General features: G+C 52.5%; 2 protein-coding genes across 6 annotated transcripts in view; both read right to left on the reverse strand.

The window, feature by feature from the left end:
* Window positions 1-5,103: 5,103 nt before the first annotated feature.
* Window positions 5,104-88,849, reverse strand: MYO15A (myosin XVA). Its single transcript, XM_043493921.1, has 65 exons — window positions 88,708-88,849; window positions 84,110-88,608; window positions 80,804-80,886; window positions 80,172-80,235; window positions 79,659-79,768; window positions 79,026-79,100; window positions 78,462-78,552; window positions 77,628-77,633; window positions 75,156-75,259; window positions 73,210-73,273; window positions 73,011-73,124; window positions 72,507-72,668; window positions 71,637-71,750; window positions 70,981-71,039; window positions 69,628-69,751; window positions 67,889-67,984; window positions 67,374-67,505; window positions 65,681-65,806; window positions 65,369-65,446; window positions 63,769-63,923; window positions 63,246-63,291; window positions 61,312-61,436; window positions 60,805-60,922; window positions 56,212-56,387; window positions 55,246-55,340; window positions 52,517-52,636; window positions 51,514-51,644; window positions 50,233-50,328; window positions 48,966-49,201; window positions 48,162-48,340; window positions 47,460-47,532; window positions 46,706-46,897; window positions 45,891-46,003; window positions 45,369-45,460; window positions 44,309-44,429; window positions 42,907-42,959; window positions 42,334-42,483; window positions 39,950-40,004; window positions 39,018-39,156; window positions 38,548-38,656; window positions 38,066-38,189; window positions 36,392-36,513; window positions 35,292-35,351; window positions 34,255-34,330; window positions 33,597-33,712; window positions 33,068-33,186; window positions 32,014-32,155; window positions 31,411-31,522; window positions 30,904-30,978; window positions 28,983-29,188; window positions 28,520-28,662; window positions 27,761-27,833; window positions 26,657-26,729; window positions 25,606-25,679; window positions 25,120-25,202; window positions 24,376-24,506; window positions 21,374-21,468; window positions 20,426-20,503; window positions 19,421-19,517; window positions 16,156-16,316; window positions 12,567-12,700; window positions 10,645-10,778; window positions 9,572-9,705; window positions 8,596-8,736; window positions 5,104-6,135 (listed from the first exon to the last, which is right to left on the reverse strand). The coding sequence occupies exons 1-65, from the start codon at window positions 88,847-88,849 to the stop codon at window positions 6,034-6,036; spliced, it is 11,622 nt and encodes a 3,873-aa protein (XP_043349856.1). The 3' UTR covers window positions 5,104-6,033.
* Window positions 88,850-118,214: 29,365 nt separating this feature from the next.
* DRG2 (developmentally regulated GTP binding protein 2) overlaps window positions 118,215-129,874 on the reverse strand; it is a 13,669-nt gene continuing 2,009 nt past the window's right edge. For 2 of the 5 annotated variants that reach the window (XM_038420171.2, XM_043493674.1), the window contains exons 3-13: window positions 129,404-129,493; window positions 127,748-127,808; window positions 126,541-126,631; window positions 125,654-125,726; window positions 125,406-125,496; window positions 124,993-125,090; window positions 124,204-124,280; window positions 123,597-123,685; window positions 121,765-121,823; window positions 119,698-119,751; window positions 118,215-119,607 (exon numbers count right to left, since the gene is read on the reverse strand). In XM_038420171.2, coding sequence (XP_038276099.1) covers window positions 119,521-119,607; window positions 119,698-119,751; window positions 121,765-121,823; window positions 123,597-123,685; window positions 124,204-124,280; window positions 124,993-125,090; window positions 125,406-125,496; window positions 125,654-125,726; window positions 126,541-126,631; window positions 127,748-127,808; window positions 129,404-129,493 — 870 coding nt within the window. In that variant the 3' untranslated portion in view covers window positions 118,215-119,520. Of the gene's footprint in view, window positions 119,608-119,697; window positions 119,752-120,438; window positions 120,756-121,374; window positions 121,539-121,764; window positions 121,824-123,596; window positions 123,686-124,203; window positions 124,281-124,992; window positions 125,091-125,405; window positions 125,497-125,653; window positions 125,727-126,540; window positions 126,632-127,747; window positions 127,809-129,403; window positions 129,494-129,874 lie in introns of those variants that run through there. The other 3 variants (XM_038420173.2, XM_043493673.1, XM_043493672.1) reach the window with 3 other exon arrangements.

The raw sequence follows: 129,874 nt of genomic DNA on the forward strand, positions 1-129,874 counted from the left end.
GCAGGGGCCCACCTTTGCCACAAGAGGCTGTGCAACTCCGGCCTTCTTTCCGCTGGCCCCAGTGGGCCTCGCGTCTGGATGTGCAGGCTGGAGAATGAGCTGCGCGCTAAGCTGTGAGCGGGAAAGGCAGAGCTGGCTGTGATGGCAATGAGGGTGGTTGTACCGTTTTGCGGTGCTAGCTAGTAGCCTTTCCCCACTGCAGAGCCGTCCCACAGCCTGCTCAATGGAATAGACTCTCCCACTGGAGGCAGCCTATGCAAACGAGTGCTGGTCAGTACTAACAGCAGAAATCAACTCTGCTGCAAACAAAGGCGAGGGAACAAATACTCCATCTCCTGCCAGAGGAACACTGCAACTGCCAGATACCCGCTCTTCCAGGTTGGTTCCTCATTTCCCTTTTGGTAATAGCCCAGAATGATGAAGCTTACCCTTTGTACATACTGTGTAACAGCAGTGATTTGGCAGGCCAGGCAAGAGTGTTGAGTCTTGCTATACATGCAGAGACCCTCATGTCATGTGGCTCCAGAAAACAACCCAACTTGATGAAAATAGCCCTGCATGCCATGAAGGTGGCTAGCCAAAGTCTGTGCGTTGCCAGCCAATCCTGGAATTACGCTCGGTTCGGTTGCAGCATTGAGAACACACTGCTTCAGTCTTTGGGTTGATGTGCGAGTGGCCAGTGAAAAACAAGTTGAACCACCCACCACATGAGTCAGAATGGAGGAAAATAAGTGGAAAAGAAAGGAACATGTCTCTGCTGAGGAAGAACAAGCTGCTGCTGCTGCCCTGGAAGGGTTGGGGGGAGGGATTAGCATCTTGGAGCTGTCATCTCCATAAAGATTAGACTGAAAATGATTCACACACCTACCTCTTGGCAGGGAAGAACTCTCCTGCCCTGGCTGCGCCTGTCAGGCTCCAGAGCTGATCTGAAGACTTGCCCCAGACAGAGAGAACTAATTAGGGGGAGGAGGTCAGGCTTTTAGGTCTCTGTGACTTTCAGGTTGACCAGCTGGTCTCTTCCCAGGTCTTCAGAAGTTCTGGATCCACGCTGCTCATTGAAAGAAATGTGACTCATCTTTTTACAAATGTTTACTCCAAAACTTAAAAATTAAATCAAGAAAACATAGTCGCAAAGCTAAGCTTGTGTTAATAATATTAAACTATGGACTCAAGCAACACAGCTATCAAATCAATATCAAATCAAGGTCAAGTTGACAAATTAGTCTCAATGTTGGATTGAAATTAAATCATCAAATTAGTTAAATGGTCAAGTTAATTAAAAAAAAATCAACCTTCAAATTATAAAGAGGATTCTAAGAAGGTAGCTGCCTGTTTGGTTATACAATTAAAGGATTTTACGAAAGTCATCCAGTCTGTAACCTGGAGCTGGCTAAATATCTTAAATATGGAAACCAAATTATTATCTAAAGGCTGAGCCACAGCCTCAGGGCCAATTATAAAACTTCCTCTTAGATTTCCATTCTTTCCTGGTGATTAACCCTTTCCTTCTGTCCTCCTATAACACAGACTTTAACAAAACAGTCTTGATATATCACAGTTTGACAACCATTATTTTCTAGAAATTACAGGTGACAATCACACTTCAGTGAGTAATTTTATGAGACAATATTTAGAGCTGTTTAACCCTGGAGAACTTTTCTTTCAGATACCTGTCCCATGTGGACTTTCTGGGGGTTTACACTCACACACAGCCATGCGTTCACTTGCACACCCTAACAATAAAAAGGCTGAATAGCTAGGACGTCAGCCGGCTAATTAAAAACAACAGACAAAACCAGAAAAACTAGATACTTGAGGTATCAGGGGTTTAAGAGTTCTTGCAGTCTTCTGAATGCTTAGGGTAGGAGCTGGGGCTGCAGTGAAGGAACCAGTCAGCGATATGCTGCTGGCACAGCACTTGTCGCTAACAGGCCTTCAGATGCAGGAGCAGACTGGTCAAAGGAGTGGGCTGGACCTTGATGTCCTGACTTCCTCTCCAGAAGGTGGCTGCTCTTGGGGATTTTGGAAGGTCACTCTTCCCTCTAATGGCTTGTTGACCTGAAAGGCGAGGCTTCTTAGCCTTATGGTTTGCGAACTTCACTTACTCTGCCTTGTAACGCCTCCCTCCAAGACCTTTGCACAAATCAGGTGCAAGGCCAACTTGGGCTAATCAGGTTTGAATTAGGTCATCCATAGTGAGCGTCAATTTTGGGGAGAGGCCCACTTAAGGCCAGCAATTACAAAAATATTTGAAGTTTTGCATACTGCAGGGACTGGTGTCTGTGACTCCCCTCCAAAAAATCAAAGTTCCGCACACAGAAGACCTGTTTTGAGATGGCTTTGAGATGACATGATGGGACCAGAAAGTTGGACACCAAAATCCTATAAAAATAGCCAGTGTCTCGGGGGAGAGGGGATAGGGGTTCCCAACAACCAGTCACTCAACATGCTGCTGTCAACAAAATTAAAAATAAACAGGAGAAACTTAGAAGTGATGCCCTGATTCTTGCAAACAAGACAACTTATAGTAACAGTTCTATTTTGGAATGGTGTTATAAGTCAAATTTTGGGATCTTTCTCTTGATGGAGAAAAGCTACTTTGAAACCTACTGAGATAAAACCCACTTAAAACAGAACATTTTATAGAAGGTCGGGCTTCCCATAAAAGCTATAGACTCCAGACCCAGATGATACGCTATTGTTCATTGTGTACAGCCATGCTCTGGAATTTAGTTGGGAAACAAGACAGAACAATATTACCTGTCAATAGATTCATTTCCTGTTTCTAAATGAACCCATCCTGAGGCACGGATCATATATAGGAAACGAGCACTGGCTGAATTAGGGCTAGGAACTTGATCACATTTTTGTCCTAGCTTCCCACACAACCATGTAAAGTTACACTAGAGGTGTTTGATGTTGCACTTTTGGTTCCTCTCCCTTCGGATTGGGCATGCCATACGCAAGGATGTTACTTGAATAGTAAATGATTAATTAAAAGACACAGGAGAAGGACAAGTGGTGGTGTTTAAGAGAAGGCAGCAGTTAATCAGCATCAGTGACTACTGCAGAGAGGATGGACTAGAACACAGACAGGAGAAATAGGATGGAGCACGCACTGGCTCTTAGGGGCTACAAGAAGTCATGGATTGCTTTTCCTCAGCCTGCAAGGGTGAAATATAGCATCAGCTGAGCATCTGATAGAACCTGTCTTGGGCCACTTTATTCTACCCTTCTCTAGTATTTTCCTTCTCCATCTACCCTGAAGAAGGCTGGTTAAGATCCTCTCCTCACTGTCCATACCTAATGGGAAGGGAAGTGACAATGGTAAGGGTTGAGCAGACTAAGAAAGTAACTTCAGAGACCTAGGAAGAGATTAGAAGACCAATACCAGGCAGATGGCTTCAGAACTTGTCCTGAGGCCTGTTTTGTGAGCCAAGGATTCACCGTAAGCAATAGGAATGTAAATACCGTTTAAAAAGTTAAACATTTAAATGATTAAAAATATTTCGTTTCGGTGGTTAACTGATTAAAGGCAGGAGAAGAGACCCTGTGGGATCCAACCCCTCTCCTGCCAGTGAGTCACTACAGAAGTTGAGTCCAAAACTAGCTCCACTCTGCAGCTGCCAACAAACAGACCCACTTGTTGAGATTATCAGCGGCGGGGTGAACCAGCACCGCATCAATCCTTCTCTCCTTCAAAAAGGCTGCACAGTCCAGCCAGCCTGGGAGAGGCACCCGCAGTGACTTGCTGGTGTCCTGAGTTCTGGTAACACCCCATCCCTTCCAATTTTGGTCCCAAATTTTATACCAGACAAAGTACATTTTGGGACCTATCCTGCAGCTGAGACCGATAAGAGCTTTGTCCTGGACTTCAGTGGGAGCAAGGCTGGGCAGGTCTTTTAAAGGCAATGGAGAAGAGAGCTAATCTCTCTACCTGAGTACTTGGATGGCCCTCGTCTCGGTAGTGTCCGAATACCTCCCGGTCACCAATTCCCCACAACACCATTGTCAGGCACAGAAGTGCTTTATCCCTCTGACAGATTAAGTGACTTGCCCAAGATCACACTGGAAGTTTGGTAAATGAGGAACTGAACCTTGGTTTCCTGAGTCACATGCCAGCACCCGTCCCACTAGACCATCCTGCCTTCCAGGCTGCAAAAACTGTGTGTTACACAAGTTTGCTTTCAAGCTGGGTCTGAGCCAGTGCCCCAGCTCAGACTCTCCATCTCTCTCAGCATTGCGGGAATTCCACTCCACTTGTCACACCCAGCCTCTAGCTGTATAACGTTGCAAAGCAAACCTACTCCAGCCCCAGCCCTCTCCATGCCAACAGTATCATGTGAAACCAGAGCCTCTGCGTTGGCCTCAAGGAACTCACTGGCTTATGAGCTCCTGGGGCCAGGTTTTAGGTGCCTAAAGAGGCAGCTAGGCTCCTAGTGGGAATTTCAGAACTCCCTGGGCACCTGGCTGCTCAAGTAATAGTTAGGCCTGTCTGTGGTGAACACAGAGGTCATGCTATGCAAAGCTATCTGATTCGGTTCTTGGGAGTTGCTGTTAACGTTTTGGCTGATGCTGGTTCCGGCGAGTTTGTGGCAGCCTTTGACTTTTGAGTCCCTTCCAGACAATCTGCCGTGTCATCAACCCAGGCTCGTCTCAGTTCTGTGTTTACATTAGGGCAGGGGCTCAGTTGGCAACCGCTCACTATATCGCTGCAGCTTGGATGCGGCTTTAAATGCCACAGTAATCCCCTGGGGACATGTCCAAAGTCACGTGGAAAGTCTGGCAGGGCCACGAACGTAATCCGGAGTCCTGGTCCTGTGCCTTAACCACATGATCATCTGTCGTGTAAAGAACTGCGGTGATTCAGATGAAAGGCCTGACTGGATTCGGTGAATCGCAGTGTACAAATTGCAGTTTCTCAAGGCCTAGTTGCCATGGTGGTAAACACTTGTGGCTGGTCTAGGCTAGCACCGCCTCTGTTGCTAGCATCAGAGAAGCTGTAGTGATCCTTGAATTTCACCAGAACCTGAGTGCAAATATGACCATTGAGGGCTCCACTGTTCTGAGGGGATCCATCTAGATTAGAGTTTGGGGGCCTCTTTTAACTTGCTTTAACTGACAGCCAATTTATGAACACGATTGTAAATATTAGTCTAGTCAGGCTTCGGTCCCCCCTCCTGGGATCCTGTAGTAATTCTTGTTGTCAGAAGGGGGTCGTGGTGCAATGAAGTTTGAGAACCCCTGCTCTACACAAATCCTGGGTTGAGGAAAGAGAAACAACTTTGTTCCCCAGCACAAACCAGCACACCCAAACAACAGGCGGCTTTGGACTTAAAAGGAATTTTTAATTTTGCACAAATTAGAAACAAAAATAAAATCTCAAAGCAATGTTGAGTGCAAAACGTTACAAAAACGGGAAGCCATTTACAGGGCTAGCACTACGGACCAGTATACAAATGCAGGTGCCAATGACACTTATAAAAATGAGAATTAGATCCACAAACAAGACCAAAACACCGGGAGCGAACACAAATAAAAACCATCCAGTGTATGCAGCATGCAAACTGTTAGATTGCTGGGTCCTCGGTACAGGCAGATGTGCAAAACTGGATGTGTCCTGCTCAAGGACAATCAGTTAATATGTTGCTACTAAAAGAATGGATTAAATACACCTGATTCTGGAAAAAGGTCATGACCTATGTCCAGGAGGGCAGTTATTAAACAGAAATTAAGGCATCTGTGTTCGCCTGTTAACTGGCCAGACTGCATTCCCCACGCTCTTAACTCCTCAGACCTCACATACGGTCTGTAAGTCCCCCGTCCCAGCACCTCAGCAGATGTACGTCAGACCCAGGCCACTGAAATCAGTGGGGCTACGCTGACTCGAACCAGCTGGGAATCTGTCCCATCAGTCTCTATATTTAGTCTATGTTGTGTCTCCCAGGACATGGAGATATTTGCTTATCTCCATGCTGGCTTTCACTCAAGTAGCGGTTAGGGAGGGAGTGTGCGAGTGTGTAACATGCCTGATCAGAGCAGCGTAATCTCACTGGGAGGGAGGGTGAGTCTCTTCTCGCGAGCGTTCAACAGACTTTCCATGTGGGTGGCGATCACGCGACACAACTCTAGGCCCTAAAGAGGGAAGGAAGCACAAGGGAGCATTACAGCATTTTAACTCTGGTTACCGCCCCTCCAAGCATTAGTACCCCCTAGCCTGACTTAGAATGAATTGCACTGCTGTGCTGAAATTTGCTGGGGCCATTTTGTTGTGTAGCGTCCGGTCTTGCAATGGTGAAAGCCGAATGCCAATCCCTTTGTAGACACCTCCCGAGTACCTGCGCCGAGCCAAGGAAAGCAAGGGGGCTCTGCTGCCTTGGACCCACTCTTTTGTTGCATTGGAATGAAAATGGTGTCTGCCTGCAGGGGCACAACGCTGTGTGAGCCAGTTGTACTCACAGGGCCCAATCCTGAGAGCTGCTGAGTGCCTCCTGCCGGGTGCGGAGCGCCACCCACGCTTACTGCTGTCGCTGGGAGCACTTCCCAGGCCTAAGGCCATCATGGTTACCAATACCCAGCTCCTCCGATTTTCTGCTCCTCCTCCTGCTGGTCCTTCCCTCTAGTTACTGTTCCACTGTGGCCTCCCATTGGCACTTGACTGGACTCTCTATGAATCGCCCTCACGCTGGCCTTGTACATGAGGCAGCACTGGAGGTGCCTTTTGCCCAGCACAATAGGCAGCACCAGAGCATCCCCTGCTTCTCCCACGTCCCCATATCTGGCAGTGCCCCTGAGCTACAAAACTACACACAGCGTAACATGCCCCTGCTTCAAGAAGGGACACTGAGCACCTCCGAACACTGGTAGCGAGACCGTCGGAAAGGTGTAATAATGAGCCCCTGTTCTCTTGCCTCCCAGTCCTGGGCTTTAAACCATGAGGCCACCTTCCCCTCCGCATCCTGGAGAGATGCATAGAAATTGCTCCTTGCAGGAGTCCACCAGCAATAAAAACCTGTATGATCTACTCAGTCCTCACGTTGCAGTTAAAAGGCGAATGCAATGGTGCATTAGACTTTGGACACTGCTGGGCCAGCTGGACATCTGGCAGAGCCAGGATTTGATTGGGTTTTAGACTCTGAGGATACATCTAGATTGCAATCAGGGGGTCTGACTGCAGCGCGGGTAGATGTAACTGGGATAGCTTTAATCTAGCCAGCTTGAGTAACACCAGCAGCGAAGCCGCGGCAGCCTGGGGGGCACAACCCTGCCCAAGGCTCTGGGTAGACACTTGAGCAAGTAGCCCATGCTGAAGTCTGTGTCGTCACAGCTTCACTGCTGTTGTTACTCAGGCTGGCTTTGATCGAAGCTAACATGCAGGCTGCAGTCACACCACTGACTGCAGCACAGATGCACCCCGAGTTTTTACTCACTAGGATTCCCTTGTATTTAAGCAACTGCCTCCATATGCTGGTTGTTCAAGCAAGTTAGGCAGGGAAAAACAAACCCTGTCATGAGGAAATCTGCTTGCAATGATGTGCTTAGTTTGTGTGCGGAGTTACCAGGACTGAATCTGAAAAGTGGGTAACCACAAGCGCAGAGACCAGCCTGCTTAGCACAAACACACACTCACTGCGTGTGCTGCTGCACACCTAACTTGTCTGAAGATGTGTCTCTTAGTTTGCTGATGTGGAGTATGTGGTACAGGAGAACTTTTGTGCATTGATCTTGGAAGAGACAGGCTGGAGATGGTGTTGGCTTTACTGTATTTCTGTACCCTCTCCAAATACAACCCACGAGCATTCTTTCTGGGAGCAGCAGCTACCTACCATCTGAAGATTTAGCTTCAGAGATCCGGATGGAGAAGCCAGGAGGAAAGCCAAAAGCAGACAGTAGGAAGAGAAGCGACAAGGAGAGAATTAAGGGGGCTGGAGAGAGGATGAATCACATGGCACGTCTTCTGAGGGGGATTGTCCTGCTGAGACACAGGTTCCCCAGCTGCGTTCCCCTCCCTGAACCTCACCCTGGTGGGGTTCTGTGCTCCCCAAACCCACTGGCCAGGGACACTGCTGTCTTTACTGTGTTGTAATACAGGGGCTTGGTGTCTCACAAGTGCAATATAGAGGGCTCATGTTGCTCTCTGGAGTTCATCTCATTTGTGGGGAGGGGGCAAGCTAGCTCCACACCCTTCACTCCCCGCTCCCAGAGCCCAAAGAAACCCTTCATCGGTGCTTTGTGCGGTGGGGTGGGGTGGGATGGGCTCCTGGCATCCTGCCCCCTGCAAAGGGGAACCAGGAAGGCTGGGCTGCATCCCGCCAGCCCCATGGCTGGGGAGCGGGGTCTCGGCAATGAAGGTCCGTGCCATTCAACCCACAAATCCCCGGGGAGCCAACCATCAGGAGTCACATTACAGTCTAAGTTTAAGAGCCTACATGGCCATGTTAATTCAGGGGAGGCAATAACACCACAGGAGCCTTCGCCGTGGCCCTCCCATCCCCTAAGCACATCCTGGCATTACCCTGCCCCAGGCCTTGAATCAAGGCAGGGCCGAGGGGTTTAAAGAGGGGGAAAGGCAAGCTGCTTAACTGCACTCCATACCTGCTCCAGCTGCAGCTGCGTCATCCTCTGTGACATCAAGTCTCCCAGCATGATCTCCACGTAGGGGTAGCTGGAGCCGGCTATGGGCCGCTGGGTCCTCGTGGACTGAATCTCCTTCAGTGAGAACTTCACAATCAGCTCCTGGGGATGGATGCACAGCTCCTTCATACGCATGCCCCACCAGGGACCCGGCCCCAGTGTACAGACTATGAGCTCTTTCCTACCAGTTCATCCCATCCTTCCCGGCTACTGTCATTTATCATTCGCACTGCAATCGTGCCTAGGAGCCTGAGTCATGGATCAGGACTCCTCTGTGCTAGGCACTGTACGAACCCAGAAAAACGGGACAGCCCTGCCCCAAAGAGCTTCCAATCTAAGCACAGGACAGGAAACAACAGATGGATACAGACAGAGGGACGGGGGAGCACAAGGAAACAATGAGGCAATAATAGCTATCCCTGCCTTGGGCCCCTTGAATAATTCATCTCCATTAGTCTTTGGAAAAATTGCCGTGGATCATGAGGCAACAGCTTTGCACTGAGAGGCAGACCGAGAATGGGGTGGGCACTCTATGTACAGGACATCCTCCCCCTCCGGGCCACTGGGGTTAGCCCACTAGCCCGGTCCAACAGCCAGGGTCACAGCAACAGCAGAATTAAGCTATCACCTGAATCCAGTGCACGACAGAGCGAAGGCTCTGGTGTCTAACACACGGGCCACTGCCATATTAGGAGGCACACGGCTAAACCGGGGCGAGGGGGACTCTCTGTGATGTATTAGCGCACACGGCCCCACTCCCAACCCACAGGATGCCAGTCCCAATGGATTCCACTCTCAGATCCAGCCCTCCCAGGGCAGAGGTCACCCGGCAGCCAATGGGCCTTGCCGACATGCTGCAACTGCACCCTGAACGTGAGAAGCAAGCACCTCCTGGAGGGACCGGGCGAGGGGCTGGCCTGCTGCCCCCTACACCTACGTGGGTGTCCTTGTTGAGGAAGTTGAGGCCATTCTGGTTGACGGCCAGGATGCATGGCGAGATGATGGCGTTGTTACTGCAGCTCTGGATGTAGAAGAAGGAAGAGCCAAACATGGGGAAGGCGCTCAGCAGCCCTGCGGAGACGACATGCAGTCAGCAAAGCCAGGGACCTGCCCAGGGCGCAGCCAGGAACCCGACCCTAGGGCTGAACCGTGATGATCAGCTGGGACATAGCCACAAGGGGGTCCTCTCCAGGACAGGGAGATCCTCCCCATCGGGGCAGGCGGTAGTACTGCCACTGCCCTGCACGGGGAGGCAGCATTCGGTCCTGCAGCCCTGCTGGTGGAGCTGCTAAGGGAGTGAGATGATCAATCATTGCGTTTGGCCACACCCCCCCTCTAAACAGCCCCACCCCCTCTGGGCTCCCACGTGCCCCCAGTGGAGGGGAAGGTCGTCCCACACGAGGCTCTTCGTGAAGGTTTACGCCAGTAGAGGCCGGGACCTAACCATGGAGCATGGGCGTGGGGTTAACTGAGCTCTTTGAGCCTGCTGGAGACCTGGCTGAGAGCATGTCGGGGGGGCACGGCAGGGCGGCTCTAACTCACCCCTCCCTCAACATGCCAGTACCCAGCACCCACACACTGTCTCCTCCAGAGCAAGAGCCTCTCCTGCTTCCTCCCCACCCTCTGCCACAGGCTTGGGAATCGGTTTGGGCAGCAACATTTTGCATCGCTGATGAAAGAACAGAAGCCAGGACGCCCGAGGCCGCGCCGAGGGCATGGCAAGTGCCTGGGGGGCACTGCTGAGACCCACCCAGAGCTGTTGCTGCAAAGGCCCAGCCATGGCATGGGGTGCGGGAGAGAGGGGCTCATCTCTGTTGCTGTGCCCCTCTACACCAGGGCAGGGCTCAACTGCTTCTGCTCCTGGCCCTGCCCCACCTTTGACCATGTTCCCCTCTGATCTAAAAAAGCTCCCAAATCCCAGGCTTGGCCGACTCCCAGCAGCGGCTCACTCGTGAGCCTGGCCGTGTTGCCTGCCCCCGGTCCCTGGGGGAGGAGAAAGCGGGGGCTTACCTAGGAACTGAGCTCTGGCCTGGTGGGCGCTCAGGGCCTGGACCTGCGGCAGATGCTGCAACACCACGTTGAGCCATGACTGAGCCTTCAGCGCTCGGCAGAACTGGGGCGGGACGTAACCCTGCACCTCACGGCTGCGTGGGGAGAGACCCAGGGAAAGGTCACAGCCAGCCCCAGGTAAATGCCTCCCTGTCCATGTCGCAGGACAGAAAACCCGCCGCGGAAGAGCGCTGCCCACCCATCACCCAGCTCCAGGGCAGCAGAGAACCCCGGTGCGGAGAAGAACAAAGACCCCTCCTTGGGTAATAGCAATCAGGGCTCAGCCCTGAGCGGGCTCCTGACCTGCAGGTCCCATGGTGTCTTGCTGAGGTGGGGAGTCCCTCATCCCTGGATCGTTCTCATCCAGTGACAGTGGGGGGACTCCCCACCCCACTCCTAATGCAGCACATTCACCACGGGTATTGTCCAGCCTCGGTCCCGTCCCACCCCACCCGTCCTGGGGCTCTGCCTCCATTAATAACAAAACCATACAGCAGGAGTGTGCTTACAAGAATAGGTCCCCATTCTGCAAAGACTCACGCACACGCTTAGTTTTATGAACCCAGTTAAATCACATGCAAAAGTCTTTCAGGGACTGGGGCTTCCTTCTTGAGCAGGCTGATGAGTGTTTCCCCCTACAGGACTCCTACCCTTCCCACTAGCTGTCTCTTGCAGCAGAGCAGCTCTGCTCCTTAGTGGCACTAATAAGACTCACCTGGTCTGGTTACCAGGGAGAGTCAGCAGAACATCTCTGCACCTGCATGCAGGGTCCTATGCTTGACACCCAGAGACAAGCACATATATACAGAGTTCAGTCTGAATACATTGCAAACCTAGGCCCAGATCCTGCAAGCTGACCCTGGCACCTGTTGGGAATCTCACTGATGTCAGTGGGGCTCTGCAACGGCATACCCACATGGATCAGATTTCAGGGGAAGGGCCACAGTCAGCTATGCACTCAATTTAATAAGACTGGAGGACTTTGGAGTTGAGCCACAAGGTCACTGCTACCAGGAAACCCAAGTTCATAAAGCAGCCGTAGGCCAACAGCCCCTCAGTCCTTGGTATTTGGTCTGAAACTGAAATTCCTATGTGAGTTCATCTTTCTTCTCATTTAGGTCTTATGTAAGTGGTAGAAAGTCTCCCACCTCTCCTCTCCCCTCGGGCCACCCCGCGGGGGTTGTTCTTGGTGCTGCAGTCAGCTGAGCTGCTCTACAATTCTTTCCCAGTGAACCGTGGGAGAACTTGTCTGTCCTTCTGGGCATGCGGGGGAATTGTGGGAAAGTACTGGAGGACTATCCGCACTCTTTAGCCAGTGTCCTCGCTGCAGAGTGGGTACGTTAGCAGCCTGAGTGGAAGCAGAATCTGGACTCTAACCCAGAGCCCCAGTGAGGCTGGCTAGCCTGGGTTGAAAGTGCCACTAGACTCAGCCGAGAGGTTGTGTGTGTGTGGATGGGAGACGGGTTAGGAGCAACACCCAGGGAAGACACTGGGCTGACTGCAGAGAAGACAGACTCTGGGGTGGCCTGTCAGGTCATACTGATGCCGATGACACCTCGTCTGTCTATAGCATGCCACATGCCCTCTGAGGACCTGGAGGCACTCTGCAAACAATGGAGCCAAGCAGCTCTGGGAGGTGGCAGTACGTATCACACATACGTTTTAGAGCTAAGGAACATTAGGCAGAGAGAAGTTAAGTGACTCGCCCAAGGTCACACAACGAGTAAGCAGCGAAGTGTGGAATAGAACCCAGGAGTTCTGGCTGCTCTGCTCCAGCAACTAGCTGGGGCTCCCTTCTCACTACGGTGCGCACACAACATGATGGGACACAAGCCGTGGTAAGCAGGGTAGCACCCAAGCGCCACCATGCCCAGGGTACCTACACAGTGGGCAGGTACATGCTGTCCTTGGCCCGGTGCTGGAGGGCTGCCAGTTTGGACACCTGCTGGCACTGCTGTTCGCTGGGATGCAGGGGAGGTAGGATGTAGAAGAGCCCCTTGAGATAATCGGGCAGGACCTGAAAGAAGATACAGAGCATGCCAGGCATGGCTTTGTCACACTTTCTCATCAGGAGTAAACGGGAGCTGATCTGGGAGCTGCTGGGCTGCATGGGACGTGCTCAGGAAATGCACAGACTGGTGCGAATGCGTTCATACACATACAGGCAGTCAGATACCACGGAGAGGGCCATGGCATAACACACGATGCACACAAAGCACGTAACTTCACACGGACTTCAAAGAGAAGCGTGGGGGCTTGAGTACCTTCCTGAGCAGAGATGCTTTCCTGAATCACGGTCTTAGACTGTACCTGCACGCGCACCCACTCTTCGGGGGGGACACTTTGAAGTGTCAGGGAGGGATGCCCAGGGAAGAGGGGGGGCACCTGAGATCTGCGGAGGAATTAGGGGAATTCTGGGACTGGCTGGGCAAGGAGACTGGGTGTGGGACAGAGTGGGGCAAGGAGAAGAACGTGGATATGTTGGAGGGAAAGGATCAGCAGGAGTCTAGCTTGAGGGAAATAGGCATAGAGGCTGTGCCCACTAGAGCACACTCCCCTCCAGAGGCTGGAATGGAACCCAAGGTTCCTGAGTCTCACCATTCCTCCACTGTCAGCAAATATCCATGAAACCCTCTGGCTAAGAGTCCCAACGCCCTCTAGTGCTGGTCCACACAGAAGATGACAACCTGCTACTGCCGTACTCCAGTAACTCCATTAGCACACATGGCAGAGGTCTGGGCGATGGATCTAAAGGTTCCGACCCTGCCGATGACCCACACAGGTGGCAATATGATGCCACATGAGGGAATTGCTGGTTTTTTTCAGTTTGCTTGTTAATAAACCGAGTAAATTGCACACACCAAATGACATTCAAAGAACATTGTTAAGGATGCCAAGTCAAGCATACAAGTTAGAAAATGCCAGAATCAACAAATAAATACAAAGTACAGTTTAAATAATAAAATACTACTAATAATCTCTTTAAAAAGAAAATGCCAGAATTAAGGGGGCCTTTGCAGCCTTAATGTGGCTCCCTTGTGCATGCACAGTATGATACAGTGGATAATTACATGAACACATCTTATCTTTTCCACAGGCCTCCTGCCTCATTCAATGCCCAGGATGGATCTGCCCCAGGGATGAGTCAGGGCTGTGTAATGAAGGAGGCTGTTGTCCATTGAATCCTGATTTATTTGCTGCAGAAGTGAAAAGGTCTGTAGTGACCCAGGCAGGGGATTGCAGGAAGAGAAAGGAGGATCTCACGGTTAAGGCGGTTGAAAGCTGCCTTGGAGAACTGGATTCTATCCCTGCCTCTGCCACAGAATTTCTTTGTGATTCTGGGCAAGTCCCTTAAACCAAACTTTTCAGAGGTGTGGTTGTGTATGCTTTATTTTCTGGGTGCCCAACTTGATACCCTGGGGTCTGATTTGCAGATGTGCTGTGTGCTAACAACTGCAACTGAAGTCAATGGGAGCTGGGCTTTGAACACACAGAGCTAAGGACTCTGGAAAACCAGGGCTGAAGTGTCCCAAATTGGGCACCCAAAGTTAGTGGAAATTGTTTACCTTAATCTCTCTGTGCCTCAATTCCCCAGCTGTAAAATGGGGTCACAGGAATAAAGATAAATCCACTAATGTCTGCGAAGTGATCAGATACTACAGTGATGAGCGCCAGAGAAAAGCCCATGAGGAAATGAATAATTCTGTCTTCAGAGCTGGGTTTGGACAGCATGCAGCTAAGGCCTGGGGCCAGACTCTGAACAACATGGAGAAACCGAAATATTGAATAGCTCCTCAGTAAGTGAAAACCATCCATCCTGTGCACTGAATGAGGCCGTGTCCTGTGGGAAAAATAGTACATGATCAGGTTAGGAAAGGCTGTACCATAATGCATGGGCACAAGCTGGCTGAACAATGACTGCACACGGGCAGAATCAGTTCCGGGGGGGCAGGTTTGTAGAAATTTTGGTGGTGCCCAGAACCCGCCCCTGCCCAAACTCCGCCCCCCACCTGCCCAAGGCTCTGGGAGGGAGTTTGGGTGCTGAAGGAGGTCTGGGGTGCAGGCGCTAGGCTGGGGTAGGGGATTGGGGTGCAGGTTCTGGGAGGGATTTTGGGGATAGGAGGGGGCGGAGGGAGGGGGTGCAGGTTCTGGGAGGGAGTGCAGGGGTGAGGGCTGTGGGGTGTGGCAGCAGATGAGGGGTTTGGGGTATGGGAGGGGCTCAGGGCAACTGTACGGGTGAGGGCTCTGTCTGGGGCTGGGGGGCTGGGGGGTTTGGGGGTTAGAGAGGCTCAGGGCTGAGGCAGAGGGTTAGGGTGCGGGGGGATGAGGGCTCTGGCTGGGGCTGGGGATGAGGGGTTTGTGGTGTTGGAGGGGGCTCAGGGCTGGAGCAGAGGGTGCGGTGGGAGGGTGAAAGCTCTGGCGGGGGGTCTGGGCTCTGGGGTGGGGCAGGGCTGGAGATGAGTTTGGGGTGCAGGAAGGCTGCTCCAGGCCAGAGCCCAGAGAGGAGGACTCCCCCCAAACCTTTCCCTTCCGGCAGCAGCGAGCTCTGGGGGAGGAGCCCCCCTTTCCCATCCCCCCAGCAGCACACTCACCCCCGCCACTGTCACTGCATGTGCTCCTAGGGCCCCTCTCAGGTCCAGGAATCTCCCTCGCCTCTCACGTGGTGGGTGCCGGGGGGTGCTGCGTGCACCTCCCCCCTGCTGTTGCCCCTGACCGTAGCCTCACTGGGGGTGAAGGATGCCCCATGCTGGGCAAGGGGCAGGAGCGGTGACAGCGGGCAAAGGGGCCCCCATGCTGGTGGAGGGTCCCGCCGGAAAAGGGAAGGGCGTGAGGGGGAAGGGCAGGCGGAGTCAGTCTGCCCTAGCAGTGGAGATGGGGGCCCTAGGACCCTGCAGCAGCAGTGGCTGCAGGGAGGCAGCATGGAGCTGCCTGGAAGAGGCAGGGGCAGGGACGTTCTGCTCCAGGCCTGGGGAGGAGCGTGGGGGGACAGGGGCAGCAAGAGGGGGCCGGGGAACACTCAGGGGAGGCAGCAGGTGGGGCCAGGGGGGACACCTGGCCCCAAATATTGGTGGAGCTGGGCCCCTAGGCTCTGAATGTTGCTGGTGCCAAGGCACCAGGTGGAAATATAACTCGCTGCCCCACAGTGCTGGCACTTCCTAACTTTTGGGTGCTTGGCTTTGCAACCTGTTTAATGTTCTCTTAACGTCGTTTTTCCAGACGGGGGGGTGTTTAGGAAAACAGAATCTAATTACCTGGCAATGGAATCTGGCTGGGACACCAGGGCTAACCCCGCTGCTCCGCCAGAAAAGGGCCAGGGGATCTTTAATACCCACGAGAGGTCAGGAGCTTGGTTTTATGAAAGACTGCTCCTCAGACACCCATGAGCTCACACTCCAGGGAAGGGAGGAGGAAGAGGCCCTCCTTAAACTAAGGCAACTGACCCTCTGCCCCTGGCTGGTTCTGAGCTGCTACCTGGTTATAGTGCATGGTGACATACAGCTCATTGTCAAATTTCAGTGCCTGGGTCCAGATGACACGCCGGTACCAGAACATGTAGCTGCTGTCCACTTGCTCCATCTCCGTGGCCACGTCAAGGATATACTCCCGTCTGCTCAAGGGGTGGACATTCTGACCTATGGGGAGCACAGGGGAAGAGTCAACTGCATGGCTCTGATTTTAAAGGTCACCAGGCAAGGAAAAGCCAGCCGGGCTGCTCTGGTTTTGCTCCTTTACAATGTAAAAAGGTAAAGGTGGCTGGAGAACTGAATGGTGTATGCAGAGCAGAGATACTGAAGGCAGGAAATCAGATTCATCTGATGAAGTGAGCTGTAGCTCTCGAAAGCTTATGCTCAAATAAATTTGTTAGTCTCTAAGGTGCCACAAGTCCTCCTTTTCTTTTTGCGAATACAGACTAACATGGCTGCTACTCTGAAACCTGTCATTGCTACTCTTTGACACTTTGGTTTGTGTCCACACCTACTTAACCCTTGGGAGAACAGCTCTCTTTGTTTAGGATTCAACAACCCAGCCCGTTCCACTGAAAGTCGAGAAAGCTGCCAGTCCCCATCTCTGAGGCTATGTCTACATGACAGAGCCTATGCTGGTGTAGCCGTTGGCACATCTTCGCTGGCATCGTGAAGGCACAGCATACAATGACAGAAGGAGATTGTCCTAACCCTGCTGGCAGACACCAGCTTCCCATACGTTAGCGATGGTGGCATAGCTGAGTCTACTCTGCGGCAAGGGGACATCGTTACCCTGAGTGACATAGCTACGCCGGGGTAAGTTTTACGTGTAGACCAAGCCTCAGTCATCCGTCAGAAACAGGGAAGACAAGACTGACCATTCTTGATAGTTCTAATACAAAGAACAGGCAGAAAAAAACCCATGAAACACCTTTAAAATAAAAGTCCAGGCCTTCTTTACATGTCGTCCCAAAAGGACACAAGCTGAGTCCACATTTCTTTCTGCAGGTCGGCTCTAAAAGCTTCAGGATTTGGGGCACTTGGAATCATCCATGTAACTCCTGAAAGCACGTTATAATTCCAAAGTTCAGGAGAGCCCTTATGCAGACGGATGAATGTGGGTGTCATAAACCCCATTTTATAGATGGGGAAACTGAGGCAGGAGGAGGTGGATTGATTTGCCCCAGGTCACAGAATAAGTCGGAGGCAGGGCTAGGATTAGATCTCACGAGCCCGTGTCACTGGACCGTGCCACTCCCTCACATCGCACAGCCCCCAGCCAGGGGTCAGATTGTGGAGAATCCACATTCAGAGCCCCTGGGCTCCGTTTCCAAGAAGAGGCTTCCAACTAGCCCCATAAAAAGCAGCCGAGAGGGAGTGAGCGGGTTGGTGAGGCAAAGAAGGCATGTGACATTCCTCGGGTGATGCAGTGCTTTCCCAGAAAGCAGGATATGACTCAGAGATGCTATTTCCAGGAGGTTCTGGGCCCGTCCACACAGCCCTTCCAACGGTCCCTTTGCAACCCTCCCCGCCCACACTTTAACTAGGCCACTGGCTAGCCAAGCCAACAGGGCTGCCGGGAGCTGTGGAGAGGCACAGACAGGAAATTCGGGGCTCGGCCCCAGGAAGCGCTGGGATACCGTGAACCATTTCCTGCCTTTTCAGCGTTTCAGAAGAAAGCTGAGGCCAATAATCCTCAGCCCCCGTTCCTGGCACCACCCTGGAATCTGGCAATGGGGAAGCTGCCAAGGTGCTGCAAAAATACCAAGCAGGGCACCCCTCAAAGGCAGCACAAGCCCACAGCCAGCCCCAGGGGACGGGATACTCCTCTGGGGCAGGGTGAGGTGGAAACCTGCACAGCTACTCCCTGAGCTGCACCCGTCCTGTGCCTAGAAATGCCAGGGCTGCGACCCTGGCACCATTCACCCGCCCTGAGCTCCGCTGAGAAAGGCCAGAGCTTGGCAGCCCGCAGTTCTCAGGTGACTTTCTCCTCTCGTCACGGCCTGTGGCTTTTCCATCCTCTCTGTGCTTCCAAGCCCGGCAGCTCAGCACCCACGCAGTCTGGAAAGGCCTGGCACTGCCAGAGGTTGCCCAGAAAGGGGTGCTCTAGGACCCTGCTCACGGCAGGCCTCGCTCAGCCAGAACCGGTTCGTGCCAGGGAGGATCACTGGGCGCTGGATCAACTGGCGATTGCCTCGCGCTCCCACTGTCGGGCAGCCACTGGCAGTTAGGAATAAATGACACTGGGACTAGCTCCTGGTACAGAAATGGCTGTCTGGGTCGGTTTGCCCATTCTTCAGGGAGGTGGCAGGGCCTCAGTGCAGTATTTCACCCCCGCAGGGAATGCACGTCACACGGGGCTAAGCCTCTGGACACACAAAGGGCTTAACAGGACAGTGTCAAGATAAAAAGATCCCTCACAAGCAATCCAGTCAGTGTCTCCTGAGTAGTCTCCTGGGGCAGCAGTTTAACTTTGCGGTGGTGAACGGCAGCGACGGCCGGTTCATTAGGCAAGACACAACACTGTTCAGCCAATGCCAAGGAGCTGAGTGGTGTTTAGCCAGGTGCGAAAGCCTCCTACACTTGTCTTTTCACACAAGTGTAATGGGAGGCAACGTGGGCTAGTGGTCAGAGCGCTGCACTGGGAATCAGGAGGCCAGGGTGATATTCCCAGCGGACCTGCTGCGGGACAGTGGCCAAGTCACTTGTTCACTCTGTGCCTCAGTTTCCCCTCCCACACTCTGCCCGTTTACACTGTAACCTCTGTTGGGCAGGGCCTGTCTGTGCCTAGATGTTCGCCCAGCACCTAGTACAATGGCTCAACTGGGATTTCTAGGCAATAATACTAAACAGGGCGAGGCGGTGAATCTCTCTCCTGTGTTTTCAGTCCGTACGGGGTTTCATTTCTCTTAACGGGGCAGCGTCTTGATCCGAACAATGGCCTGTGCCATTACTCCCCGAAGGAGGGGGAGCACCAGGGCTCAGGAGGCTGCTCCCCTCGGCTAGTCTCTGGAGGCGGGCCACGGAAATGGGGTCAGCCAGAAAGTCCCCCCTCAATGCATTTGGGACCTGAGTGGCATCACCAGCTCTGATGTCACCCGCAGGCCTGGGGAAGCCAGACGCTGGTCAGCTCAGGCCGCCTGTCGGTGGGCATGCAATATGGGAATGGCCAATGGCAGAGGCAGGCCGCTGGGCAGGACTTGTGGGGTGGGGTGGGACCACTTCAGAGGAGAAAATGGGGAGAGCGACCCCTGCCTGCCCCCATGGCTCACCTCCGTTGGTAACGGCGAAGATGATATATTCGTCAAAGGCCTCAGGCTGATGCAGCCCCATTTCATAGCACATCTCCTCGATCACATCCAGCGCAACCTAGAGAGAGGGGCAAACCACCCGGCTGAGCCCCTCAAAGGCTGGGAAGGAGGCTCTAGCGCTGGCATTGTGCCCGCCACCACCGTGGTCTCTGCCCGGCACTGCTGGTGGGACTTCCTGGAGTGACACCTCTTCCTGGCTGTCTAGCAAACCCCTGGATGGCCTGATCCCGCAAGGTGCAGGCCATGAGGAGGAGCAGCAGGGGAATCTCCGATGGGTTCAGAGATGTGGCCAGAAGTTTGGGTGCTTTGCAGCTCCATCCTAGGGCTGGGCTGGCAACCCCATGGGATCTCTCCCCCCTCTCAGGTGAGAGAGCAGCAGGCTCAGCCTCAGGTAAACAAGAACCTGAATATGCCTTTGAGGGGCAGCCAGGTGCCAGCCGCCTCGGGTTAATTGGGGCTCCGAGAAAACACCCCACTCTGGGCAAAACTTAAACATCAGCCCCACTCCCCTGCCATTGTCCCCTCCTGCCCCCTGAGCCTACAGACCCTGCGAACCCCGGCGCTGACCTTTGGAGCCTGGGCCCAGCTGGAGGTGAAACCAATAGCCCTGAGTGTCCTAGCCGGCCCCCCTGTTCCCCCCAAGTGCTGCAGAGCTGGAGGAACAGCTGGCCAGTGCTGCAGCCACCTGGCAGGATTCCAATGTGCACTGCGCCAGGGAGGGATGCTGCCTGGAAGCGTTTCCTTCCCCCCTAGACCCCCCAAGGGAAATCAGCGACTTTGGGGAGCTCTCCCTAATGCCGCTGTTGGGGAGGGGCTGAGCTCAGCTCCTGTTCTGTGCTGTCTCTGCTCCCGTACTCGGCGCTATCGCTGAGAGTCAGGCAGACCCGTCTCCATCACTGCTCTGAGGGAGCATCCCGAGTGGGAGCAGGGGGAGCTGGGCAGCGCCGGGCCCTTGTGCTGACGTACCGAGCACGTTTTGATCTTCAGGTGCCTCTCAATCCCTCCTGGCAGGAGAAACAGCTGGCGTTTGGCGCTCCGGCCGGCCTTGGTTGGGGGGCAAAGCACAGAGAAGTAGGAAGGTTTCCGAACCCTAAAGCATCCATTGGCTCCAGGGGCCACACTAAAAACCCCAGGCTAGATTCTTCCACGTAGGTGCAGGGAGATCTCCTGTGGGGCATCCCATTCTGCCTAGCGGAATCGCCAGGCGTTTTCAGCACCCCTCTTTTTCCTGCCCTGTGCCGTGAGGTGGGGCCCACACCACTTGGTTAGACACCAGCAGCATCTCAAGGAGGCAGGAAGCCGTCTTCAGAATGCACTCGCAAGCCCACCATTTGCAAAAGTGACTCATGAGCCTGGGCCCCTCTGTTCCCGGGCCCCATTTCCAGAGGGCAGGTGTCCAGCGCTTCCTGATAAAGAGGCTCCCCCCAGGCCTCTTGAGTCACCAGCCCCTTGATAAAACTGTGGCCTGACCTGCAGAAGTGCTGAGCTCCTCCAGCTCTGGCTGCAGCCAATGGGGGAGGGAAATCAGGCCTATAACATCCTCATCCTTGCAAGTTCCTGTCCATTTCAGCCCTTGCCACCATGGAAAGGGCTCTGTTCTCCTCCCCACAGCCATACCGTAGGCATCACAGGGGTTACACACCCTGGCTGCAGCCACCCACAGTTGTAGCCGCCTGCCCAACCCCATTCTAGCCCTCCCAGCTGGAAGCAAGGCACAGACAAACAGCGTGGGGGCCCGGAAAGTGGAGTGCCCGGAGGAACTCGGCCTTTGTAGGCCCAGAGAGCTCAAGGGATACAGTCCCATGCCACCCCCTAGGTGAGCTGTTTGTAACCCGTCTAGCTCCTCAGAGAGCCTTCTCCCCACGTGCCCACCTGGTGCCACCATTGCAGGGCCCTACGTGAGCTCGGACTCACCACCATGGCTTTGAGCTCCATGCTGCTGGGAAATTCACGCCGGCCGCCAAACTGGAAGGTCTTCCTGAGGTTCTGCTCGCAGGCCTTTGCGATCCCTGAAAGATATGGACACCAGCGCCCCGTCAAAGCAGAGACGGGCCCCAGGCTCAGCGTGGGGTTCCAGGCCTCCACTTCCCCAAACCAGGGGAAGCAGGTCAGAGCCAGAGCGTGGCTTTGGCTCACTACAAAGACAGCGGCTAACAATGAAATTCAGGTTTGGTTCAGAGGGGAAACAAACCCAAAATCATGAGGTGTTGGGGGGCAGGGGTATCACAGCACCTATCTGTAATTGAAGGTTACGTTTATTTCTAGGGTTGTTGATTCATCGCGGTTCACTCATGCGATTAACTCAAAAAAATTAATTGCAATTAATTGCAGTTTTTCTACATTTTCATATATATTGTATTCTGTGTTGTATTCTGTTGGTGCAAATACGTATAAGCAAAAATAAATATAGTGAGCACGGTACACTTTGTATTCTGCGTTGTAATTGAAATCAATATATTTGAAAATGTAGAAAACATCCCAAAAATTGTAAATAAATGGAATTCTATTAATGTTTAACAGTGCGATTAATCATGCGATTAATTTTTTTAATCACTTGACAGCCCTCTTTATTTCATTTCCCATCCCCACTTTTTCCCGCTTCCCCGCCCCTATTTGCCTGGCATGTTGCCTCTGGCATGACAGAGGCTCTGGTGCTCGGATTAGGATTGTACTGCAGTAGCATCTTGTGGTCGGGCCCCATTGTGCTAGGAGCTGTACACAGGCATATAATGACAAGACAGTCCCTGCCCTACGTGCCGCGCAGCCAGATAGTCCAACAGTGCTGCCTGCACTGCTCCATAGAACAGGTTTGGATCAGGGTGTGAGCCTAACCAGATCGGTCTCCATCCTCGCCCTGGTGCCAGTGGGCCCTGCCCTCCCAGCCGCTCCTGGATGCAGAGCCTGTGGGAGGAGGTCCTATTAACGCAGCTGAAGCGGGTCTGGTGGGGAGCCAGGCTGGGGTAATCGATCACTGCAGACAGTTCTCCACCTCGAGAGCCATTTAAACAGCTGTAAGCCTGGAGCGTTTAATGAGGAAATAAGTGGTGGCTGGGCTGGGAATCACGGGTTGGCTGATAAAGGCTTCACAGATGGGCAGCGCTGCCATTTATTAATGGCTCTAGGACAGGCGTGGGCAAGCCCTCCTGGCACTGTTTCCAAACAGGGAGCTGCCAGGATTTCTGAGGCTGGGTGTAAATGCTGCTAATTCCCCGTCCTTGCAGCCCCACTCCTCTGGGCTGGACAAACGCCACGATCCCTAGACCCCGCCCATCCCAGGGAACAGCCTAAACCTGCTCTTCATGAAGGCTCCTTGGTCACACGCAGGCAATGACAGGTGCAGCTTTTTGTCCGGCACTTACAGCACCATGCAAACCAGCTCTAAGACTCGTTCCTGATGCAGCAGTAGGTCGGGGGGAGGGGGAGGGAGGGGCAGCATCTGCTGCACAGTGTGGGCCACCGTGATCCAAGTGATTGAATAAGAGAAGCCAGCCTGAGATTCCGCTCTCGCCAAGGTGGAAACTGAGGCACAGGGAGGGTACGTGACTTGCCCAAGGTTGACGGAGAGTTTGGAGTCAGAGCTGGGTCTGAAATTCCAGAGTCCCTGGTCCTCAGGTTTGGGCTTGTACATGGCTGAGCCTGGAGGGTCCCTCTAACCTCTCTGCCCCCGCCCCTCGTCTCTGTTGTTCAGAGGAAAGGGGCTCCGTGAACATCCCTGACGCGCCCCATCCGTCCTTGTGATTCTATTGGCTTTGTCCTGCTTCCACGTCTCTTTCCGGTTTGCAGGCGCCTGGTTCCAGTGTGCATTAAGTGCCTGCCCTGCTCCTTTGAAGCATGTTTGCTGCTATGGAAACTGATGTGGTGACGGAGCGTATTCCATGCAGTGTCACCCTGGCTGGGACAGCAGCTGAGCTCATGACGTCCCGCAGACAGAGGGGATGGGCAACAGCACGGCGTAGGGTTTACACCGAGCCTTGGCACACAAGAGCTGGCCTGATGGTTTCCAGGAGCAGGCCTGGGGTATCAAACACACATGTTGGCACAACCTGGGAGGGGGTGGGGCCCAGGGCATGGGGGCAGGGTGATCTAATGGAGCCCAGAAATCCCGGTGTGCCCATGGGCGAATTGCTCCCCTGGTCTGTACCTCACCTTCCCTGTCCGTAAAGGGGAGTGATGATACCTGACCTTCACCTTCAGCTTCCTCCCAGCTTAGCTGGAGACTGCAGGGTGAGGGCTCAGGGGCTGGGAGCTGCAGGCAGGCCCACAGGCTGAGCATTGCCCTCACTATCCACCACCCGCCCTGGGGCTATGGGGCAGGGCCCACCCTGCTGACCCAGAGCACTGCCCTGGGGGTCCTGCTCTGCTCCTCAGGGAGGGAGGTACCTTGATATAGGTACCAATGACATAGGGAAGAGGTCCTGGAGGCCAGGAGAGAGGTCCTGGAGGCCAAATTTAGGTTGGTAGGTAAGAGATTGAAGTCCAGGACCTCCATGGTAGCATTCTCTTAAATGCTTCCAGTTCCATGCGCAGGGCCAGTTCGAGAGGCAGAACTGCAGGATCTCAATGCGTGGATGAGACGATGGTGAAGGGAGGAGGGGTTTAGATTTATTAGGAACTGGGGACACTTTTGGGAAATGGGGAGCCTATACAGGAAGGATGGGCTCCACCTAAACCAAAATGGAACTAGATTGTTGGTGCTTAAAATTAAAAAGGTCATAGAGCAGTTTTTAAACTAAGGGCTGGGGGAAAGTCGACAGGAGCATGTGCATCCCTTAGGAGAGGATCTATAAATGTCCTAATAAGGAGAGGATGGAAGATGATCAAATACAGGTAAGAGCTGACGAGAAACAGGCCCCCAGGCCAGGCCAGGTCGGGGTTCCCAGCTTTGCAGAACGAGCATTTTGTCCAGAGCATCCTACCTTGGAACTGCGCCCCAGGGCTCCTGCAGGTCTCCTGGAGGTGCCACAGCAGACAGGGCTTCAGGACCTCCGAGCACTTGTAGTAGGCAGTCAGGATGTAGAGCAGTCTCCATCCCTTCTGACAGCTGTCCCTGTCCAAGCCATGGGACGGGGGTGGGGGGGGGGGAAAGAGGTCTCAGAGTGGGAGAGACCCAGCCTGCTCAGCAAAGCTTCGGCCCCAGAAAGGCTTTGGGACAGGCCTGGAACCTGTGCCCCTTAGCCCCTTCCATGCCAGGCCTCCGGGCAGGCGGGTGGGACCCTGCCCAATCAGCTCTGGTATGTGGGGAGAGGAGAAGGCGAGGAAGAGGAATTGGAGGAATAAAAAGGAGACGCGAAGGAGGAGGAGAGCCGAGGGGAAGGGGAGAGAGCAGGGGCCCGGAGTGGTGCTGTAACATGGAAGGGGGGTGGCATGGTGGGACCTCCAATGGTCAAGGAAGGCTCTCCCAGCTGCCAGGGTGGCTAGGATGGCAGGGGCCAGATTGGCCCATCTAGGCCCATCGTGACGCAGTGACAGGATCAGCCAGTCCCAACCAGACTGGGGACGTGGGAGGCTCCCAACGACTGGGATTCTCCCCACAGACTCCCCATTGGGGAGGCCACACAGTCCAGGCCAGCTGGCCAGGCAGGGGAAGAGCAGGAAGGAGCCGCCGCACTGGAAGGCCAGCCCGGGGCCCCTCGCCACGGGAAGGAGAGGGACTCACTCACATCTTGGGGCTAGTGTTGTCCGTGGTCTGCTTGATGATCTGGCAATACACTTCATCCCTCATGACCTCGTGGTCAGCGCACAACTGGAGACAGAAAGGCACCAGTGGGCATCACTACCCTGGCGCTGGGGAGCCCCCTGCCCCTCCAGCTGTACCCACTTGTCCGCCGTGCTGGCGGCCATCCCTGACCCCCACTGGTATTTCAGAGGGGTGCAGTTTACAGCCTGCTCCTGGGGCCTCTCCAGGGCCACGTGGCTTGTTCCCGCACTGGCCAAAATGCAGCCGTCTGCTCCCACCTTCAGCCTTCTCCCCGCTGGGCTGGAGACTGTGGGGTAGGGGCTCTAGGGCTGGGAGCTGCAGGCAGGTCCACGAGCCGAGCACTGCTCTCGCTACCCACCACTGGCCCCAGGGTTGCAGGGCAGGGCCCACCCCACTGACCCAGAGTGCCCCCCAGGGGTCCTGCTCTGCTCCCCAGGCAGGGAGGTACCTTGAGCACAGCACAGACGACTTCCAGCTCTGTCTGCCCCTTGAGAGGCCAGTCGCCCATGAACTTCATCACAGCTAGGGATGACAAACCAATGAACGGTGACAGACTCTGCCTCCCCTCGCCCTGAGCAGGGGGGTGGCTCTCCCAGTTCCAGACCCGCTGGGTGGGTCATGGGACCCAGAGGAGAGCAGGTCACAGTGCCCCAGACGGGGGGAGGGGCTGAGGGGTTCACAGTAGGGAGGAGGATGTCCAAATGAGACTCAGAGCCACCAAACCTCCTGTCTCCCTTCCTCTCTCCCTCCCTAGCCCCAGTTCCAGGGGCCACCTGGAGTGCTGGCTCTTGAACTCTTGGTTTCTCGCTGACTCACTGGTTGCCAGCCCCACAGAAACTGCCAGATCTGGGCCCAAGGGCCGGCTTCAGCCCACTCCTGAGTAGGGGCAGCAGAGATTGCAGTGCCCCACCCTGGGATGAGGTCTTTGAGCTTCACTGCCCCAGCCCCGCGTGGGGCAGAGGATGGCGGTGGGCAGGCCGCGTGGGGCAGGGGTTGGGGTGGTTCAAAAGTGGTCGAATTTTCAGCTGGACTCCCACTAACAAACCCAGGGCTTTAGGGCATCCCACGAAACAGACAACGGCACAAGGCGGCCGCCTCCTGCTGGGCATGTTGGTCTCAGACACCCCTGAGCGGCCGACACCCGGAGATCCAGGGCAGGAATGAACCCTGCCTCTGTGGGGTTAAACAGCACAAGGGGAGCGAGGGAGGCATAGCTCAGTGGTTTGAGCATTGGCCTGCTAAACCCAGGGTTGTGAGTTTAATCCTTGAGGGGGCCATTTAGGGATCTGGGGTAAAAATTGGGGATTGGTCCTGCTTTGAGCAGGGGGTGGGACTAGATGACCTCCTGAGGTCCCTTCCAACCGTGAGAGTCTGTGATTCTATGACAGGCCAGGGGAAATGAACCGGCCCAGTACCAGGGCCCCTCCCACCGAGGCCTGGAGGCAGCCCAGTGCCCTCTCCCGCAAGCACCCCGGGGAGACGCAGCGCCTCCCACGCACCTTGGAAGGCCTCAGCTGCGGCTCTGTTCAGGCAGCTGTCGGTGAATTCGATCAGCGACTCCTGGAGTGGGCACTGGCCGGGGAGAGCAGAAGCAGAGCGCGCGTCAGTTACCCCCGTGGAACGCCGGTGGGCTTAGCGGCTGAGCTTGCCAGGCCCTACGCTCAGTGAGCCTGCGGGCGCCGAGCCCCTGCCATCGGTTTAGCAGAGCCACAGCCTCCAGCCCCTCACTGCCACGGGAGATCAACCAACCAGCTGATGGTACCTATCCGCACCCAGCAATACCCCATTCCTCTCTGCCCAGCCGCCCAAGAGCGCCGCAGGGTGACACCCCAATGACTGGCTTCCCAGGTGGAAAGAAGGGTGGGGAGAAAGGGGGGACACACACAGCCCCTGCCAGGGAGGAGACTGGGGGGCCCTAGGATGGAGGGGGAAGGGAAAATGGGGGGACAGGAAGAATGAGGGCGCACAGAGCTCCTGGCATGGGGGCAGGGGAGACGCAGCGCCTCCCACGCACCTTGGAAGGCCTCAGCTGCAGCTCTGTTCAGGCAGCTCCACGTCAGGCAGTGGCCCTGCCAGAAGGACACGGAGCGAAGAGCCTAGCGCGAGAGGCACAGGGAGGTATGGTACGTCTCCACACTGCACCTGCCTGTGGAAATGGATCCTGACCATATCGGACACTGCTGGAGGCCAAACTCCTCCATTGAGCCACAGATCCGGTTTAGCCTGACCTTCTGGCATGGGTCGGAGGTTCTGAGGGGAGCAGTCAGGGGGCGGGAAGTGGGAGGGAGCAGATAGGGGGCAGGGCCTTCCCTACCCAACCCTCCATACAGTTTTGCAACCCTGATGTCGCCCTCGGGCCAAAAAATTTGCCCACCCCTGCTCTAGGACTTTAGCAAGCCCCTGAGCCAGCCCTAACCCCTCTCTGGGTCGGCTCCATGTGGAGGGCAGTAAGAGGGCCAGCAGGCCACATGCCCTTTCCAGCAGGGGCTGCCCTAACGCAAAGGGCGGGGGCAATAATCTGAAATTGGTAGGTGGTGAGGCTGCCAGCAGGCACAGCCCGGCCAGCAAAGAGCATGCGCAGCGAGCTTGGCAATCCCCATTACCTTGGTGAATTTCAGCATCTCCGCTACGTCTGGCGAGTCCTTCCCTTTCCGGGATTTGTGTTTGCAGGAATCCCTGGAACAAACCGCAGAAAGAGAATGACAGATCCGTCTCTGGGCATGAGCTGGGATCCCCCGGGGGTCAGCACATCCGCCTCCCCCACAGATAGGAGCTGTGGGCCCAAGAACAGCCTCCTTTTTGCTGCTGCAATTGCAAAATCTGTGCCTGGCGTTCTGGCACCCGCCACAAACCGCGGGCTCCCATACGAGGGTCTGATCAGCAGAACTACCCCAGCTGACATGCAAGCGCTAAGACCGATGGCTGCAGCTCCCACACCTGCCAATGACAACGCAAGCCCAGACAGGAGCCTGTGCTGGGAACAGAGCCAGGTGTGCAGTAGGTCGAGAGCCAGGTGTGCAGCTGGACTGACCGGAAAGCCCATCAGGGCAGTTCCGTAATCTGCCAGAGAGGTCGCTCTCGAGCACTACCAGGCCCTTCCTTCTCTCTATGCTGCCTCTGTGGGGCAACCCTTGGGCTGAGCACTGACCCTACCTCCGCAGTGGGGCAGTCAGCCCCAGGATGCCAACCAGGGGTCACTTAGTGCTACGTGGGATGGTGCTTTCTGCAACGTGCTTTTCTGCTACTGTTGCCTCCCTGGGAAGGCTCTGGGAACTGGGCTGAGCCCCACCAAACTCATTGCACATAGGGTCACTGGAGGCTGGAAGGTTAAAGGTCACTCCCCTCCCCTCGGCAGCACTCACGTCTTCATCCTCTGCGCCTCCCGGAAATGCTTCTTGGCAAACTCCAGCATGGGGAACTGCCCGCCCTGCAGGGCACTGTCCCCAGGAAGCTCACCACCATACTTCTCCACACTCTCTGCATAGTCGCTGCCTGTGGGGGACACCTGGGAAGAGGGGGACCATGGGATGCAGGGGGAACAAAGTGTACCTGTGCCTCCAGCGTACAACTCCATGGGTCCTAGAGCCATTAACCCTCAGAGGAGCTACAGACAGACCCTGCGGCTGCACCCTCCTGATCAGTGCCCCACCCTGTGCCAGCTGTAATGCCTTCCTCCCCAGTTAGCCTCCTACCCAGCTGTTTAGCCAGCCAGGCCCTCCCCACCATCCACCCCAACCAAACCACCCGCTCACCCCAGCCCTCTGAGAGCTCCCAGTTTCCAGCACTGCAAGGGTTACAAAGGGACCCTTGGGGACAGTCCCTCACCTCGATCTTCCTGTCCAGTTCCTGGGCCACGGCCGTGGAGGCCACGGCCACTGCCACGGCTGCCAAGGCCGCCACCTTGCCCTGCTTGTTCTTGGGCTCCTCTTTCCTGTCCGCTGGCAGGTGGATAAAATCTGGGGCTGCCACGGGCTGGACGTACTCAGCGGGGAAGCGCCCCGACCTCCCGTGGATGGCACCGAATTTCCACCCTGCACCAGGACACATCATTAACGGCCTAGAGCTCAGACACACGCTCCAGCCAGCCCCATACGCCCCTCCCTGCTGTGCCAGGCCTGGTTATCAGTCCATCCAGCCCCGTATGCCCCTCTCTGCCACACTGGACCTGGTTATCGGTCCATCCAGCCCCATATGCCACTCCCTGTCGCATCGGGTTATAAGTCCATCCAGCCCCATACGCCCCTCTCTGCCGCACCAGGCCTGGCTATCGGTCCTACCTCCCTCCTCTACCATTTTAGACCTGTTCATTCAAACCAGCACCCCACGCCCTACTGCCTAGATCAGTCATGTCATCTCTTAAATCCAGCATCTGCCTGCAGCAGTAGCCAATGCCTGGGGCTTGCTAGGGAGGTGCACACTCCTCATAAAGACACATCACATAGCCAGAGCTGTGACTGCATTCAGGGAGGGGAAGGTAGGTTCCTTCCTGACCTCCGCAGAGACCTGTCCTGAAGCACGAGATTTGATTCTCCGTATCTCAGCAGGCAGAATCACCGCCAGCACCCTTGGAAATCCAGCCGCAGCGTTTGACTGGGAATGGCTGGTATTTAGACCCACAGGTTTGCTCTTCCACAGCACTCTTAAACAAGGGGTCTGGGGACCACGCACACTGCATATACCATCCCATCCTGCAAGCAGCAGCCTGCTGCTCTCTTGGGGTTAGCTAGAGCTCCCCCCAGAGTCTGAAGAGGCTAGGGACCAGGATTACATGCACAAACCAGATACAGGAGCGGGTGATGCATGGAGGAGGCCAGTAGGGGAAGCAGTGGGGTTATAGTTATGGGCTGTTATTGACAGCATGGCCAATGGGGCTGTTAAGACTCGAGCCACTTCTACAACGGCTTCTGCGCACACAGGGTCTGGAGGCTGTTGGACAAATAACCCCCAAGCCCTGCACTCAGCCTGCCCCCTAAAGTGCCAACCGCTGGAGCTGTGTGCCCCACACAAAACCGCCCCTGGGATGGCATAACGACATCCTCTCCGGATGCACTCACGCCCCTTCCCATCCACTCCCCATGAGCATCTGGGTGAGCGCGCTCGGCTCAGGCTAATGCCCACGGTGAGCTGTTGCTAATGGGTCTCTCAGGGCCTGGAATGTGCCCGTCAGGCAGACAGATCTCTCCTGGGGAGCTCTGTTTCTCTTTGGTGGACACACCAGGGGTCCAGCTTCCCCAGCCTCTTGCCAGAGCCCTGGCACAGAGACAACTAGAGGAGCAGCTGGAAATCTGACCGTGCACTTAGGCCCTGTGCATGGGAAATGGATCATCAGTGCCACAAGCACAGGCTTCTACAGCTCAGGCTAAAGCAAGAACTCCATTCGCTGGTCGCGATAGTAGGCGCTTGTCCTGTATACGGACTGGCCCCTAGAGGGGGACACAACACACTACGTCAGGGTGTTACAGTGACAAAAAGGGGCAGGCCAGGAAGTGCCGGAGGATATTTTATAGGGGTAAACACCCTGAGCTGGTGCTTTGATCCAGCCTCGGACAGTGGAATGAGGTCTAGCCATGTGGGCCGCCGTGGGGTCCCTGGGATTCATCACCTTGGGTGAGCTGGAGAGTACATGCTTCGTCAGAGGGGAACCAGGGGCGAGCTGGCTCCGGAGGAGAGAGCCCTGCAGGAGAATGTGCATGGGGGACAGGGCTCACGCAGGGACAGCACAACACGACACTCCAGAGCCACCCACCAAAGTCCTGGGTGCCCCTCTTCAGCTCCTCCAGGTACGTCACCTTCTTGCGGACCACACATCCATGCCAGTGGTCTGTGGGGAGGGGACAGCCTCAGGGCACCGCGGCAGGGCTAAGTGCACCCACCCACCCAGCTCCATCCCCACCACGCTGCCCAACAGAGACCAGGGCTGGGGAGGGATCCGGGCAGCACTCTGCTCCCTGGGGCAGGCAGCTGGCAGCGTTCCCCTTGTGCATCCCAGTGGAGGGGCTGCGGAGTGGCACCGCAGGGGGAGCAGATATCACTCACACACAGATACATGCTATAGGGGGTGGGTGGTGCAGGAGGGTAGAAGCCCAGAAGGACAGGGCTGGGTGGTCCCATTCAGCTCATCGCGCCCATGCAGGGGAATGGGGCCCCAGCTAAGATGCCCCTGTCCTTTCCTTTGCAAACTGCACCGTGACGCCCCAGAGGTGGCTCCCAGCAGAGAGTGCCAGCAGCGCCAAGAGCGTCCCGGGCTGCTCACCTCTCTCAGGCTGCTCCAGCGGCTGCAGGTGGATGATGTCCCCCTTGTGGAAGCTCAACAGGCTCCTGTCATCTGTAACATAGCTCTTCACGGCAACCACATACTGCGAGTCCTGGTGCATGGGAGAGGGGCCGGGTTTGGTGCTGCTGCGGGGGGCTGCGCGCGCACACACACAGAATACACTCATACATCCAACGCCCCGCTCACACTCAGAATACAACCACACATCCTGCGCTCAGAGTATAACTGCACAATCAAACACACACAAAGCCTGCTCAGAGTATACCCCACCCCGCCACACATACACACTACCCCTAGCTGAACACACTTGTATACAACTGTGGCCAGGTGATTGGTTCTGGGGCTCTGTATGGAGGTGTAGAGCTCCCCGGCTGATTCACTCTGGCAGCCAGACCAGAGGGCTCTCATTGGCACCAAGGCAGGAGTATAAAAGCTTGAGCTTTTCTAAGGCACAGGTGAGCAGGGAGAAGGATAGGGCAGTATCCCATAGCGTGTGTATGCTGGGGACCCCACCCCATGGACCAGGTGCAGGAGATGCCAAGAGAGGCCATTCTGGCTCCATTCCCATGGTCGGCCTCTCACCTTCTTGAGCTCCATGATGAAATAGTCAATCATGGCCTTCACTTGCAGGGCTTTGGGGGAGAAGAGGATCAGCTTCTCGTTGGTCAGGTTGAACTCCAGCATGTGGTTGGAGGGGATGGTCACGAACAGGATATCGGTGTAGCTGGGAATGGGGGGAAGGACGGGGTTAAAGAACAGGCTAGGAGAGCACAGCTGAGAAAGCCAGAGGGCTGGGCAGAATGGCGAGGGCGGGGATTGGTCTTCCTGCCAGACCAAGGACAGAACTAAGACACCACACCCGTCTCCCATGCACCATGCTCTCCAGCCACTGGGCTCTAGCTGTTTGCCATGGACTTGGATGGAGCTAAGTGGGGACTAGGAGTCAGGAGTCCTGTCTCGTAGGGCTGAGCTCCATGGGGAGTGAGGGGCAGAGCTGGAGGGTCTGGGGGCCCGTGCTTTACTCCATCACTGGGAGTGAGCAGTGGATGCCCACCGGGACTGTATACAGCAAAGGATAAATCACACTTTGGCCTCTTGAAGCCTCTCCTCCTGGGGAACCCAAAGCGCCGTAGGCACTGACCCACTGGGTTGGTAGGCGTGTGTTGGTGTGTACACAGGCGGGTGTCTGTGGGCTCGTGTGTATATAGGTGTGTACAGAGGTGTGTGTCTATATGCATCCGTGCGTGCGTATTGGTTGTGTGTGTGTGTATGGTTGTGTGTGTGTGTTACTGCTCACAGCACTTTGCAAGGGAGCTTGCAGGCTAGATCTGCACAGGAAAGTGGCTCTCTGCCTAATTGAATCCATTAAAGCAATTACTTCAACCCTGCATCCGCTGTTCATTGGCAAGGACCCGCCAGGCCCTTGACTGGAGGCTGGCATTGCCTGAGCCGCAGGCATGGTGTGACAGTGCCAATGCCAAGGGCAGGCAGCATGTGCCCAGCACCCCGGGGTGCTGGCAGCCACATGCCAGTCCTTCTCCACAGGTGCGCACAGGGCTGGCTCCTCTGCTCGCGTCCCCTTCCTGAGAGCTGCTGGAGTCCCAGCCTGAGCAGGGCCGGCTGGCCCTGGCCTTACCTGTAGCCCCGAAGCACCCGTAGCTGCTCCCCAGGCATGTTGGTGCCCTTGACCAGCCGCAGCAGTTTAATCCCCGTGTGGGACACTGCCAGGATCTGCACCCCTGTGCCAACGCTGCCCTGGGGATAAAAGGAAAGAGGGTTCAAGACAAACCAATGAATGTCAGCACCCACCCCTTGCAGCAATGAGCCTGCTTGTACTGGCACGGCAGCAGTGCTGGGCAGAGACCTTCCGCTGTGGAAATGCAGGGACTCAGAACCAGCCCAATTCACCCCAAGGAGCTCAGGAGCACTGACAATTCTGGCCCCTGGATTTTTCCTGGGGCCTGTCTCTAAATTCACAATGGCCTCAGGCCTGTGGACGATCTGACAGTCCCCAGTAAGAGGTTTGCAACCCCTGGCAGCACAGAGCAGTGGCTATAGGCAGCAGGGGCATCAGACCTTAGTATATCAGGGTCTGCTGCTGAGACCTGTCCCAGCCCCTGGACTATCCCCATGCTTCCTTCTGTGGGCATGGGGCAGGCCTTTACCGTGGCGGGGAAGAGGCGTGAGAAGTAAACCGCCCAGCCATCCCGGGCCGCGATCACAATCTCCTTCTTAACACTGTCGTCGGCCACTGGGCTGAACGAATCCAGCTTGTTTTCCGCTGTGGTGAGAAACACACGCCCCCCCCGAGAGAGATGTCAGGCGCTGGCTCCCCCTCCTCGGCCAAAGCGGATCTGCTGCTGGGGCAAGAAGGTCCAGCTGGAGAACAAGGACTTCCCCATGGGGGGGGTGAGCTCTGCTCCCTGCTGCATACAGGCCCAGGGCATGGGACAAAGCAGGCGTGTCCCACCAGCGCGCGAGACAACAGCTCCCTGTCGCTGCCGGGGACTCAACCTTCCCACGGGGGCTGGGAGACCCCCTAATGTCCAGGGCAGGCCAAGCACAAGCAGAACTTGTGTCATTCAAATCCCAGCTCAGACTAAACCCTGGCCCAAGAGGTGACAGGCTGACAGGCCTCACTGCACCCGATGGCAAAACTCTCGTTGCCTTCCAGGAGGGCAGCTGTGCCCTACGCACTATACATCCCCTGCGCCAAGGAAGAGCAGGGAGATCGGGCTGGAGAGAGGAGGCCAGCCCCCACAGCAGCAGGGAGGCCAGCCCCACGGCGTGATGCAGGACTCAGTGGGCAGGGCTGGGTGTTACCGAAGAGAGATTTCATGCGCAGCCGTTCCTCCGGGGTGATCCTGAGGCAGGCGTCGGAGAGCGTGTCATGGAAGATCTGAGGGGGGAACCCACCATGTTGAGGTTAGGAGCTTCAAGGCAGAGGCCTCTGTGTCCCTGATGCAGCCTCACTGACTCCTCCCTGTATGCTCCATCCCACACCCATTGCCTGCTACAGTGCAGGGGTCAGGAACACTGGCCCAGTCGCCCTGAAGCCTCTCAATGCTGCTGCTGAATTGGCTGCAAAGGACAGTTTGCCTGAAACACACCACTCCCATCACCCTCCTGCCCAGCCGGTGTCAATCCTGCTGGGAAAAGGGTCAGTGGGTCCTGAATAACGGAAGTGAGAATGGCTCTTTACAGAGGACCTAGGGTGTGGGCTGAGCAGTCCTCAAGGAGGAACCTCGGGAGCAACCCAGCCTGGGGACAAGACATGGGCTGGATTGTACATTCCTTTTGTGAATAAGGCCTAGCCCTAGGCAAGGGAATAAGTAGCGTGTGTGGCCTGTGCTTGGAACAGGGCGGGGAAGCTGCTGGCTTCCAGCGGCGTTGCTGAATAAGGGGAGGATTTCCTGCAGAGGGACAGACTGGGAAACTGAAGTCACCTTGCACATCTATGGGTCTGGGTTCCTCCTACCCCAGGGTCTGGCTGAACCCATCACTCCCCAGCGCGCCTATAGCCTGCCCAAAATCTGAGGGAATACAAGCAGACTGAGCTGATAATGCTCTGACTTTCTCAAGGGCTCCCTGCTGAGGATTTCAAGGCATTTTCCAAACATTCTTAGCCCTTGCAACCCCCCCGTGGGGAACTATCCTTGCTGTACATATGGGGAGAGGGAGGCAGGGAGAGGGGCTGGTTCGCTCAAGTTCACACGGCGAGTTTGTGACCTAGCCAGGAACAGAACCCAGGCGTCCTGACTCCCAGCCCTTGACTTTAAGCCGGAAACTATTCTTCCGCTCTTCTAATACAGACAACTCTACAGCAGGAAAAGCTCTGTATCTGGAGCCTGGAATCTCACCTGTCTGAAAATGAGATCCAGCAACAAGGGGTTGTTGAAGTTATCTTTTGGATAGAACACCTGCCAGGAAAGAGATCAGAGGGGCATGGTCAGGTGCGTAAGGATCTATTAGTGAACAATTCCCTCGATCTGTGTCACTAGCTGCTGAGATCAGTGAACCTGAAAGGATTTTTAAAATCAAGTGGACTTTTCATTGCTTAGGCCCTTCATTTCATTCCTCCATTACACTCAGGGCAGGACAGGAACTTTGGGTGAGCTTTGCAAAGCGCCTATGTCCCAACGAGTCTGAAGTGCTTCGGCCACTTTGGAAAATGGGACTTAGGCTCTCAAGTCTTTTAGGCACTTTTGAAAAGGTGACCTCAAGACTAGTCAATTTCACTTCTATTCACTTACTAGGGAACGCATCAGTGAACACTGCAGTTAAAGACAGGAAGATGCACGAAACTTTTTCTGTTAATAACACGGGTGGGGGAGGGCCTGTGGATCTTTTTTATTTTAATGAAGAACTTAAATTTTAGGCCTAAACTCCCTGACCATATCCCTTTGAGGGACAGTTTCACTTATTCAGAACATCTGAGAGGCAGTAATGGGCCTGCCTGTGAGGTGATATAGATGGCCTCTAATACAGTGGGGACCTGACCCCTCACTGGAACCTCTGGGAGCTACCACAACAACAAATCATTCATAAATCATAGTAATACCACTCATGTTAACGACACCCCCTCCCACAATAGGCAGTGAGCCCTTCTGCTCTGGGCTCTCCTGCCATATCTACAGTAACACCTCTATACTCTCTTTCACGCAATATCGCAGCCTTGCAAGGTCCCCTCCTCTTCTAAAGAAACCCACGGTGGCCGGATCTGTTCGGAACATAAGTTCCTTAGGAGAAAACAGACCCTGAAATGCACTTTCTCCTCCTAGGGGGCACTTGCACCTCAGTAGCCGTAACAACCACTAGATGGCACTGTTCCTTCGCAGAAACAGATAAGTGGTAGTTTTTCAGGCCAGTTCTTTTGGGGCTCAGGGTCCGGCCACTGGCCCTGTGGGTCTGATGGGAGAGGGAGGAGGGTGCTGGGGGGAACTATGCCCCAGGAAAGTACCTCTTTCCTGATGTATATTTTCCAGGACACCTTGCGGTAGGCGTAGAACTCCTCGCTGCAGCACCGGTGCAGCTGCGTCTGGACCTGCTCCTGCTCGGCTGGGAGCTCCCGGGAGATCGTGACTGAAAAGAGATTGAGATGCTCACAGGCAGCTGAGTTACTGTGGATGCAGGGAGCAGCCCATTAGCTGGGCCACAGCCATTTCCTACTGCACCAGGGAAATCAGGCCTATGCTATCTATCCACGCTACTTAACCTGCCCCCTTCCCCATAGTATCTGGGCACCTCGCAGCTTTCAGTGTATTTCTCCTCACAACTGCCTGGGGAGCAGGGCAGTGCTATGGTCACCACAGGGGGGAACGAAGGCAAAGAAAGACTAAATGACTTATCCAAGGTCACACACAGGAAGTCTGTAGCAGAGTAGGAAACCGAACCTGAGTTTCCTGAGTTCTCGGCCAGTGCACTAACCACTGCACCAGCCTTCCACTAGGGGTTGGTAACAGTGCAGCTACATGTGTGGCAAAGCCTACAAGTTTCTGCCCCCATAGGATCTGGTATGTTTTGGTGCAGGGATAATTGATATTGATCATATGCCCTGAAACATGAGGATCAAGAGCTCTGGTCACTTCATCCTGCCTAGCGTCACTGCCCTCACTGCTAGGAAAACCTAATCTTCTGAAAATATCCTGAGCCCCTCGCCTCGCTGCTGAGCAGAGGCGTTTTGGTACAGAATGGCAACTGCTCGCTGCCCAGCCAGATTTATGTCTTGGGCCTCCTGGCCCTGCAGATTTGCATTCGCTAACTCCTGCAGGTTCCCTGTCTTGGGTCCGCAAAAGTCTGTGGGTCGGATGACGTGCGAGGCCATGTAACACTAGACTCCCTGACTCTCAGCCAAATTCTCTTACTAAGGACGTCTGCCCAAGTGTAACCTACATCCCCAGTAGCCCAAAGGAGATTTCATGGGGTGCAAGTTAACCATTCCTCTAGGACGCCCCTTTGTACTTGCTGCTCTCTGCTCCATCAGCTTCTCACCCCACACCCATCACCGTGGTGTCTGATTGCCTCACGTTTGTACAGCTACCACCTCGTTTGCCTAACATGTTGCATTTTATGCGGAGTTCTTTAATAGTCCAGGGACCCACAAGCCTACCTAGGGGCTCAGGATTCCCAGATACTTTTCCTAACTTGCAAAACGCAAAATCGCATGAACAAATCAATGCAAAAAGGATCAACATTTGGGGCAGGGAGCAGCACTGAGTGGGGTGGGAGGGTCCGAACAGGTCAGATTTGGAGCCATTCTGAAAGCCAGATGGCAGCGGTTTGAGACCTCTGTAGAGCTAAGGTTTCTACTGGGTTACTTCTGTACACTGGGGTACACCCTCTCCAGCAGTGCTGCTAGGGCGCTGGATAAGGGCTTCTCTTTTGGATGATCCCTGCTGACGCAGCAGCATCTCAGCCTTTGGACAGGCCAGGGCTAAGCTTCCCCAGCCCTCCAGTAACAAAGGGCTTTCCCATCACTTTCTGCTGGGTCCTGGCCGCAGGGCAATGCGCTGCCGGCTGGGGGAAGCCACATGCCCAGCCCTCTCCTTCAGCAGCTGGCAGGGCAGCGTGAGGCTCCGGCATCCAGTCCTGAACCCCAGAGGAGATGAAGCTGCTCGGCCTCTCATGCTGTTACCTGGAGGTGACATTGGAGAAGACCTGGCTGTGGCAGCCGGTGGGGGAACGGCGGCTGGTGATGGCGGCCAAGGCCTCTTGGTGCTGGTAACAGGCTTCACCGTGGCTATTGCTTCCTTGGCCACCTACAACACAGAGGTGGAGACCAACTTCCTGTGAGGGATCGGGCCATTTCCCCGGGCTGGGGGGCTCTCCTTCATGACAGGCAGGAGCAGGGGACACTCACTGGCCCGTGCGGGGCCCTGCCAGCTAGCACTGGGGTTCAGCCCAGGTAGTGGCCAGCCTGGGGATCATGCTCTCCTTCGGAGCCCTGACTCTGATCCCCAGCTGGTGGGGACTCCGAATGCTCAGCTGCAGAGCAGCACCCCGCGCCCCTGCATTCGCCAAGCAAGCAGCTGGACCTTCCCCATCCACACCCCGCAGGGCCCCAGGCTATGGACAGGGAGAACGGCCACCTGTGCCTTCAGATCAGCGCTTTCGTACCGGAGCGGCTGTTGCGGGGCCCGGCGCCACTGACATCTGCCCCTTTAAGATCATCATGGCCTCCTCATGGGGATTCATCTTCTTCACAAAGACCTTCCCACCTTCCTTCCTGCAGGGACAAACAGCCAGGGGCCAGAGCCAGGTCAGTGAGCAGCCTCTGGCCCGGCGGGTAGAGATATATACCAGGCCTCATCCCCTGACCTAAAGGGGTCGCCCCGTGAGCCAGCAACAGTCTGTTATAGTTGCTGGGGCTCAGTTGCTCCTGGGAGACGTGAGCGCAGCCCTCCAGCCGGTCCAACTTCCGGGGAGCCCAGCCAGCCCACCTGCTGCTAAAGCATGGCTGGGAAATGCAGCCCAGCTGCTGTCCCTGCAGCTTTAAGGTTGCGAGCTCCAGCCCAGCACCAGATGCCGATGTCTGCCGGGGCGCGGGCAGGAGATCCGAGTTCTGGCCCGGCGGCCCAAGGTCTCACCTGATGGGCTCGGGGAGCCTGGCCGGCCGCTGGCACTGCTTAATGATGTTCTTAATGTGCTGCGTGGGCTCCGGGAAGTGCTGCGAGCTCAGCTTGGCCGGCCGCACCAGCTCGCTGGCCCGCAGGCTGGAGGCAGGAGCTGTCGTGGAGGGAGGAAGCAAGCGGGAAGCTGGGTTGAGAATCTCAGGGAGAGGGGGTAGGCTCCAGCACTGAAATCCTGCCCCCTCCCGCCCCCCAGAAGGTGGGGAAAGGCTCCTGCTCTGGTTTGCAAAGCTCAGGCTACGATTGTGACTTCTGCCCAGCACCATTCACGAGCCCAGTGTGCCCTGGGCCACCTCTCCCTGCTGGGCTTCTATCTCCCCCTTCGCAGGAGTCTTCTACCAACCTGGCCTTGGCTCTGGGGCACCATGCAGAGCAATCACAGGTGTCTGCACAGCTCTCTGCTCCCTTCAAGTGTTTGCCACGTGCCGGGGGCCAGCCTGGGGCTTCAGACAGCAGCTCTGCAAGCTCCTCCCCCCGGCCTACAGCCCCACCCCCAGCCCCCCTTCTCCGCCCCTAAACCTTAGCTGGAGCACCTGTACCCATCCTGGGCTCCCCCTACCCGCTCTGCTGACGCCCCTCACTCCCCACCCACAGCCCTCCTGCCCTATGGCGGGTCATTTTCAAATAATAGCAGCAAACCGCACCCATGGGAACTAGACCTAAAGCCAGGCTCGCTTCAATGCTAAGGCAGGATTTGAACCCAGGTCTCCGAAGGCAAGCGCTGCCAGGTTGGCCCATGGCACCACTATGCACCTTGGCTTGGCGTCAGCATCCCCTGACAGCTGCAAGCTCAGGCTGTGCTCTCGGTGTCCTTGCGGGGGTGGAGGGGTGAGAGCCCAACCCAAGACAGGTTTCTCCAGGTGAGGCAGTATTTGTGGCTAATCCCTTACCGGCTTTCTGGACGAAGGCGGCCGTCCTGGCAGGTGTCCCGCTCACAGCTGTCCTCTGGCCAGGGGGAAGGAGAAGGAGTGCGTTACATCAGCAGGCTTTAACGGGATGGGTTTCTGAAGCTCCGCTCTAGGAATTATTTGGGGGAAGTGCTGTGCTAGGCAGGAGGCCAGGTTATGTGATTCCTTCTGGCTTTAGCATCCATGAAAACTGTCTTGGCGAGGGGCGGCCATGATGTGGCACGGCTGTCCAGCTGCTACGGTGGCTTCTGTTTCAATAGGGTCTTTCACCCCAAAGGATTCCAGAGCCCTTTAGACTGTACAGGGATCATTTCACCCCCCCGACCCTAAAATGCAGCTGCCTCTGGGGTGGGAGGCTGCCAAGCAGCCCAGTGCGCTGTAGAACAGGCGTGGAGGCAGAAAGGCAATTCTGGCCCAGGTTAAATGGTAAATGCCTCGTCTTTCCTTGTCTGCCCTGGGGTCTTTAATGTCCTCCCAGAGCAATGAGGGGCAGCGGAAGGGGGTGGTTAAGGCCCCATCATAATGTTTCCACCATAGAAAGCTGCCTGGAGCGGAGTCATTATTACGAGCGTGGCCAGGTGGAATCTGGGCACCCCCCAGGATCCAAGACCTCTGGGAGGCAGAACACACTGAAGCCTTTCCCAGCATGCAGCCCCATCACCCAACAGCTGGGGGCAGGAAACGAAATGGGGCACCTTCAGCTGAGAGCGCAGAGAGGAGCTTAGGGAGCCGACAGGGATCATCTGTTGGAATCTGGCCAGGACTGGGGACTGTGACCCCTCAAAAGGAGCTTGAATTGTCACCACAGGTCAGGACCTCGCTTTTCTCTCTTCTCTAAGAACACCGCTAGCGCTAAGCTGGGGCCTTGGGGTCAGCGTTGATTCCAAAGGGAGAGTGACCCCCACGGCTACGCTGGGGCACTGGGGCCAGCGCCGACTCCCGTTCCCGGCTGCACAGGGTCCCCTAGCAGAACAGCACATCCCCATCACCTACCCCACTCCCTGAGACACAAGGTCCCCTAGCACCGCCCTGGGGCCAGCGCCCACTCCCGCTCCCTGCAGCAAAGGGTCCCCTAGCACCGCACTGGGGCCAGCGCCCATTCCCACTGCCTGCAGCACCGGGTCCACAGTGACCGGAGACTGACCCATACGTTTACGGGAGGAGAGGTGCCAAGGGACGGTATTGTGAGAAATTAGCCATAAGATTCATTTTAAATCACAAAATGCTCCAGTGGTACATTTTTTCGAACACATGCCTTAACTGCAGGGCACAGGTCCATGCTAACGAGAATAAAAGGAACTACACACAACCAATGGGAAACAGGGTCCCCCCATATTTGGGGGGACACACAATACAAATAAGGAAAAAGAGGGTTGATACTTTCACGCACAGGCGCAAGGGATGAGGTACAGTCAGAATCACATTACAAAAGAGGATGCCCAGAGTGGGAAAAATCGAGCTTCCGACAGGAAAACTCCAGCAGAAGCCAGCCCTCTCCTGATAATCCACGAGAGCCCTGTCAGACTCTGACACTGTCTCGGAGGAGGTGAGTACGACTGTAGCTATAATATAAGATGTAGGATTCATCTGTGCTTGGATACTCATAACGCTGTTGGTAGCATTAATACAATTGATAAAAGATATTAGACATTGTTCTGGTGTTTCTCTCCTTGGTCTGCATGTTTTCCTAGAAGCTCTAGATCTGAAACTAGTGGCAGAGGTAACTCTGTTGAGACTGCAGCCACCTGAGCCGAACCCACAGCGGTGTAATATGCCATCCCTAAATTCCTTTCAGAACCAACAAAAGGCTTCTCCTAGCACTGCACTGTGGCCAGCACTGACTCGGTGGGGGGAGTCCATCTCCCCCACTCCCTGGGGTTTCTATTTCTCTCTTCACCCCCAGGACACACAGCTCCAAGGAAGGTCCATAAAAGAGGACTCGGGCCATGCCAGCCTGTGAGAGAAGAATGAGATGGGAGAAATGATGGCCCTGCCTGGGAGCCTGCCAGCCGTTGTCTGGCAGCACTCAGCTGTCCGGGAGGGCAGCCTCACACCTTCTCGGGGCTGAGCCGCCCCCCAGGGGGGACACATGATCGGCCAAGAGATGCAGGGTCCTGTCCAGCCCTGTTCTACTCCTCACCGGGGCTGGTTTGGGCTCATTAGACCTCAGGGAAAGGCTATAAAAGGGGTCAGCATCCAGATGTAACACCCTAGAAAGTCAATCCCTTGCCTGCTCTAACACTTGCCTTGCTTGACACTAACAGCGGAGACAAGGGATTTTAGGGCTACACGGTTCACTGCTTGCTCTGAATGCGGGCTGGGGGCGTTCCCACCCCCGCAGCCGGTGACACATGAGACAGACCCACCCGCAGCGGCAGCGCCACGCCAGGCGTGCTCTGGACTATGCTGGGGGCTCCATCGGCAGGGCTGGGGCTGGCGGCCTGGCAGGCCTTGGGAGAGGCTGTGCCGTCCGCCTGCTGCTGCAGAGCCACCACCTGCCCGGTGATCTGACGAGCCTGCGCTGCCAAAACGAAGGTGCAAGCCGGACTCCACCGCATCCTCAGACACCCCCTTGCTCATCCCAGCTGCTCCCCACAGGGCAGGACAGAGATGTGAAGCAATGGCCAGGCCCCCTTCCTCCAAGGCTGCTCCAAATCTCCAACCCCAGCCACATCCCGCTTGGGGAGGGAGGGGAGTGTTAAAACCCTGACATCCTCGTGGCCTGTCATCTCTATCACCCCTTAGTGCCTGGGGCCTCTGCCTGCCCCAGCACCCCAGTCACTATCCCCGGGCAGGGATTTTATACGTTTTTAACTAAGGCCCTGGAATCGGCTAGGAAAAAGCCACACAGCTCCTGCAGTACTGACATGCGTGCTGCGCGTGCTTTAACCTCAGTGCTGCCCCCGACTGTGCCCCCCGCGTCCCCTGGCCCCACTGACCTGATGCTGCTTGATGTGGTCGTGCTGCAGCACCAAGCTGGGCTCCTGCAAACCTGCAAATGCAAAGAGGAAGGAGCTGGGATGAAACCAGAGCAGGAAGCGCTCGCCAAAGACTGGCAGGTAGAGCTTCTGGCTGGGCGTGCGCAGAGAAGGGGGCAGTTCAGCAAACATAGGAGCCTGGAAGTGCGCACACAGCCTGGCTGGGGCTCAGATGCCACGGTGATGGGCGTAGGGCATGGACCTGGAAAGGACAGAGTGGCTGGGAAAGCAGGGGCAGGGTGCACAGCCCAGGGACAGGGGAGTGCCTTGCATTGCTGACCCCTCTAGACCGTGGCTTCAAAGGGAGCCCTCTCTACCCTTCCTTGGCTGAAGGCCCCATGCTGGTTCGCTGTGCTGCCACCCCCTACCAGCCCAGGCTGGATCCTGTCTGCACCATGTGCCAAGGAGTCGCATTTTCTGCAGCACGACGGGCTCGCTAATGGCCCATCCGACCGACCACCCTGGGTGCAGCAATATGGGCATGTTGCTCCCCGAGGCACCTGCGTTCCGGGCACCACCCCTCTTCATGGGAGAGATATGGGAATGCCTTTGGCTGGCAGGCTGAGATCTCCACCCATCCTGCTGAAGCCCCCGCATTACTCCAGTCCCAGCCTTCAGCCAATCACCTCAAAGCTGGGGGTGGAGTGGGGACGTGAGTGGTTAATACTCATTTCAAGCATCAGAAGGGGAAGGCCCCATGGTCACTGAGCCAGCCAGCGCCACTGAAATCAGGTGGGACGGAAGGGGCTAGACCATCCCAGGTCCTAGTGATTTCAACTTCCCTGAGGGAATCTGGCCCTAGCGCACCCCTATAGCTTCTGTCGGGGCTGTAGCCTCCCCTGGGATGTGCTCAGAGTCCCCTGAGACACGCAGTCTCCCTGCAGCTCCTTCTGGCCACAGATCTCACCCAGCCACAAACCTGATCTCGCCCCTTCCAGCTGAGGAAGGAGTCTGTGTGGCCTAGTGGATAGGACACCAGACTGAGACTTAGACCTGGGTTCAAGTCCTGGCTCTGCTCTGCTACTGCTTTGCTGAGTGACCTTGGGTGAGTCACTTCCCCTCCAATGCCTCAGTTTCCCCATCTGTATAACGGGGACAGTGATCCTGCCCTCCTGTGTAAAGCAACTTGAGATTGTTGGATGAAAAGCACTAGGCATGAGCTAGGTATTATGATTATTATGATCATCATCACCACTGTGCAGATGGGGAAACTGAGGCCCAGAGCAGGGCAGCGACTTGCCTAAGGTCACCCAGCAGGCCAGTGGCAGAGCTGGGAATAGAGCCCAGGAGCCCTGCCCCCTGCAGAGTCCTGCTCTGGCAGGCATTGCCCTATGCAAGTCCAGGAGGCTCTGCCCACACTCACCGGTTTGCTGGGGCATCTCCATGGGTGCTCTGGCACCGCCTTGGTCCACATTGCTGCTCCCACCGCCTACCCGGCCTCCTCCTTTCATCTTCCTGGAGACAGCAGCTGGCTTCTCCAAGTCCTGGCACGGGAGAGGGGTGGGAATGAAGCAAACAAAGGTTCAAGGGTGGCAGGGGCAGGGGCAGGAGCCTTGGCAGGCTGGAAAGTGATCCCAGCCACGGCAGACGAGTGCCAGGGAACATCCAGGCCAGGGAGATCGAGTGACAGCTCCTTCCCCGCTAACGCTGCACTCGCAATGGACAGGTAGGGAGCCGAAAGCGACCACGGCTGTGGGGTTGTAACAATGGAGGTTTCATGCCTCCTAGTTTCTCCCAGAGTTACTCGTCCCCATGTCCCCATTCGGGGAGCCCACCTAATGGTTCTACCTAGATGAGGGTGTTGGCCACAGTCAGCCCTCCCAACTGCAATGTAACTGATCCCCTTCCTGGGGCCTGCCACCTGGCACAGCACAAGAGACAAGAATAAACTCCAGTAACACAATAGCGGGTGACGTTTATACAGCACTTTTCACGCCACTCCCAAAGGGCCACCCCTGCTATAGAAATGCAGCCACCTCTGGGGTGGGAAGGGAAATGGGAGAACAGAGGCCACCCAGCTCTGAGTCTCACCAAAATGCCGTGGGATTGTAGGGGCCCACACAGGTGCTTAGGTCCCAGAGACTTAAAGCCGCAGTGCTTCCAACCTGGTGCTTACGCCATTCAGCAGTGACAGCAGATTAAGCCCACCGGCCTTGCTGACACTGGGGCAGGAGGCCTGGCTAGCAAACACAGAATCTAGCCCCAAAGAGTTTTCTGCTGTGGTTTGTTCCCTTCTTAGACCCAAGCTCCTAAGGGTCGGGGGACAATTAAGACAGGGATTCCCTTGATCTGTCTATGGTCCTTTCCCCATTTTCCTAACAGCTGAGCCCCTCACAGTCCTTAATGACACCCCCGTGAAGTAGGGCAGGGCTCCCAAGCCCCAGCCATCCTCCCTCTCATTCCCAACAGGGAACTGTGCTTACCCCATTCCCATAGGACAGGACCGGGTCAAACAGACTGTCCAGGTAACGATCCAACCCCTTGTGTGTTCGAGGTTCGCTGATGGTGTCGGAATCTGCAGGCAGAGGAAGAGTGAGCCGAAGAGGAAGGTGTTGGCTGACTAGTGCCTACTGCTTCCAAATGCCTCCCAGGCTCACGGGCCTCCGGAGTTAGTGGCCCATAACTGTGAAACTCCCTGAACTCCGGAGTCTATAGCCAGATAATTCCATGGCCACAGTGACATTAACATCTCTGCAGGCTAAAGCAGGGGTGACCAAATCTCATGCTTCAGGGCATTGGGTCAGGAGGGTCCTCAAACCCCCTCCCCCACAGAGACCAGGAGTGGTCAGGTGCATTATGGGAAGGGTTGCCTTTTTTCTAAAGCCCCAGGCCAAGATGATTTTGAGCTGGATCCTGAAGTGAATGGGAGTTGCGCTGCTTTGTCCGTGGAAAGAAGGGCCCAGCCTTGGGGGAGAAGGCTGCAGGAAGGACAGTTTAACTCTTACCACGACTGTAATATCCATCTGAGTCAGGGGTGTTTGGAGGTGGTACAGTGGGGGCCTTCGTCAGTGGGGGAGGAGGGACTTCCTCGTCTGAATCTAAGCCCTGTCCGAATACTCTACAGAGAAAAGCGGGGAGAGGCATAAAGAGGAAACAGCTGTTTAATCTCCACCCCTCATTGCTTTCTCTTCGTCCGCTGGAGACTCCAGGCTGCTGCTGGTATCATCGCTGCTGGAGACGCACTGAGATGGAGACCCTGCATGCAGCCGGCTCTGAGGCAGGGCTTGACTGAGGGTCTGGCAATGGGCTCCCATCCCATCCTGCCCAAATGCTCCTGCCCCCAGCTGATCTCACAAGATTTCTGCCCTTCCGGACACCTACGGTCAAAGCGAGCCAGTGGCCCTGGTGGGATTAGATCCCAGCTGTTTCCTGGCTCCCAGTCCTATGCTCCGCTCCCTCCAGAGGCCACACCTTCCTCCAGAGGCCACACCCCCACTGCTGGCCATGCCTCCTTCAGATGGCCACACCTCACGCCTCTCAGAAAGCGTTTGCAGTGCATGCAGTGGTACGTATGCTGCACTCTATGCAGCTGAATGATCGGGAGCTTCCAAGGGGCCCAGCACTCTAGTAGCTGGCCCTTTAAAAGCAGGGCTGCTGTGAAGGGCGTCCAGACGCTCCAAGCGGCTCTGGAACAGGTCTGCATGTTGGGGATCTGGGGTTCTGACCCCCGACCCCACCCCCGCAGCCGCTGTGAGCTCATGGGACTCCGGGCCCCGCCGGGCTCTCCCCCTCAGGCTACTCAGCATCCCCGGATACCTACACGCTGGCAGTGCCACTGCCCTTGTCCACCCCCTCTGAAGCGACGATGAAATAGGATTTCTGCTTGGGGAAGCCCCTGGGCAGCTCCAGGTCGGAAATGAGGTCCAGGATGTAATCGTGGCCAGCCAGCTCGGCCCACTGGGCGCCATCCTTCATGGAGACGGACCAGCCCCTCCAGCCCTCCGTCAGCCCCCTGCAGGCAAAGCACAGCCTCTGAGCCAGGAGAGCGCACTCCTGTGGGGGGACACAGCGAGGAGGCAGAGCAGACCCAGGGAAGGCCTCTGTGGGGTGAGCCCTGCCTGCTCAACCCCGCCACTACGCCAGGCCCTGGCCCTCCATGCACCGAGATCTAGCAGCAGCTGCTGTGATATTCACCCCCCAAGACAGCTGCCGAAATAGAACCAAGGCCCACCAGCTCCACAGCCAGCAGCTGCTGCGATAGCGGATGGCTCTGCTTGGGAAGGGCTCACTGCTTTACTCCCGAGGGGCTGCGTATGGCTAGAGATGGGGCCTGAACTAGCCCCCTCACTCCCCAGATCTGGATGCACCCTGCCCGTTGGGAATCTGGCTCCAAATTGTGTAGTGTTAGCTATTCACTGCTTCTTACATGACTAGAGAGCCCCAGCCTAGCCGGCTCTGCCTAGTGCAGTGTGGGCCAAGGGCTTCCACAGTCCCTGTGAGACACGGTGCAGACAGATCCATGGGGCAGGTGATCAGGACACCTGCCGTCCCCAGCAGGGCCAAAGCCTCCCTACCTGTGCTTCAGCAAGTCCCCTGCCAGCTCTTCCCCTGTGCTCCAGGAATGGATGGGGCAGAAGAAATGGTCACCTGAGAAGTTAAGAGCAGATGGCCAAATTGCTGCATGTTACTGAGCAGCCGAACCCCAGCCCCAACCCCCGCACCTGGAGTCCGTTTGGGTATGTGGGGCAGTGAGCACACACTGGCAAAACTGCCCCCAGGGCTGGGGAGGGAAAGAAGGGTCCAGGGAAGGGATGGAAACAGAGGATTTTTAAGGCTAAATGAGGGCTGCAGTGCACGCAAATGTTGGGTTCCCGCAAATTACTGCATCCCCACTTCCTCCCCTCCCATCCCATTTTCCCTTGCACTTCGCTTCCCAGACTGCGGTCTGCCTCTCAGTCCTGATCGACTCTGCAAGCGCAGTGGCCCAGCCACCAACCTCCCTGCTTCCTCCACGCTCCCTCTCACCCTGGGGCTGGTTCCCCGAGATCCTGGCGTTATCCGCCCCCAAGAGCCCAGACTCTGGACCACGTTCTGCCTTCACTAACCATGAGTCCCCACTGAGTCATGGGGGTGTGCGCGGGGTGCCAGTCAGGCTCACCAGTGTCTGGCCCACCAGGACAGTGGCATCACCTCTCCCTGCAGCCACCCTCGATCCCCCTCACCCCATGTGCTGAGTCTTGACCAAGGCCCCTTGGTTCGTCCCACAGGCCCCTCACCGTTGAAGCCGTAGACATCCAAGGCCATGCTTGCTCTCTGCTTGTTGGCTGTCCACTCAAGCAGCGATGGCGGGTAGGCCCGGGCCATCTCAGGGCCAAGCTGGGACCGCAGCATGGCCTGCATCAGCTTGTGCTGGCACACCGGCTTGTAGCCATCAAAGGCGTAGTCGGAAACAAACCTACACAGGAAGGGTGGATACCGTGGGAGGGGGCTGAACCAGCAGAGTAATGCTGGGGGCTGGGAGGAGGCTGGCCCAGCAGGACATGCATCTGCACAGCGGAGCAGGACACAACCTCCTTTGACTTTCACTGACTCGCGCTCTCCAGGCAACGCCACGGGCCGCCTGGAAACCATGATGGAGCCGTGAGGCAGGGGCATGTCTCCGGCTGTGCACCCAACAGCCCCAACTTTCCAGGTGCTGATGGAATACCCTGCGCTTCATGTGCGTGCTGATGTTTCCCACTAGAAGCCAGCTCAGGGATTACAATAGCCTACTGCTGCTGTACAGCAAAAGGAGTTCCTGCTTTAGCTCAAGGGGTACAAGCCAGAGGTTTTTGGGGCAGAAGGTTGCAGGTTTGAGCCCTGTGGAGGAGCTGTATGTGAGGATGCCCTTGATTCCCATAGGATTCGCTGGCAGCTAAGGGGGCTTGAAGGAGCCCAGGATTGGGACCATCAGAGGGATGTGATTGGCCTGATTTAAGAAGTGCTGGGAACCCCTACCTCTAGCTGGAACCCATGAGAGCTGGAGGGTTTAGCCCTGTCCCATGGGCTCCCTCACAGCCTCACCCCAGCCCCGTGCTTACTTGAGCAGGTGTTTTTCCAGGCCGGCGGAGGGAGCAAAGCCACTGAGGCAGACAGCCAGGAGGAGCCAGCCCCGCTCCTCGTTGTTGACGTTTGTGTTGCGCCACACCTGGTTGGCGATCTGAGCCAGGATCTCGTCCCGCAGGCCCGGTGCCGAGAGCCCCTTCTGCACGATGTAGTTCCCAAACAGGTTCTCCTGGGTGCCACCAAGGTGTGGGTCGCCCATGAAGCGCAGAATCTACCGCCGAGAGAGGGTCCAGGAGATATGGGATACCAAGCAACGGTCAGAAATCTCTCCTTCCCTTCCCGCGACACAGACAGGCCTCCCCACTCTTTCCAGGGGTGCCCCCGGAAATCTTTCTCCTCGAAGGCATCATGAATCTCCATGAAGCCATCTATGCTGCAGCTGCTGGTCCCAGTGACATACCCAGCCCTTGCCTTTGTGCCCAGCCTGCCCTGGTGCAGTGTCACTCCCCATCCCTGAGAGGGGACAGGGCTGGCAGGCCCCTGGGCAGAGCACTGGTGCAGGAGCTGGCCCCACTGGCCGGGGGGCGGAATAGCAGCACTGGCTGCCCCAATGCCCAGGATGCCCCACTCAGACCCCAGACCCTTCCATCATGACAGGGGTGCTGCAAGGCCAAACCCGAGTGGGCAGTGTGGTGGCCGTGCTGCTGCCAAAGGTAGGCCGCATCTTCTCCCGCTCCTCCCCTTCCTCAGGGTCTCCTCTCCAGCACGGTATCTCAGGAAGAATGACGTGCAAGTGCCATAACTGTTGTTGCAGCGGGAATGAAGAAGACAAGACCCTCTCCTGCTGAAGAGCTCCCTGTCCCAGCCCCACCACCCTGGGCTCTGAGTGGGCTGGAACAGGGAGCCCCTTTAGAGATGGTGGGTCAAGATCTTTAGCATCACCTGTCGTGGGTGCTGGGCTGGTGCTGGGGAAGCCACAAGGTCCCATAGCAATGCTGTGAACTCCTGGGGGTCTTTTTCCCTCCATCCCTGCTGAAAGGCCCCTCTGAGCTTGTGCCTATGGCCAGGTCAGCAGAGTCAGGCCAGGGATCAGGAGCTGGAGGCAGGACATGAGGGGGCATCTCAGGCCTCCAGCTCAAACTGATTTATGGACTTATGCCCATTGGCCATGAATCCTCCTACCCCTTGGATGGACAGAGCCTTGCTCCCTTTCCGCTGCAATTCCCAGACTGCAAGGAGATGCTCTGGACAAACCAGAGGCCTTGGGGACGAGGCCGGGAGACGCTGTGAACGCCGACCTACCAGCTTGAACAGACTGAGTGCTTCTTGCACCAGCTTCTCCTCCAGCTGGGTCAGAGGGGATGCCAGTGGCACGGAGAGCATCCCGAACAACGGCTCCTGCGGGGCAACAGAGGACAGGTGCATTGAACTCAGCTGCAGGGATTCGGCAAAGCTCAGACTATGGGCAGCCATGAAGGCCAACAACAGGCCAGGCCCGTTGAAAGGTCCTGGCTAAAAGATCATTGGTGACTAAAGGAACATTACAAAATCCCCCAGCACTGAGCTTCCAACTCCGGCATGTTCAGCTGGGAAGTGAGGGAGGTAGGCCAGCATTCAGCTCGAGAAATACAGAATGGGTCTGTCAGACAGCGGCACCACAGGTGAGCACACTACTGCCACGAGACAGGCACAGGCCAAATGCCGAGCGAGGGGCCGTATTCTGCTCTCAGACACGGAGTGACTCCATCACTCCAGGAGCAGTGTGGAGAGCAGGACCGGGCCCCTGTGCCCCAGAAGACGCTGTGCACAATCTCCTGGGAAGAGAAACGTGTGAGTGAGGATTTGAATGAGATGACGACAAGATCTTCTGGACAAAAATGCGAACATCTGCCTGCGGATTGTGGCATCCTGCTGCATGCGTGAGACCCAAACGACGCGACGGACTAAAACAAAGCTGGTTAGAATCCCAGTCTGGGATGAGTGAAACCCAGAAGGCACATGGCATGCACAGGTCACGGACGTTGATTCAGTGATCAAAGGGGAGCCAGGATCACAGAGAAGCATGCTTCCTTTCTCCAATCGTCTCATTTTCTCTCAAAAGAGTCTCTTTAAGCTCAGGCCCATTCATAGACGCTACAATCTGCCTGGAGGCAGCCCCTTGCATCCAAGCCTCAGCGTCCTCCGTGCTCATTTACCTGGTGCTCAGCATGTCACAGGATCAGGCCCCTCCTAACTTCCCTGGGAAGTCAGTAAGCACCATCGGCCCCATTTTGCAGATGGGGAAAGCACGGGTAAGTAACTTGCCCAAGGTCATTCAGCGAGTCAGTGGCAGAGGTGGGAAGAGACTCCAGCAGTCCTGACTCCCAGGCCCCTGCTGTAATCACTTAACACTCCCTCCCACAGCTGGAGGACAGCCCTGAAGTTTTAACTCCCAGCACGCTCTCTAACTCCCAGAGACAGGAATAGAACCCAGGTGTCCTGGCTTCCGGTCCCAGCTAACTATTGAGCATCACTCCCTCCTTATACTGCCCGTTCTTTAGAGGGCGCAGAGTGACTCAGGGGGCTGCTCAGTGTCTCCCTTACCTGGAAGTGGACCCGCACGTACTTGGCCATGGGGTAGTTGTTGATGTCGAGCGGCAGGGTGAGCTGGGAGTTCGTTTGCAGTTTGGGCGCAGGGACCGGAACGACGCACTGAGCATTCATCAGCTTTTGAGCTGGGGGAGAACAGAGGCACCAGGAGTCAGTGGGGTCAGGAGGAGGAGGGACTCCAGCCCCTGCCACTGGCTTATGGAATAAAGGTGGGCAACAAACAGAAGCTCCCTGGGGGGGGTCAGCCCGGGATCCTTCGGCTCCGGAGTAGGTCAGAATCAAACCCATGTTGGCACAGTCAGGAGGCTGGGCTGAGCTCCTTCTTGCAGGGGGGCAGAGACAGCGCTTGCTGACTCTCTCTGGAGACTCCTAGACCAACGTGGCCCACCTAAACCACACAGTATTCCAGGGAAACTGAGGCCCAGAGGCCAATGACAGAACTGGGACTAGAACCCAGGCATTCTGAACCCTGTCCTTTGCTCTAAGCACTAGACAGCTCTGCCTAGAATTGAGTCTGGTTGGACTCCTGCTGCCTCCTCTCTGGGAAGGGGTCGCTCTAGTCTCTGTTTAGATGGAAGCTTGGTGCAATGTTGCTGACTTGGTTGTGGTAACAGCTTCCATCTCTAGCCGGCCTTTCTCCCTGAGGGTCCCAAGGCATTTAACAGGCTGGGGGACAGGTCCTTTTTCTCCACTGCACCTTCGTGACTCCCATGGGGTACTAGGCATACAGTAGTTGGCTAGAATTTGACCCTCCTACATTTAGGGAGCTCCTCACCTATCACTGCAGGGCAACCACCTCTGGGGTGGAGTCTGGCATCTGAGCTGCACACAAGCAGGCAGACGCTTAGCAGGGCAGTCTTGGGTGAACACCCCTATGGGATCGTCCACAGGGACAGGAGGACGGTGCTGGTGAAGCTGACTTTGCTAGTGGCCTGGATCCCCACTGGCCCATTCCCAGCTGCTCCGACCCAGCCCTCTGTGGGAAATGAGCGCTTACCTGCTGCCAGCTCCAGCAGCCCCGCCAGCTCCGCGGGGACTTGCAGGTGCGTTACATCCACCACCTCCCTCTTGGTCAGCTCCTGAGAGCAGAGCACAGAGACACCCGTCACCGTCCATGCTCTCCTCCGGTGCTGAGCTGGAGAGCTGGATGATCTAACAGGCTCCGCCCGCCCCCATCACCTCTCTGGGTCCAATCCCCTGTGCGGGGGGAGCCCAGGCTGGGCTCTCAGAACCCAGCCGCAGCAGGACCCACAGATGGAGAGACGGCCACCTGCTTCGCTCTGCAGGGCCCTGAGCCCTTCGACCATCCCAGCCAAGCATAGGGAGGAGGGCGAGTCCAGCTGACATGGGCAACAGCAGAATGTGACCCAGAACTGCTCCAATGGGCAGCTACCGTAACCCCACCCCCAGCCCAGGGCACACCTCACCCACTGCGGAGCCCAGGGGGAACACACACACACACACACACACACACACACACTGAGTGGCAGTGGCGTGCACCCCCCACCCCACAGACGTCCAACATGTGCCCTCTACCCGCACCAGCATGCATGCGCAAACGTCCGTCCCATCCACACGCCAGTGGACTCGCGCACCTGCCACTGCCCATGCTACGCACGCACTACACACGTACACGCACCACCATGCTTGCACGTGAGGCCACCAGGTGTTACCTGCTCAGCCTTTTCCTGCTCTTCCTCCGCCTGCCTGCGAGCCTCCTCCTTCCTCTGAAACCAGAGCACATTGGCACGTGGAGAGCAGCAGCGACACACACCCAGCCGGCTGCTGTGCGAATGGCTCTGGTTGCCGGGGCTGGGTCACTTGCCCGCTAGGAATCTGGCCGGGATGGGAGGGGTGCAGGAGGATGATGCGGGAATGAAGCCAAACCAGCAGGATCAGAGTTCTGTACTGCGAGGTACAGCAGGCTGGGCTGGTGGCTGGACAGCGCATGGACACGCAGGACCTGGAGGGGCTCCCCTGTTGCCAGCACCCCCTCGGCACAGCTGTGGGGGGAGCCCCAGCGCTGGGGTAGCAGGGGGCTGCAGGTTGTATTGGGGGGTATCAGCAGAGCTGGGAGCGGGAAGGGTGCCCAGCCCCTGCCTGCACCATGCCTGGCTCTATCCTCTCCCTGTCCTGAGCGCTGGAAGAAAGGCAGCAGGACCAGCCCCGGGGTCCGTCAGTATCAGAAGACAGCCCAGTGCCCACGCACAAGCGGGTACTGGGAGTGGGCACCAGGATCCCTCCTGCACATGCACAGAGGCTGCCCCTAGCTCCCCTGTGCTCGTCCCTGTTGCCCTGCTAGGCTGGGCCGGACGCTCTGGCCGGTTACTCACCGCGTCCTTGCCATCCAGCTGGAACCGGACACTCTTCATGGGCCCTGACTGGCTCCCGGGGGCACAGTGCTGCTACTGCTGCCGTGCCAGGGGCAGGGGATGTGCTAGTCCCTGCACAGCTGGCTGGGGCGGGACTCGCTGATTTGAGGCTGCTCAGTTTGTTTGCCTACAGAGCTGGCGAAGTCAAGGCTTAACCCTTCCTCCTGCGCCAGCACTCGCCTGGCCCAGATCTCCCGCCCCTAGCACAGCAGCCAGAGAGTCTCTGCTCTGAACTGGGAGCACCGGGAGCCAGATGGTGAGGAGCGATCCATGGGCAGGGCTGGGCATTAGCACAGGCAAGGCAAGTGGCCACTGGGGGCTCCTCACTCTGGGGGAGCGTCTCATACGCTCTGCAGCTCCCAGCCCTCCATCTTTCCCTTACGGCGGGGGGTCACACACGGCTGGATCTGCGCCCCCACTGCAGGCTGTCCATAGCTTCCCGAGTCCCCAGCCAGCAGGGGAACACCCCCTCCCCACCCCCAGCCAGCACCACTGACAGCGGACCAGGAGTATACAAGATGCTCTCACTTCCAGCAGCTGGCTCTGGCCCACAGGATCCTGCCCTGGCCCACGGCACTGGCGGGAGTCCAAAACCTGAATGCCTTTCCCTCTGCAATCACACATCTCTCCAGGGGCTTCTGGCACATGCCAGCATTGGGATCTCACTCCCATGTGACAGCCAGTCAACGCCCCTGTGCTGGTGGGGCAGGGAGCAGACGCACTTTCAAAGACTCCAGTCAGGTTTCGGTGAATTCCGTCAATGTCGGTGTCTCCCACACGTCTGATCAGAGTCAAACCCGCTGTGCACAATGACCCCGTGTTGCTGGCCCTGTGCAAAGCAGCTGTCACTAACACCAGCCCCGTGTGGCACAGGCCCATAGCATCCAGACGGGTTGACTGCACCAGCGCCACACAGCGCAGGAGCCAGGACAGGGGATGGATCATTTGATAAATTGCCCTGTTATCTTCACTCCCTCAGGGGCATCTGGCGCCAGCCGCCATCAGAAGACAGGATCCTGGGCTAGACGGACCATTGGTCTGACCCAGCCTGGCTGTTCTTATGTCCTTACTTCTGCCTGGGCGATTGGTAATGACATCCCTACCCCTAAATACACTCTGGATTTTCTGGGTGAATTTGGTGCTACAGCAAAAGCTAGAGACAAGGACAGACAGTGCAAGCTTCTGCCAGTGCCCCTCAATCCCGACCTGCTATTCCACCCCTCAGCCCCCCACAGTTCTGCTGTTGCCCCTTAGCCCTGACAGATGAAGCTCCCTGAGACACAGGGCCCATGGCACATCGCACGACCCCCTTCCCTCCCATCCCCTCCCCCGGCCATTCCGCCGTGCCAGCCGCTTGCTCTCACCTTGAGGTACCTCCTGCGATTCGCGTACATGTGCACCAGGGACCTGAACTTGATCAGCCTCTTTCTCAGCCTCTTGTACCTCTGCCTGCAGGGGACAGCAGCCCCGTGGTTAGTTGGGGAGGTGGAAGTCTCTATGCTAGGCCCCGTGCACAGATCCCAGCCCAGGGGGAAGGCCCCTGGCACTGCCCAAACTGCAGGAACAAATAGCTCAGCTTCGGGAAGGTGGGAAGTCAGACGCAGGGGAGGGACTCTGGGCTCTGCCCGACCAGCACTGGCCATAGGTGTGTGACACCGGAGTGCTCCTATGGCACCGAATCAGCCTGTCCCCCATTTGCTGCCGGATGCTCCCAGTCCAGCTCCCTGTCCTCCCGTCCCCAACTTCTGGCTGGAATGGTTAGGGAGAGAACAGAGATTTTCAGCCCATGCTCCAATGACAGTCGGCAGCACGGCTCGCTTGCAGGTGCCCTGCTGGTCTGGACTCTACCCCAAGGATTCTACATACATGTAACACAGAAGCTGGGGGCCCGAGCCAAACCCCACTGATGTTGATGGGAGTCTTGCCAATGGCCTTTGGATCAGGTCCTTTGGGGGGGCGGGGGTTGCCGTGGGGTGAAAGGTCGTGCCTGCTCCATAGGCCCTGACACCAGTGCAGTGGGGGCAGATTCTCCCCCTGCTCCCTGCCCCGTGGTTCGTTTTGGAACGTGTCTCTAATAGTCTATGCTCTGCCCATTGAAATGGTTTGGTTTTGCCTGGATCCTGCCTGATCCCAAAGCTCAGCGCAGGGCCACTTGAAACTCAGCCAAGGGGCGCCCCGAAGGCCTTGGGGCCTTGGTGTGGGCTTTGGTCCCCCAGTAGCTCATCCCCGCGGCCCTTCCCAAGCAGGAGAGTGAGAGGGTGGCTGGGCCCCCGCATAGCAGGACAGAGCGGCACCCCGGCGGTGTCCCACCCCCCAGCACCTGGCCAGGTAGCCCCGGGACTGGCTTTGGAGGAGGATGATCTTGCGGCGCAGTGAGCGGAAGCGTTTCTTGACGAAGAAGGCACGGGCACAGCGCTGCAGGGTGAGCACTGCCAGGTGCAGGGCACGGTCCCGCTTGCTCTCCAGCAGCTGGTACAGGTGCTCCTTCATGAACAGCTGGCAGCAGGGAGAGAGAGAAAAGGCATCAGCACCCACCCCTGCGGGGGGCAGCTTCTGACCCGCTCACCCAACAGACACCAGCCAGGCTGGGGTCTGCTCCTGCTCCACGCTCCCACTGACCTCCATGGGACCTCTGCTCCCAGTGCCAGGGGCCTGGCCCAGAGTTTGTGGGAAGGAATGGAAAGACTTTTGTTGATTTCAGTGGGGTCTGGGGCAGGCTCTATGAGAATCAGCAAAGTAGGGTTGGGCAGGGTTTGACTTAAGCCTCTGCCCTGCGTGAGCTGCATGCAGATGGCCACAGGACATCTCATTATCTCACTCTGCTGAGGGGATGCACAGCAGGGCAACCCAAGTCCAGACGCCAAGGGGTTGATGGCTGTAAGGCAGGGCACCACAGTGGTGGCCCAGGGCATCCAAAGATGCAGGGTGTTCGGGCCAGGGGGGCACTTGTCAGTTTCCATCCCACAGCAGCTCGTGAGTGGGGAGGAGAGTGTGGCCTAATGGACCCCCCACCCATGATCCCAGCAAGGCCCAGCTCCCTGGCTGTGCTTAGCTGAGGTCACCCAGCTGGGGTTCTCCTTGGAGCACCAAGGACTCTCCTCGCCTTCGAAAACTTTGCCCGCCAGAGACCCTCCCTGCAGGCGAGGAGAGCTGGTCATTGACATGGCCCGGGCATGGAAGAGCGGGTGCAACCCCAGCCACGAGCATCCCCTGCAGCAGCCCGGGGGCCCAAGTTCTGATCTCCACCTCGTGTAATCAGGGCACTAGGGGGCCAGTTTGGCAGCAGGATTTTCAGGGCTGTATCAGGCCAAGAGTACCGTCACCATGCAGGGTGGCAGCTGTGCTCGCTTCCAGCCGGTGTCCCTTTAATGCCAGCTGTAATCACCCTTGCTATGACAACGTCTGTTTCCAACTCCCAACAGGCCTGGCTATCAAAGAGGCCGTGGGCACTATGGCGAAGGGCACGTCTGAATTTCCCCATTGTGATCAGAGCCTACAGAGCATCACACGCCAATGTTACGGGCCCTACCGCCACCCGGGGATAAATCACTGGGCCCAGCAGGAAGAGTGTTTCTAGGGGACTAGATCATGCTTTGGGGAGTGCTATACAACATGGGGACAAAGATCCAGGGACCAAATCCCCAGCGACATGCAGACACTCTAAAAAAAGCACTGCATACAACAGACCCCTGCAGTTTCTGGGCTTTGACATCGGCTCAGCTATAGCAAACGGCTCCCACAGGAAACCCACCTGAAACAGGGGAATGTCTGGGGATTCCCCGACCCCTGTGGGGCAGCAGAGACCATAACCCCTCCCCCACCCCACCCCACCCCAGCGCTGGAGACGGAAGAAGATTTGGTCTGTGTAACATCTGAATGATCTGGGGAGCGGGGAGCCCGCTGCTTTGTTCAGCTCACAGCACAATGGGGCCCTGAGCCCCACTGAGCCCTCTGGCTGCTTCCAAAAGACAAGGAATAATGAACGCCCGCAATGACTGCTGACTCGCGGTGCCGCCAGCTCACGCCATTTCCACAAAAGGATTTCGGCCAGGATGGGAGCATGTCTGGAAATGGCACAAGATGCTCCCACTCTCTTGCCAATTTCATCCCCTGATTGGCTGCCTTCCCCACTGCCCTGCCTCCTGGGGAAGGGCAGCCAATCACAGCCTCCACAGATGCAGGCAGAACTCCCCCGTTGCTCTGGCCCATGAGCCAAGAGGAGTTTTTTGGGTAGGGATGAGCTGCTGGGCTCTTTTCACTTCCTCCTGCCCCTCCCTCCTGTGAGCACGGGCTCAGTTTGCTCCCTGCTCTTCCTCCCTGTCCCTCTCAATCCCTGCTACACCAAGGCTGGGAAGCGGGGCAGTGAGGAGTCCCTGCACTTGCAAGTGAGGCTGTGGGTTGTCGGGGCAAAGCTGATGTGGGGCTGGGGGAGGGACAAATAATTCATTAATTAGAATATGGGGGTTGGGGAGAAGCTGAAAGCTCTGCACCATCAAGCAAGAGCAAGAGCTTCTGCAGCAAGGCCAGAACCATCTTACTGGCTACACTAATTGTCCCACACACCTCTGCGGGGGGGGGCAGCGGGAGATCACACAGTAACTGCCCCACACGCACCTTGGCAGGACAGGGGGTGATTACACACTATAACTGCCCTACACACATGGGGAATTCAAAAATCAAAGCCAAATCAAAAACATAATATATTTTTAGGTTTTAGAGTAGCAGCCATGTTAGTCTGTATTTGCAAAAAGAAAAGGAGTACTTGTGGCACCTTAGAGACTAACAAATTTATTTGAGCATAAGCTTTCATGAGCTACAGCTCACTTCATCGGATGCATTTGGTGGAAAATACAGAGGGGAGATTGATATACACACACAGAGAACATGAAACAATGGGTTTTATCATACACACTGTAAGGAGAGTGATCACTTAAGATAAGCCATCACCAGCAGTGGGGGGGAAAGGAGGAAAACCTTTCATGGTGACAAGCAAGGTAGGCCATTTCCAGCAGTTAACAAGAACATCAGCAGTCTCTCGTTGGAGTCTGTTTTTGAAGTGATTAGATCCTGGGAGACAGGCCAGTACTTGTTTACAGACAGCCCCCCAACCTGAAGCAAATACTCACCAGCAACCACACAACAGAACCACTAACCCAGGAACCTATCCTTGCAACAAAGCCCGTTGCCAACTCTGTCCACATATCTATTCAGGGGACACCATCATAGGACCTAATCACATCAGCCACACTATCAGAGGCTCGTTCACCTGCGCATCTACCAATGTGATATATGCCATCATGTGCCAGCAATGCCCCTCTGCCAGGTACATTGGTCAAACTGGACAGTCTCTACGTAAAAGAATAAATGGACACAAATCAGACGCCAAGAATTATAACATTCAAAAACCAGTCGGAGAACACTTCAATCTCTCCGGTCACTCGATTACAGACCTGAGAGTGGCTATCCTTCAACAAAAAAACTTCAAAAACAGACTCCAACGAGAGACTGCTGAATTGGAATTAATTTGCAAACTGGATACAATTAATTTAGGCTTGAATAGAGACTGGGAATGGATGAGTCCTTACACAAAGTAAAACTATTTCCCCATGTTATTTCTCCCCCCACCCCACCCCACTGTTTCTCAGATGTTCTTGTTAACTGCTGGAAATGGCCTACCTTGCTTGTCACCATGAAAGGTTTTCCTCCTTCCCCCCCCCCACTGCTGGTGATGGCTCATCTTAAGTGATCACTCTCCTTACAGTGTGTATGATAAAACCCATTGTTTCATGTTCTCTGTGTGTGTATATAAATCTCCCCACTGTATTTTCCACCAAATGCATCCGATGAAGTGAGCTGTAGCTCACGAAAGCTTATGCTCAAATAAATTTGTTAGTCTCTAAGGTGCCACAAGTACTCCTTTTCTTTTTGTGAATATATTTTTAAAATCTCATAATATTGGGGCTAATCACATGATAGTTGGGGGTCTGATTCATGATTTTTGAACTTCTGGGGTTGGTGATACTGACTTCTGGCATGGTTCAGCAACCTTCTTCCAGGATGCCTTTGGCAGGCATGAACTGATGAGATTCATACAAACGAGTTTTGCACAATCTGAGCTTGATTATTATTATAATTAGCATTATTATTATTTGCATGGTGGTAGCATGCAGGAGCTCCAGTCAGAGACCAAGACCCCATTGTACCAACACAGAACCATACACAGCCCCTGCCCCAAAGAGCTTTCAATCTAAGCCGAAGACACAAGACAACAGATGGACACAGACAGACAGACAGGGCAGCCCCAGGAAATAATGGTAGGGTTAGGATTTAATTTTCCATATCCTGCATGTGCTAAAAGTGCGTGTGCAATGGTGTGCACATGCAAGCAGGTAAGCATTCATGCAGAGAACCCACTCTGCACACCAGGGGCCACTTGTGAGTGCCGTTACTTGATTCACAAGTGCAGTTCCATGTGCAAGCTGGGCACGCCGTTCCATGGGCATGGCTGCACGTGCATGCTGCGTGAGCACAACTGAAAATGTGACCTCAGGGCCATCATTATGGTTTAGGATTCTGCTCTGTTTGCAGACATTGACCCGATCTCCCTAACAGTCCACAAACCTTGACAAATATTGCCCGGCTGCCCAGGCCCTTCTCGGCCCTCCCTGGAGCGGCTGGTTCATGCAGGGGAACCTCCAGAGGTAGTTTCCCCTGCCAGTCCCTGCAAACAGACCCTGTGGCCCACAGGATACAAATGGTGCAGGGTTTCCCCAGGCTGAGACATCATCCCAGCCAGCCATAAGCCCTCACCATGGGCAGAATCCGTACAGCATCTTGCCCTTGATTTCCCTTCCCCTGTCCAGGCTACACAGAGATTCTTGGCCATGGTCAAAGGGGAAGGCAACAGCCGTACCTTGTTGACTCCAATGCAGTACGTGGTGGGACTCACAGCACACAGCTTCTTCAGCACCTCCACACAGCTCACACCATCTGGGGTGATGCCAGGCCGGATATCTACAAGGCACCTGTACCTATAGGGCCCCGGGAGCACAGTTAAGGCATGAGATCCAGACTCAAGTCAAGCCAAACCCTCTTGAGTAATTCCACGCACATCAGAGCCAAGAACAGGGCCCAGAACAGAAATCTGGGAGACACGCTCCCCAGTACTCATTTAAATTAGAGAGGGAGGAGACCTGATAGGAGCTGCCTGTGGAAGGCGGCACTGGAATGCTCCCTACAGTGTGTTCCCCCTGTGTGGGGGACCAGCCCCTTTACAACTGATTCGAGTGATGAGGAATCTACCTTGCCCTCCCTCCCCTCCACTCCCACTGTCTGCTCGAGCTCCCTCTTGGGAAATGCCCCTTCCCACCCCCATCCCAAAGCTTCTCAGTCTGGAATCTGCAATTCCAGGCAGCAGCACCTGTCGATGAAGATCTGGAAGGGGATGCGAACTGGGAAGCCCTCTTTGCGGATACGGATGGTTTCTAGGATTCCAGAGTACCGGAGCTGGCTGCTGACAATGTCTGCCTCGAAGACAGCTGGCTCCTGAGCAAGGGGAAAGGTGGGAGGGGGGTCGTTACAGCCTGGCTTTAATCACTCGTTCGAGCCAAGTGAAGCAGGAGTGAGGAAGACAGGGCTGGTGGCTGTGTGGGGGCAATGCAGCATCCTCGATTCAGCCAAGCACTCAGACACATGCTCAACTTCAGGCCACTGATTTCAGTGGGACCTAAAGCTCCACGTTTACTTAAGAGCTTTGCTGAATCAGGGTCTAGTGTGGGAGTGTCACTGGTTTGGGAGAGCTCTGCGGGAGAAGAGAGAGGGAGAAATGGAGAAGGCGGCAGTGAGGAGGAGGAACCTCTTGGGAAATACGAGACAGCATGGCTAAAGCATCGCATTTCCTGATGTTACTGATGTGCTTTTGTGCAATTCATTTGCTTGCAAACCTCCTGCTACCGGCAACCAACGCCTGATCTCCAAGGGGATTCTCCTCTCTGGACAGAGTTTTTTCACCCCACTCTTTGTGATAAAGTGTCAAGCAGCATGTTTGCAAAGAGCTTATATCTGCTTGGTTGTGACAAATGCTATTCCAGGAATAAGGTGGTTGCTGTTGCCCAGGCCAGGTGTGTCTTAAGTGGGCAAATACGCAGTCTGTGTGGTGATAGTAAGGCTTATAGCAGTGGTTCTCAAAATTTTGTACTGGTGACCCCTTTCACATAGCAAGCATCTGAGTGAGACCCCCCCTTATAAATTAAAAACACTTTTTTATATACTTAACACCATTATAAATGCTGGAGGCAAAGCGGGGCTTGGTGTATAGGCTAACAGCTAACGACCCCCTTAGGGGTCCCGACCCCAAGTTTGAGAACCCCTGGTTTATAGTCTCTCACAGTTTCAGCATCTACAGGGTGATGTGATCACACACACTTAAGCAGGCCTGAGATTCCACCCAGCCGAGGATAGTTGGGGCACACATTGCGTGAGGCCAGAGACAGACATCAATGCAGTGTGTTATTGTCTCTCTGGCCCAGCAGCTGGTTCTTCTGTCAAAGGAAGCTGTGAGGGTAACCGGGAAAGGGAGTGGGTAAAGAGCAGGAAGTGTGTTTGCGGAGAGCAAACAAGCCGAGATAATGGGTGAGATCCAGTCTCGGTGCATTGTCTCCCTTCGTTCAATGAGGCAGCTGCAGGCCAGACATCTCACCAAACAGCCTTTAGAGCGATAGGATCCAGGCTGGGAAACAGTGTGAAGCCGTAACTGGAGACTCGCCCGGTGCACTGCAGGCCGCATGGCACAGAACTGAAAGGCACTGAGCTACCAACAGGCCCCTCCCTTTACAGCACCCACTTTGACCCCAGCCAGGGTTGGGCACACTTATCACAATGCCCATATGGGACACCCATGCCTTACTCCCTGTCCTAAGAAGAAGCCAGATCTAGTGAGTAATGCCCAGGGTTCAGAGTCAGGAACTGCAGCTTCCATTCCCGGCCCCACCACCGGCTCACAGGGTGGCCTTGGGCATGTCACTTTGGCCCCCGTTTTTAAAAGTGGGCTCCCTTTGTGGGTGCCTTGGTAAGATGTGATGTTCAGAGGTGCTGCTGGGCACCCACAGCTCCAGCTGACGTCAGGGGCACAGCCATTGCTCAGCACAGGTACAAGTCCTCTTGGGACACCTAGCCCCTCTCCATACAGCCCATTCCCCAGCCCACCATTTCCATTGTGCCCAGGACTAATAGAAACAGGGAGAGAAGGGGGAACTCCCTCTCCGGGGTTATGTCAATGAGACATACCCTTGCCACTGCTAACCCTGTGTCCGGCCTCCCCACCACCACCACACCAGCCGCATGGCGCGTTCTTACCTTCTTGTTGTTGGGTTTGAGGCAGCGGACGAAGAACGGGTTGCACCTGAATCGGAGAGAGAGACACACTTATCCGCTGGGGGAGCCGAGACAAAGGAACCCACAAGCTTGGAGGCCACAGGGCTTCCCAGGAAGTGCTGGGAAGTCTCTGCTGCACACAGTGACCGTGAAACCAAGCAGAGTAGCTGACCAGCTGTCTTCACCACAGATCATTCCAGGCACATCAGCCACGCCAGCAAGGACTTTCCAAGGCACCTAACTCCCCTGGGCCCTGTGAGAGTCCTAGCTTCTGGCTCTGGAGACCAGGGTATTGCAATTATGTTGTTACAATGTCCTGGAAAGATCCCTTCCCTCCGTGTTCCAGACCAGGACTCTGCAGGACGACTCTCTGGGCCGGTCTATACCCCACTCCAGAATGTAGAACGATGAGGAGCTGCCGGATCTTTCCCACCAGCCCATTTCCTCCCCACTCTGAATAGGCAATTTCTGAATCCCTGTTTCTTTTAGCTCTCTGCTCACTCACCTCTCCATCTTCTCCACCAGGTCCAGAAGTGACTGCTGGAACTTAGCTGCCACCGTAGGTGCTTTATACCGCCGGGTGACGGTGCTGTTCTTCCCCATCATGGTCCTCTGCTGGGCCACCAACTGGGCATGGCCGAAGAAGAGGTTGGCCACCACCTTGGAAGGGAGGGGCATAGTTAAAAAGCAGGAAGGAATAAGGCTCTGTTGAGATGTCTTCTGTAGTGTTGCCTAGTGGATAAAGCACTAGATTGGGACTCAGGAGACCTGGTTCTATTCCCAGTTCTGCCAATGCCTGCTGGGTAACCCTAGGCAAGTCACTGCCCCATTCTGGGCCTCAGTTTCCCCATCTGTACAATGGGCGTAATGATACTGACCTCCTCTGTGAAGCTCTTTGAGATTTACTGATGATAAGAGTTAGGGATTATTATTGTTTGTTATGTCCACAGTGTATCCTCAGAGGGTTCAAAGCTTAAAGCACAGGAATGGGAGTCAGGACTCTTGGGTTCTTTTCCCAGCCCTGTCACTGACTTACTGTGTGATCACCCATACTGTGTCCTCATGGGATGCTGGGAAGCTTATCTGGTTTTTGTCACATGATCTGTCTGAGATACTCAGACCAAAGGCGCTATGGAGGAGCAAAGTGTTATCGGCCAAGTTAGCTGGAGTGAGATAGGGCAAGTAAATCAGGAATGAGTGGAGTTCAGTGGCTGTTAAAGTGCTTGCCTCTAGCATCTGCATGTGAGTATTCTTCAAAATCCTAGAGTGGCCTTGTCTGTTAAACCCTGCCCAGGAGCACTGTCTTGGGGGAAGGTGGTACATTTACAAACCACACTGGCCAACTTGCCAGGTGGATTAACAAGTGCCCGTAGGTTGGCAGGTGTCTCTGTGTTCTGGGTTACCCACAGACCTCTCTAGTTCCAAGTCCACTCACATCCAAGAAGCTTCTTAAATGGATTTCAGCAGCTGGACAAATCCCTGGGAAACCTATTATAGGGACCGATCCTGCCCCAAGCCCTGGGGAAGAAGGAGGTGACATCAGAGGCCTTCTCTAGTTCCGATTTCCTTGATTCTGCCTCGGTAGCCAGGATTCGCATTGTTCGGCAGAGAGTAAGCTGACGGGCTGCTCTTTAGAGGCAAATAACAGATACTGCCCAGAGGCATGACAGCGTTCCAAGGGGGGAAATCACATGGCAGCCCTGTGAACACTGGAGGAGCTAATTATGTTCACTGCGGCCACTGCTCTGAGAGGGAAAGGGAGTCCCATGAGTGGCAGCACATGTAACAATCACACCTAGCTCTTCTCATCTGTAGACCTCGACGCACTTTACAAAGGAGGTCAGTATCATCTGGGGACACTGAGGTCCAGAGAGAAGTCTATTCCCAATAGGCTAGAGATAGAGCTGGGACTAGAATCCTGGTCTCCTGACTCCAGTCCACTGCTCTGTCTAATAGGCAACACTGCCTCTTATAGAAAATGCAATCCTGCTGTACCATACCATCAGGCAACCCCCAGATCCATCACCAGCGCCCTCCCTGCCACTCTCCCTGCCAGTGCCGCCAGCAGTGGCAGCAAAGAGTCAGAGGCCAGTGTGAGCCCTTACTTTGGTTTTGCTGTTGACAAAAAGGTCCAGCACGTCCTGGCGAACTTGATCATAGTTTTTATCCAGGAACTTGTGCACCTGGAAAAATAAACAGATCCCTCCCCAGTTACTCAAACCCATCGGGTATGACATGGAAGATCTAGAAATTAAGGGCCAGATTCTCTGCTGGGGTACGCCGGCAGAGCGTCCCTGGAGTTGTGATTTACACCAGCTGAGGATCTAGCGCTTGCGGGACGGCTGTGGGAAAGAGAGCCAGACTGGCAGTTACAGAGCACTGGTCCTACTCTGAATCCCAATTCTCCAGCCACTCACCTGGTAGGTTACTTTGCCAGCATAGTGTTTGATGGTGAACTCTGGGAGAGGCATCTTTGGTTTGGTGTATAATGCATGGGAGCCATGGTGGTAATGACACTTCTGGAGGAAAGTATGGTCTGTGGCCTGGAAGTAGGAATAGGGGTGCAAGGGGTTAATTAGGCAACCTGACTGCCTGCAGGCTACAGCCACAAGCATGCAGCCTCATTGTTCTAGCCAGCCTTTATCACTATTTAACCAGCCCCTGTGGACTGCTCTGCATCAGCAGTCAGCCAGATCCGGGGCTGGGTGATTACATGAGCATTGGTAACACTTGGAGCCATTCATATGAACTTAGGGGTGGAAAAATTTTTCATGCTTCAGGGCATGTAAACTGATAACCTGAAGGATCAGGAAGGAACTTCTGATACCTCCCCTCACCATCACCATGTTCTGCATTGGCCTATTGGTGGGGGGTATTACATCACAGGGAGCACTTGGAAGAGCTGGCAAAACATTTGGAATGAAACCTGAAAGCAGGTGAAACTCACTGGATTTGGAGCAAGAAGCTGGAAGGAGCACTGACGAATGGCTAGAGCACAGAACTCTGAGTCAGACAGTCGTGTTTGGCGGATCTGTTCCCAGGTCTGCCACTGACTCACTGTGTGACCTGAGGCAAGTCACCTCACCGCTACATGTCTCAGTGTCCCCTCCTTCCTAGGGGGCTTGGGAGGCTTCGTTTATTAACATCTGCAAACGCTCTTTGAGATCCCTGGCTGGAAGCCACTGTAGACAATCTACAGCCACCTGGAACTTCCTGAATCTCTCCATGCTGCACAGGTGTCCCCATGACCACTCACAACTCCACAGCAACACAGCAGCTGAACTGTAGACCCTCCTGCTCAAAGGGTATGTCTCAAGTAGAGTGTGATTTCTTGGGTAGACATACCATTCACAGTGAAGCCACAGCGGGATGGGCGATGGGAGGGACTAGCTGCTCCGGGTACATTCCTAGCGGTTCAGACAGAAGTGTACTCGGGAAGGGTAACCTGTCCCCACCCCCCCATGTGGCTGCAGCTATTTTTAGCACACCGGCTCTGTCAGAGCTAGCGCAGGTATGACTGCCAGAGTGGGAGATTACATCTCCAGCTTCAGTATGGACACAGCCTGAAAGCCAGGCTCTCCTAACACGCGAGCTAAGGAAGAATCTCATCCAGCAGCACAGGGCCTGTGACACACAGTTGTGCAACTCTGATTCCATCCAGTAGGGGGCCCTGGTATGCACACATCCACCCACAGAGAGGAAAGAATTCCTGTTTCAAGGCAGTTTTGCTCCAATCCTGCCCTTGCTTCCGTTTATTTGCCCTGCTTGGCCACCTTCATCCCTGATGGGGGGAGAGTGTGATTGCACCTTCTCACGCAGCAGCTCTGAATTTGAACCAATGCCTTTAGTGTGGCCATAGGATGCCTCCAGGATCCCTCTCTAAAGCTTACGTACACAAGGATCAGAGTATATAAATAAGGCTGTCTGCCTTTACCGAGATCAAGGCATCAGAATGAACCCAGGGACTGGCGGACCAGCCCCATCACCACTGCATCTGCAGGAGCTAATGGCACTCGCCTCTCTGGTTAGCTTGCCATGATCACTTTTAAAAATGAACTGCATTTTGCCAATAAGCTGCGAGCCGTGCTAAGCCCTCTGCAGCGCCACTACCTGTGGGAAGGCGCTCTGGTCATCCAGGATCCTCAGAATCCCGTGTGGCTTTTGAGCAATGAGATCGATGCAGGGCTGATTGTCGCTGAAGGTTATTTCTTTCCACTCTATCTGTTCCCGGACGTACTCCTCCTGCAGGAAGAGCATGCAAGTAGGTCACGGGGTAGCAAAAGGCCTCAGTGATTCGGGCTTAATCAGCCGGCTTATAGGTCTTTATTACGATTATTTGGCCTTGACATAGTTCTTACTAGGACGACCTTTTCCAGAAGAATCCCCATTATCCAGAGGGCACGGGGATCAACCAAAGGCCTTCAAAGAATGAGGAGTTTCAAAGAATCCTGGAGCCTGCCCTGCAGACTTTGAAGTAAGCTCTGGGGACTAGGAATGGTAGCACCCAGTGTAGCTTTCCCTGAGGTGTTATAATGGGAGCTGGACTGTTCTCTCCCTTGCAGGTTTGGAAGGTAGCAGGAACAGGCCAGGCACTGCCTCTATTCCACCCAGCTTCCCCAGCTCACCTGCTCCTCCTTAAAGACGATCTTGTTGAAGAAGAATTGCAGATATTCGTTTGCATAATTGATACATAGCTGCTCGAAGCTGTTAAAGCTGAGGTCCTGTGGAAAATACACGCCCATGTAAAGCATGCCTGGAAGCAGGCACAGCAGGGCTAAGGGATAGTGAGTGAGCACAGCAGACTTTCACCCCTGTATTTCAAAGTTTAATCCTGGCTTTGCTCCAAACTGCAAATGCATTTGCTGGGTCGCAGCCTCGCTCCCATTGGTGCTCATCACAGAAGGACCAGGTAAAATGGCAACGTTGGTCCCAGCTGGCTGCATCTCTCGAGGAGAGGCTCAGGACTGGACTAGCAAGGGGTGCTGCAGGTCAGGGTTTGAGGGGCTGCGGGACGAGCAGTGGAGGAGGCCCCATGAGGGGGAGAGAAGGGGATCAGGACTGAGATACACTGGTACAGCTGTACTGGGATAGCAGGTAATGATACACAGCGAGACTAAGTCACATTGGCAGAGCTGTGAGATGGCCCACGGCTGGCATAGGAAAGAACTGGATTGCGTAGGTAGAGGATACTGACCTAGATGGTCTAATCCCGCCTGGCACCTCCTGTGTTCTTATGCATAGGAAGTTCCGGGGTGGGGGGGGAGTTGTTGGGGGATGGGAACAGGGGCTTAGGAGCAGACAGATCTAGAGATCAGGGTGGGCTGGGGTGGTGGGTGAGGATCAGCAGAGCTCGGGTGGCGAGGCCAAGACTGGAACACACACAAACACCCCCGATTCTGGAGACATCAGTGGCTGGGGCCTGACAAACCGTTCAGGGGGATTTGCTCTGCTGAGGAGGGGAAGAAACTGGAAGTGGCACTTTGTGCCTGGACCTTAGTGAGCATCCTGCCCCAGGCGGCAAAACCATCCGAGTCTCCAAACCATTCCCGGATTCTCTGATGCTGGCATGTTTACAGGACAATGAGGCATATGTCACCCAGGCCCGCGTTAGATTACAATCCATAAGAACGGAACCAGACGCATGTTAAATACATCCACCGTTTTACAGTAAGATGACCGACGGGCCAGATCCTCGGCTGGTGTATGTTGGCGTCGCTTCATTGACCCAACAGAGCAGCAATGCTTTACACCAGCTGCGGATCTGGCCCTGAGTTGGGACTATTTTGAGTGCACAGCTGCAAAGTGCAAAGCATGCAGGGAAATGCTGGCCAGGCTCCATGGAGAGGGAAGGGGGTCCCTGGCCATCGATAACTCTCTCCACAGATGTCATTAGAAAATTGGTGAGTGAAACGCCCTGATTGCTAGCCCATGGGGACGGAGGGTGGAGGGGTTTGCGGCAGCATCAGAAAGCAGGAGGGCGAATCTCAGGTCCTGGATGGGATTCCTGTGAATCCTAGTGGGGAGTTGGAGGCAGGAGAATTTAATGTATGGTGTGATCATTTCCATTCACAATGTCTTTTGTTTCTGTCCCATGGTCCCAGGAAGTCACGCTGTGGCTCCCAGTAGGTCACACTGGTGCCAGTATGAGATGGTAATACATTTGTCCCACCAGGGCTTTCGGTGTCATCTGCTGAGCTCACGAGGAGCTGGATTCAGGCCTGGCCTGAGACCCGCGTTGCCTTCAGCGGGAGATGCCCATACGCACACTAAGGCTACCCTTAGTCCCACGTTATTATTCTCGTGATATGCTATAGGGACATCAGGGATGGGCCAACATCTCACATGCAGCCTCTGCCTTGCTCACCTCGAACCCATAGATATCCAGAATAGCTATGGAAAGAGCCTCCTTTTTAGGGTAGACCAGCTTGTTAATCCTGTCCGTGAGCCAGCTGAAGAGCAGGGAGTACAGGATCTTGGCAATAGCATCTCTGGGAAAAGGATGAGACAAGCACAGCTGTTGGGATACAGAGGAACATGTGGAAGGGGCTGCCAGACTGGGACCCAGTTGCTTTGGAGACTGGTAGCACTCCCTCCCACCACCACCCCAGTCCCTCTGTCCCAGTCTGCCCTGGGCATGACCCAACTAAAATCTGCTAGCCTCTCAGTAGCATTTTGAGTTACGTGTGTCAATAAAATGATCAAAATAGTTAGTGCATAATGGAAAGTGACCAGATGGCCAGACCCAAAACCATAGGATGTCTATTTCCATCTGGAGGCATTGTAAAATTCTTCAGGCCAGATCCTCAGTGGGTGTGAATGGCCACAGCTTCACTGAAGCCAAGAGAGCGACCCTGATTTACACCAGCTGGGGATCTGGCCCTACCTGATGGGTGGGTAACACATGATTCATTTTTCCCATCGTCCTAGAAAAAAGAGGGCACGTCAATTGTGTGCCTGGGCTGGTAAATCTCCAGGGCAATTTTGCAAGGCTGAAAAAATATAGCACAGGTAAAAACAGGTTGTGCTCTGGGGCGTTTCTCACAGAAGTGTGGGTCCTGGGCAGAACAAAGAGCCTCAAAATGCCCTCAGTTTTGAGACACACGTTGAAAACACGCTCTCAGCGTTCTCCGGGTTTTTGTCAGTCACAAGGGGGAAGATTTCTTGCCTTTGCACCGGTTAGCCACAGTGTGGGATGGCATGGGAAGAAGTAGGACATTTGACATGTCTTACAACAGGGAAGGGAAAGGAAGGATAACACAACGGATAGAGAGGAAGTAAAACCTAGTGGTAAGGGCGCTAGCCTGGACTTGGGACACCTGGGTTCAACTCCCTGCTCTGCCACGGGTGTCCTGTACAATCTTGAGCAAGTCTCTTAGTCTCTCTGTGGCTCTGTGTCTCATCTATTAAATGGGGACTATAGCCATGCCCTACCTGACAAGTAAAGATTGCTAAGTGCACAGCTACTGTGTGTGCGTGTGTGGGCATATAAGTAGATAGGGCAGGGACAAAGTAGATTGGTCTGCTGAATCCCACCTAAAGCAGGACAGCTGGGCTTGCCTGCCACCCTGTCCATAGCATCTGGCTGTGTTTATTACGCGTTTTGATAAGCTGCCACTACCTGCCAGCCTTCCTCATTCTGAATCCCTCAGTCCCCATGTGCGGCGTGCTAACAAGCCAGAGACAGATCCCGGCATCTCCTAACAAAGAATCCCTTTACCTGGCATCAACGGCACTTTCCACAGTGAGGGGGGTGAAAATCTTCTCCCTCAGTGTTTCCTGTTGAGAAGGGCAAAGCCAAACAAACAAAAAGGTGAAATCCCCACTAAAGCCGGTGTGGCCAACACGGGGCCAGCGTCACCTCTTAATGTAGATGTGTGGCCCATGGGAGATCACAAGCCCCAGCATGCACTGCTCCATTCTGAACTGGGCAGATGGAGAGCAGGAGAAGAGGGATGAGATGAAACCCGGCGAAGGAAAATTCAGAGAAAGCTTCGCTGTCAGTGAAGCCTATTAGAGGGCGGGACAGTTGTCCACAGGGAGCATCTCTTGAATCCTTCAGAAATGGATGGGACAAAGGTCTGGCCACTGTCCATTGGTGGGAGATGCCAAGACACACCTAGATGTTGTATAAATGGAGAGAGAGATGAGGGGGGCAGAGGACTCCACAGGGATGTTCCACAAACATGAAAAGCAAAGCAGCAGTGTCCTGCTGGCAGATCAGATACTGAAAATACACTGGTCCCCTGCGGGGCGATGAAGTGAGCAGGGTCTCAGAGCAGAGACTGTCTTCACTGCTGTCTAGCTCCCCCATTTGTCCCTCTAGCCACAGCATCCACCTGTCCAACCAGCCCGTCTCGAATCCGCGGGCCTTACCGTCACTTTGAACGTGATGGCCTTCTGCAGCCCCTCTGGAGAGATCTGGAGCAGCTCGGCTACCGCACGGATCTCTCTCGCACTCACCACTGATGCGACCTCCTGGCAGTCTGTCTGCGAAAGGCAAAGACAACCCATTGGCAGACAACTTCCCAGGGGCCAGCACAATTGGTACCTAGGGACAACCTAGGGGACCTCATACTGAAGGCCTTGTCCATCTCTGATTATGAATATAGGCCCTGATCCTGAGCTGGAGTAAATCAGTGTAGCTCCATTGACCTGGTGTTCATAGAAGCACTGACTTCACTTGGGCTACGCTGATTTACACTAGCGGAGGTTCTGGCCCATTGTCAACATTATTGTGTAGCGCTGGAGGAAGAATCAGAATGTCCCTCCTGTGGGAAAGGCTGATATTCTGATGTTGGTTTTTGTCCCAGATGGAAGTTGAAATCTCAATTGGCTTTGCAGAACAGCAAGTTCAGAAAAGTGTTGATTTGAAACATCAAAACGTTTTGTGTCTGCTGGTTCGACATGGAACTGCCAAAGCTGCTGTAGGCCTTCCTGGATGTTGTAGTTCGGGAGCCCCATGGTGCCAGGATCCCCTATGGGCCAGGGATTTTTTTTGGATGTAGATTCCACAAAACGGAGAGAAGCTAAAATCTAGGGTTCAATTTTCTTTTGAGAGCTTCCTCCCTGCATAGGGGCTTAGGGTCTGGTCCAGATTCCATGGAAGCCAAACCAGAGTCTTTGAATTGGCTCCAACAGACATGGGATCGAAGCCCTAGTTCGCAGCATGCATCTAAAGACCTTGTTACGAGTATCTCTTTGCGCCCTGGGTCCCCTTCCCATCTCCCCCCGGGAGCCGATTACCTCATATTTTTCAAAGTAGACGTTCCCCAGGTGGAGGATGGAAGACAGAATTCGGAAGATGCTGTTCTGGTCCTCGGTGCTGAAGTTCAGGATCTCCATGGCGCTGAGCAACCTCCGGAAATCCTCAGCATCACTCTTGCCAGGAATCTCACAGTTACCCCCCTGCAAAGGTCCCAATCAGAGCATATCTGTGGAACATGCAATCTGAGGCCAAGGAATTAGCCATGACAGGGGACGCAAATTTACGGGGACTGGGGATTTACCAATCTGGGGAGCAAAGCAACCTGAATGTCACAAGGACCTGGACACTATCACAGCTGCAGAAAGAAATGGAATTGCAGGTTGTTAGCTGTTTGGGGGGGGCTGCGTCTGCCTGTGTGTTTGTACAGGGCCTTGGACAATGGGTCCCAGATCCTGACTGGGGCTTTTGGGTGCTGCACCAGTAGAAATAATAAATCAAGTGGGCCTGATTGCTGAGTTCACATGCGGACATGGGCCCCATACCTGGTTCAGGTAATAGTAAGTTTCTGCATCTTGAAGGCAGAATTGCTGCTTCTGCTGAGTGGGAAGGCCAGCCAGCATCTCATAGAATATGTGATAGTTCCTTTCATTGTTGGCCTATGAAACAAGAGGGACAAGACTAAGGAAACATCATGACATGGTGATGGCAGTGGGGGGTGGCACGATAAATGCTGGGACTCACCTGAAACACGATCCTTGATTTCTCAAGAAGGTACTGTGAGGTTATGGCACCACAGATCAAGCCTCTGGGAGAGACAAAGGTTAGCACCTGGGGGCTGTGAATCTTAGCAAGGCATCTCGTCAGACATAAGAGCATGAAGGAAGGACCGAGGATCTATCCACACCCAGCCCTCTGCACCTGCAGGACACTGGCTGTGGGGGAGGTGCCCAATGATGCCAACCAATGGCTCCTGCTCAGCACTCCAGAAGAACGTGAATGTCGCCCAAGGTCCCAGCCTGTCTGCTCAGTGGGAAACATCCTACTCCAGCACGGTTCAACTCCATCCCCGAGGGCTGGCACTGCCAGCCCAGCATCTCATCCCATCTCTCCCCTGAAGTACCGGTGGGTCCAAGGACTCGTGATTGCTCCTTGTTTTTCCTTGAATCTGAGCTGAATCTGCCTCAGAGCTCAGCCCTGTGGGTATTCTGCTACACAGGTGCCCATGCTGCAACCCCCAGCACAGCTGAGCAAGGGGAGAGCCACGAGAATGCCACCTGCCTGATGCTGCCTATGGTAAACAAAGCACCAACCATGTGCAGCCGTCACAGACAACGGATCGGCTGTTGCAGACTGAGTCAGACAGGCGGCAATTAAACCTCCTGCACTAAAAGCCAATGCAGAAGAGACAACTAGAAGAAAACCTCCTCCTTGTTCCCAGTGGGGAGAGATGGACTCTAGTCTATTCTGCAAAGGTTCTTACACTGCCCTCATCACCACAGTATCTGAGTGCCTTCCAGCTGTGTATTAAGCAACATGACTGAAGTCCGTGTGGATGGATGGGCAGTCAGAAAACCACGATAACTGCCCAATTCCCAGGCTAAGCAAGAGGACCAAAGAGAAGGGTGGAGGATTTGAGTTGCTGAGTGTGGTGTATTGAGTGCCGGGGTTGGAATTGCAAGCTATCACTTTAAGAGTGGGAAGGGGAGTGGAAGGGGGAAAGCAGTTCCTGGTCCTGCTTGCATGCTGGAGGGCTGTGTTGTGAAGTGGCTGGGAGCAGCAGGCAATCTGCAGGCAGCCAGCCTAAGAGCAAGGGGGGGTGACTTGTGCTTCTTGGTTTTAGGGAGCAGCCTGCTTTGTCACTCTCTGGTTTTGGTTACAGCGTGTTATCATTCTGAATTCTAAGAAATAAAGTCATGTTGCGTTGCAACCTTCCAGCAAGAGCAGTTAAATTTTTATCTAGTTTCTCTGTGTGTGCCATGACCTGAGGAAGCCCCTGCCTTCTGCTGGGGAACTGGTGCTCTTCTATCACAGCTCCAATTGAAGCCCTTCACCCCCCCCCCCCAATTCTCATGTATCTGGATGAGAGACTGAGATGTACCCGGAGACTGGAGGAATGGCAGCCCTGCTACAAGGCCGTGTCAGTTGGAACTGGGGGACCTCACCAGGAGGAATATTTTTACGGCCTGACATTTGAAGCGAAGGCCTGAGTTGTGCACATAGGTACTGCTACTGCATATGCAGCTCTAGCAATTGGGTGTGCATGCAGCCAGTTACACATCTGTTAGGCGGTGCTCACAGTCACACAACTGGCAGTGCAAATTAGGTGTGCAATGGCACACCCGATTTTTTTTAAAAGCAGACCCTTAAAATCAAACAACCCCTCCCCACATGCAAGAGGGACAAGAATACAGTTTGTCAGGGGAGACTCCTTTCCACAAAGAGTTGCCTGCGGCTGGGTTGGCCAGTTGCCCACCCCGAGGAGCTGAATGGTTCCCGTGCTTTGAATGGAACCATTAAATCACAGTCGAGGAGCACAAGGATCTAACGCCTCCCAGGGGTTCTATTAGTCCCTCAAGTCAGCAGCCCAGAGGCAGGACCGTGGGGTGGAATTCCCTCGGGCAGGGGGTTACTTTCAGACACACAAAGTGGGGTGTTAGAGGGACACTCATACGCTCATCGTTACTTACTCCTCCAGAAAGATTTCCACAAATTTCCCAAACCTGCTGGAGTTGTCGTTCCTCACTGTTTTGGCATTTCCGAACGATTCCAGCAGGGGGGTCGCTTCGAGGATCTGCCCCAGCCAGACAAAAAAAACACCAAGAGCCCGTCAGTGTGAGACAGTCCAACCAGGGGCGCCAAGACGCTGCGGTGATGGACATAGTGCAGAAACGAAAGGCTGGCTAGACACATCGTATTAACCCTCCTGGCTGCCCTGGGCCAAGGATAAAAATGGTGCCTCCATCTCCAGTCTGCTCCTCTTGGGGACAGGAAATAAAAGCCTTCCCCGTCCTTTGTATAAGAACATAAAAAGGGCCACACTGGGTCAGACCAATGGTCCAGCTAGTCCAATATCCTGTCTTCCGACAGTGGCCAGTGCCAGGTGCTCCAGAGAGAATGAACAGAACAGGGCAATTGTTGAGTGATCCATCTCCTGTCGCCCAGTCCCAGCTCCCAGAAGTTTAGGGACACTCAGAGCATGGGGTTGTGTCTCTGACCATCTTGGCTAATAGCCATTGATGGAACTATCCTCCATGAGATTATCTAATTCTTTTTTGAACCCATTTATACTTTTGGCCTTCACAGCATCCCCTGGCAACGAGTTTCACAGTTGACAAATGTGCATCGTGTGAAGTACTTCCTTTTGTTTTTTTTAAACTGGATGCCTATTAATTTCATTGTGTGACCGTCTGGTTCTTGTGTTATGTGAAGGGGTTAATAACACTTCCTTTTTCCCCTTCTCCACCCCAGTCATGATTTTATAGCCCTCTCTCATCTCCCCCCTTAGTCGTCGCTTTTCCAAGCTGAAAAATCCCTTATTAATCTCTCCTCATACGGCAGCCGTTCCATACCCCTAATCATTTTTGTTGCCCTTTCCTGAACCTTTTCCAATTCCAATAGATCTTTTTTGAGATGAGGAGACCACATCTGCACGCAGTATTCAGGATGTGGGCGTCCCATGGGTTTATACAGAAGCAATATGATATTTTCTGTCTTATTATCTATCCCTTTCCTAATGGTTCCTAACATTCTGTTCACTTCTTTGAACTGCTGCACATGGAGTGGATGTTTTCAGAGAACTATCACAATGACTCCAAGATCTCTTTCTTGAGTGGTAACAGATAATCTAGACCCCCTCATTTTATATGGATAGTTGGGATTGTGTTTTCCAATGTGCATTACTTTGCATTTATCAACATTAAATTTCATCTGCCATTTTGTTGCCCAGTCACCCAGTTTTGTGAGATCCTTTTGTAGCTCTTTGCAGTCTGCTTGGGACTTAACTATCTTGAGTAGTTTTGTATCATCTGCAAATTTTGCCACCTCACTGTTTACCCGTTTTCCCAGATCATTTATGAATATGTTGAATAGACATGTCCCAGTACAGACCCTTGGGAGACACCACCATTTACCTCTCTCCATTCTGAAAACTGACCATTTATTCCTACCCTTTGTTTCCTATCTTTTAACCAGTTACCAATCTATGAGAGGACCTTCATTCTCATCCCATGACAGCTTACTTTGCTTAAGAGCCTTTGGTGAGGGACCTTGTCAAAGGCTTTCTGAAAACCTAAGTACACTATATCCACTGGATCCCCTTTGTCCACATGCTTGTTGACCTCCTCAAAGAATTCTAGTAGATTGGTGTGGCGTGATTTCCCTTTACAAAAACCATGATGACTTTTCCCCAACAAATCTTTTTGTTGTTTACAGCACAAGGCACGATTGGGCTCTTAGATGCCACGGTAATAATTTTAAATTAATAATTACATTTTTTAAAAAAGAAAAATGATGCCTCGGGCATTGGCACCTCTGGCCCATTGGTGGACCCAGCCCTGCTCGGAAATGTTTTTCACTATCAGTAGTTGTGACTGACACGAGCCATCCCTGGCGTTCAGGGCCTGAGAACTGGCGAACACAGCAAAACCTCTGTTCTCCTCCAGAAGTAGTCTTAGGAAAATGGTGCTTCCAAGTTAAACATTTGGCTGAGCAATGAAGAGAGACTAGGGTTTGGCTTCCTTTAGTTCCTTTTCTATTTAAGGAGCGGAATACAGTGACCTGTCCACAAATGTAACAGTCATTGTCTGCTCTGCAACAGCTCCCATACAAGGCTGGGGTGAGGGGCAGTTTTAATGCGAAAGGGGTCTTAGGTTTTCTAGCCTGTCTGCTGAGTGCCAGGGGAGCTGTAACTCCCCCCTTGATGATGGCTGAAGGAGAGCAGGAGAGGAGAAGGACAGTAGGAGAGCAAAGGGAAAGATAGTCACTGCAAAGCCACGCACACATACACAGGCTCAAGGCTGCAGGCAAAAAAAAAACCTAGTGACTCTTAGGGGAGTTCTGAGCTGCAGGATTTAGCCTCAGCAGAGATAACACAGCAGGCCACTTCGGCATCAGTCTGTTAGGCAAGTGGAAATTTTGCATCCCACACACACACCCCGTACCTCTATCTATGGTAGTGCAGCAGGGACGCATAGGAACAACAACAGGTCAGGGTCATCAACACACCGGCCATGAGAAGAGGATGATAAGCCACACTCTACTGCAAAGAACTGTACGTTTACCCAGGAATCATCTGGGGAAGGGGACCTACCTCCCTAGAGAGGGACAGACATCTGCCCTTCCTGCTGCTGCAGAGGCTTTATGAGGCTTCCTAGAATGCAGACCCTTCTCTGGCTTTCACACAGGGTCCGTCTGACGCTCTCTTTGCCAGGCAGAATGAAGTTCTGTGCTGTGATTTGGGGAGGAAGGCCCCTACTCCGGCAGGAGGAGCACAGCTTGGTGTCCCAAAAGACCCCCGGGTTTAGCCATGGAGAGCGAGGGAGGGAGGGATTTGGAGGGAGCCGAGAGACCCCAAGTGGGTCCCAAGGAAAAATGAGTGCCTGCGAATGGCTCCAGGGAATAAAGCCCTGAAAGCCATCATGGGAAGAGGCTCCAAACAGCCTTCAGTTTTAACTGACTCATGCTGAACGCCCCAGGTACCTCCTGAGGGAATGCTTGTACCTGCTGGGTTGCAAAATGTGATGATTCTGTCCATGGGGACACATCTGCCAAGCTGCCCGCCAGGCTGGGACATCTGAGAGGATGCATCTGCCGTGCGGCGGAGCAGCTCAGTACATCCTGGTCAAATGCACCTGCCAGGCTGTCACTCACCTCCGGTACCTCCCGCCATTCTACCAGCTCTCAGGGCCCATTGGTGGCTCATGGCAGCACAGCAGCTGAAGCCGGCCAGGAGCAAGCGGCACCATAACTCGTGGCGTGTGGAAAGGAGACTGTACCTGCTGCATCACGTTGCGTTTCTGATTGACCGCTGCCAGGTAACGCAGGACCAGCTTGGTGGCTTCCGTTTTGCCTGAACCACTTTCGCCACTAGAAAGAGAAGACGCGAACGTAAGGAAGGTCGCTGAGCGCGCAATCACCCGAAGCCAACAGAGAGGTTACCGAACCGAGCAGCAGCTACACGTGCTATGGGTGCTGTGCTTGGCCTTGCTCCCATTGAAATCAACGGCCAAATTCTGACTGGCTTCAGCAGGGGATGGACAAGGCTTGGCGGTTTTTCCATTATATTGATTTTCATACTGTGGTGCTGGTTAAAGATGCCAGCTAGAGATTGATCCAGGAAGCGCTCAATGTACTTCCCTTTGGAATTTGCCAGGACAATGATGATGAAGATGCCAGCTTCGCAGCCCTGCAGAAGGACATCTCAGATCTACCTGCAGGCCAGGTGTGGCATGGGCAGTGACTGGCAAGCTGCCATGAGCAGGCTCAACTTGGAGCTAGAGGGGCCACCTCTTGGAACAAAAGGGGAGCTCCTTTTCCGCAGCCAGGCCACAAGCTCTCACCTGATGATAATACACTGGTTGTGTTTGGCATCCATCATTTTGGTATAGGCGACGTTTGCAATAGCAAAAAGGTGTCTGCAAAAGAGCCAGATGCACAGAGCGTTAAGGGTAAAACAGTCCCTGCAGAGGAGGGGTTCCCACCAGCCGAACACACTGGCTAGTAGCCGGGCGAGGCTTCTGATGCTCTGAGCTGCGCCAGCTCCCTTGCCTTAGGTCACCCACAGGCACGAAGGAAGTCTGAAGACACCCAGCAGGATCGAACCCCAGGCTTGCTACCCACAGGCAGGGAAGATCTGTTACCTGCACTGGGATCTCCACTTGAGAGAGAACACAGATGCTTCATCATCAGACCCACCGTCTGGGCCTGAGTGCCCTCTGCAGCACCTCCCCTAAGCTGCTCAGCACTGCCCCAAGAGGTGGTGGATTGCAGTGGGGCTACTGGGGTGAGAGAGGATTACTCCCTTGAGTAAGCTCTGCAGGCTTGGGTCCCCGGCCACGACAATCTGAGCTCAAGAAGAGCGCAAGGGCCCCGAGCAGCCGGGCTGTGCAGCTAAGACACCAGCCGAAAGGGGACTGTAACTTGCCAGGAGGAGACAGACAGCACACTGAGCTCCGTGTGGAGGAGGTACTTACGGGGGATTCTCTCCCAGCGCCCTTCCTTCATACTGCAGCACCTGCTCCGTCCCATAGATGTTGTACATTTTGTAGGGGTTCACGGACACTAAGATGCTGCCTATATAGGTCTGCAACAGCAAGAGACACACAGAGGAAGAGCTGCTTATGTTTTTACGCTCAGCCACTGCTCGGTAGAAGATGAGCAGCAGGCATCTAAGCTGAGCGACAGTAATACCTAATGCCATTGACCAAAGGATCTCAAAGCACTTTACAAAAGTGGGGGAAGGTCCATCTCTGGGAAACAGTGGCACAGATCGGTTAAGTCACTTGCTCAAAAATCACAAAGTGAGATGCGGTTGAAGCAGACTAGAACCCAGGTGTCCTGACACGCTGTGCCGTGAGTGACCCACCAGGCACACACTCTGCACACTCTGCATATCGGTGTCAGACCGGACCCTCCACTGGTAATGCCGAGGAGACCCTGAGGCCTGCAATGAGCTCTGAGTGCGACTTCAGCTGCCAGGAACTTACGTAGATTAACTCGCGGTTAAACCTCGTCTTGATGTTGTGCAGCACTGCCCCCTCCTGGAGGTCCCTGGAACACACAGCACAGAACAGGGATCAAGGCATAGCACTTTCATAAAGAGGATGAGGCTGATGGCCAACAGATCCCCTCCTGTCGTCTCCACAAATGAAATCCCAGCCAGCTCAGTGCCACCAACGTGCAAAGCGAAGGCACCCGTCCCAGGCACACGCAGTCAAAGCTCCAAAAAGCGAGGCTGGAGTCAGACTACGGGAATCCATTGCCATGGCTGGTGAGATCTTAAAGTGGGTCGGAGGAGGGTACCTGCAGGAGCTGTTTACAGCAGTGGGCAGGGTCCATGCTAGGGCCTGGGGAGAACATTGTGCTAGTTGCTCTACATAACCAAGGTGAGACACGGCCCCTGCCCCAAACAGCTAAGACAGAGGGTAGGAGGGGACACCGAGATGATGGGACTCACCCAAGGTCACACAGCAGGTCAGTGGCAGAGCTGGGCCTATACCCCAGATTCCTGATTCCCAGGCCCCTAGCCCACAATGGTGCTCTGCTGAGTGACAACAGCCAGCCCATGGTGATTAGCTTTCCTTTTAGATCAACCAGAGCATGCCGGTCAGTCACTTACTGCAGCTGAGTCATGTCCTCCACGCCATCTGCCTTCGGCTCTTCTCGGGGGCTCCTGCATGGCAGGTTGCGGATGGAGTGCATCTACACTCAGGAATTAAGATATGCAGATCAGGCAGTTATTCCAGGGTGCAGCCAGGCAGCGTTACTCAGAGAACTACTCCGGCCAGCTCAGGGGCCTCCCGAGACAGAGAGTCGGGGTCAGACCCCAAGCAAAGCTATGGCTCCCAAACTGATCCAACTGGCGTGTCCGTCTGCCAGTGCTGGGGTCAAGATCCCCACTGCTCTATAGTGACTGCTGCTGGCTCAACCCTCTCCCATCAGGAAGAGGAAACCCTAGGGAGCAATGAGGCTTGTGCAAGTGGAGCCGGTGGTTACAGAAGGGACTTTGCAAAGGGGGTGGTTTGACCCCCGATCCTTTGCTGCCAAGTCCCTTCATTGCAGCAGCCACCAGGAGGCATCACCTGGTACAGCCACCGATAAGGCCATGACCGTGTGGGGGTTGGGACACCAGGCCCTGCAGCAGTTCCTATCTTCTCACCCCTTTTGGGGCGTGGGTGTGTGATGGCCGCCATTTTGGCCAGCATGACTGGAATTGAACCAGGGACCTCCAGAGCTAAAAAGCATGAGCTGCTACAGCTTGAGCTAAAGAGCCAGCCCTTGGAGCCAGGGCCTGTCACGGGGCCATATCTCTGCAAATTGGGGCATGCATCACACACTAACCAGTGGGTTCCAGTTGTAACTATGGAGGCACTGACAAAAATCAGCTGCCTGATGAACGTGGCTTTCCAATAAAGGAGAACAGAACTGGCCCAGTTCAGGGGTACAGTTGCTATGGAGCGACCCCTTTGGGCAGGAGGTTGTCTAGAGGCGGGGGCTTCAGCAGAGAGATGTCTGGAGATCAGACCATGCCGCTCCCCTCTGCATCACTCCATTGCTCCCCCTCACTTACCACGTCCAGCTCACACCTCTCAGCCTTGCTTTCCAAACGCTGCACAGCTCTGCCCAGGTCTGCATCTCTGACCACATTCCCTGCCCCTCCTCTTTGTTCCACTGATGATACCAGCACTGTTTTTCCCCTCTTCACCCAGGCTTTCATGCTGGGCCCTATGTGGGACCAGCCCACCAACCCCCCTCCCAAAGATTCATTTATTCTACGAACTTCACCCCCTCGCATGCACACACAGAATATATTAGACTGAGGACTTGTCTACATGGGGACATTCAGGAAAGTTAATTCAAATGAATTTTTAAAGCAAATTCAGTAAACCACAATTAGTCCCTTTGTGGACACTCTTGTGAATTAAACTAAACCAAATTAAGGCCACTTTAATTTTGAATGAGAGTCTCCATGCATGGGTTCAATGTGGTTTGACACAAGGTGTGAATTTATTTTCCTGAGTGTTCCCATGTAGACAGAGAGAGAAAATGAAAATGACCATTAATTTATTTGCATTACAGTAGCACCTATAGGTCCTAGATGAGAGCAGGGCCTGAAACAGTCTCTGACATAAAAGGATCACAATCTAAAGAGACAATGTAGATGGGGAATCCATGCAGTGCCCTACCCACTAGACCACACTGTCCCTCAGTGTGCTAAAGCAGCTCCCCCAGTGTATTGTCCCTCCACATTCCACTACATAGCATGCTCTGAACTGCTGGGCAACATACACAGGCCCCTATATTGTCACACTGACACCTATTTAGCTTTCAAGAACAATGCAAAGGGTAGCTGAGGGACTGCTACAATCCCCTGGTGACATTCAGAGGTGGGAGATACCCATTGGGTCCCCGGTTCACCTCCCCCCAGCCAGTGCAGGATTGGTCCCTATCACCTCATTCCCTGCGCTTCGTCTAACATGATTTTAAACGCCTCGCGTCACGTCAGCTGAATGCACAGAAGAGCCACAGAGCGTCTGTTACTTCACAAAAAAACCAGGTAACTAAGAGTCACCAGCTTGGAAGAACAGACAATAAACCCTGGAGCTTTTTCAATCATCACTGTAGCTCCTAACCTGGAGAGCATCCAACCTCTCGCGGGCTCAGGCCAGGGTAGGCAGCAAGCAGGTAAGCAAATCGCCATCCAGGGTAAGCCAGTCACATACTAGGGTAGGTCTCAGTTGAGCTCTGTCGGCCAGTGCGTGCCAAGAGAGGAGCTAATTAAAATGCTCCTTCTGTTCCAATGCAGCTACCTGCCACAGATCAAGTCTCTGCATTTACATATACCTCTTTTGTTCCATTGCTATGACAGAGGTCAAACAGCTCCAAAAGTAACAGCTGTCACCCTGGCTGCAGTGCCAGTACGGGGGGGTGAGGGGGGGCTCATAGCTTTACAGTGACAGGGCCCAAGGATAGCTCGGTGCCTTTATTAAACCTCTGTCTGGACTGGGCTGGTTTCCCTTTTCCAACGTACATGCCAGTTCCCTAAGCTGTGCCTGCACAACCTGGTTCCTGCATCCCACTGTTTGGGAACCTCTTTCAAACAGGCCAGGTTTTTTAACCTGCCAAAGCCAACTTCGGGGCACCAGTTGTGGTCTCCGGGGGGGTTGGCTGTCAGTGGGTAAGCCAGCCCAAGCAGGGGATGTTTGCAGGGAGCAAACAGGCTGGCCACCTTAGCTTCTCTCCTGCTCAGAACTGCCATTGTGGGTAGAGCCGCGCTCCCACTGGTATGATCTGAATGTAATAGTGTGAGTCTCATCTTGCTGACACCACTGGGCATCCTTACCCCAGAGCAAGCGAGAGGATCATCAGACCCAGGACCGGCTGGCATGGAGGAGAAAACATTTTTTTATTTTCACATCTGAGGCCAGTTCTTGTGCAATAGAAGGCAGCCATTTCTAGTGGTTAGAGCAGGCAGATGGCAGTCAGGACTCCTGGGTTCCACCAGCTGGCTGGCTGGAAGGAAGCACTTGATGCTCATTCTGTGCTGTGAGGAGGTTGGGGAATGGGCACAACCAGGGGCTACACATTAACTCTACTAATAGACAAGATCTGGTTTTAACCCTTCAAACCCTGGTATTTTCCAAAACACTAGGCCAATATGTTTCTCAAACCAATGTATAATTTACAACCCCCATCTCACTGTAGATTTGGCCCAGAGTTTTAAGAGAGCTGTACCTGCTTATCCCAGGGGCCAAATGTTGCTCACTCTTCAGGGTAAGGGCCTGATGCAACGCCCCCTGACATCATTCGGATCCGGATCTTTGGATCCGGTCTTATGTTCAGATTAACTCCTGTAGGATTATCACAATGTAAACTGGCCCCAGGTTTGGATTCTGCTGTAAATGGCCCAAATCCCTGGAATTACCTGGTTGTGCCAGGGCAATTTCTTGCCCATGTTCCCATGCTCCCAGTGGTTCCCATTGCCCTGGTTCTGCACTGAGGATCTGTGGGTCAGGTACCTAGCAGTGCTGTCTCCTCGCCGGCCCGAGCACCTGTTCAGGCTCTCAGTGGGAGGATTATGAAGCAGTTTCTCAGAAGACCACGCGCTGGGTGACGTACGGATGTTCACCATCTGCTGCTTAGACCAGTGCTGCTTGTGCATGTAGGACATCCTTCTGAAGGAGCCCAGCCTCTGGACCTGCGGCATGACAACGGCATACCTCCCTGCACCGTCCTCTCCTGACATGTCCTCGTTCTCAAAGAGCTCAGCGGGGAGTTTTGCTGGTCTGCTACATGCTTCCTGCAAGGATAGGGACCCAGCAAAGAAGCGGCCAGCTCCCGTCACAGAATGGGGGCCTTTGAAGGCCACAGTTCTTTGAGATTGAGGGCCCAGATTTGCTTTGCCTTTCAGCACAGCGTGGGGGCTGCAGGTGGCAGGATAAGACAAGTTCCCACCCGGAACCTTATGCCCCCAGTTTGGGGTAGGTGACCGTGACCTATTTGCTTCTCCCATTGGCATTGTAGCATGTTTTAGGGACGGAGCAGGGGAGGCCGGCTTCTGAGAAGGGCGTCTACCAAAGGGGTGTCTAGGATCTGTCGGTGATGGTGGGCATTGTCCCTGGGCTACATGTTCGCCTTCTCTCACTGAGAATTTGAGAGCCGTGGGTCCTGATATCTGACGGGCCACCGGCTGTTCAAACCGTTTCAGGAATGCATTCCCACCTCCTGCTTTGTCCACAAGCATGCTGCTGGTTTCTGCAGGAGAAGGCCTCCTGGTGGAAGGGGTCTGGATCATCCCAGCCAGAGGCTGACCAATGCGTTTGATAAATGCCTTAGGGATCCCAGGAGCAGGGCTGGGAGGTGGAGGCAGCTTGGAAATGCTCCTCACGCTTCCGCCTCCCGCCATCTTGGGTGACGGAGCTCGCTGACCTGGCATTTCGTTCCCAGAAGCCCCGTCCCAACGTGGCTGTGCAGGCAGCTGCCCTCTCTGCCCATTAGCATTCATGAGGGATGGGGACCTGCCAGGTAGAAAGTTAGGAGAGTCTTTGATGGTAATACGATGGCTTCCTTGGTGTGTCAGCATCTGAGGGGAGGGTGTTCTCACCAATCCCTGGGGAGGCAGCCCATCTCTGACGGATGGCATTGGGGATGGTGGGATGGGAGACTGAGCTCCTGCTGGACGGCCCAACTGCTTCAGAAACGAGTTCCTCATTAAAGGCTTCACTGCTTTAGTTGGGGGCTCAGGCTGCCTGTTCCAAGCCTGGGGGAGCCACCTGTGCATTTCCACGGGCGAGTGACACAGTCTTCTTGATAGCTGAGGGGAAGATGGTTGTCTGCTCCCAGCACCCCTGGCTGAAAAGCTAGGGGACCTTGCCTCAGGAGGAGACCCAAACTGCCTCAGGGATGGGTGAGGTGAAGGGGGTGCTTTCAGCTCCCCAGGGGCAGGATTATGGAGCCCTGGAGAGGCTAAGATCCCAGGCAGCGTAGCTGGGGTGGTGCCTTGGGGGTTTGAACCAAACATTTGAAGCCTCGATGAGCTGGATTTGAGGGTGGGCTGTGGGGACGGCAGGCTGGAAGATGGCTCACCCCTTGTGCTATTGACATGCTTTAGCACAGGCTGTGGAGACCAACTCCTCTGACTCACGAATAGGTTATGAGCTGTTGGCCTAGGAGATGACATGGGCTGAGAGGTGGAATCTGTAGGTGCTGTGCTCCCAGCTGTGGAGGAGATTTGTCTCCATGACAGAGGGGAAGAGGAGACCTTTTCTCTGGCCACTGGAGACCGTGGTCTCCTCAAAGAGGGAGGGGGAGCAGCAGGTGGGCTCTTCATCCTCAGAGAGGATCGTGGTGAGGGAGGGGGACTTCTGGGTCTCATCAGTGGCTGGTAAGAGGGCAGCTGTGGAGACTTCCCTGTCATGTGGCTACTGAACCGCTGCAGAAAGGGTTTGTTCGTCTCTGGCTTTTGAAAATCCGGCTGTGGCTGGTTAAAGTTGAGCCTTTTCACACTGGGTTTTGGAGAAGGTGGTCTCTGCCACACAGAAGAATGAGATGGTGGCATGAGGGGCTCCAGACTGCTTCTGCTTCCTACTCTCCTTAAAGGATGTGGAGAGGAGGAGATGCTCCTCCGGGAAGGCTGAGCGGAAGGAGGCCTTTGGGAGTTGTTGTTGTTCCTGGCTGTGTAATCGAATTTCCTCATAGGCAAGAGAGGTGCCCAGTCTAAGGTCTCCATCCCTGCTAATTTGTGGCCAAACTTTTTATAGGAAGGCTCAATAAGTGGATGCTGGTCATGTGCTTTCTCCTGGAGGATGTCAAAACATCTTACAGAGGGCTGTGGAGAAGGGTGATGAAAGCTCTGTCTCTCTGGACTCCTAAGCTGCCTGCTAAGTTTCGGGGAAGAGGTGGAACTTGGCATGTCGCCGTGTCTAATTGATGGCTGAGGGGATGGTGGCCTCAGAGGCCCGCTCTCACCAAATGACAAAGATGTTGCCCTCCTTACTGGAGAGGGCGTGGGGGGCCTGCCCTTCACCTCGCTCCCACGGTGTTTTAAAATGGGTTTTGGTTGCGTGAGGGATTTTTGTAAGAACTGCCCTAGGGGGCTCCCACATCCTCGCGGAGGGAAGCTTTGCAAATGTGCCCCCTGGACATTGCCTTGCTGGTCACCAGGGTCAAACCTGCTTCCCATTGACTTTGGAGAGTGAGGTCCTGGAAGCCAGCTCCCATGAGCCTGGCCAACATAGCAGTATGTCACTGAAGGTGGGGGATCCCCATTGCTGAACTGGGTGAAGGAAGACGCCAGCGGCTCGTATTCACCGTAGTCATCCTCATCTTGATCCACGCTGGCAAGGGATATATGCGGAGAAGGAGGGAGGGGAACATCAAGTTTATCTCTGCCAAACAGCTTCACCTGAGGCCTGGGGAAGAGCCTGAACTTCCTGTTAAACGACAGTTTAGAAGGCAACGTTTCCTCGATCCCCTGCTGCTCAAAGAAGGAAGAATTAGGGAACATAAAGGGGTAATCTCCATTCTCATCTGCCAACTCCTCTGGCTCATCCATCTCCGTTATATCATCCAAGGGATAGGCATAAGGGTTATAGGAAAGCTGAGCTGGAAGGCCCCATTTGTATTCACTGTAACTGATTTCATGCTGAGGAGAATAATCATACAGATAGCCCATTTCATCTACCCTCAGGTTGTAGGGCCCTCCAGAAGGACCATATTTGTCTTCAGAAGAGCCGTATGGCCCTGTTTGCTTTTCATAGTAATCCACATCGCTCCTATATTGGTCATAGGGTTCGTATGGTGAATAGCCAGAAGGTAACTCATAATCCTGGTCTTCATAGTCATAGTAGTCAGACTGGTTTTGCAGCGGATCATCATAGTCCATGGGCTCTTCATAAAGCCTGTATTCTTCTTCCATATCATATCCAGGGTAGTCCTCGTAACCAGATACCCTTCTGTTACGAAAGTCGTGTCCGTCTGCATAGTCAGTCGGTGCCTGGAGGTAGCTTTCCTCCTCAGGGTAGCCATACTGAGCTGGGGCCTGCAGGTCGTAAAAGCTGCTGTCATCCTGGTAACAGTTGTAATAGTCCAGTGGTACTGCAGGGCCCTCATACCTGCTTGGCCTGGGCTGTGAGAACCTCCCAGAGGGCTGCCTCACAAGGCCGCCATGTTCAAAATTTGGCTGGTAGCCATATTCCTCTTTCCCTTGGCCATAGAGCCTCCTGGCTCCAGAGAACCTTTTCAAGTTGGCTCGGTGCCTCAGAATCTCGTCCTCTGACGGGAAGGGGAGTTTCTTAGCTCCAATCCTAGTCAGCCAGGCCTCATTCATGGACCTCTCATTGTAGGTAAGCCTGGCCCGTTTGGACAGGAACTTTCTTGTCAGCCAGCTGGTGGCAGCAGAAGCTTTGCTCAGGATCTGGGCCCAGGGTTTGAATTTCTCTTTCGTTCTCCTCCAGCGGAAGAGGCTGCTGAAGAACCTACCCTCCTCCTTAGGTTTCTCGCCTCCCAGTCCCAGCCGTATCAGCAGGAAAGAGGGCTTTTTCGGGTTGCCACTGACCTCTTTCTTCTTCTTCCCTATACTCTTGAAGCGCATCATAAGGTTGGAGGTGGATTTCAGCACTGCCTTGTTCTTCTTCATCTTCTTCTTTGTGCTGTATTTATTCAGCCCCCAGAAAAACCGGGAGGTGTTCTTGAACTGGCCCTTCTTAGAGCGCTTCAGGCCTAGCCTCTTGAAGCCCATGAAGAGCTCGGATGCGCTCTTCAGGCTCTTCTTCATTTTGGACTTGGGCGGTGCCACTTCCTTCCTAGCTAGACCAGCCATAGCCTTGGTAGCCCCTTTCAGCTGAGCCTTGGCATGCTCCTTCTTTGCCCCCTTCTTCTTCTTGGCATCATTGCCCGCCAGCCCCATCACCAGGTGGGAGGCACCTTTGAGGTGCAGGTCCTTCTTCTTTTTCTTTGCAGAATAATCTTCCTCCTCCTCCTCCTCTTCCGACAGCACCTTTTCCTCTTTCCCCTGCTTCTTACCAGCCATGGCTTTGGAGGCCTCCTTTTTGTCCTTCCCTTTCTTTTTCTTAGGGTCTTCCTCACTGTCCTCATCTTCATCCTCCTCCTCCTCCTCCACCATCTCACTCTCCTCATCACTGTCTTCCTCGGCATTGCTCTTCATTAGCTCAGAGTCCGAAGCCTCCTCTGACTCACTGAGGACCTCCTTCTTCCCCTTCTTGGCATCCTTCCCCTTCTTCTCATCCTTCCCTTTCCCCTTTGCCGCTTCCTTCCCCTTCCCCCCTTTGTCATTGCTCTTCCCCCCTTTGCCTTTGTCCTTGCCCTTCTTGGCATTGCCACCCTTCTCAGCGGTCTTTTTGGTCTCACCTTTTTTGCCACCCATGCTCGTGTTGCAGGCTCATAATCTAGCCTCCAGGTGTGGCAGAGCCATGAGTCACCCACGATCCTAAGTAGAGGTGTGGGTTATAAGAGTGTCCCCCTGGCCAGTCAATCCCCCAAAACCAGGCAGCAGCAAGTCTTCAAAGCCAAACCTTCATGCTACCCATGCACATTCGTGAGCCAATTGCAATGTCTTCCCAGCAGCAGAAGGAAAGCTTTTCTGCCTTGCTCCAAAACAGCGGCATGCAGTGCCAGGAGCTAGTGCTCATATACAAGTCTTGGTTTTATTTTCCTTTGCAGGGTTTCAGTGAGACAGAGCAGTTCTCCATCCTTTCCCTCCTAGATTTAGTCGCTCCTTCTTAGTCCCCCTATTGCACTTTAGAATGTGAATGCAGAGTCCCACCTGTGACGAGAACAGCCTCTGATACTTGCAGCTGCATCCTCTGGGAGGTCCTGCTTCATCCTTCCCTGGTCCTGGCCCTTAACACTCCATAACGACTCCTCAGTCAAAATGTCTCATCCCATCCTGTGATGCGCCTTTCTGCCAGGCACGGAGAGTTAAGAACTCAAGTTATTGCTACTGTTCTGCTAGACTGTAACTGTATCTCCTTGGCTCCTGGCCGTATGAATAATGCAAGTGGGCTGCCCTGCTTCCACTCAGAGACTCTTCCAAAGGAGACAGAAGAAGCGAAGGAAGAGAACTCAGAAATGGCCTCTGGCCAGCGCTCCAAAGGCACTGGCCACAGCAATTGGAAGATAAATCTGGATGAAGGCAAAGAGTGGAAAGCATCCTTCTTAGAGGGTGAAATTCACATTCACCACTAGCAGCCCTATGCCTCACGTCACCCAAAGTGCTTCAATCAGATAAAGTGCTGCGTAGTCTCTCTGCCTAAGGATGAATTTTCTCCCAAACAGCATAGGTCTTCTATTGGTTTTCTTCCCCCAGTATTGATCCCCACCAGTGATATCCACATTAAAACAGGAGCTCTGATTCTCCTCTTGCTCACAATGCCATAAATCAGGAGTCACTGGGAGACACACCTGCGTTCCTAGTGGGAATAGTGCCGGGAGCTTAACTCCCTCTTTTTCCCCAGGCCAGGAGGCTACATTTACATGATCAAAATTAGGAGACAATGATCCTGTTACAGAGGGTGGGCCAGATTCAACTTTCATCTACACTAAGGACAGTTGCTGGGTTTGCTCCGACGTAGCTGAGAGCACAACCTTGGTTCAGGAATAAGCAGCAGGGATGGGTGAAATCTAGCCTGAAGACCTTGTTCTCATCCATCATCTTAGCCATTGACAAGGGGAGAACACAAAGGCACAGTCTTCAAATAGGACCTTTCCTATGAGACGTCAGCGACTCGCTCATGCTAAGAAAGCTCAAGCCCTTCAGAGCCAAATTCCTCTCTCACGGCCATGCACCTGCTGACTCCAGTAGGGCTGCCTGGGTGAGAGACCTTCACCCTGCGATTTTTTTTTAACCTTGCAAATCTGACAGCAGTGGTGAAATTAACCCTCAAGAGTAACTAATAAGCATGTGGGTTTTCAAGGGAACCAATGAAAAGGGGAGCCTGAATTCCACAGAGTTAGTGACACTGGATCTCCAGCCTTCCCACACTGCCTAAGGGGACACTGGAGCAAGCAGGCCTAAGGCAATACCACCCCGAGGAATTCAGGTGAGCTCCAAAGTCAATAAACAACGGAGAAAAGGACGGGAGGATTGGAATGATCATAAGCCGCTTGGCACATACACACAGCTTTCTGCTAACAGCCTAAGCCCCACAGCAGTTCACATCCCAGACAGCCTGCACTGACATGACAGCTGTCCGCAGCCTAGACACGGGCTAAAACCATGAGCTGCTACAGCTGTGCTTGCACTAAACCTGCCTGGCGGGGGAGGGGGCTGTAACAGCTCATAGTCTCTGCGGATCAGGCATGAAGGGGGCCCCATAACACATTTGCCAGTGGGTTATGCATGCAGTTAGCAGGGAGATGCAGGAATGTGCATGGGCATGTTTGCTTGCCGTGTGCACAAGGTTGTCTATGAAAGGGCAGGGGTATGTGTGGTGTGCCCACAGGCGACCAGTGTGTTTGCATGGGCGGGGCATGCACAGGGACAGCAACTGTGGAATGGGAAAATTGCAGCCGAGCCATGTTTTCCACCCCACAGTTTGCCCGTCGCCCCCTGCAGGACAATGGGGATCATCTCCATGTTTTTTAAATTTCCTTCCCAAGCACGGTGGAAACTACACAGAAATCCTGCCACCACCACATGCAGTGTTCTGGAGGACGCTGGTATCTCCTCTGGCATAAGGCAGGCCCTAAGGGCAGCCCGAAAGCCTGGCCAGCTTTCTGCTGGATGGTATAATTCTGCGGATGATTTCTGAACCCTCAGTCGCTGCCAGCTCCCTGTGACATTAATATCATTCCACGGCAAGCCCAGCAGCATGTTTTCTGTGGCCAGTAGCAAATGGCTTAATAGCACTGGGCACTGCTGTGGTTTTTCTATCCCTTCCCCAGGAATTTCAGGCCCCAAGGCCCTTTCTAAGACCCAGCCGTCCGTGCTCCTGGCTCAGGTTTCATAAGGAAAGCAAAGGAGCACATTTCATATTGGAGCACGACTAACTTGAAATCAGACACTCAAATCTTCCCCAGCCTTCGTGTGAGCTGCGCCGCTCTTATTGCAAATCAGGAGGGCTGCTCTCTTGTGAATTCAGTGGCGGGGGAGGCCCAGCCAACACTCCTTGGGCAGACGAGCCGCAATCGGGCTTGCTTTTCAACCAGGCAAAATCACTATGAGGATACTTGTTTGCTTTGCAGCATGCTGCCTCCACTTCCAGATCCCCAGTGACTGGAGTCTACCCCCACTTTGCCCTCTCCCTGTCAGAGATTCATTAATTGCTGGGTGCGCCGGAGCGCTCAGAGCCCTGTATGTGGTGCCCTCCGCTAGGCTTAGCCTTATTTCCCCTTTGCACTGCGGGGAACTGATCCCCGTTGAGACAACAGGGAGCCTTGTTTTCACCTGCAGCCCTTCCTGACTGACCCCTCCTGAGGCTTTTAAGGCCAGAGCCACCAAGGGATTTAGGCTCCTAGCTGCCACTGAAATCAATGGAGGTCAGGAGCCTAAATCCCTTGGTGGATCTGGGTCGCAGGTGTTACTAACTCCTAGCTCTCACTGAAGTCTGGCCTTGGGTGTTTCACCTGAGTAAAGGCCACAACCTAACGGGCCAAATCCTCAGCTGGTGTAAATCCATGTAGCTCCACTGAGGTCAGAACTCCATCACTTTACACCAGTTGAGGATCGGGCTCATTAAGGTTTGGCCTTTACTCAAGGTTCGGAAGGACATTTTTTTGTGCCTCTCTATGCCCATCGCTGACCTGCAGACTCAAACCCAGCCAGGACGTGCTGCCTGCCAGCTGCAGGCTCGCTGAGATCCACTCAGCCAGTGAGCATCACAGCTGACAGCATCTCAGGAGGAAGGAGACTGATTAAAAGCAAATGAGCATTTCCTTACCCAGAGCTTCCTGGGGTCAGTCAGCATTTGGCGCTAGGGGCCTGCGCCTGCTTCAGCTGACCTCAGTGGTAAAAAGCTCCCATTGACTTCAAGGGTTCAGGATCAGGGCTTGGGTGAACAAAGAGATTCTTGACTATTTGAGCAGGAGTCACAAACAGGCCAGCTCCTCAGTTTGTGTACATGGCAAAGCTCAATAATGGAACTACGCCAATCTAGGATCAGTGTAAAATCTCACCTCTGCCTAAAGCCCCAGGGGAAAAAATCATCAAGAGGATGAAAAATGACCTTTTCTGGAGAGACCTGAAGGTGAGCGCTGTGGAGCTGGAAAGCTCGTCTCTTTCACCAACAGAAGTAGGTCCAATAAAAGATATTACCTGGCCCACCTTGTCTTCTAGGGAGAGAGAGACAGAGTGTAGAGAAGTGTTACCAACTCTCACAATTTTAACATGAGTCTCGTAATCATTGCTGCTTTTTCTTAAAGCTCCAGCTTCTGGAATCATGGGAACATGAGAGAATCTTGGCTTTTGATATTACCTCACCCTGCTCACATTGTCTTGTAGGGAGAGAGAGACAGGGTGTAGGGGTGTGTATGTGGGTGGGTTATACACAAGGAGTGTGTGTGTGGTGTGTGAACTCACACTGTGTGGGAGGGTGACACAGGCGGGAGTGTGGTGTGTGAATGAATATATAATGTGTATGGGGGGGGGTGTATGCTCACACTGGTTGTTGCACTTCCCTGTTCCACCCTTTTCTATGCACAACTCCCCCATCAATCCTGTAGCTTGCTGCCAGCATCAATTATTAATGACAGACCTGGATTCGAGTGGCTGCAAATTCATCAAAGTTTAAGCAGAGATGTTCTAAATTTGTCATTTGTTTCACCCACCTGGATCACCTTCCCCTTGAAAAGACACTCAGAGCCACAGTCAGTCACCTTTGTACTAGATTTCAAAGCTGGCCAGCTCTCCTGCCCCTGAGATGCTGCATCTCTCAAGGGTCAGGGAGCTGGTTGGCCAGCCAATATTTTACACATACAACTGCTGAACTCTAAGTGCCAAGGACATTATCTCCAGGCACACTGGCGATTTACATGCAAACACAGGGCATTTTATGAAACGTACGAACACGTGGACAATAGAGAGTTTTGTACAGAATCAAGGGAAATCAAGACACTATTCCTTAACGTGAACTAACAGCTTCTATGCAGGTGTTTGTGGCCAATTGATCTGAGACACTACAGATCCACTAGTCACGTCCCTCCCCAGCCTGCTCCCAACCCCTCTCCTGGCGCTGCACAGTGAAGCAGCGCCCGTCATGGATACGTCCCCTGGTTTTCTGATGGTCTATTTTACATGGTTGTTGTAAAGAATTAACAGAGGAAACAAGGCTGGAGCAGCCAAGTGACTGGGTTAAACAAAGACAGAGCAGGCCCATGCAAAGAAGTCAGCCTCAGTGTTGCCAACCCCAAATACTCAAAGATGATGGGATTGGTTTAATAATCATAAGATTATCTTAAAAAATGGGGCTCTTTTTATTTGCCTTCTGGTTGCTGAGCCTTTAGGGTGCAGTGGCTTCACATTTTCATGCTTTTCTCAGCACCCATGAGGGCTGACACTTACTTAAAAAAAAGCCAAGATTCTCACATATTCCCATGACTCCAGGAGCTGAAGCTTTAAGAAAAAGCCGCAATGATTGCGAGACTCATGTTAAAATTGTGAGAGTTGGTAACATATCCCTACACTCTGTCTCTCTCGCCCTAGAAGACAAGATGGGCCAGGTAATATCTGTTATTGGACCTACTTCTGTTGGTGAAAGAGACAAGCTTTCCAGCTGCGCAGCACTCATCTTCAGATCTCTCCAGAAAAGATCCTTTTTCATCCTCTTCATGAATTTTTCCCTGGAGCTTTAGGCAGAGGTGAGATTTTGCACCGATCCTAGATTGGTGTAGCTCCATTATTGAGCTTTGCCATATACACACACTGAGGAGCTGGCCTATTTGTGACTCCCGCTCAAATAGTCAAGAATCTCTTTGTTCACACAAGCCCTGATCCTGAGCCCTTGAAGTTAATGGGAGCTTTTTACCATTGAGGTCAACTGGAGCAGGAGCAGGCCCCTAGTGCCAAATGCTGACTGACCCTAGGAAGCTCTGGGTAAGAGAGGCCTGAATGCAATGGAAATGCCACCTTTCCCCAATGGATGGGGTCTGCATTGCAGAGAGGTCATGTCAGGATTCTGTACTCCCCTGCTCTGTGGAGCACTGATTCATGATATGTGTCTATGTATGGACATGTGTACAGAGAAGGCTGCAGGTGGGTTGGAGGAGTGGCAGGAAATGGGCAGCGGATCCAATCAGTGCCAACCCACTAGACCTGAGCACGACACTAGGGGAGTACCAAGGGCAGGACTTTTTGGAAGGTAAAGGGCTTTTCGCCTGCCAAGGTGGAGACTCATGTCTCCTGTAACAATGATAATCTCTCTTAGCAGCTACCACCATCCAGGGAGTTGCGTTCCTTACCCACCTGCAGGAACACTTTGCTTACCTGCAAATCTGACATCAGGAATTATAACATTCAAAAACCAGTAGGGAGAACACTTCCATCTCCCCGGACTCTCAACAACAGACTTAAAAGTGGCAATTCGTCAATAAAAAACCTTCAAAAACAGACTCCAACGAGAAACCGCAGAACTGGAATTAATTTGCAAATGGGACACCATCAAATTAGGCCTGAATAAAGACTGGGAGTGGATGGGTCACTACAGCAGCATGGGCAGCAGCCATGCTAGCCTCAAGTGTTGGCCAATTGTATATGTCGGTGTGGCCCATTGCAGGACAGAATGTCTGACCTGTTCAATAGATTGTGTGTGTCGTCATCTAGAGACCACAGCCTGCTGAGGCTAAAAATCCTAGGCAGCTAACTGTGATTTGGTTTTGGTCAAATGGCTTTACTCTGTGTTTTTGGAGCAAAGGTCCTAAGTTTTGTCTCCCATGCTGCACGTGAGCCATTTGGCTAGCAATGGCAATGTCCATGAATGGACCATGTGACTTCCTTACACGTTGAAGTTTATGGTCTCATTTCACATAGGCCACCAAACATCCCGTCAGATGGCAACAACTTTGGGTCTCTACAGCCCCACACTGGGTTTGTTTGGGTGAACTAGAAGCAAAAGGCTACAAATCCCCGTATTAATGCCCGGACCCAGCTAGCCTCCCTTACGCTGTTATTTTGAGCACAGAGCTGGGACACATTTTTCAGATGAAACTTTTTTTTTGGCAAAAAATACCAAAATACATTGCGAATTTGTGCCAGTTTCACTGATTTTTTTGGTTTAAAAAAAAGGCCAAAAATCAAAATGTTTCAATTTTTTTAAAAATTACTTTTAATTTCAAAATTTCCTTTAATTTTATTCTTAAAAAATCAAAAATGTTTAAAAATGCGCTGTGATGGGGTGCCTGCTCTAAGGGGTTAATAAAGCCCTTGGGTGGCTGCAGAGAGGCTGCCAATCAGAGAAGGGCTGAAGGGAGCAGCCAATCAGGGCCAAGCAGACCCATATAAAAAAGGGAGCTGCAGGGCAGAGGAGGGCAGTTTTCTGCTGGGAGCCCAGGGAGGAAGGATTGTGTCTCTGGAGGGCTGAGAGAACTGCCAGCACCCTGGACAGAGCAGTGCTGCTAGCAGGGACCGGAGGAGTGAGAGACAGCTCCTGGCTGGCTACTGGGTTTGAAGGCTGATGCCCTGAGGTAAGGGCAAAGAGGATTACCGGAGGCCACAAGGAAGTGGCCAGACAATTTGCTGCAGTAGCCACTGGTGGGAAGTGGCTGAACAGCGGACTGCAAGTCCCCCAGAAGGGGGGAGCACAGTGTGTGGCACGGCTGGAGGGCTGTGTCACTGAAGAGGACACCGCAGTCCTTGGAGAGACATGGGTCCTAGAACAGGAGTGACGGTGGTGAGACACCACCCGAAGAGGGCACGCTACCATGCAGAGCTAATTCCCAGGACAGCCAGCAGGCGGTGCTGCAGTGGTGAGTGAATCCCGTTACATGTTCAAAATCAAACCAAAACATTTTATTTTGGCTCAAATGAAACTTTTTCTTTTTTTTTTTTTTTTTAAACTTTTCAATTTGCTGAAAATAATGGAAAATGTTGGTTTTGGTTCTACCTGAAACAATTTCCCCCTCCTCCCCCCAGTTTTTTTTGAGTTGACAGCAAACCAAAAAATCCGTTATTTGTCCGGCGCTATTTGATCAGTGTTCTCTCTGTGACTGAATGGTGGGTTAAAGCAAGATCTATATTTATGATCAGCAGAACTCAGAGAAATCAAAATTAAACTGATTCCTACCTGTTACCCTTCAACATAATTCAGTCACAAAGACTGCAGCCTAGTGAATATTTTTAGTGAAGGGAAACAGAAGTCATCTGGACTCAGCTGGAATAGGAGATTCCTGTGGAGACACCTTTAAATACAAGCTCCGGCAAGGAGGCATCGGTGGAGAAGATTTATCAAAGGCAGAGGATTAGCATAGCTGCAGAAAAGCAAGGGCATGGAGCAGGGAATAAAATGGCAGCTGGGGAGAGGAAGCCAATCAGAGAAGGGCTGAAGGGAGCAGCCAATCAGGGCAAAGCAGACCCATATAAAAAAAGAGAGCTGGAGGGCAGAGACAACCTGGGAAGTGCATCTGTGCAGATAATTGGATATTAGTACAATGTCTGTAGGGCTGATATTAAGACTAATTCAACCAAAAATTAACATTTGGCTCTAACAGACTCCAAGACTTCAGCGGGGACAAGAGCATGCCCTAAGGGCTTGTCTGCCCTATGGGGTTTACAACGGCATTGTTGCAGATCTGCCGCTGTAACCCCACAGCGTAGACGCCTCCTACAGCAACAGAAGGGGTTTTCCCATCATGGTAGGAATGCCACCTCCCCAAGCCATGGTAGCTGAGTCAACAGGAGCATTCCTCCATCGACCTAGCCATGGCTACCCCCGGGGTGAGGTTAGCTTAACTACGGCACTCAGGGGTGTGAATTTTTCGTAGCTATGTCAATCTACATTTGTAGTGTAGAGCAGGCCGAAGGAAGTGGGGCGTTGAGCTGGGGAGTTGCTCCAGAGCAGTGCTTGCTGTGCACAGGGTGCCGTATCTTGCATGCCCCCAGATTTACGCTTCTTAAAGGGACATGCTCAAGATTCCAAGGCTGGACGGTCGACCTGATCTGACAAAGCCAATCCTCAGCATCCTGCAAAGCCAGCTGCTTGCCAGGCTGCAAATACCAATCGAAACCACACTGAGGCATGCCTTACCCGAGTCTCTCAGTAACCGGTGCTAGGCCCTGCCATGGAGGAGAAGGCCTTGGTGCCTGGAGAGTAAACACAGCTTAGTGCTCGGCACATAGCAATAGACAGAGCGGCACAGACACCTCCTCACCTGGCGGGACCGAACCAGAAATGCAACTCCCACAAGCGTCTGGGTCTGCCTCCACTGCAAACCCAGCTTGGTGGCAACTGGAAGGTGTGTCCCCATCCTTCTGATAGCTGCCTGCTGGCCCTCCCTGTGCAAAATGAGTTTGCAGGGTCTCAGCCCAGTCAAATCCACCCTCACAACTGGCACTGACTGGTTCCCTTGTTAGCAGGTGCAGTAGACTGGCCAAGCGTAGGATGGGGCATGGAGACCCACAGTCCCTCTGACACCTGCAGGTGGGCCCTATAGCTCAGTGCTGAGACTCCAGGGCAGGGTGCCTGTCTCTGTCGGCACACAGTGGGGTGGCCCACCCTCCAGATTTCTGGATTAAAAAAGGGATTTGTTTCCAGTGCTCCAAGGGTTTCCCGTCAGCCTCCTCCTGGCCAGGGACGCAACGAGGAGGGGGGAAGGAGGCCTAGCCCCCCACCCCCTCCAGACCAGGCCTTGAACCCCAGAGCTACACCCTGCAGGGGTCTGCAGAGAAACACTGGCTGAGTGGCTTCAGGGCGCACGCGTGGTATGTGGGATTGTGAGCTCTGGGCTCTGCCTGAGGCTGCCCAGGCCCAGCATGGAGCTGCTCAGCAAGGCCGGGCTGCTGAGTTTCCTCCGTGGCTGTGAGGGCGGCCAAATCTGCAACGCAGAGTATGGGAGCAATCCAGCATGGTGACCCATGACTCCGAGGTGAGTACAGGTCAGGTGGGGAGGAGCTGGGGCGGATGGAGGCTTGAGGAGATGATGGTCCCTATCAGGGGAAGCCTCCTATACCTCTGTACCAACGGGCTTCCCCATCACGTGCTTGGCCCTGGGGAGACACACCCCCCCGAACCCTCTCCTTAAGAAAATCCTAGCTTGCCTGACAAGGGTTCTTTGACTGTGGGGCCCTTTGCTGTCCAGGCACACATCTGGGCAGAGTTCCTTGGAGGACTCTGTCTCGGAGCACCGGGCATTGTCCTCTCTGCTTGCTGTCCCCTTCTGCTGCCCACATTTTGGCCCTATGACCTGCACACTGTGAGGTTTTTGTCCCCCAAACTCAGCCGAATTCTGAGTTCTGTCAGTGCCGGCTCTAGGCACCAGCAAACCAAGCATGTGCTTGGGGTGGCACAATTCCAGGGGTGGCATTCTGGGTGGGTTTTTTGTGGGGGTTTTTTGTTTTTTGTGCTTGGGGCAGTAAAAAAACCTAGAGCCAGCCCTGGCCTTTCTATGTTCTGGTTGGCTCCACCCAGCAGTTAAATTGGCCCACACATTTCCGAAGCACCAATGCGCCATGGACAACTTTAAAATAAAGGTCCAAATTTAATTCAAACTCTATTTAAATTCCATGTCCAATACCATCTTTTTTTTTCCCTAGGGGGTGGAGGAATCGAGAAGTAACTACACAATGAAGGTAAATCAACTCCCCTTTAGGCCAGACTGAGTTCAATTCCATCGAACCTCTCCAGCCAGCAACACCTGACATGCAAACCAAGATGCAATCACCTTGATGCTTTAGGCTGATTACAGTGCAGGGCAGATAAAAATGGCCTTTGAACTGCTTGGGTTTGAGAAAAGGACAGAGTACCCCCTTCCTGTGCTAGATGGGAGAGGAACAGGGTGGGGGGCTATGCAGCAGATATAGGGGACACCAGCCACTGGGCAGAGAACAGAGACTATTCCACCTTCCGCAGGTCAGATGTCGTACTGATCAATTGCTGCGAACAATAAGTGCTGCCCTGCCTTGAGAAGCAAGAGGATCATTGCCCATCAGGGCAGACTAAGGCAGGGAAACTCTAGGCCCATGCCTAGGGCTCAGCTGCTTGAGTCATGTGATCAGTTCAGAATCTCAGCTTTCATTTAAAAAAAAAGTTTTGTTTCTATCCCTCATGAAGCAAAGAAACTAAAATGTGAACAGAGTGTAACTGACACCTGCTTGAGGCCGCAGACAGCCACTCCAACTGCTCCAAGAGACGTGAAAACTGCCCAATTCAGTTGAACTCTGTTGCCATCCTAAGAAGGGGTGGGCCACAGCAAGGAGGTGGACACATAGGGGCTGGTGTGGCTTGTGCCTATGGCACCAGATTGCCTTAATTGTGCCCTGGTAGTGATAACTAAAGGGGGAAAGATATTACAGCCTGCCTAGTCAGATGCTGAGTTGTCAGCCTGCTTGTCACACGCATCACTGCTAAGCCCAGACCTGCATATGGAGGGAAGGGAAATGCGCTCTCTGCAATCTAAGAGCTCTGTTACTTTCTTGCACCTAACCATATGGAGCTTGATCCAAAGCCCACTAAAGTCAATGCAGAGATTCCCCTGAGAGTCCAAGGGGCAGGGATCAGGCGAGCCATGGCTGGGGCTCGGGCTGGATTTGTTCTGCATGTCCTTGTTGTGACGTTGCACTTTGTATGATTTTATGACAGTATGATGATGAGTGGGAATATAATGTAACTAAAATATGCTTCATGCAAAAGGTCTCTTATAAGGTATCATTACAAATCTTATAATCTACTGAGGGTGGTCATCCTATCTGTATAAATGTATCACTCTTTTATCTGAAACTAAAAATATGAAATATAACTCTGAGGTCCTATTGTAGCTATGCAAAGTGTGGGCTATTAATGGTGGTTTGGAATCTTAATGGCTCCCATTAACCAGGACAATTGACTGTAGATGGCTCTGTTTTACTTATTAGTAAGTCTCTAAGGTGCCACAAGTACTCCTTTTCTTTTTGCGAATACAGACTAACACAGCTGCTACTCTGAAATCTGTTTTACTTGTAAGTCTTCTTGTATGCTGGCAAGTGAGTAATGAAGTCTTATAGTTACACGTGATCATGTCACCTGAACTGGAAACCATCTTTAATGTGGTGCTTTTCCATTGAGGAGGGGTGGGAACCCAGAGGGACAAAGGATTCCCACCTTATGCAAAAGATATATAAGTGGGTGGAACAGAACAAAGGGAGGGAAAACATCATGAGGAATCCCCTAGCTACCACCTGAGCTGGAACAAGGGCTGTACCAGGGGAAAGGATTGTGCCCAGACTAGGAAGGCGTTCAGTCTGTGAAAGAAACTTATTGAAACATCTCTGAGGGTGAGATTTTATCTGTATTCAGTTTTATTACTGTACTAGACTTAGACTTGCGTGTTTTATTTTATTTTGCTTGGTAATTCACTTTGTTCTGTCTGTTACTATTTGGAACCACTTAAATTCTACTTTCTGTATTTAAGAAAATCATTTTTTACTTATTAATCAACCTAGAGTATGTATTAATAATTGGGGGGCAAACAGTTGTGCATATCTATCAGTGTTATAGAGGGCAAACAATTTATGAGTTTACCCTGTATAAGCTTTATATAGGGTAAAACGGATTTATTTAGGGTTTGGACTCCATTGGGAGTTGGGCATCTGAGTGTCAAGGACAGGAACACTTCATAAGCTGCTTTCAATTAAGCCTACAGCTGTTAGGGGACGTGGTTCAGACCTGGGTCTGGGTTTACAGCAGGCTAGCGGGTCTGGCTCAAACCATGCAGGGCACTGAAGTCCTAAGATGACGAGGCAGGAAAGCAGGAGCAGAAGTAGTCTTGGCACATCAGTTGGGAGTTCCCAAGGGGGTTTCTGTGATCCAATCCATCACACTCGCTCTTCTTAACAGATCCCACCCACCAGCGGGAGACCCATTAAAAGGGGGAGTGCCATGCAGAGCACTCCAACAAGGAAAGGCCCTTGATCCCTAAGGTCAGGGAAGAAAAAGGAGGCTTAGACCCTCCCACCCCCCCTCAGGGTTCTGGGTCCAAAGGAGCCTCTCCCCCCTACCTAAGTTGTGTTGCTAGCCGGGCTGCCTCCAGTGGCCCTCTCAAACTGAGCAGAAGTGGGTGGAGGTGGCTGAGGTGAACAGATGCATCACACCAGGACAAGACCACTTCCCCACCTGCAATCCCTGGTAGTATTGCATTAATCAACCCTCCCCAGGCAGGTGGCTGCAGTGTCCCGGCTCAGCATCTGTGCAGATTAGGGGACATCAGCAGGGTATTTGAGCTGTAAGACAGAGACCACATGCTGGGCTGTCTAATCTGCTTAGCACATGGGGCTGGCTAGCAGGTGTCACAGTAAGGATATGGGGGACAGGCAGGGTTTACAACGAGCTGTTTCTCACTGGATCTTTGCAGGTGTGAGAACTGGAGGACACAGGTAATTTAGAGGGATCAGAGGCCACTACAGGCCACTTTGTGATGGGCAGGGTGGGACTTGCTGTGTTGACCAGTGCCTAGAGTCAGAGATAGTCAAATTAGGGTCTCTAACACCTCACTGCAGTACCACAATGGTGACACGCATTAAAGGTTAATTTAGTGCCCTAAAGAGCTAGGGCACAGGGCACTGCCCTCAGGGTAGGTCCAGCCAATGAGTGTTTTCTAAATGCATCCGATGAAGTGAGCTGTAGCTCACGAAAGCTTATGCTCTAATAAATTTGTTAGTCTCTAAGGTGCCACAAGTACTCCTTTTCTTTTTGCGAATACAGACTAACACGGCTGCTACTCTGAATTCTAGCTGTAGTGATTCTACCTTGTGCTTCATAGGTGGAGGGCAGCGTCCCCCACAAACTGTGGGTGGAGGTCTGGGACCTGCTCGCACCTGGAATCAGTCTCTCCATGCTGCTTGCCTAGTGGAATTTAGCTCCTCATAGAGCAGCTGTTACTTTTCTAAATCACAGCTGGATCCTGTTCTACTTCGCCTCCAAATGCAAAACACTTATCAGTCATGCTTCTGGAATCTGATTGGCTAGAGCAGCCAACCTAATGTTATTCCCAATAACCACCTGCTGCCGTAGCCAATGAGATTCCAGGCTCTTGAATGTGCCATAATGTATTGCATCTTATGGAACAAAACAAGCTTGCACCAGCCCATAAATGACACAGAGCTGCCCTCAGCTTTCACACCACCAACAAAAATCACACCAAAAAGTTTACATCTGACCGATGATCTCATCAGAGGCAGCAGTGACACTATAGCCTTGACATGCAGCCTTGCAAAATGTAAATAAAAACCCAAACATCTTTTATAGCTGTGTCTGAGATCCCTTTCTGGGCACGGTCCTGGCAGCGAGCTGTTCACAGCTGACTCGTCCTAATGAAATCTTGTTCTGCACAATCCCTCATGAAAAGGGCCGTCCGTGCCTGAGATCTACCTGATGGGATACGCGCAAAAAGAAAAGGAGAACTTGTGGCACCTGAATTTAGCTGTATGGAGTGGAAATCCATCTCAAATAAATGTGTTAGTCGCTAAGGTGCCACAAGTACTCCTGTTCTTTTTGCTGATGGGATAGCCGCCGTAGGCAAATACATGGGATCACGTCACCCTCTAGTGGCCAAGCTGTGTTGCCTTCTTCAAATGAGGCCCCTTCCAGCTGGGTGAGGAATGCTGCCACTGCGCTTCCATAGGAATTCCAGCTACTCTTTCTTTGCAAAACCTCATGGGTGCGCTAGCAGAACTATTCTCCAAGGATACCAGGGATTCCTCTGCCCCATTCCCCACACCCTCCCCCCCACACAAAACCCCCCCCCACTGGTACAAGTCTCTAGCATCGAGCGCACAGCACAGTCTCTGCCTGCCAGGCACATGACCCCTGTGCTCTCAGTCTCTGTGCTATAACTAGGTCTATATGCTGATGCCATCAAATATCTGTTCCTGCAGGGAAGTGCCTCATCTCCTGCGAGCAATGATTCACTTCTGGGAGACCCCGGCCACAGGGCTGTCTCCCACCTGCCTGCAGACTAGCAGGAAGCCCTTCCCCTGGGTAGCCAGGCCTAGAAGACTTCTCCTCTAGTTCTGTCCAGTTGGATGTGATGCAGATCACTCTTTGCTGGCTATAGCCCCCTGAGATCTGCGAGAGACCCAGCCTGAGCCAGTCAGGAAATGCTAAGACTTACCTTCAGGAATCAGAGCCACCGTGCCCCTGCCAGCCACCACGAATTACACCCCTGAGCCAGATACACAGTCCCCATAACAACCCCTGGCAAATCCACAATGCCGGAGAGCACAAGGTCAAGAGCCCGTCAGGTGAGTCAAATCTGACCCCAAAACCAAGGCAACCGGAGGAAGCTAAAAGCCCGCAAGGGGCTGGGATCTTAAAATGGGTCCAAAGTGAAGGGCAGGGTGAGGCCAGCTGACTTAAGGGAGCTCTTCCAGTGCTCTAGCTTCTGTCGCAGGCTGCTTTCTGCCACCACACCTGAGCTCTTAACAATTGGTGCTTCCCCTCAGAAATGCCATCTCATCCCCCCAGCCGGGCATGGCCAATGCCAGCTCGCCTGCTGAAAGGGAGCTCTGGCGTCACAGCTGGCAGGAGTAAATAGCAGAGACAATGAACTCTGACAAGCCGTGCTCTCCAGCCCACGCTGGGACAGTCCAGCCATTATCCTCCTCCTCCTCCTCAGGCAGCTGCACAGATGAGAGGGCTCTGGGACAGCATGGGAGGGCAGGCCCTTGCTAGCCAGCCTTTCCTTTGGGGGCAAGGATTTCTGTTGTGCATGGGACCAGTCACCAGGGTGGATCAGATCAGAGGTCCCTCTCGCCCAGTATCCTCTCTCTGACAATGGCTAATGCCTGATGCTTCGGAGGCAGGTGTATGCATGCCGCTCCAGGTTGCTGTGGGATAACCTAGTGCTTTTAGCGCTGCAATTGGATTCTGTCCATGCTTGTGGCAGCTGACCAATTAGAGCTGCGAAGGGTTAACACATGAACCAAACAGGTGAAGAGCAGTCCCTTCTGCCGGGCTTTCCTCCCATGCATTCACACTGGCAAACCCTCTGGGTGACTCTCCCTCCAGCAACAGTGGCTGTATGACAGCTGATCCACACAGGAGAGAAGAGACTTTCCCCTTTGGCCCCCGGGTGGACAGTTCCTGCAATCCCAAAGAGATAACTCATGGGGATGGGGCATATGGCTACACTGCCCTGCCTGGGGCATTCTCGTGTCTGGCAATTTGGCAATCCACAGCGCATGGGCTTAGACAGAGGTGTCACTCTCTGCAGTCACTAGAGCCACTTTCAACAGCTGGGAAAGGGTTAACTTACCCTCGGGTCCAGTTCTCCCTAGTGCTAACAGTGGTGTCCTGGGCTATGGTCAGCCTATGAGAGCCTGTTTTGACACTGTCATGTCTGTATTTTGATCCTGGGGTGCTGAGTCTAACTTGGCTGGGCAACTTGGGCACACGGGGAGTGGCAGGGGGTGGTGCATGAATGGAAGCAGAGAGAACTGGTGTCAGCCCTCGCCAGCTGGCTCCCGTGGTTTCCACTGAGCTAGTGGAATTGGTCTTTCTCTTAATAAAATTTACTCTTTATTTTTTGAACCCCCCTTCGGGCTCTTTGCTGCACTGACTCCAAATGCACCTCTCTTGCTTTCAAAAGTATGAGAGACCCTGGTTTAAACTCACTGACTAGAGAGGAGATGGGAGCCGCCCCCGTCACCAGGTTGCCTGACACTTTCCATTATAAGAGATCCTGTGCACTGAATGAGGCAGGGGTCCTGGCAATAAAATAGCACGTGATCATGTCATTCAAGACTGTATTGTAAGGCATACGCGCGAGGGGACTGAATTAAGGTTGCACAGGCAACTTCAATCTGGCATTTGCTCTCTTCTGAGCGCTTGACTTTGCAAGCTTAATAACCGTCTTTTAACATAATTTTTAATGTACTATTAATTTAGATGTATAAAAAACCAGACATTAGAAAGACCCTTCCTGAGCTCCGACTGCCTCTTCCAATACTTAATGTTCAGTGATCAATCAGATCGCATTAACCCATTCAAAGCCGCTGCCAGGAGATTCCCCACAGCTCTGCTCCCGTCAGCAACAAGGAAACCTTTCGGACAGACGGCCCTCTACCGTGAGCAGCTCCCAGACTCCGTCTGCTGTTCAGCTCTATATTTTTCTAAAGCATTTTTGCTGGGGGATTTTCCCAGGTGTGGCAAGAAACATTTTCCCTCAAGGAAGAGAGGGCATTTTCATAGTGCTGAAGATTGGGATTTTCAAAGAAACCTAAGGGAATTGGGTGCCTAGAGATTCTAACTCCCTTGGACTCTCAACAATCCCAATCAAATGTCTCAGTTGCTGCTTAATTAGGAAACCATTAGCAGTGAACAGCAGCTTTGTTGACCCTACCAGCTGATGAATCATGCTGCATATCCCGACGAATCAGTAGTTGGTGCACGCAATATCAATTCTTTCTCTCTCAACGCGCGCACACACACGCGCGCACACACAAAATCCCCTGTTTTAATTAGCACTCTTGTAATGGGGTGGAGGAAACCATCGGTTTCCTTTTGAATTTAGAAACCTGGTCGAGGAACCAAAGGCACTGGAAGGAAAAAAACGAAAGGGAGAAAGAAAGAAACCGTGGTAAGTGATGGAGATTGCCGTTGGCACAGCTACCTGAGCAGTTGCCATGGTTTTCCCCAGAAGAGCCCTTTTTGTCCCCGTGATAAGGGAGGGAACCAGCTGCTGAGAGATAGGGAGAGGCCATGGGCAGCTGGCACAACGCAAGCTCCTGGGCGTGCTCCCCTGCAGCTGTCTCTTTTCTATGCGCACACAGAGGTTACACATCTCTCTCAAACCCACCCACCCCTCACAGGTTAGACACCCATCCCATGCCTGTTCCCCCATCACACATACATGCACACTTCACCCCACCCCTCCCCTACACACACACACAGAGCTGAATGTTGCTCTTCCTCTGCTTTCTGTGGCCTTTGTAGTTTCCGTTCACACAGGAAACTGGAGGCCCAATCCCACCAGACCCCTTAGACGCCCCTTCTCCTGGACCTTTATAAATGTAAAGCGCTCACGTGATTTCCTAAGCTCTCCAGTTGCTTTTCCTCTGGCCCCCATCCCCACAGCACTGGGCACCTGACACACCCCAGTGATTTACCCTCCCCAGGCCTTGGCAGGAGGCACGTCTCATCCTCCCCCTTTCCTGACATCCCCTAGACCCCAGCCCTGGTGTCACTAGGCTCCCACTCACAGCAATTGTGCTATCACCATGTAAGGTGCTGGGTACGATTCAGGCTCCTAGGTAACTCAGGTGCTGTAATGCATCCGATGAAGTGAGCTGTAGCTCACGAAAGCTTATGCTCTAATAAATTTGTTAGTCTCTAAGGTGCCACAAGTACTCCTTTTCTTTTTGCGAATACAGACTAACACGGCTGCTACTCTGAAACCTGTCAGGTGCTGTTGTTTCCCCATCTCTAACATGCAGCCCCCAGCTCCTACGTAGATTTAAAATGCTGTGGAAATGCCTCTGGGGTGAATGCCAATGAGTTACACTAGGGATGAGGAGTTTGATTCGGCAGGCCACATACTAAGTTCACCGCTGTCAACCCCAAGTAACTTCATTGGCTCTTCTGGAGATGCTCTGGATTTGCACCCGTGTGACAGATCAGAATCTGCTCTCGTGCTCTGAAGTACAGATGGTATTTCTGGGTATTATACAGGATCAAAAGAACATTCTCCCTCTCAGCTAGCAGCCTGGACCATCCTGTTCCCAATTCCTGTAGCTCGACTTGTCCACCCAACAGCATCTCCCCAAAAATCCCCCCCACCAATTGCTAAACACAGTGCACCTCCACCCAGGAGAGTGCGCGCTAGTGTTATCAGGGTAGGGATGATAAGATGGGGGGCCAAAGGGCCATTGCCCCCCAATTTTTAAACAGGGGTCCATGCTCCCCACTTTTGAGAACCTGAACTCAACAGGGGCTCAAATTTGGCCCAGTTTGGTTGGTTGGCCCCCCATTTTTGCAGTCCTTCCAGTGCCACTGAGTCAGGGCAGCAGGCACTTTAACCACCACATTATGACATGGGGTTAGAGGGCCCCAAGCAGCCATCTAGCAGTGTTAGGAAATGACAGGGAACATGCCCTAGTGTAGACTGAGCCATTCCTTCCCATGGCATTAAGGCATCAGCCACATGGGACTCAAGGGATAATCTTGGCGAGGATGGAATTAGGAATGGAATTACTCTGGCTGCTGGCCTCTGAGTCTGCTGTCAAGGTGGAGCCAATAACGACTCACCCCATGGGGACACAAGGTCCTCGGGCTGAAATTGCTGGGAGGATGATCAGGGCGAAATGGGTCTGCATGGCAGCTGCATTTCTTCTGTACACACCTCTGGGGAGTGAGGAAGGCATAGCACTGCAGAGGCTTCTCCCACAGCTGGCCACCTCCCTGGGGCAAAGCTTGTCATGGTTATCATAGACACACGTGTCTGCCACTGCCCCCTTAGCAACAGGAGCTGAGATCTCATCGGGGGAGGGCTTCCAGCACCCATGGTTGAGCCTCGTGGTGGGAGTTAGCGCCTACACCAGCAAGGCTGATGGGTTCAGAAGTTCAGGAAACTCGATCCATGTGCGCACCTGAACAGGGTGCAGCTATTTTCAGAGCTGTCTGGGTCTGGCCATTTATATCAGACTAAACATGGATGGAAGCTAGATGGAGACTAGGATGGAGCACCAAGCCCCTGGAAAGCCACCAAGGCAGCCTTAAAGCTTAAACCTCTGGCTACACAAGCACTAAAGAACAATTTGAAACCCGATAGGTGCTCGGGCATAGGTTCTGGAACTAGGGGTGCTGCAGCACCTCCTGGATTGAAGTAGCTACCATTATATACAGGGCTTACAGTTTGGTTCAATGGCTTTCAGCATCCCCACTACACACTTTGTTCCAGCACCCCTGTGCTCTGGGAGAAGATTTTACCCAAAGATTCCCCTATGGAGAGGGTCCAGGAAGGAAAACAGCTAATAAGTCCATTTCACGTAGAACAGCCTATTGCAAATATTTGCATCATAGTAAAGATTTAAGCTGAGGAAAGAGCTGCTGGCAGGGAGCCAGGGGTGATTTTGGAAAGGGAACTTCCCCACTGGAGCAAACAAAAGAATGCCAGTACTCAGCACTCCTGGCTCCCTGCCCTGTACCAACTGCTGGATCTCCCCGCCTCTCCCAGGAGAGGATGTCTTGCCAGTTAAATTGACAGGTGATGTTTTGTGTGTCTCCCATCCCAGCAACTGCAGATATTTGCGTTTGCCCCCAGTGCAACACAGCTTCCACTCCTGCTCTGCCCCAAGCAAAGCCCTGCTCTTGTCTAAGTGACATCCCAGCCTGCGGCCATTTGGGCCATGGAACTGACCAGCATGGCCCAAATGTAGCATGCATTGTGATGGTGCCACAGCATCGAATGGGAGAGATCAGGGATGGGCAGGAGAACAGTCTTTGCCAGACATTTTCAGCATGTCCAAGCACAGGAGAGAGAGCCAACCATGGAAAAGTCAAGTCACTCCCCTCCCACCACCGCTTGGCATTTACACTCAGCACAATGGGGACAATGTTGTTGCTTGATTAGAATACCTCAGAGGTAGCAGGGAGATTGATTCAGAAGGGTTTGAAGGTAATAAGTTATATATAGATAAATAGATAGATACAGATATATGCACTAAGTACAGTTACTGGCCACAAGATACTATGCTGAAGGGTGCCTTAGAAATACAAGGTTTCAGAGTAGCAGCCGTGTTAGTCTGTATTCGCAAAAAGAAAAGGAGTACTTGCGGCACCTTAGAGACTAACAAATTTATTAGAGCATAAGCTTTCGTGAGCTACAGCTACTTGAAGTGAGCTGTAGCTCACGAAAGCTTATGCTCTAATAAATTTGTTAGTCTCTAAGGTGCCGCAAGTACTCCTTTTCTTTTTAGAAATACAAGTAAGTGTATCAAGAAAAATGACAAGAGACAAGTGAAAGCCATGTAGGTTTATACCTGAAGGCTGGTGCCCTTAAGTGTTGGAACTAGGAGTGCAGGGGGTAAGCCACCAAGCACACACAGAGCACAAGCAGTGCTGAGAGGCAGAGAGAAAGGAAGGAGCCTTGTAATACAGTGGAGTTTGCCTTGTCCCACCCCAGCCAGGAACTGACACATTCCCCTAACATTGTACCTTTCACTGTAGCTCTGGTACTTAGAGTACCTGTAACCCACACACCCAGTGGCTGCATCTATTTCTTGAATGGTTCCAAAGCTCCTAGTGTTACAGGCGCAGGTGGGTGTTGTTTCTGCTGTGTGCATCCAGGTCAATGGTTATGCACACACACGCACCCATCGTTTGTTCAGTGTCTGTTTGCAGCGTGTTTCATGTTACACAGAGAACAGCACACTCCCACCTTTGTCTGTGTCCTCTGGCTCCACGGAAAGGATCCTGCTGAAAGGCTCCATTCCCACCTCAATGACAAGCCAGCCAACAAGCAACATCTCAGCACATCCTGAGCTGGTGGTCTGTGCTGCAAGTGGCTTCCCAGTCCCTAGAGGCCACTGTGTAGCCACAGGTTACAGCTGTGTGAGCAAGCTGGCAGGTTATTCAGGAGAAGTGTTCCTGCACGAGCTACTGCTAACCCTCTGAATGCTAACCTGATCCAGAGTGACAATCCAAGCACAAAGCAAGGGACAAATTTTTAGCAGGTCATCAAGAAACACACCCATAAACCTTGCTAACAGCCACGTCTCACACACTCATAGCGTCCGCATGCACCTGAGTGACTTGGGTAAATGCAGGGGCAGTTCAACATTTGCAAATGCAATTACCCGAAATGTGAGTGCCCAGTATGACCCCCACCTCTGCAGTTACCGATTTGGATCCCTGCTGAAAATCCAGCCCTGTGTACCCCGACAGTCTTGAGAGGGAACCCACCGTTAGAGGTTTGTCCAACACCCTCACGATGCGATAATACTGCAGCATCCCTGTGAAACATCATCAAGGCACAAGGGCAGCAAGATCGGATCATTCACTGTCATGCCTGAAGTCGATTCAAGCCAGGAATCCAGGGGTGCCCTATCCTAACACCAGCTCTCACAGCCCCAGAAAGGAGGAGAGCAAAGGGGGGGTTCTCCCTCTGCCCAGTACCATTCAAGAAGGTTAAAATTACACACTCTGGCCTGGCCTGTGCCCAGGTGGAACTGGAACCTGGGGTCCAGGGAATCTAGGATATTCCCCACCATTAAGCCATCCCACTCTGGCTTGAGCCCAACAGCCACCCTCATGAGCCTCTTTCAAACACCTAGCTGGCCCAGTGTGGAGCCAAGGGAAGGATTGCCCTGGCTAGGCAGGAGTTTGTGCAAACACTGGCTCAGGTTCATTTTCCTCCCCTGCAACAGGGAAGAGGTGGGACCTGGGCGCTCCTTAACCATTTCTCGTGGTGGCCCCATTAATGTGCAGATCCCCGCCCCACTGGCATGGAGGAAGGCAGGTCAGACATCTGCCGCCCACCTCCCAGCGACTGGTGGGAGCCAGGCCACGGGGAGAGGTTCCTGGGACAGGGAGGAGAAAAGCAGCTGGCGAGGAGCAGAGATTGAATGGCCAGAGGCGCCAAAGAGCAGGATTACAGCTAAACCATCTGGCAAATGGTCATGCCAGCCAACGCCCCCACACGTATCTGCCCTCGCCTCAGCTAGCTGGGAACCAGGCCACGGGCGTGGGCTCTCGTTTTCAGGCTGTGGCCCACCCACGCTGGTTTCGGGGGGGGGAGGGGGAGGCTCCAGCATTTTCTACAGACTTGAAGGTTTCCTTTAGGCAAAGGCTGGCCTGTGGGAGGAAACAAGCTTCTGAGGGGAAAGAGCTGCAGCCGCCAGGGTGACATGTGCTGGGAGGCATGGGGATGGCGAAAGGGTTCTCAGATGTGGGTTCAGCCAGGCCCTTTAGGTGGGAAAGGCTGAGCACCTGCGTTACGAGGGACTGCACAGAAATGGGGAAGGGTGGAGGGCAGCAAAAGCAGAGATGAATGAGGCGGCCCCATAAATTAGAGACAAGCCCTTGGACATGAGACGGGAGAGGGTTCAAGGCTGCAATGCCGTGGGCAGGTATTTAGGTTACTGCAGGCCTGAGGCCTAGCAAGCTGGCAGGTGGACGCACACAGGGGGAACAGAAGAGCTTAGGACAGTGCAGGGTGAACACTAAAGTGCCGTGACCCAAAGGCATCTGAACTTTGCCCATCCGTGCAGCAGACTGTTACCCGGCCTAGAGCATCCCTGGGCCTCCGGGATAGATCCCTACAGCATCCTGAGCTGGCTCAGCCTGTCTCCATCGTTCCATGCTTCAGCCAGGGCGGACATCATGCACTAACCACCCAGCCTGCCTCCAGCTGTCCATCTCCTTTGGTCCGAACTACGCCAGCCCTGCCTCCGAACCACCTGCGGCCGGGCAGAGGGTAGTTGTGACTGGGCTCCTGTGTGACACCAAGGGAAGGAGACGTAATTCCAGCACACAAAGCCGCACAGCCCCAGCGGCTCGGCTATTGCGACGCCACTTACCTGGGTTAAGCAGCCTCGCTTGCTCACATGCCGCCAGGTGTGACAATCTACACCTTCCAGATCTGCGCATCCCCTGGCTTTGCAGACATGGCCCTTTGTCAGCCTCTCCTCCAGGGAGCCTCTCTCCGCCAGACCCAGGGGAACCACATTTGCTGCAAGGCGGTTGCCGGCTGCTGCTGCTGCCACCCGATGCATATCTGATGACAGCTATTATTCTCATCTCCACTCATGAATGGAGAGCAGGGAGCTAACCTTTCCTGCAGAAGAGCTGGGGAATGAATGAGAGGCCAGGGGCAGCAAGCACTGTTCCCCCGATAGAACTGCAGCTACCTCCAAGGAGGGAGAAGATGGGTGGGACAAAACCTGTCAACGGGGACCTATGGGGAAAAAGGAGGGAATGGTGTAGCCAAAGGAGCAGCTACCTGCCAGGGGCACTAGAAAAGGAAGCCAAACAGACTAGCCTGTCCCACTGCACCTCCTACTGGATGATGCTTGAAACAGACACAGGTTTTGGAACAACAATGCAGGGGGAAACAGGTATGTGCAGACACTCAGTACCCATCAGTACCTGTCACGATGAACTAACTTCTGTATGTCTGAGGGCCAGAGGAGAATCATTTGGGAGAACTCAGACTAATACATAAGGGCGCCTATAAAGGCAAGTGTTATATTTTGCCAAGATAAAATTAATCCCTCCACATGAACCAGATGTGATCTTTAAACTACTCACCGAGGGCAGGTGTTGTCCAATGGGTTTAGCACAGATCTGGCAGGCAGAAGACCTGGGTTTTTAATCCCAACAATAGCACTGACTCGTGATGTGAGCTCAGGCAATTCACTCCGTCTCTGTGCCTCTGTTTTCCCAGCTGTATAATGGGTATGTTACCTGCCTTTATAAATAAGGCTTTGTAAGTAGCACTGGCAGATGACAGTACTACAGAGGCATTATTATTCACTCACTCCTAGCCCTGGAGTGGTGATTCGTACCAAGGGCTGAGTGACCTGTTAGCCAGTTGTGAGAACGGTTTGCATTAACAGATTGTGGTTTTTATATTTATGGGCTTGGAGTGTGGTGCACTGTGGGGCACCAAAGGGCCTGAGTTCAAATCCCACAAAGGGCTGAGAACCTTTGCAGTTGGTTGCATTGAGACCACAAGCTCATAGAGTTTCAGGCCGGAAGGGACCATCATGATCATCTTGTCTGCACTCCTGCAGGTTGCAGGCCACAGAACCTCACCCACCCCCTCCTGTAATAGACCCCTAACCTCTAGCTGACTTATCGAAGTCTTCAAACCTTGATTTAAAGACTTCAAGTTACAGAGAATCCATCATTTCCTCTAATTCAAAGCAGCAAGTGCTCATCCTAGATGGTCTTCTCTGCACCTGTTCCAGTTTGAATTCATCTTTTTTAACCCTGGGAGACCTGAACTGCACACAGTATTCCAGAAAAGATCTTACAGGGACCTTGTATAACAGTACTAACACTGCCATCTTTGCTGAAAATACCTCGCCTGACGTAGCCTAGGATTGCATTAGCCTTTTTCATGGCCGCATCACTTTGGCAGCTCACAGTAATCAACCAGTACGCTCAGGTCTTTCTCCTCCTCTGTCATTTCCAATTGATATGTCCTCTGCTTATATCAAAAAGTCTTGCTGTTAGTCCTTAAGGGTAGGACCTTGCATTGTGCATTATTAAATTTCATCCCCTTTCTATTAATCCAGTTTTCAAGGCTGTCCAAATCTTCTTGTGTAATATTCTGGTCTTCCTCCATATTGGCAATACCACCCACCCTTTGTGTCCTCTGCCAATTTTATTAACACCCTCCCACTTTCTGTGCCAGGGTCATTAATGAAAATGTTAAATAAGGTTGGTCCCAGGACCAATCCTGAAGGAACTCCCTTGAGCTGGACAGTTCACCTTTCAGCATGATCCACTGAAGTCTCCGCTTTCACCAGTTCCTTACCCATCTTTCGAGACTCGTGTTAATCCCCATCATCTCCAATTTCACTAATAATTTAGTGAGGGGGGATTTGATAGCTGCTTTCAACTACCTGAAAGGGGGTTCCAAAGAGGATGGAGCTAGACTGTTCTCAGTGGTAGCAGATGACAGAACAAGGAGTAATGGTCTCAAGTTGCAGTGGGGGAGGTCTAGGTTGGATATTAGGAAACACTGTTTCACTAGGAGGGTGGTGAAGCACTGGAATGGGTTATCTAGGGAGGTGGTAGAATCTCCTTCCTTAGAGGTTTTTAAGGTCAGGCTTGACAAAGCCCTGGCTGGGATGATTTAGTTGAGGATTGGTCCTGTTTTGAGCAGGGGGTTGGACTAGATGACCTCCTGAGGTCCCTTCCAACCCTGATATTCTATGATTCTATGAATTTCCCAGGTGGAAGCTGTTACACCCACACTGTCACGTAAAGAACAAAAGGGACAAGCTTAAACTGGCAGTTTTGTGCTCCTCTCTCCTGTTAGTGAGCATGCACCAGCTTGCACCTGCTCCAGACTAATGGAATCTACGGTCTTAGCTCTAATGCAGTGGGTATTTATTATGCTGAGTCTTCAGAAAGCAAGGGCTTAATCGCAAATTACAATCAATAACCCCCACAGGGTGACCTCCGCAGTTAAAACATGCCACCAGAAGAATTCAAAAGTATGTGAAGGCAAGCAATCCTCATCTCAGCAGCTTCTTGAGCCACCTCTGCTACAAAGGAGTTTCACAGGCCTAGCTTGGTTGGGGTGACCCTTGTCACCGTTTGAAACAATGAAGTTGGCACGGCAAGACTGTGACTGTTATATAGTGCCCCGTGCAGCACTTTCAATCTCGCCAGGATGGCAGGAGCGAAGATAGCAGAGGAGAACCCATGGCTGTAACTCTCTCTCATTGAATTAAACAAATGTAGCTGGAGTCAAGTCCCATTTTATTACCTTGCAAACGATTCCTGGGGCTAAATTAAATTATAAAAGGAGTGTTTGGCCAATCAAATGTGCTTGATTGCCTAGAACATGCACAGCCCTCTAGTTTTGAGCAGAACATGCTTCAAGCCGCAACCATTTCCAGGATGACAATCTCGAGGGAGCAACTGCTGGACGGTCTAAATCTGAAATCACACTCATCAAAATGTAAGGCTAGAAGGGACGTCAAGCAGTCATCAAATCCATGCCTGGACCGAGTAAACCTAAAAAATGCTGGAGTTCGTTGACTTTGCAGGGTATATAGACCATCCATCCATTTGCGCTTTTGTCAGACGAGGTGGTTGGGAGCTGTGTTTAAAGGTATAGCTTAACTTTATGTTTGAATTGTATTTAGTTTGACAGTGGGCAGCTGTATTTTGCAGATTACGTACATATACTGGGAGACAAATGGTGGGAGCATTATATTACAATTAATCTGCTACTCCCCTCGACTTCCTGTATGTCCTTGGGAGTCATTTAACTCTGTGGCCCTCTGTGATCTCCTGTGTAAAGAGGGCTAACAATAATCTCTCCCTTTTGTGAAATGCCACACTTGGCCTTTGAGCAACATGCAGCAACTTGAGCAACTTGTGAAGCTGTATTTTAAACACACAAACCTAATCTTTCTGTGAAGCAGATAAGGGATATAACAGGGATTCTTTCACTCAGCACTGAAGTGCAGCTGCTTGTGGGGTGGAACGCAGCACTAACATCCTGTAATTAGGGCAAGACACTGAGGAATACCGCATCCAGTTGAAACTGCAAGGAAAGGACGCTGGGAGAGCGTAACTAGCCATGTCATTTGGCCAGATCAGCAGAGCTAACACCATTCTCTTAGAAAAACAGGGTGGTGTCATTAAGCACAAATGGTAAAACTACAGTTGTACATCTCATACAAGAGACAGCATATAAACACAACACAGCCCTTCACTGTTACAGGGTATGAAGTTCTGCTGCTTCTAACCTGAGGGTTGTAATTCAAATGTTCACAATTACTCACAAGAGATTTTAAGTAAACTGCCTCACAAGTATCTCCACTCTATACGGGTACATGCACACAGAAGCTGAGTGTGTGCTTCCCAGCTTGGATAGACACCAGAGTACAGCTTCAGGAGGTCCAGTGAGGTTTGTACCTAGGCTGCTGGCCCAAGGTTCTGGCCGCTGCTACACTATTATTTTGAATGTGCGAGGTTAAGCAGAGCTAGCCTGTGTCTGTGTACTCAAGATGAGAAGCATGTTCCCAGCTTCAGTGTAAAAATGCCCAATCCCTACTTCACAAGAGTACCTCCTTCCTCACTAAAGGTCCCACAAAACGTTCTTGGAATGTACTGGGTTTGCCTTTGATCTCCATGAGCAATAAGGTAACTAGGGGTCTGATCCAAATCCCACTGGAAATCAATGGAGCCTTTCCATTTCCTTCAACAAAAACTGCTGGATTGATGTTAAAGCGTTTGCAAGAATTTGATCTTCCCATGCAGATAATTAGGCACTTCAGGATCCCCAGTAAAGATTCTATATGTAGATCTTCAGCCCAACGTACTATCACCGCTGATACTAAACTATAATGCTTGCAGCGTGTGCTGCAGTTAATCTGAAAAGATGGAAACGTACAAAAATCTATTTCCAGATAGAAAAGGAGTACTTGTGGCACCTTAGAGACTAACAAATTTATTTGAGCATAAGCTTTCGTGAGCTACAGCATCCGATGAAGTGAGCTGTAGCTCATGAAAGCTTATGCTCAGATACATTTGTTAGTCTCTAAGGTGCCACAAGTCCTCCTTTTCTTTTTGCGAATACAGACTAACACAGCTGCTACTCTGAAATCTATTTCCAGATGTAGCTACAGCTACCACCAATGCTTACTCAAGCTACTCATGCATACAGCAGAATTAGCTGCTCTCGATCTGTTTCCATTTTCTTCCCTGCCAAGTCTAATCAAAGTTCAGTTGCTTTATACACTTGGACTATGATGGGGGAAAAAAAATCGTTGGCTTTCCAAACTACTAGGGAGAGCAGCTCAGTTAATTTGACAGTGGTTCCAATATTGATCCACCAGACTATTAAATTTGAGACAACCAGCTAATCTAAGACAGATGTAATGATTAGCCTTGTGTTAACCACAGCAAGTTCGCATTTTTTTTTAGATTTACAATGAGTTTTAACAAGCTATTTTAAATATTTTTGTTCCCCCTCCCTCTCTCCTGTTTGAGGAACATATGCAGTTCAGTATTCTGACTACCAAGTCATGGACGGGCTTTCCTCAATTGTCCTTGTTTAGTGGTTAAACACCAGCACAGTTAAAAATTAAACAGTTAAAAATGAAAGAAGAAAAGCTTTGTCCTGACGTCTTGGCCTGCACAACCTTCATGGGAAATTTAAAGGGTGAGTCAATGTGCTGGAACAGCATCCCACTCAATTAGCAGAGAGAAGTGCAGGCATTAGAAAGCCACCTCAGGCATAATGCAGCTAATTTGGAGATTATTCTCCAGTAGCTTCTACCTGAGCCCTGATTCCCTCTGCATTCCAGCTGCGAGCAAAATCATTAACATCAAAGGTAACCTACAAAGCTCAGGGTCACCTTTTTGGCTTGATTCTTGTGTAATTTATCCAGCTCATGTCATCCGAGGAAGCCCTAATGCGTCCAACTCTTCTCCATCCTTAGAGAGCCCTTTGTTCGCTCTTCACGATGCCACTTTGGTCTCATTTCAGGGTTGGGTTAGTGTATAGATGCTGGGTGGTGTTGGTAGCCTGAGAGATACAGGTCAGACTAGATATCTAGTGGGTCCCTTCTGGCCTTAAATTCTATGACACATTACAATCAAAATCCACTCCACCACACAGCCCCTTGCCACTCAGTTGGCCAAAAGGGAGGGAGAGGGATGACAAAGCAAGTGTTCCCATGTCTGTTTTGAAAGACAAGTGCATAATTCACATGAAATAGCAACTTTTATTTTCTTAAATAAAACACTTCCAGCCATTTCAGTTTAGGAGGAGCACAAAAGAGGAGCTTGGGGTCGGAGGAGCTAGCCATCAAACCAGGCTTCATGGTTCAGAATTCTGCATTGGAGGCTCTTACTCATGGAAAGAAAGAGCCGGTATCTATCAGACACTATAAACCATTAGCAACAACATTTAATAAAGCATGATTAGAAAATCCAAGTTTTCTGATGGAAGATCTCCATTAAGAAGCATTATTGTTCATTCATTTATTTTAGCCAAAAAAGGCCACAGCTTAGAATGGGATTTGAGCCTGAATAGCTATTTCTGGGATTTAGGAGCCATGAATGCATGATTTAGAGAAAAGTGGTTTCCTGACAACTATTCCTTAGGTACTATGTCAGAAAAGGTGGAAGAAGGAGAAGGCAAAGCAGAGGTTTCCCCCTGGGAAACTCCTAATGCCATCTCTCGGACCTGTGACATGGACGGAAATGAATCCTCACCAAGTCTTGGAGCTCTTCTAGGATGTAGCTACGGCACCTGTGGCTTGGCAACGTATCAATCCCTTTGTTAATAGGGTTGCACCTTCCAGCTCTCTCAAGAGTACTAATGGGATCAGGACACCCTATAGGCTGTGTCAAAGGGTTGAGAGACATGGGATGTTGGTTTTAAATTTGATAAGAGTGGGATGTTCAAAAGCTCAGCCTAGGGCTGTCTCGGATGTGGAAAACCCACGGAAGCTAGAAAGGCTGTCAATTTTAGCAGCCCTCGTATTGGGCGAGTGGGGAAGGGAAAGGTTTGCTTTAATGACATTCTTACATTAAATGACAGGAATGTGCAATGAATAGCAGGTAACCTCTCTCAGTGCTGGTATCAATGGCATCAAGAGAAGAGTCACATTTGCCTGGACAAATCCACAGATTCCGATTGGCTGAGAAAGCCGCTGGCAGGTATTACAGACAGACATGTATGGGAAATCTGTAGCGGTACACGAGGGTCGAGGATTCTCATCTCATCGTAACAAATGGGTTCCATGATCCAACTTTTAGAGATGTTGTGCAAACAAGCTACCTTGCCTGAAATGTCACAAGATGGGAAACCCCTCGTCTCCCTGCTCCGCACCTGTTATAGTGTATCCTTAGTCTCTTCTCATCTCCAGTGGAACAAGCTTCATGGAAGCCTACGTGGCTTTGGAGCACATCTTCCTTTTTTTGGCTTTTATATGGTCACAATAAGTCAGTTCTGATTCTACAGCCTAGGGCAGGGTCAGGCACCAGTGAGCAGTGGCTAAGAGGGTTACTTCTTGACAATCTGGATGACATCTTCATGCTCCATCAAATGAGTTAATCCTACTCTTTGAGGACTGTATTTTGTGCTGGTTCCCTTTAAACCAGGAGAAAGCAAGTTGAAACGTGTTAGGAGTGGACACTTTAAATACAGGCAAATCAAATTCAGAGAGTATTAGTCACTTACCCATACCAAGGCATATTTGAACTGGCTGGCTAATGTTCTGTGAATTCGATGGCACTGCAATAAGACAGAGTGAGAGACAGTCAAATGATAATGCTTCACTATATATCAGCCTCTATTCTATTCAGGTTCTTATATTGTACCCTCACCATGGTGTCTGAGCACCAGAGAATTAGATATGAAAACACTGTTTTTGATGATTAGCTCCAACTAATCATGTCTCCCAAGACAAGAAGTGGAGATTTTCCCCAGACTTCCAGGACCCACTGCTGTCTTCAATTAACATCTAGCCACTACAAATAGGAACACCTTGGGTCCACGCTGTTTACTGCAAAGGCAACTTCGGAGCCACATTCAAAAACGCACAAAGAGCATAAAGTAAATGTACTAGAATCATGCTTTCTCCATACAAAGTTCCCAGGAATAGCATCACAAAAGTCTCCTCGTTTCCATCTGCTTGTTTGCTGAACTCGATTAGGTTACCTTTGTGACGTTACATGCCATATTCTTTATAGAAATATGGTTATATGAAATGAATATGGTCTAAGATATATTTTATGCAAGATGTGTCTTGTAAGGTATCATTGGGAAGGTTATGATTTACTGAACGTGATTACCCAATTTGTATGCCTGTATCATTTCTGTATCTAAAGTTAGGAATATCGACTATGTAACAATTACAACTGTGTATGTATTACAACTGTGTGGGAGACACCCACCAGACATCATAACATTGATGGGCCATTAGGAAGGAACAATAAGGCTGTGAAGATGCTAGTCTCTCTCCTCCCTGAGAGGTATCCTGGGTCATAGCTGTGGTCCTGTTACCTGGTACTAAATACCACCTTGGACACTGCTGTTACTTTTACTCTGTAGTGGGATGGGGATCAAACAAAGGTTTTCCACTTTAGGTAAATCCTTTTTAAGACTGGGGAGTGGGTTAATCTGGACTCTCCTCCATTGCCTACCAAGAAGAAAGACTGCTGAAAATACCTGAAGAGACAAAGGAACTAACCTGAGGGGAAAGGCAGAGGTGAATCCAGACTGAGACGGGGTCCAGTCTGTAAGAAGAAATAACTGGAACTCTAAGCTACAGAAACTTTGCAACTTGCCTAAAACAACATTTAGGGTGAGAAATTACTTCTTGAAATCAGGTTTAGTCTGTATCTGCAAAAAGAAAAAGAGTACTTGTGGCACCTTAGAGACTAACAAATTTATTTGAGCATAAACTTTTGTGAGCTACAGCTCACTTCTCACTACATCTGTAGCTCACGAAAGCTTATGCTCAAATAAATGTGTTAGTCTCTAAGGTGCCACAAGTACTCCTTTTCTTTTTTCTTGAAACCAGTCTCTTTAAGATCTTAATCTTAGTATGTGTGTTTTGTTTTATTTGCTCAGTAATCTGCTTTGTTCTGTTTGCTATCCCTTATAATCACTTAAAATCTGCCTTTTATAATTAATACATTTGTTTTGTTTATTATTAAACCCAGTTTGTGCATCTCCCTCTTCACACTGAGGGAGAGGGCAAATTTTTATGAGCTTGTGCCGTGCAGATCTTTCTATATAGTGCAAGACAGTATTATTTTGGGTTTATTCCCCAAAGTGTGCATGTGAGTGCTGGGTGAATCCTCTCACACAGAGCTGACTTCAGTCTATGTCTGCAGCTGGGTGTGGCCTTACCTGTGCGTGTATGCTGCAAGAGGCCGGAGAGCCTAATTCAGCAAAACAGAGAGAGAGAGAATCCAGGCTGATGGAGCAGGAAGGACTAAGTGAAACCCCAGTACATCAGGTGGCATGCCAGAAGGGGGGGGGTCCAACCCGTCACAACCTTCATCACCTTTTATCTAGTAAAGATGTTAGTAAAGTACATAACCAGGAAAGAAACATTTGTTTCTACACCTCAGTTAGACCAAGCTAAGGAATCCTAATGGGCAACAAAACATCAACATGTGTTTTTTTCACAGGACAACCCGAAATATATAAAATCCTACCACCAGTTTGGGTAGGAGGCTTGCATTGGACTGAGTGCTGTTCTACCACCAGAGAAAGATCTTTGTGTTATTTACTTACCACATGCTCTACAGAAGCCCCTTTCCGGAGAATAATGGCATCTGTGAAGTCTGGTCTCTCTAGAGAGAACAGTAAAACAAGAAGGGAAAAGATAGCATCGCTTTCCCAATTGCTGTCCTTTAACACAATCTGACAATGCATTTGATTATGTACAACTCCTTGAATCCCCTCCTGGTCCCCCTCGCCAGTTACATCTGACAGCAGGCTGGCATATAAAGCAGCTATTCACCCGAGTTATATTGCCTACTTAGCTCCATGCACACTCCAGTGCCAGGAAGTACAAATTGGCTACTTACCCTGGACTTTTAAAGACCAATACAATACATTGAATCAATTCATAATCTTCAAAGACAGTACTTCCAAGTTTCGATTTACTCTCTCTCTATACCGCCTTTAACATTTAAAAGTCAAAGTCAACCATTTCCTTAGAATTCACAAGCCCATCCAGACCCAATCTTCATTCAATCCACGACAGAACTTATCACAACAGTAAAAGCCAAAGTCTAAACACACACGTTTAAATAAAAGGGAATCACTGCTGCAGTTTCCTTGAAGATCCTAACATTTTAGGATCTAGTAAGCTACCACAAAATCTCACTGACATGTACCCAAAATTCAAGCTTGCAGCCCTCCAATGCCAAATGCAACAACGGCCTTTACAAAGTGACAGCTGTACAAGGACCCTCAGTAAGGAGTTTGGGGAGTTAAAGCCAGCTGAGGAGTGCTGCTCCTGCTCATCCTCAGCCTATGTGACACCTGTAAGCAGCTGCTTGGGAGTTCTTTCTCAGGAGGGGATGGTGCTAAATGCCCATCCTTCCCAACTCCCCTGTGGGCTCCTAGCGGGACTGCTGAAAGAACCTAAACGGACAAACGAACTAACCTGAAGGGAAAGGCAGGAGTGAGTCCAGACAGACAGTGGTCCAGTCTGTAAGAAATAACTGGAACTCTGAGCTACAGAAACCCTGCATCCTGCCTAATTCAACATTTAGGGTGAGAAATTACATTTTGTAACCTGTTTCTTTAGTGAATCAAGCTTATTTTTCAGAGTAGCAGCCGTGTTAGTCTGTATTCGCAAAAAGAAAAGGAGTACTTGTGGCACCTTAGAGACTAACAAATTTATTAGAGCATAAAAGCTTTCGTGAGCTACAGCTCACTTCATCGGATGCATTCGATGAAGTGAGCCGTAACTCACGAAAGCTTATGCTCTAATAAATTTGTTAGTCTCTAAGGTGCCACAAGTACTCCTTTTCTTCAAGCTTAGTTTGTGTGTTTTGTTTTATTTGCTTAGTAATCTGCTTTGTTCTGTTTGCTATCCCTTATAATCACTTAAATCTGCCTTTTGTAGTTAATAAACTTATTTCTTGTTTATAACATAACCCAGTTTGTGCAATTCATATGGGGTGGGGAGGGGGAGAAGTTGTGCATCTCTCTCTAAACATTGAGGGAGAGGGCGAATTTTTATGAGCTTGCGCTGTGCAGATTTTTCTATCCAGCACAAGACAATACACCTTTGGGTCTGCACTCCATGGGGGGTGGGCACCTGAGTGTTGGGGAAAGTCCCTTAAGTGGAGTTTTCCGAGAGCTGATCTCAGTGTCCGTGTCTCGCTCTAGCTGGGTGTGGCCCTGCCTGTGTGCGCGCTAGGGGAGGTTTAAGAGCCTGGCTCAGCAAGACAGGTTAAAGGGGGCCAGGATGGTGGAACAGGCAGGCTCAGTGGTATCTCAGTACATCAGGTGGCACCTTAAAGGGGGGCAACCTGTCACACCAACTGCCCATTGTATTTCTGAAAATCTCCCCCTTGGACTCTTCTTTTGCCAGTCAGTGTTTTGCTTACGTCCTCTCTTCTTAGTGAAGATACAGGTAAGCGCCAGGTACTCCCACAGCTTCTCCAGTAAATAGTCCAGGTTCAGCTTCATTCCACAGCTGCAAAATACCATGAACATCTCAGCTTAGTGTAATTGTATTCCCCAAAGCGCAGCCCAAATTCCATCTTACCTGGAGTCCACAAAGAAGTGTGATCAAGAAGCCTATTAAGTGCTAGATGACAAGGTGAAGCTTTCTGATGGGTCAGTATGGGGAAAAAGACAATGCTTTCCAAAGGTACACCACCTTGAAAGTGGCTGAGCCCATCAGTTTAACAGAATAGATAATATAACAGAACTACTGGGAAGACCTGGTTTATTTCAACCTGGAGTTGGTGCGAGGCAGCTTATAGCAGATTTGCCTCTCTCTCTGGATAGAGGCCACTGAATATTTTGTTAAAAATGACAGGGTAATTGTTGAGTTTCACTCTCAGCCAGAGCACAGAGCAGCTAAGTGGTGTGCCAAGGAGCATGCCCATCTTTGGGATAGCAAAGGAAGAGAGTATTAATGAAATGTAAACCAACTTCCGAGTGCAGAGCACGTAGAAGGTATGGATTGACAGGCTTGCAAGCTCTTACCTGATCACAACACTGTTTGGTCTCCTAGCCAGACGATCTACTTCCTCCATAGATATCTGGTCAATCTTGTTATAAACCTAAAATCAAAAGGGAAAAGAACATATCCTTTAGAAAGTCAATTCAAGTGACACTGCAAGCAAATTCGATACATGCAAGTAGTTATGAGGTTCTGAAGATTCCAGTCCTCAGACACACAATAATGAGATGCTGGGGCTTGTTAAAAAAATGTGGCTCTTATCAATATTGATCAAAGATTTTTGGTAAATTGTTAAAGTTCATAAGCCTCAAAATAAATGACACGTTTTCCCATTTTAACATTCTTTCCTTTGGGGGTCACCCTCTGGTGTTTTGTTCTTGGACCGAATTATAAAAATCCAAAACATTATCAAAAGGGGCCCCTGAAATGAAATGAAAGGTGCATCTATAGCGCACCAAGGCTGTGAACATACAGACACCATGGTTGTTAGAGGAAATCAGCCATGGAACTTTCAGCACCAAAACACAAGTCTCTACCCCAGCTGGGCGAAAAGAGGAATGATCAGGTCTAGGTAGCCTGCCGCTATAGTCATCGGGGCCAGCCACAAGAGGGCGCTGGAATCATGTGCTAAAGGAGTGTACTACCCAAGCACATGTGCAACAGGTTAACTAGATGTTTTATGACAAGTGGTGGTTTTCACATACAGAGTGATTCTCTCAAGGCAAGAGGTCAAGATCATTCTGTATTTAGGACCCCAATCTTATGCCGTCCCATTAATTATACAGAAATAAGGCTGTTTCTGGGATACTCACATAAAGGCAGGGCATGTAGACTCTGTTACCGACAATCACATCGATAAACTCATCAGGAGAACAATCTTCTCTGAACAGAACTTCTGCATTGAAGATTTCTGAGGTGACATCATTAAGGCCAATCTTCCTCTCTTGGCTAAATACACCGGACAGGCACAATGGGCTGGATTTGTTTAATCTAGTATAATGGGGGCTGCTCAGATGACACCCCCCCAAAAATTCCTACTGCCGTTAACTACACCGTCACCCTATTGGCATGAACACCTTGCTCTGGAATTAGTATTGAAGATACAATACCATTCTAGTTCACCTTCACCAAGTCGGCTGCTGCGGATCTGAGGTGTGGGACAGGGGTCAAGAGAAGCGGTTTCTGGATGTTGCCCCTTTTTGGGCTCTCCTTCAGGAAAGGATACTGTACTCATGGAGGATGAGCTGTACCAGCTTCTCGGAGCACTGGGTCAGCGTGACAGTCGAGTTAAAGGAGATGCCCCCACCCTTCTTTGGCTGGATGAATAGAACAAAGAACCTTAAAACAGTCTCTAAAATGTAAAGTCCACGTTATCTGTGGCATAACAAAAGGGACAGGCACAGAAGAATTTGTGTTTCCATTGGATGAGCACACGCAAACCCATGACTGTGCAGGGCCATTGGTAAGTCTCACCTTGAAATAGATGTTTGGTTTGCATTTGTTCAGCCGGATTCCTACAGATTCCAATTCCTTTTCCAAGAGAGACCTGCGTAGACACTACAAATTAGTCGTTGGTACACTGGACTTAGTGCAATAAGAGGAACAAATGGTCAAAAGCTTGGCCAGCACCTTGACGTTTCCCAGCTCCAAATCACCACCCTGTGGATCTTCTCTAGACCACTGACTGGGGCCCTCCCATTCAGCAAGGCCTCTAGTTGGGACCTAAGAACATGGCCATGGGAGGAGGAAGCCTCAAACAAAGACACCACCATGTAATCTATTATCCTTCCCTGGAGAGGTCATATGTTGATGTTCTTCCCCTCAAGAAGCCAGAACTGAGATTCCTGGCAATCTTAGTAAATGCTGCGCCTACCTACCCAGTAGGTATTTCTGTTGAGCACAACCAAGTCCATTGCCCAAGCCTGGGCTGCTTGCTTGGAAGCTACCAACAGGCCATCCAGCCCAGGCAATAATCTGCAGTAACAGTTATCTTGCTAGCTAAAGCAATGGCCTAAAAGTCCCAGTAGAAGTTTAAATTTAAACTGAAACACATTAACAGAGTGGCCTCATGAAGCACAGATTTTGAGATGACCCAACTAGAGTGGAAGAACAACTTAGCAAAAATCAGCACAGGCAGTTCATTTTGGAACGTCCATGACTAAAGTGAGAAGATGATCCCAGGAATATCAAAGAGTAAAATTATTAGCCGAATATAGATTATATTAGGACATTAGTAAATATCTAGTGTGCTGCGTACGGGGTATGTCTAGTTAGCCTCCGCAGTTGGGAAGTATCAAGCCATCTGGATTCCTTCATTGGCTTATCAGTCCAGAACTGACTAACCTGCTCCCTGTGCTCACCTCTGTACTTCACCCTTGGTGGCATCCAGCATCATGATAACGACATCAGCGGTCCTAGCCACAGCTATCACCTGACGTCCTCTGCCTTTCCCTGCAAAGGAAGGAGATGGCGTTAACCGTGGGAAGGCAGAATAGCTAAAAGCTCCCTCGAACCAGGAACCGTCCCATGGGACTTCTTCGAAGCAAGAAAGAATTTCATTTCCGCTTTGGCTGCACTAACCTGTTGGGAAGGCGGCCAGGCTAATGGGGTCAAGGCCCATTCAGAGCTTTTGCAGCTGAAACATGTGCTTGTTCCCAAAAGAAACACCATATTTTGAAGGCCAGTCCAATAGAAAGCACTACACAGACACACAAGGGACTTGGCTCTAAGCAACCGCAGGATCCATTCCCCCTAGTTGTATGGGGCTGGGATGTGACCCACTCAGCCTCTAGTGTGAGGGCATGCAGTTCTTGATGAGCAAGCACTCCCTCTGCAGGCAGACAGTGGAGAAGCATTGCAATCCCATAAGACTGCCTTCTTTTCAAGAGAATTGCACACACATTGCTTCTTTCTCCTCTGCACTGAAGCGAGGATACCCAGAATAGCGAAGAGGAAAACCCCGAGATCCCAGTTCAAATCAGCTAGACACACTTTCTGATCAGAAGTGAAAGGAGATGTTTATTAACCAAACTACACTGTGCTCAGAATGAAACATCAGGAGACTCCTACGAACCTCACAAGACTCTCGCCACGGCTGAGCGACTGGCAGACAAAGCGAGAGGAAAGAGGTGGAATGAATTCCTAACTCCCAAGTCAAGGAGCCACATCAGAACTCTCAGAAACACCCAGGTGATCGTAGCTGAACAATATTTCTTGCCTTGCTTAACCCTCCTCCCGCACATCTCCAGTTTCTTTCTCTAGTGACCAATACCAAAGACCTCCCCTTGTACCAGAAGAACAAATGAGCAAGGCCATGATTCCCCCTGAATAGGGAGGTTTGCTTACTTCTGCTACCCACCTCCAGAACAAGCATCTTCTACAACATAATATGCTTTTTTGTAATTCAGGGACTCTCTTACAATTGTCTCCCACATTCAGGACCTCAGGTTTTAAGTCTAAGGTGTTCACACAATACATGACTAGGATGGCAAGGTTGGTACCATTTAGAAACTCCACACAGTACTGAGAGCAACGGCACGCATTAAATTAATGTAAGAGCTAACCAACCTTGTGCAGCTCCTTCGATGATTCCAGGCAGATCCAAAAGCTGAATGTTTGCTCCTTTATACTGCAAAATAATCAGAAAGGTGGAAGATTATGAGGTCCTCCACAAAACCTTTAAAACTGCTTTCCTAACACTAGCTAAGCACTCAATGTATTATACACAGAAGGCCAAATTCTGAAATCAATTGAGCTGCACAGGGTATAGGGCAGGGCAAAACCTGGCCCAGTAAGTTTAGCATCCCATTGAGCCGGAAACAATTTGCAGAGTTTTTACCATGAAGCTGTTTCACTAAATTTCTGAAAATTCCTCTTCCACCTCAAGACACATTTTACTGCAGCAGTTTATGGCCAAAGCTGCGAAAATTCTAGACCATCCTGGTTTGACTACAAAATGACAAGACTAGAGCACACTTTGGCTGTAATATTATTTTGGTCCTCTGTTCACCAAAGAAACTTGTCCACACAAGTAATAAATTTCTTATCTGGCCCAACAGGTGAAATATTTTAATGATAAGAGCACTCTCATGGCTGGATTCAGAATTACTCAGATGTGTATCATAAGGATAATATTACTACTGTTAACAGAAATTCTCCTTGAAACTAAAGTGGTGAGGGTCACTTGCTTATGGAGCAGGAGAATGAAAGTTCCATTCCTGCAACTGCAGTGAAGTTTAAAATGATGACATCGTGCAGTAAATGAAGTTGCAGGTGGCCTCAGATTTGTGACAATATTTATGCTTGTTTTGACATTAATGTGTTTGTTTTAATTATTTTCACTCAACCTGAATTTTGACCCCAAAATTTCACATTATACTAGCTTCATTAACAACAAATCTGTCAAGGCTTCCAGCCATCTGGTCAATGTGCCAATAGCTGTTATTAAAAAAAAAATTAAACTTAGAATTATCTTGTTGCCTGGCCGCTCAAAATGCACTGGGAATCTGACTCTGCATACTGCCTGTCTCAGAGGAGCAATGCTGCCTGTAAAAGTGCCAGGCTCCACAGACCTAATTTCAAATGCTTGAGACCTTCCAAGAGTTCAAAACAGAAATCAGCTGGGAAGGAGGAACCTTTGGATACAGCCGCTTCTGAGCCCTACCATAGACAGAACACACACAACAGGAACATCCCTACATACTAAGTTGTGGGTTTTGTTGCTAACAGCTTATGATTAAGGCTATGTTTTAGTCACAGGTATTTTTAGTAAAAGTCATGTACAGGTCACAGGCAGTAAATAAAAATTCATGACCCAGTGACCTGTCCATGACTTGTACGATATACCCTTGACTAAATCTTGGAGCCGCAACCAATGGGAGCTGTGGGGGTGATGCCTGCAGGTGGAGGCCGTGCGCAGAGCTGCCTGGCCACCCCTCTGCCTAGGAGCTGAGGGAGGGAGATGTCACTGTTTCTGGGGAGCCCCCCAAGGTAAGTGCTGCCCAGAGCCCTCACCCTGTCCCATGCCCCAACCCTCTGCCTCGTCCCACACCCAAACTCCTGCTGCTGCGGGGGGAGAAAAGGCGGTGGCCCGAGACTGCCCCGGCAGCGGCCGGTGCAACTGGCCAGGCACACCGGCTGCTGCAGAAGTCACAGAAGTCCACGACTTCTGTGACAAACTCGCAGCCTTACTTATGATGTAGAATCCAGCCATATCACACTTACTTCTATGACACCTGGAATACACGTCAGCGTTGTGAATTCATATGAGGCAGCTTCACTGGCTGTGGAAGTCATTAAGCTCAGAAATGTGGACTGAAAAGCAAGATATCATGACATGAAATACATAAACAAATGACAGTACCACTGAATATATAAAGATACATGGAAACAATGCACATCAACAACTCCTGAACTGGCATGGGGAGAAAACTACTCTAGTTTTAACTGCCATGTGCTCTTGCTATGCCGGCCATGGCAGTTTTAGAGGTGAAGAGGAATACTTGGCATGTTCTCTTGAACGTCAGTTACCAGGCTGCTCTTACAGACCTTTCATAGTGGTGTTGCTGTCAGATGGGAGCAAACGAAAGGTTTTGGTATGCACCAAGTGTGCTTTGCATGCAAGAATGATGACAGATTTTCCCCAGTTTTAACCTTCTGGGTCTGGGTGCGCGAGCAACATTCTTTCCATTCGTT

Source organism: Dermochelys coriacea, chromosome 10 (assembly GCF_009764565.3).
Source record: "Dermochelys coriacea isolate rDerCor1 chromosome 10, rDerCor1.pri.v4, whole genome shotgun sequence".
Taxonomy (NCBI): Eukaryota; Metazoa; Chordata; order Testudines; family Dermochelyidae; genus Dermochelys; species Dermochelys coriacea.

What these genes read in the sequence shown, in the direction of transcription:
- MYO15A (XM_043493921.1), bottom strand. Translation starts at nt 88,849, where the DNA reads ATGAAGAGCAATGCCGAGGAAGACAGTGATGAGGAGAGTGAGATGGTG. An exon ending in TCTACTTTGAAAAATATGAG is followed by an intron (nt 71,751 to 72,506) that starts GTAATCGGCTCC and finishes TGCCTTTCGCAG; the next exon opens with ACAGACTGCCAGGAGGTCGC. An exon ending in GGCCAGAGCTCAGTTCCTAG is followed by an intron (nt 9,706 to 10,644) that starts GTAAGCCCCCGC and finishes TCGTCTCCGCAG; the next exon opens with GGCTGCTGAGCGCCTTCCCC.